The 144,179-nt window shown below is 34.7% G+C and overlaps 2 protein-coding genes across 4 annotated transcripts in view; one reads left to right on the top strand and one right to left on the bottom strand.

Annotated features, from left to right (window-relative positions):
• Positions 1 to 23,134, top strand: part of LOC149782764 (transmembrane protein with metallophosphoesterase domain-like) — a 24,595-nt gene extending 1,461 nt beyond the window's left edge. For 2 of the 3 annotated variants that reach the window (XM_089934255.1, XM_089934257.1), the window contains 4 exons: positions 235 to 345; positions 11,507 to 11,666; positions 16,642 to 16,781; positions 20,969 to 23,134. In XM_089934255.1, coding sequence (XP_089790381.1) covers positions 235 to 345; positions 11,507 to 11,666; positions 16,642 to 16,781; positions 20,969 to 21,162 — 605 coding nt within the window. In that variant the 3' untranslated portion in view covers positions 21,163 to 23,134. Of the gene's footprint in view, positions 1 to 234; positions 346 to 2,695; positions 2,915 to 11,506; positions 11,667 to 16,641; positions 16,782 to 20,968 lie in introns of those variants that run through there. The other variant, XM_089934258.1, reaches the window with a different exon arrangement.
• A 1,963-nt stretch (positions 23,135 to 25,097) lies between these two features.
• On the bottom strand, positions 25,098 to 137,658 carry LOC149782763 (exocyst complex component 2-like). The gene is made up of 30 exons (XM_089934254.1): positions 137,448 to 137,658; positions 133,807 to 133,952; positions 129,420 to 129,590; positions 119,260 to 119,395; positions 117,864 to 117,904; positions 116,194 to 116,263; positions 112,665 to 112,789; positions 108,751 to 108,822; positions 106,651 to 106,796; positions 105,381 to 105,462; positions 99,429 to 99,528; positions 96,830 to 96,939; positions 91,259 to 91,348; positions 86,876 to 86,959; positions 85,441 to 85,467; positions 76,996 to 77,120; positions 73,906 to 73,956; positions 63,266 to 63,435; positions 60,842 to 60,963; positions 58,857 to 58,930; positions 58,253 to 58,336; positions 53,109 to 53,233; positions 49,256 to 49,325; positions 48,638 to 48,754; positions 42,433 to 42,568; positions 40,641 to 40,702; positions 38,074 to 38,196; positions 37,290 to 37,351; positions 34,684 to 34,740; positions 25,098 to 30,988 (listed from the first exon to the last, which is right to left on the bottom strand). The coding sequence occupies exons 2-30, from the start codon at positions 133,913 to 133,915 to the stop codon at positions 30,889 to 30,891; spliced, it is 2,841 nt and encodes a 946-aa protein (XP_089790380.1). The 5' UTR covers positions 133,916 to 133,952; positions 137,448 to 137,658; the 3' UTR covers positions 25,098 to 30,888.
• Between the last annotated feature and the right edge of the window lie 6,521 nt (positions 137,659 to 144,179).

The raw sequence follows: 144,179 nt of genomic DNA, 5'->3' as shown, positions 1-144,179 counted from the left end.
ATAGGGTCAGAAGGAGATATTGCTATATGTAGAATGACTGAAAGTGATTAATGACTGGGTTCAGTACCATGTGTGAAAAAACTATGTTGTTTAGTATAAGCCTTAGGGTGTTGGCTTGCTGGGTAAAACTCCAGTGTTTTTTTAAGTTAAGTTTCTAAGTAAACCAATGCCATTAAAAAAAATATATATCTGTGGATTTCAGTGATTAATACTGATGCAGTTTATCACTTTCAGATATTGTAGCTATCTCGGGAGACCTTGTAGATGGGCAAGTTGATCAATTAGATGAAGCTGTAGAGCCAATACGATGGATATCTGCCAAGTATGGGGTGTATTTTGTTACAGGTAAAGTCTGTACCTGTATGTTTTTGAATTACAATCATAATTGAGCTAAATTAATCTGATTACTTATTTGTATAATTTATTTTTTTATTTTATTCATTGTAATCTTAAAGTTTCAAAATTATTATGACTTTTATGCTAAGTTTTCATCCCAAAACTGCATTCAGTTGTAAATTTACAATCAGTTTACAAAATTAAAGATGTACATGTACACAATAGCACATATATTTACAAGTTAAATATTTTAAATATGATGCTGAATAAGTACCACACTCAGTCTCTAAATAGAATACAAATTCTTGCATTAACATACATAATATGTGAAAATGTTGATTTTTAAAATACCATAAATTAGCAAATGTAACACGTGTCCAAGTATAACATGCACTCATGTATTACCTGCAGTTTTTCTATTCTGTTTAAGCAACAACAAAAATTAGATTACCTGCAGACATATATAACCCACTGGTTTTTGTGAAGAATAATAAATGACCAAAATCTGTGTTGGCTTCTTTTCATTATGTGCATAGTATAAAATATAAAGGTATGGTGAATAATTCTATCTGTTTATTGTGAACTGCAGCAGAACAGTTTCAACCAAACATGGTCAATTTATAATTAATTTCCTCACATTATGCCATCTCAAACACTCCATGATGGTGCCACATGCTCATTTTTGTTAAATGCACGACCAAAGGTGCATCTGTCCATTAATGGTGATTCAAAATAAATAAAATATTCACCTACCAGTAAATAATCTCCAGACGGCATGAACTACATACCTTTCAGTTTTGCAATAAACAGTAATCACACTGGCTAGTATTCACAATATATTTCTGGAAATGTGAAATTCTTCCAAAGTTGCTCGTCTATGTTAGCCCTGAATCTGATTATGACAACTGCAAATCGGTTCATTCTATGGCAGTTTAAGATTTCAGTAAACACAGCAACATTGCAGTTCTTCATAAATTAGAAAGTTATTAAAACTAAAGTTGCTGATTTTATTATGTGATCTTTTTTGGTTATTATATCATTTTTAAGCTTTGAAACATTTAGCTGAAATGTAAAACTACTGGTATATAAACAGCATTAGATTTGTACTGTATCAAACTTGGTGCATTGTTGAAATAGGAAATGAGTCTTTTAAAATATTACTACAACATGGCAATATGAGTAAAAATCAAATTTATAACACGTGAACATATATATATACCCTGCAGAGGTGTGTGTGGTAGGGAAAAACTTTGATAACCTGTTTATTATATGTGCTAATTTATGGTAATTGCCATAGTACAAAACTTTTATTGATTGTCAATTGTATGAACACAGTTGGATCATGAGATTTTTTTTTCTAAATACCTATGATAGTATATTCTGTACCTTGATTTTTGCTAGAATTTTACTTGTCAAATTTTGCCCTGAAAAATACCAGTAGGTTTGAATATTTATTGTACCATAAAAATCTGCTCTCCTGAATTTTCCACTCCAGATCTGGCTCCTTCTTAACTTTAGTCATTACCTAGTATTTTCTAGTATTCCTCTTTTTAATGATGAAGAGCAATTTATTAAAGAACAAAATATATCCATGAACTCAGTATATGTAGCATATGCATTCATACTATAGCGTGTATCACTTATGTCATATAACACACAACACATTGCTAATTGACATGAATATAGAGAAATGAATTGTGTTTGGTTGCTCAAAGGTTTCAGTATGTTATCAGACTAAAAACTGGTTCAGCAAAATCATAAATGAGAGAGAGAGAGGGAAATGTCAACTGATTGTTGTTTCAAGGCATCTGCCATTCATGCATGACACAGTGTAAGGTGCAAAATAACCAAGATTGTATTTATATCCAGGTTAACTATGACATTATCTCAGAAATAAAAATAATTGTATGAAAATACATTTACAGTCAGTGCAAATGACAATCTTTTCATAAGCATGGGTTACAAAAAGTATTATTAATGCAAGTTTTTTCTGTATATACTATTTACCCTGCACACATCAATGCACATTTGCATCAGTATTGATTACATATGGCAAACAAATAGAAGCCCAGGTGGTGAATAAAAACAAATGTCAGGGATCATTAAACTCATTGTTTGAATCAAAGTCGGCTGACCTAGGGAAGCCAGCTTTGGTTCCACTTTACCAGTATTCATGTAAATTTTTAAATTAAATTGAAACAGTGGAATTGTTTTTAAAGCGACACATTCTAGTGCTTCATGCATGGACATTAGCATCTCCAAGAAGATTTGGAGAAGAAAATAAAATCATTTGATAAATTTGTGAAGGCTAAAAGAGGAGATGATTTTGCAGGCAATAAGATCATTAACATGGATGAAACTCCATTGTAGTTTGATCTCATTACTGGATGGACTGTCAACAAGAAGGGGGTTAAAAGTGTGAGAATTCAAATAACTGGTGCAGATTTTAAAAAATCTAACTTTAATGCTTGCAGTTTCCACAGCAGGAGATATGTTGCCCCAATGATATTTTTTGTGGCATGAGGGAGCTAAAAAATATTCATGCACCAGAGGATGGATTGTACATGTGCTGGAGAAGGTTGGTTTATAAGATGATTCTGCAGTGGATTAAAGAGTTTTATCACAAGTAGACAGTTAATTTAAAAAAAAAAGAAAAAAAGTTTGAGTGCATTGTCTGATGTAATTGTTGAATGATTTAAAAGGTGTCCTGCAACTTGCAACTAAAAAACCCAAATGTATCCCAAAACATACAGTGCACAACAAATTACTTTTAAAAATGTATGGTGTCCCAATATATTAAGTAAATATGGTATACAAAAATCTGAGCATTGTAATTTCCATTTGTAGTTTTGGTGATGGCTAGTCCAGACCAGATTGTTTTTGGGTCACATAGATTTGATATAATGAATAATACCATTTATATTCATGTAAAGCGTGGTTTTTCATGAAATAATGAGCCAACATTTTCTATCTCGTTTGGAATTTGTTCTTATTTGATTTTGTGCGTGACTCTTTCTTCTGTTTGGTAATACAGTAATACAGTTTTGAAAGTAAGGTTCCTACATTTAAATACTCAAAATAAGCACGCGAATTGCTTTCAAGAAAAGACACTTTAACAATACCAGTGGGGCAACTTCTAAGGATAATATGCAATCTGGCCATCATTTCACAAACACAAATCATATGTCACTAGACTTAAGACATATGAGTGGCCAGTTTTAGGTTAGACTCATGGTACTTAATTTGATGATGACATGAAGGACAAGGACTGATTATGTATCACCATGAAAGTCCTGATGTGAAAACCATCCCTTGATGTGCATTGAAATGAGAACAGTATAAATCTAGATCATTTCATTGCACGAGGTACCAGCAAATTGGAATTAAGGATGTTATTGCATGATGTACCAGCAACTTGGAATTATTGATGTTATTGCATGATGTACCACCAACTTGGAATTATTGATGTTATTGCATGAGGTACCACCAAATTGGAATTAATGATGTTATTGCATGATGTACTAGAAAATCAGGATTGCTGATGTTATTTCATGATGTACCAGCATATCTGAGTTCTTGATGTTATTGTATGATGTACAGTATTCAGAAGTATTGATGTTATTGCATGATGTACAAGCAAATCAGAATTATTGATGTTATTGCATGATGTATCAGCAAATTGGAATTGTTGATGCTATTACATGATGTACCAGCAAATCAGAATCATTGATGTATTGCATGATATACCAGAATATTGGAACCATTGATGTTAATGCATGATGTACCAACATATTGGAATCATTGATGTTATTGCATAATGTACCAGCATATTGGAATCATTAACGTTATTGCATGATATACATGCATATTGGAATCATTGATGTTATTGCATGATTTACCAGCATATTGGAATCATTGATGTTATTGCATGATTTACCAGTATATTGGAATCATTGATATTATTGCATGATGTATCATATTGGAATCATTGATGTTGTTGCATGATTTACCAGTATATTGGAATCATATGTACCAGCATGTTGGAATTACTGATGTTATTGCATGATGTACCAGCAAATCAGAATTGTTACTGTTGATCATTTAAATTTAAAGTAATGGCTGATCTGGGTCAATGCTTTTAACATTTGGGCACAAAGTTAGTTATGATAATTCATCATAGACCACTGTTGTCAGATTTGTGGCTTCATGCTCATTATCTTGAGACTGATAAAGGTATTTGGCATTTTACAATGAATAGGGTTTTCATTTTACATCATGAAGAAAAACATGGTCATATTTTTAGATTTTAGACATTTATTTGTCTAGTAACTTCCACTGGACCTAATAACAACTGTTAATCAAGCATTGCTTGAAGATCCCACTGAATCATTGACCAGTTACATGTAAAGCCAGGCATAAATGAATGTGTAATCCACAGCTACTTGTAGCCCTTTGACACTGTAAATTCTGGGTCAAAGTCTTCAGAAAATGGGGGTCTTTATTTGCAGACTGGGGGTCCAGGTGTGAAAAGAGGGAGTTAAAATATGATATAAAATCATTACACTAAAGGGATTAACCATTTATTTTTTTTAAGGTTTGATAAAGTGTAAAATAAAAAAATGAAGTGTAAACTGTATGATCCACAGGTTTTGTTAGTTCATACTTTACTGAGCTTAAATAAACATGCAGACAACAGAGTAAGTAGAATTCTGTTACAAAAAATTCCATTAAATATATTCATCATGATCAGTATCCATAATTTACATATAGCCAATCAGAAAATGGTCAGGGGTTTTCTGGCAACTTGGCAAAAATTGACCTCTACTTGGTCAGTTATCATGGATACAGACTCTGTTAGACAGTTATATTATTGATAGCAATATAACACCATATTATATCCATTATGTTATTGATAGCAATAAAACACCATATTATATCCATTATATTATTGATAGCAATATAACACCACATTATATCCATTATATTATTGATAGCAATATAACACCATTATATATCCATGATATTATTGATAGCAATATAACACCATATTATATCCATTATATTATTGATAGCAATATAACACCATTATATATCCATGATATTATTGATAGCAATATAACACCATATTATATCCATTATGTTATTGATAGCAATAAAACACCATATTATATCCATTATATTATTGATAGCAATATAACACCATATTATATCCATTATATTATAAATAGCAATATAACACCATTATATATCCATGATATTATTGATAGCAATATAACACCATATTATATCCATTATATTATTGATAGAAATATAACACCATATTATATTCATTATGTTATTGATAGCAATATAACATCATATTATATCCATTATATTATTGTTAGTAATATAACACCATATTATATCCATTATATTATTGATAGCAATATAACACATTATATCCATGATATTATTGATATCAATATAACACCATATTATATCCATTATATTATTGATAGCAATTTAACACCATATTATGTCCATTATATTGATAGCAATATAACACCATATTATATCCATTATATTATTGATAGCAATATAACACCGTATTATATCCATGATATTATTGATATCAATATAATACCATATTATATCCATTATGTTATTGATAGCAATATAACACCATATTATATCCATTATATTATTGATAGCAATATAACACATTATATCCATTATATTTTTTGAAAAAAATTCATTATCTGGAGATGAAATAAAATAAAATATCTCAGGTCAAATGAAATCACAGCCCCACCTTCCCTCCATAAATGAAATGGCTGGTACCTTATAACAGATGAATTTGCTATGTACTGTAACTTACTCGGATGAATAAGTTAACTCTATAGCTGGCACCCTGTGAAAGACATTGTGACATTATAGAGCTGTTTGATTAAAAAAGGAAGTGTTGACACTAAAGCCTATAATTTACCGGCAACATTGATGATTTAATAGGTAGGGAATACCAAGACAAGATATTTACCGGCAACACTGATGATTTAATAGGCAGGGAATACCAAGACAAGATATTTACCGGCAACACTGATGATTTAATAGGCAGAGAATACCAAGACAAGATATTTGTCACAGAGGGCCAGTAGATATAAAACACACTTTCTCAACAAACAAACAAAGTATTTAGTAGACTTGAGAAATTTTAAAGTCCAAAATTGGTTCATAAATTGGAATTTGGACAATATCCTTCACAGTATAGCCAATTTGGCCAAAGGATCATAAATGTATTTATAATACAGTATTCATAATTAGTTTGTGACAAGTACAATTTTTTTGTAAATATAATAATAATTATTTGAATTATTTTGTCAATAAATTGAACATGTGGTGTTAATAACATTCAGTTTTTAACAAGATTACTTTGGAATTTCCATACATTCCTTGCTGATGGAATTTAGAGAAGTACCAGTACAATGAAAAAGTACTGTAGTTCATACCACCAGAACAAAATACAGTGGTAAATTGGCACACCGGTAATACCGCACACCTCTAAAATTGAATATCATCATTCACAGCATTTTTTTACACTGTGCACAGGAGCTCAAACTCAGTACATATAGAATAGAAATAGATAGGTCATTACAAATTCTGTAAGTCAGCACATAATATATATAGACGTGTCATTAAGGCTTTTGTAAGTGTTTGTGTGTGTGTGATTTGGATTTTTTACATAGCTTTAACACTTTTTCAGTCATATCACTATGATGTATGCAGTGTGACAGTTTATAGTGCAGTCTAGCACTGGGGCATCATGCCGCAGACATGTAGCATGATGTCCCACCCAGTCACATTATCCTGACACCAGGCAGACCAGTCCTAACACTAACCTCTTAATGCTGAGCGCCTTGCGAGGCAGCTGTTAGTACCGTTTTTGGAAGTATTTGGTATGACTCAGCCGGCGATTGATCTTACTACCTTCCACATCTAAAATGGATGCTCTAACCACTAGGCCACCAGAACGGTTCTTTTGTATGTCAATAATTGCAGGATACATATAGATTGGTCATTGACCCTGGTGGCCTAGTGGTTAGAGCATCCACCTTGGATGCGGAAAGCCGTTGGTTCTATCCTTGGCTGAGTCATACCAAAGACATATAAAAATGGTACTAACAGCTGCCTCACTTGGTGCTCAGCATTTTAATTTAAGAGGTTAGTGTTAGGACAGGTCGGCATGGTGTCAGGATAATGTGACTGGTTGGGACATCATGCTACATGTCTGCAGCATGATGCCCCAGTGCTAGACATCACTATAAACTGCCATAATGCAGACATCGTAGTGATATGACTGAAAAAATTGTTAAAGCTATGTTAAAAATCCAAATCACACACAGACACAGATTGGTCATTAAGGCCTCTGAACGTCAGAAATTACAGGATACCTATAGATAGGTCATTAAGGCTCCTGTAAGTCAGTAATTACCAGATAAATGTAATTTGTTTATTAAGGCTTCTCTAAGTCTGTAATTACAGGATAAATGTTGATTGGTTGTTAAGGCTTCTGTAAGTCAGTAATTACAGGATAAAGGTAGATTGGTTATTAAGGCTTCAAGTCAATAATTACAGGATAAATATAGATAGTTCATTTAAGCATCTGTTAAGTCTGTAGTTACTTAATATGTAGATATGTCATTAAGGCTTCTGTAACTCCATAATTACAGAATACCCTTAGATGGGTCATTTAAGCATGATCAAGTCAGTAATTATTGAATACATTTAGATGGGTCATTTAAGCATGGTCAAGTCAGTAATTATTGAATACATTTAGATGGGTCATTTAAGCATGATCAAGTCAGTAATTATTGAATACATTTAGATGGGTCATATAAGCATGATCAAGTCAGTAATTATTGAATGCATTTAGATTGGTCATTTAAGCATGATCAAGTCAATAATTATTGAATACATTTAGATGGGTCATATAAGCATGATCAAGTCAGTAATTATTGAATACATTTAGATGGGTCATTTAAGCATGATCAAGTCAGTAATTATTGAATACATTTAGATGGGTCATATAAGCATGATCAAGTCAGTAATTATTGAATACATTTAGATGGGTCATTTAAGCATGATCAAGTCAGTAATTATTGAATACATTTAGATGGGTCATATAAGCATGATCAAGTCAGTAATTATTGAATGCATTTAGATCGGTCATTTAAACATGATCAAGTCAATAATTATTGAATACATTTAGATGGGTCATTTAAGCATGATCAAGTCAGTAATTATTGAATACATTTAGATGGGTCATTTAAGCATGATCAAGTCAGTAATTATTGAATACATTTAGATGGGTCATATAAGCATGATCAAGTCAGTAATTATTGAATACATTTAGATGGGTCATTTAAGCATGGTCAAGTCAGTAATTATTGAATACATTTAGATGGGTCATATAAGCATGATCAAGTCAGTAATTATTGAATGCATTTAGATCGGTCATTTAAGCATGATCAAGTCAATAATTATTGAATACATTTAGATGGGTCATTTAAGCATGGTCAAGTCAGTAATTATTGAATACATTTAGATGGGTCATTTAAGCATGATCAAGTCAGTAATTATTGAATACATTTAGATGGGTCATATAAGCATGATCAAGTCAGTAATTATTGAATGCATTTAGATTGGTCATTTAAGCATGATCAAGTCAATAATTATTGAATACATTTAGATGGGTCATATAAGCATGATCAAGTCAGTAATTATTGAATGCATTTAGATCAGTCATTTAAGCATGATCAAGTCAATAATTATTGAATACATTTAGATGGGTCATTTAAGCATGATCAAGTCAGTAATTATTGAATACATTTAGATGGGTCATTTAAGCATAATCAAGTCAATAATTATTGAATACATTTAGATGGGTCATTTAAGCATGGTCAAGTCAGTAATTATTGAATGCATTTAGATCGGTCATTTATGCATGATCAAGTCAGTAATTATTGAATACATTTAGATGGGTCATTTAAGCATGATTTAGTCAGCAATTATTGAATACATTTAGATCAGTCATTTAAGCTTCTGTAAGATAGTAAGTCAGTTATTATCTAATACATATTGATTTGTCGTTAAGGCTTCTGTAAAGATATTTAACACTAAAGTATATGATCTTGATGCTAACTTACCGTTTTTAGACTGGTTAACAATACAATATAAATGCTTAAATATTTAGTAGTTAAGGAGGCCAGACTTGTACTTATCTATGAACTAGTCTCCTCCTAATTATTCAATTGCAGTATCTAATAAAGTGAAAGATTTTCTTGTGGACATGAAATACATACATAAGCTGCACTTATTACATTGTAGAATTTTCACAAAAATTGGGTTCCAAGGACAGTTTTCTAAAATGCAAAGTTTTAAAAATTAGGTAGGGAAAACTACTAATGTATACAAGTTTGCTTTGCAATGACCATGACAAAAACAAGTAGTAGAGTATGATAAGAGAATGATCCACATGTAGCTTGCAGTGACCTTGACAAACAGACTAGGATATGATTCAGTAATAACAACATCATCATGAACAGATTTGATAATGGTTTGGTTAAAACATATCAGTAAAAAAGTTAATTCAAGTTTATGGCTTCTCAGTTGGATAAGACATTTTCTCCCAGAAAGGCGCAGAAAACTATTGTAGAACAGTACATACAAGCCTACTTAGATTACTGTAATACAGTGTAGGGTAATTCAAATAATAATACTACCCTACTTAGATTACTGTAATACAGTATAGGGTAATTCAAATGATAATACAACCCTACTTAGATTACTGTAATACAGTATAGGGTAATTCAAATGATAATACAACCCTACTTAGATTACTGTAATACAGTATAGGGTAATTCAAATGATAATACAACCCTATTTAGATTACTGTAATATAGTATAGGGTAATTCAAATGATAATACAACCCTACTTAGATTACTGTAATAAAGTATAGGGTAATTCAAATGATAATACAACCCTACTTAGATTACTGTAATACAGTATAGGGTAATTCAAATGATAATACAACCCTACTTACATTACTGTAATATAGTATAGGGTAATTCAAATGATGATACAATCCTACTTAGATTACTGTAATACAGTATAGGGTAATTCAAATGATAAAACATTGCAAAGCTTGCACATCTTCAAAACAGCATTCAGGCTAATGTCAATCCAAACAGAAAGCAAGGAAAATTAAGCTGGTAAGGTAAAAATATTACCTGTTAAAAACTGAATCTGGTTGTGTAAAGCCTAATTAATTTACAGGATATTCAATAATAGTGCTCTTGAATATTTACAATCACTACTGCAATTTAGGCTACCTGGTAATACTCCCCACCTGCAATCCCAAACCAAATAAGGAATTATTCAAAAAAAGGTTTCCAATAATCCGGAAATTTGCTCTGGAATAGTATTCCAGTTGAGATTAGAAATGCCCAGTCTGTTTCCTTCTTCCAAATCCAATATATCCAGTGGCTTCAGATATGCTGTTAAAATCAGAATGAAAACAACTGTATTTGTATTAATAAATGCCTCTGGGCATCATTAAATATACTACTCATCTATTTTGTCACTAATTTCATATTGCATGTATATTGACTGTGTGTTCAATATGTATGGTCAAGTATCCATCTGGTGAAAGGAAAGAAAGTAGATATAATGTGTCTATACATGTAAATGCTACTATGTATAGGTATGCATGTGTGTGTATGTATGCATGTGTGTATATATATGCACGTGTGTGTATACATGTGCATTTGTATATAAATATGTTCCTTTCTATGAGGGCCTCAAGATAGATTAGGTCTTCAGCTAATTGTGTTACCCTCTTTAAATAAAGTCATTATTATTATTATTATGAGAGAGATTCACAAGTAGCCTGCAATGACTTTGACAAACAAATAGCAAGGTGTGATAAGAGAATGACTCACTTGTAGCTTGCAATGACCTTGACAAACAAATAGCAGGGTGTCATAAGAGAATGACTCTGCTGTAGCTTGCAATGACCTTGAGAAACAAATAGATGTCATAAGAGAATGATTCACATGTATCTTGCAATAACCTTGATAAACAAATAGTAGGAGTATGAAATGAAATAAATTAATGTAAATGACATTTTTTCAGGGAATCATGAATACTACTCAATGGATATAGAAAACTGGATACCGAAGCTTAAGACTTTGGGAGTGGAAGTACTGCACAACTCCAACACCAATATACCAAAGAATTCCAAAGAGCAGATATGTTTAGCTGGTGTGGATGACCCAACAGCAGATAATTTCAGGTACTTTTAGTCTTGCATGGTTGGCGTTAAAACTTTTTAATCAAGTCAGATTGTGACAATGATTAACTTATTACCTTTTGGCAAATGAGATAGTCTTTGATTAGGAAAACTACCAAATATAAATTAACCAATTAACATTGTTCACCTGAATAAATTAACTATAGTGCCTGTAAAAACAATTTTTAATTCCTGCATGACTTGCATCATTTGTTATTATGAAAAGTTACAGAAAAGAAAAAATCCTATTGTTTTAGAGGTCTTTTGAATTGAAATCTCAGTTCTGTCATTAGATTTAATTGAGCAATTTACTTGAGCTAAGGCAGTCACTTCCTGCTTGTATTTGAATTAACTGTAGCATTTTTACCATTTGCATTTTGTCTGGAAATTATTACATTACTAAATCACTAACATCCATTGATGAAAAATAGGTTAGAAATCTTCATTGTGTCTTTCTTTGTTTGTTTACCAAACCCATGTTAATGGAAATGCAAAACACAAATTCTGATTCAGTAATAACAACATCATCATGAACAGACTTGATAAAGGTTTGGTTAAAACATTATTTTGAACAGTTGGTTCTACATGCAGATCATGAGTTTTTTTTGTGAAGTTATTTTCTGACTATTTCATCTTTTTTTTTTTACAACACTCATTAAATATGCAGTTATTGATCTTTTATGTATATTTGATTTAATTTATATTTGATTTGATTTATTTGTTTGTTAGTTTTAATTTTTTAAATTTTTTTTATATTCCATTACATGCTATTGTAATGTAATTTTATTTACTGGATTTGACATTTTATCAGAAATTCAGTTCGATCTCTTTTTCGTTAACACCTAAAATTAGAACTTTGTATCTTAATGCTGATCTTGTTCCTGACCTTGATTCAGAATTAGTAAGAGTTGAAGTAAACAACTTTTTAAATTTTTTTTAATTCATTCTTAGTGTAGGATTTATAGAGTGAAATCGAGGTTGTACTGGGAGTATGTGACTTTAGACATGTAAATAGCCTATATTTCAAAATTCTGGTTTTACCGGAATTGCGCAGTAGTCAGATTTAATAGTGATGTTTTGAGAAACAATTTCAGTTGGGCTTTTAAACACTTAGATATCAAGGTGTTGCTTTTGTTGTGACCAGTTTGAGTTGAAATTTTATTTTATGGAATTATTATTTTCCCTGGGAATATTTATGTGCTCATACAGAATTCTTGGACAAAGACATTCACTGAAATTTTATTCAGAATTCAAAAGTGGAATATTATTTTCTGTGGTTTAAGAAAGAACTGTTGACACATCAGTACTACACTGACTATAGCATACATCATTGCCTCCCATTTTGGATTTTCGTCGGGACTCCAACTTAGATTTATTAGAACATTTTATCACTAGGACTTCTAATTTTTAATTCTTGGATTATTCTTTGATTATTTTTGGATTTGTTGCCTTGTTTTTGTAGGTAAATTAATTATTCATTAAATTTTTACAAAGCTTATTGTCCTCACTTTTTTCTTGTTACTATTTATGAGAGCCTAAACACGCAACATATCTTTGTATTTAAACAACACTCAGTGAATATTTAAGTATTCATCTGTGTAATATGAAGCAAGTTGAAGTATCTGGTAGAACTTTTTATTATATGCTCATTTTTTTCCCCGTTAACTTTACATTGTCAGAATCGTTCCGTATTCCCCGATACTGAACGCGCGCGACAATACACATATAGCATTCACATGAATAAAGGAACTACTTTCTGTTGTAAACAAACAATGACGCAGATGCACGTTTGATTTGGAAACAAATCATATACACTCGCATAAGAGGCTCTTTACGTTGTGGTTGTTTAAATTTGTTTCTGAATGAACTAAAACATGTTTCGTGGACTGCAATAAAACCAAGCTGTTTTGGCACATTCCGCATTGATACAATCTTACAGATTTAGGCTAGCTACATTATATAAACGACCAAAGATTAGGTCCTTACAAATAACATAAAAGTGACAAGGCATATACTGTCTTCTTTATCTGGTGATAAGAATGGCAAAATAAAATATACTTACAGTTTTACATCCTGAATTTCCTCAAAATGTTTTTCTTAATTCTGCAAACTTAATTACATGAGCCATGTCATAGGTTTTCAATCTGGATTACACATTTCGAAATTGTGCTGTAATTTCGATGATAAGTGTAATTGCATCCTCCTTACTGCACTCAAAATGAAATAAGCATTAAATTCCATAGCGTCTTTTTGATAATTGCAATTGAAATACTTAATATTTTTCCCACGTTATGATTTCAAACATTCAATGACAGAAACAGAAACACATTTGCAGATGTAAACACACTTCTCCCTTGCCACTTCAGTCCGATGCATTTCATGTATAATTTGCACAGATGAATCCAGTCCAAAATCACAAACTTTATGAAACAAAATACCAAAATATATTCATTCCAGATCAAATAGAAAAGTTGTTGCAGTGCGCATTCATTCATAATATGACTGCAAATTTCAATTTTAACTAGACACACCATTTTCTTTCGAAAGTTATGTTGAGCGTGCAACTAAGTTCAAATTTATCTGGGCAGAGTTATGTGCGCATTAATAATGATGTCATTGTGTAATGACAAATCTGGGCTTGTGTATTTAGTTTGGAATACGCATTCATTCATTTACATTGTTTTTTGTAGTGTATTTTGTTTATATAATTAAACCTTAGGCAGAATAAAAAAATGAGCATATAATAAAAAGGTTACTGCATTTGTATGGGAAAATATGAACTTGTTTTGTCGGAAGGATATACTGCACTCACAAGTTCGTGCAGTATTCCATCCAAAAACTCGTTTATATTTTCCCATACAAATGCAGTAACCTATAAATACTGTATACAGTGTGGTATAATAAATACTCTCTAACTTTTGTTATGATGTGGATACTGTGTCAGTACTGTATACAGTACTATATACAGTATAGTACAGTACATACAGTATAACACATACTATCCAAACTTTGTCACATTTCATGATGTGGATACTGTGTCAGTACTACATACAGTAATATAAATTATTTATTACTATATACAGTGTAGTACAAAACATGTCCAAACCTTGTCACACATCACAATGTGGATTGTAATACAATGCAATGTGGATATCAGTAAGGTACACATAACATATTTACGTCTGATGTTTTCAGTTTTTATTAGTGATATAATATAGAAACTGAAGATAAATGTATAGAATATATATATATATATATATATATATATATATATATATATATATATATATATATATATATATATATATATATATATATATATTGTACACACACACTCGGATTTAAATACATCCAAACATCAGGTAAATTATTTTTATTAAATTATAAATGTAATATTTTAAATAGCATTTGAGTTCTGCCATTAATGCGTGCAGTTTAAGATGGAAATTTGTCTAATGTATCACATCTGTATTACATCACTTTGTTTGTGCTCATGCCTGTACTTGAATTCTGTCTGATCCATTCATAGGTCACAAATTTCATTTTTGTTTAATACATCTTGAAGGACTTCTTGGATTAATACCATTGCTATGACATGTAATATTAATAGTACCTGGGTCAGGTTTGATTTCCACCTACATGTATTTCAGTCAAAATTTAAACGAGTCATAACTCCTTATTGACTTAGACATTTAGCTTGGCTTGAGGAGTTTATTTCTGTTTAATACATTTTGAAGGACTTTATGTAATGAAACTGTTATGTATATTTGATTTATGATTGATTTAATTTAATTGTCTGTTTGTAAGTTTTACATTTTTTTATTTTTAATTTCATTACATGTCAATGTAATGTAATTGTGTTTACTAGGAATTTGATATTTTCCAGAAAATTCAGTTTGACCTGAATCTTTTCATAAATACCTAATAATAGAAACAGTTTTTATTTTTGACATAATTTCCAACCTTGATTCAGAAATCAGACAAGTAATCAACTTTCTATTTTTATTCTCGAGTAAAATGATTGGTTTTTATCAAGGTCATATGTGATGTTAGATTGTAAACAGCCCTATTTCACAATTCCTGGTTTTCTGAAATTATGAGGTAGTTAGATTTATTAGTGATGTTTAGAGAGATATTTCTCGCTTTGGGCTGATGTCAAGGTGTTCGTTTGTTTGTGACCAGTTTGGAGTTATATTTTAATTTTTAGTCTGATTATTTGGATTCTATAAGATTAATTCTTTTTTCTGGAAATATTTGAGTGCTCATACAGAATTCTTGGACAAAGACATTTAATTAAATTTTATTCGGAAATTCAAATGCCAGAATATTATTGTTTGTGAATCATCAAAGAACTGTAGACACTTCAACACCATATATGTCGTCACCTCCATTTTGGATTTTTCATCAGGACTTGAACACGGATTTCATTAGAACATTTCATTACTAGGACTTCTAAAATTTAATTTGTGGATTATTTTTGGATTTGGTTCTTAAAACCATAAGTTCTTTTTCAATTTTTACAGTGTTTTCCAACGAAATAAATTATTTGATAAATTTTTCAAAGCTTGTTGTTTTCACTCTTTTTTTTGTTACTGTTTATTAGAGCCTAAACATGTAACATAAGAGAAACTAAAGTTTTGGAATGGGCCTAACCATCAAGAAACCATGTCAAAATATAACATTTTATAGCTCAAAATTGAATTGAGTTATAGACCTTGTTTAGTTTTGGAGTTAGCCCTTGCACCATGAAGGTAAGATTTTTTTGAATGATTCATTGTTGGCAGGGGCATCTGCATCAACTGGACACATCTTTTGTTAGGATCATACTTTCCCTTTTCATTATGAATAATGACAAAAACTAAATTAATTGATGTACGATAACGTGTATACATATAGCTATTTGTATTTAAACATCTGTTGTACCTTTCCATATACATGTATTGAATGGAACATGGGTACAGTGTAAATTCAATTTTAGGTATGAAAACCATGGGATGCAGTTGAGCAAGGCCCTTGAATCATGTGATAAGAATCAACCAATCATTCTCCTAGCTCATCAACCTAAGGTTGGGAAAATAGCTTTGGAGTCACAACATCGGGTGGATCTTGTACTTGCTGGTAGGAAATGTTACATTTAACTACTGAATATAACTTGTGCTTTGTAGTTATTTTATATACATGCAGGTTCTGTTAACAGCCATAATTTCCGACTACATGGTGTTTGTGGATCCCTATAATAATTGCATTGGTTTTTCCATCCGTCCATGTACCAGCAATTTAATTTCTGCAAGATAACATTGCAGTTACCAGAGATCTTTGAATTTCAGCTAAATATGGCATGCTTGCTTCATACTGATGATGTCCAAGATGAGTTTGATTTTCATCTATCTACTTCCATGAGATAAATTTTCAGTATTAAATATTAATTAGTAGAGTGATGGCCCCTGACTGCTCATTGTATCAAACTGTCATAAGGGAAATAATAACAGGCACCAGTAGATTCCAGCTTTGCACTGATGATCTTATGCTTGACATTCACTGCCACGATTGTATTATTAATTTGTAGCTCACATGGCCACAAAGCCAAGTGAGAAATTGGTGTGGCCATTCATCTGTGTGTGTTGTTTATGAACAACTGCTATTTGCACATGTTTCTCAAACTATGCGATCCCTATTTCAACCAAACTTTGCTGGGCATCCAGGAAGTAAGGAGTTTCAGGTTTGTACAAATTATGCAGATCTGCAGCCAAATAGTGCCACTGTTACTAAAAATAGAAAAACCTTTAAAATGTCTTCTTCCTCTAAGCTGCTGAATGGAATTTGACCAAATTTGATAGAACGTATCCTTGCTTGAGAATCTTTCAGTTTTTTTCACCAATGATTCAGATCTGCCATCCAAAATAGATGCCACCAATAAAAATGGACAAGAAAGTACAAATAGAAATTTTTTAAAATGATTTCTTCTCTTAAAACTCAAAGCAGAAATTTACCAAAGTTTGGTCTAAAACATCTTGACATGAAAACGTTTCAAGATTTTAAAATGATACTGATCCATCATCAAATATGGCTGTCATTGCAAAAAAATAAAAAACATCCAGTTTTAGCCACCATGGTGGTAAGATCTTCAGAATATTGATCAGACCTTCAATATGGTCACCACTGTAGCCACCTCGTAGACATGGACTTTCTACCTATGACTTCTTACAATATCTAGCTGGTTCTAAAAGTAATTGAGAATGGTGCTGATCACATGTTCAATATGGCCACCAATGTTGCCATCTTGTAGACATGGCCTTTGTACCGAAGAGTTCTTACAAATATCTAGCTGGTCCTACCGGTAACTGAGAATGGTACTGATCAGACTGCCATTTTGATGGCCATGATGGTCATCCTGAAAATCTTGTTATAGCTACTTCTTCTGAATTGACAGTCATAGTGGCTTTTACTCCAAGACATCATTTGATATGCAGCTGGTCCTAAATGAAAATAGTACTGATCAGACCTTCAGTATGGCCACCATGGTAGCCATCTTGAAAATTTTCTTGTTGCTATTTCTGCATAACAGTTGGTCATACAGACATGGGGTTTTCACTTAAGAATTCTTTTGGTATCTAATTTGTACGAAATGAAAATGGTGCTGATCAGATCTCCAACACAACAGCCATCATAACTGTCTTGAAAATCATGTTAGGGGCCATGCATTTAGTATGTATGCAACAATCTGACAAAGCTTGACCCCTCCCTGTACAGATGCATACTTTTTTACACACCCCACCTGTGTACATACACTTGATGCAACCCCCACCCCCACCCCAAATTCTATAGAACAGCCTATATTTAATCCATGCAGAAATGATCAAGGATTAGTAATATTAACATGTTTAATAAAACAGATAGTCCACTGATGTTGAATATCTGGCTACATCAAAGAAATAAGCTACTAACTTTAAAAAGTTTGTCTAGTCTCCTCAAAAATTCAAATGCCTACTGAACCCAGTCAAACAGGTTACATATTAGACAAATTATTATAAAGGTTTCATCCCCACCCCCATTTCATATGCTTACGTACATTATCAGTAGACCCCCCACCCCCATGCAAGGATATGCAAGTATATACCCCCTCCATGCTTACATACTAAATGGATGGCCCTTTATAGATTTTCTTTTACGGATATTCATAGAGGCAAAGGGTTTTCACAAAAAGACTTCTTGGTCCTAAATAAAAGTGGTGCTATAAGACTTCCAACATGATGTCCATCCAGAAAATTACGTTATCACTACATTTAGGGATTGTTGTATTGACTTTAGTTTTCACTAAACACTTCTCCTTGTCAACATGATTATTCCAAATCCAACCGCTCCAGTGGCCTAGTGGTTAGAGTGTCTGCCTCTGATGCTGGAGGTCGCAGGTTCTAACACCGGCCAAATAATACCAAAGACTGATAAAAATGGTTCTAACAGCTGCCTCACTAGGTGCTCAGCATTAAGAGGTTAGTGTTAGGTCTGGTTGGCCTGGTGTCAGTATATTCTGACTGGGTAGGAGATGATGCTACATGTCTGCAACACTGCAGACATTGTAGCGATATGACAAAAAAAATTGTTAAAGCTATGTAAAAAAATCTAAATCACATATACATAAGCCAAATCCACCTAAAGTAGACCATATGTGTGTGTGTATTAGTATGCATACAATTTTCAAGCAGTTTTTAGTTATAAAATTTTGGTCAACAGTGGACTTGAAGATTTTAATCAAAGACACATCTGGTTGTGCAGATCTTTTGGAGTACTGTAGTTTTAATCAGTTTTAGAAAATAAAGTGTAATAGAGATTTATGTGCCTTTTTAATGATTACTAAAGCTGATATTTTCTAATGCTATCCTTGCTGCAGTATGGACATTATACGATACAAATAATAAACCACTTCTATTAACTATTAATACATAGCTTCTCACTTTTATAAGCCTGCCATAAGGCAAAGCATATCGTGCTATGATGATGTCTTTCCATCTGTCTATGTGTTCATTCATTTTCTGTTTTGTTTCCTCTCAACTGGATTTCTTTCTTGTACAGTTACCAGACTTTGTAAATAGCTTGCATTTGGTGCAACATTATTATTTTGAAATGAAAGTTTTGGCACCAAAAACTATTGGGGGAAATAACAGATTTGAACATGAACTATTTATATTTATAGATCCCCATCTCAACAGAGAAGGGTATATAGTATTCCTTGTGTCCATCCTTCCATCCATCCATCATGCAATCTCATTAGTGCAAGTAATGTCCCAGTTTGTTCACTGCCAAGAAACTACATAAACATCATGGTCATCACCTTCATATGTGCATGTTTACAAATCAATTTGCTCCCAACTTTTTAATTATTAAATTATTATGCACTTTGTTTTGTAGCTTAGTGCAGTGTGTGGGGTGGTTTCTTTAACAGTAGTCCTGTGGTAGTTTATGGATTGCCTTGAAACTTTGTAATTATGGTCATCACATGAAGATGTGCCTTTTGACATCACTGTGCTTCTGCAATGTTTAGGAGTTAGTACCCATTCTGTATAGCAGACATAGGTAGTGCATGACATAATTTTTTCAACATAATTAGACTTAAAGATTTGATTGGATCATCAAGGCAGTGTATGACACAATTTTGTGCACATTGCTGGTCTTAAAGATTTGAATGGAACACAGTGAAATGTTATGACCATCACTTGAAGATGTACATTTTGACAAATAACAGCATTTGCAACTTTTGTTGGAGATATGCATTTGTTTCGATTATAGACTCACCTCCATGGGATTGGGGAGAGGCAGGGATTACATTCTTGTGAGCAAGTTGTTCACCACTTTCTAGTTTTTAAATATATTTTTTATTTTAGTGTTATTCACATAATTTAAATCATTTAACTTTTAATATAATGAAGATTATTTTTGTTAAATGTTTATGCAATTTGATTCACTTATATTTCAGTTTAACTTCATTCACCCTATATTATTAAGGTGGACAGTTAACTTTAGAAAGTTTAAAGTTATATAATAAAATAATAACTGACTTTAGATTATGGTTGATAGAAGAATAAAATTAATATTCACTGGGGCCCTAGGACACGGTGAATATAACTTTCCTGGGTTGATAAATTCTTTGTATCAGTTTCATCAGAAGTCAATAACTGTTTGTTAACAGTTTTCATACGGTAACTACATCTAGCAATCGGTAAATTTATAATCAATTCCTAAAAGATGTATTTTGTTTGATGGTGTGTCTAGCATACATTCATGAGTTGTTGTATGTTTGTCAATTCTAGGTCACACCCATGGAGGACAGATGTTTCCTGTAACCATCGGAGCTTACTTATTTAACCCATACTATGCTGGATTATATCGCCATGGAGACCATAGCCATATTTACGTTTCTACTGGGGCAGCATACTGGGGTTTTCCAATACGATTCGGAACCACAAGTGAAATCACCCAGATTACTTTGGTTGCTGAAAACTAGTGGAATCTGCAACATGAATATTAATTTGTTAATAGAAAATTCCATACTTAATGAGAACAGAAATATCCATAATTAATGGGAACAGAAAAATCCATTCTTCTATTCCTATTTACATAGTGTTCAAGTAACATGTCGAGAATGTTTAATTTCAGTAAGACAAAATAATACTTGAAAACTTCTGGAAGTCCTTGAAAACTCTTTTTAAAAAACCTCAGGAGCTGCAAAAACATGTTTCAAGATAAAGGACATAGAGTTTTGTTAAGAAAACATTTAAATTTGTTTCTAAGGTTTTGTGAAAAGTTCATTCCAAAGAATATCAACAAAGTAACAAAGTGATATTTTGTTTTTGGCAGTGGTGTTCAAAATAGTTCATCTTGAGGGCCCCATGTGGCATTAGTTTATTATAACCGAGTTCCCACATAAAGTGTATTATTATTATCATTAATTATTTATAATTCCCCAGTCCAATCTCTTAAGGTCAAATATGGAGAAGTCTTTAAAATTTAAATTGTTCCTGCTTTTTGTAGATCATTCTGAGTGTTTAGATTAAACTACATTTCTCCTGTAAAATGTATTCCAACAGAATTCCCCAAATTTTTCACTGCTCCGATGGCCTAATGGTTACAGCATCCACCTCAGATGCGGGGAGTTTGCGGGTTTGAGCCCCAGCCAAATCACACCAAAGACTTATGAAAATGTTCAAACAGCTGCCTCACTAGGTGTTAAGCATTAAGAGTTTTGTGATAGATTGGTCAACCTGGTGTCAGGATAATGTGACTGGGTGGGACATGATGCTACATGTCTGCAGCATGATGCCCCATTGCTAGACATCACTAAAAACTGCCACTGCTGACATCATAGTGAAATGATTGAAAAATTGTTAAAACTACGTTGAAAATACGAATCTCACACACACACACACACACACTCCCCAAATTTCTGCTAAAATTAGGGGTCAAATTATCCCAAATTACCTACTGGATAACCTCATTGGACTAAGGCACCCTTTACTATTGTGCAAGTCGATTTAAATTGAGTTGCAAATGTATAAGTGTATAGATAGCACGGTTATTTCAAGTAAAAATAGCAGATTTTTGTTACAACCATGTTTTCCTCCAATTAGTTTTTGACTGAAGAAAGATGCAAACAAATGGAGATTCACCAATTATACTTTGTCAAAGCAGGAAGTATTTTAATTTGTTTTGGCAAGCATATTATTAGTAATTATCACATTCTTCTAAACAATGAAACGGAGTTGAGACACCTTATGTAGACAGTTTTTGGGGGAAAATGGGACAGCAAGAAAGAAAGAATATTGAAATTGACGACATCCCTTTTAATAGGGCACAGAAATTTAAACTTCAGACATCTTCTTTAAACCTATGCTGCACATATGCATTGCAGTGCAGTTTACTTTCATCATTATTTTCCATCATTGTCATCATGTGGTGTTTTTTTTTTTCTTCATCTGTTGATGACCATATTGACTGGGTGCAGAATTAGTAATTTCAGTTCCTTAAACTTCTACAGGATGACTGTTCATTTCATAACTTACTGATAATTCCGTTCACTATAATCTCTATGCTGGTGGTTTCTTTGCTTCAGTTATGCATTATTTCTGCATATATATTGGGAGGCATGTAATATATGTGCTAACTTTAGTGAGGGTCAAACTTTTCAATGCAGTTATTCATAAATGATGAAGTAGAAGTGAAAAAAAGAGATGAATATGGGGTTTTCAGGTATGGAAGATAATTTTAAACAGATTCCTCCTTATTTGACCTTTAAACATGTTAAGACCATAAATGAACAAGTACTTGATGCAGATGATATTAAAAAAAACAATGTCAAAGGATTTGGCATACTTTTTCCAAGTAAATACTCCATTAAAAAGATGTTAGAAATGTTAATATTGTAATGAACTATTTTAATATTTTACTGCCTATTTATAAAATGTTTATCAATGAAGAAAGCTTTGATTATATCAATTCCAAAGAGTCGGGTCTCCAGGTATGATTACAACATTCCAAGAACTTGTGTTAACTATGCAAAAATATATTGTGCTAATTTTTTATTGAGATTTTTAACAAAAATAACTTAAGATGTATAGATGTTTTCACTGAGACTGTGCAATAGGTAATTTATTTACCAGAAATGTATTATATATGCAGTTAAGTTTATTATCCCAGCATTTTACCATGGTTGTATTGTGATACCATTCTTCTGTGTATCTTTCCCTTGGTCTGTCCATCCATCTGTCCACAACTGTATCTCCTCATAAACCACAAGGTAAAAATGACCACACTTATACAAAGACTGCCTAATGTGGAAATCATATTGTTCAGGGGTATAATTTTTGGCATCTTTCTTTTTGATTAAAGAGATGATGGGGGGGGGGCAGAGGTCATATATACAAAATTTGTAATGTCCCTTCTTTTCTTTTTCGCCTAACTTTGAATTCCATTCATAGCTGGAGGAGACATTTCATAAATCTGGGTCAGTACCTGGGTAGTATTTGTAATTAAAGGGGGGGGGATTTGTTATGAATTTATGAGTGTGATCAACATAAGTTCTGTCCAAGAAAACTTAAAATTCCTTTTTATAAATATTATTTTCCACTGTTGTACGTTAAGTTTTAAAAAAAATTAAGGAGGTAGATTTGGTGGTGTCATGGTGGTTGGAGGTGATCTTCGGTTGAAGAAACCAAGTCAGGTAAAAAACAACTGTTCCTGTGTAACAGTGGATCAGCAATCATAAATGTCTTTATACAGAGACTCCTGGTATTGGATCCTTGTTTGATGAGGTGCAGAAAGTGTGCTTATCCATTCTCTAGTTTTTCTACTTATATACTAATCAGCCAAGTGCACACTGTGTTGAGCGACATTTGCATTCTAAATGTACCACTGAATCTCCTCTTGTACATAAAATTCAGTAAGTAAATATTCATGTCATAAAAGTGAAGTTTACTTTAACCTGCATGAATAAACAGTATTTTACTGGACAGGGCTGTAAAACAGAGGACTGGCCGTTTCCACTGCCAACCTGTATAAGTTGTACTTGGAAACAGCTGTTCAGGTTTCAAACATAATATCTGCATGTAGCCAGTTGCTCAACTTGTGGCCGACTGAGATCAAGAGACAGTTGGCTTATGTGAGAAGCCTATGATGAAAATGAAATACAAAGATGCTGTATATGTCTATTCTTTGCGATCCATAGACCAGTTTTAAATACTGAATATTGAAAGACCCCTGACTTAAATTGCAAAGGATGTAACTTGGATCTCTTATCAAAGATGGACTTTTTCTTCAGTGACATCTTCAAAATGCAGGCAAAATATCAAAATATACCTGTCACAATGGCACATTTCTGCTATGATTTCACAACTATTCCCACCATCCAGCAAATGAACTGCTTGAGTACTCTACCCTAATGGTATAAACTGCCTCACTTTCAAAACTAACACATTGACACCTTTGAGTTACAATGACTGTGACTGGAGTTATCAGCCCAAGTGAGATATTCTTTTATTTAAACAATGCCTTTCTCATGAAGCAAAAACTAAGTTTGCATAGACTGAGTGGTCACCACAGAGACACTCCTGTGATTGTTTAGGAAATACCTTCCTGCTTACAGTATAAGTCAGGTGACTTTTACATACCGGGCCTTTATATAGGAAATTGCTAGAGTGAAATTAGAATGACCAATAGGTTTGACTATAATCAGTTACCAGAATTGTGTAAGGTAACTAGGTATTAATCATGACCTGTTTGCTCTAAGTTAATAAAAACTGAGGAAAGTTTTGAAGCAAGCTTTGTACTATCATGACCATATCGAATTTGTTAAATATTTCTTATAAGGAAAATGAGTGTATTTTCTGGAATGAAAATATTAATTTTTTTTTAAAAATTTGGTAAATAAAATTTCACACTGTATAATATTGTTGATGTTATATTTAATGTATGATAATATGTATGATATGATACAGTATATTAGGTATTAAACAACAATCTATTTACAGTGCACAAAGAAAATTCTTTCTCAAATACAGGCCCTAAGCAAGTGGCTTTAAAAAAAAATCACCTTGCCTAAAAAAAACAGTTTTTGTTATTACTTTTTCAAAATAGTGAAACTCGTATACTTTAAATAAAATTTTAAAAACACCCAAAAAGTGGACTGATTTTTCATGTGTGTATTTGCCACTCTTAACCGTATACTTAAGAAGACCTTGTGTGAACTAGTATAGTAAAATTTGATGATTTAATTAAAAGAAATTTGTTCTTCATGTTGTGATGCAACCAGCACTCAGAAGTTTTGTTTTCTGAACAAAAAGCTTCTAAATGTTTTTGATAAAAGTGTAGAAACAGAAATGATGTCATAAATGCAGTACACTTCATTTTTATATACGTAAATCAGCAAAACCGCCCAAAGTTCATAATTTACTGTGAGCAGAAGCTTTTATATTATAGAACTATGAACATATATTAACCTAAATACTAGATGACTCATTAATCTTTAGTTATTAACATCATACATATATCACACTTAGGAAATTATTGAAGCTCATTTCTACATAGACTTTGTTCAAATCCCCATTCAAGTTCATTTTCAGCATGTCTGAAGAACTTGTTTATGCTTTCCATCTCTAGAATACACTAAACTCTCTTCTGGCTTTAAACAATAATTAAACAAGATCATCTACCCATACAAACATCATAGCTACAGCTGTATCCCTGATAAGATTATATACCCATACAAGTATCATAGATACAGCTGTAACCATGACAAGGTTATGTACCCATACAAGTATCATAGCTGCAGTGTAACCAGGACAAGATTATGTACCCATACAAGAATCATAGCTGCAGTGTAACCATGACAGGATTATGTACCCATACAAGCATCATAGCTGCAGTGTAACCATGACAAGATTATGTACCCATACAAGTATCAGATACAACTGTAATCATTACAAGATTATGTACCCATAAAAGAATCATAGCTACAGCTGTAAGCATGACAAGATGATGTACCCACAGAAGTATCACTACAGTTGTAACTACAGCTATGCTAATTTACCAATGTGTTTATCCATACCCAGTGTTGTTGCAGAATTAAAGATGTATCACTGGAGTTTTATTGTAATTGAATTTGACAGCACATGATTAAATACTTGGCCAGGACCCGTGATTTTTCTCTATTGTATGGCATGGTGCCTACTGTAACCGATTTGCATTTAATTCTGGAACAGCTCTGACATATTAAGACCTTATCATTTTGTCACCTTCAATCAATTGCAGATCAATCTGCACTTCCTCCATGGCTACAGAAGATAACTCTTCCAAGATCAATTTTTAATTTTCTTCATTTCTGTTCCATTCAAAAGAATTCAGCTCTCAGTCATGAAATTGTCTGAGCAAAAATTTAAGACTCTAAACCCCATAATTAAGAACAACAATTGTGTTGAAATGGGGCATGTATATAGAAAGCAAATATTTTCAGTAAATTATGTTTCTCCAATAAAACTACCCAATCACATTATATTAGGAATATTAGCCTGCTACCTCGTGAATCCAGGCCCTACTAAAAGAAGAAACATTTTATTTCTATCTCATATAGTCAACAGGCAATAACTCTTAGCCATCACTTCCCCTTGCCACCACCTGGTGTCATTAGTATTTAGCTGAGCCAATGACTAACAAAGATGCTTGATTAGTGGGGTGGTTGTGAGGGTTTCTAAACAATGTGATTGGATAATTATTTGGGATAATCATAATTAACTGATAAATTTGCTTTTTCCTTTCAATATTTCCCCAATCACATTATATTAGGAGACTAGGTAATAGGAGGAGGGAATGTTTAACATTTGACCTCTACCTCTGGTACCCTTCTTGGAAATGATGACTGGATTCCCCATGTGAACAATATCCAGTTCTCCTAATTGCACAAGCAACACAGCCAAGGGTGACTTTAAGTGTGACCCTTACATGTGGTTAAGAAGATAGATACTGAAACCTTCCCTACAAAATTTCACTGGTGAATCCAGTGAAGATGATCAGAAGTGTTAATTGTTTTAATTGGGTCTGGTGGCTGTCTGTGCTGCCGCCATCAGAACACCAGATTCAAGGATTGCCCTCGCGAAGCTAAATCTCTCAGTTAAAAACTCAAGAAGGTTGACTCTGCATGCCAGCCAACAGCTTCTATTATATCTTAGATCGAAACATTATGTTTGAATGTGAGGCTCAAATCTCATGAGCGGTAATCTTCATGAGGTGACCCTGATCTTTTGAGACCCGAGAGTACGTCATGCATATAATCCATTTCAGCCTAGAAGCAAGGGCTTGAGGGGTGACATTTTGATTCCTGGCTTTCAACAGAAGGAATAGGCATTTGTAATGAGGACCTTTTTTCCTGAGAGTTGATCTATCCGGAAGTGAAAGGCATTGATGACAGCCTTAATTTCTAGAATGCTGATGTGTAGAGGCTGCTTCCCTGGTTTCCATGTGCTGCTGATAGTAGTGAAGTCTGTCAACAGGTGGGTACCCCAACTACATACACTGACATTGGTACATGTAATTATTTCTGCTTGGAGCTTCTCCAGCAGGATTCCTGTGGTCATCCAACTTGGGTTGTGCGACTGATGCAGGAATAACTATTTGATAGAGGGTCTTGAAAAGGGCACCACTATGATACCAACATCATTTGTAAGGGGCACATAAAAAGACAACCGAGTGGATCATGTCTGCTGCCACACTGAATAATCCAAGAGTTGCAAGAACTCTCTTACTGAAATCCATGTTCTGTTAGAAATGGACTTAACGAGTTCAACAATTCTGATTATGCGAACATAAGGAAGCCAGAATGGTTTTAGGTTGGATAAATCCTCCATACAATGGATACAATTCTAGGACGGACAGAGGTCAGACTTTTCCCATTTCACTAGAAAGCCTAGATGATCTAAAATAGAGGGAAGCTCATTCCTGCCCTTTCTGGAGGATGTTGTCATGGTACAATACCAGCGTAGTAGATGATGTCAATGGCATACTTGTCCCTTCAGACGGAGAGATGGATTGATTTCTCTGTATATTATGTTGGCACAATAAACTAGTTGAGGCAACTCAACTTGCTGTACACTTTCCAAACAAGAAACAGCCTTGAATAAAAGCCAGGAGATTGTGGTCTTTACACAATCTGTACCACCTGATGCCTGTTTTTTATGAGTGACCATATCTCCTGTAACTTGTAGAAAGGCATCCTTCTCACATTCTGATGGTTCATCCAGAAATTGCAGGAGTCAGCAACCCAAAAGGATGAGTAGATCAATAATTACGGTTAAGAGGTTCGAAGACAGAGAAATTTGGTTTCTCATCACCTCTGTAAAACTGCCTCCTAGGTTGGTTAGACTGATGGGTTGGATTCGATATTGGTACAGATCTGACTGAAATGATCCCTTGTCTGGAGACCACTTAACATCCATTCACACTGGCAGGGGCTGAGTGGATCCATATGCCTGTGGGTTGAGCGGTTGGAGGGGCAGTTCCTGAGCTGCCTGTCTCCAAACTTCTTTTGATTCTTCCTCCAAAAAGCAACAGCAACCCAAAAGGGTTGATCCATAATGCAAGGGTATGATGAGGCTTGAGCATCATGGACTGTAGACATGCTAAAATGATCAAAGCCATCAAGGCATTGGCCATGGTATGATGAGCTACCCAGTTAATGTCCCATGAAATCCTGGCTGTCGCCTCATAAAACATAGCCACTGTCAGATTTCCCTGTGATTGAGAAGACTGCTAATGAGGCCAAATCTAACTTTAAGGATGTCATGATGATGTTCTGGACATGGCATGGAACACAATTTTGTCTACATTATAGTAAAGTTGAATGGACATGTAAAACAGCTGCTAAATTCTTGACTAGAGCTGGGAGATCAGTACTGAAGGCATCCGAGTGAGTTTTACATGAGCTTGAGGAGAATGTCACTCGAATGTGGCTTTCTAAGAAGGATGCCCTAGAATTTCCCAGGTCACCAATTCTACCTGAAAGTCGGTCAATGAGTAGCAGTAGGTGGTAAGCATTCTGAAGTGGCCAACACCAAATAAAACTTTCCTCAACTGCAGCTTTAAAGCTGAATTCAGTCCGTTCCATGGTGGATATGAAAGAGCTTCATTATACCCACTGTGTGTCAAGTCCCATTCTGGGTCTGCTTGCAGCTCTCTACAAGTCATGCTGGGTGCCATCAATGACCCCCGCCAGCCATCTTTGAAGACGTCTCTAGCTCTCTCTTGTGGATAAGCAGTGAACATTCTTTAGTTCAGCATTGCCAAAACTGCCAGCTGGTTTGCCTGGTGTATGGTCAGCCTGGATGCTGGCAGTATAGAAGATAGTCTGGCTGTCACCGGTATCAGCTGCTCTGAAGGCCTAGCTGGACGGACAGATTTCTCACTGAAATCTCAGCTAACGATAAGTCGCTGACGGTCTGGCTGGATGGACAGATCTGTCACTGACATTCCTGTACATTCTAGTTGGCTAAACCATTTCAAAGAAAAGACCCCGATGCTGAGATGGCTGAACAGACGGTAACAGTGCAGTATTATGAATCGGATTATGAATTGGATCCAATGAATCCGGTACATACCCCATACATCCCGACTTACAGAACAAAGCATAAATTAGTATTTCATCATGTTACCAATTTGCTGATATATATATATATATATATTCCCTGTTACTAACAGAGTAATCGAAAATAGTGTCGCATTGATGCTTTGAACTTATTCACTTTGTGCATTTAGTTGACCTTCTACTGAAACCACACAATAAGGGAAAACAACACATAAATTAACAATGCAGCATGTTAATAATTTGCTAAAACCAACTCTGATACTAATGGAGCAAGCAAAAATAGTCAAGGTCAAGCAAACTCATAAATGACTCCATGAGGTCAATGGTGATGTGGTGTAACATGGTCTTAAATAGACAACGTCCATAAAGGTGACAAAGCCTCTCAAATTTGGCAGAAATTGTAAAATTAATGCATACAACCTGCAGCAGAATGATTGTCCCACATAATGAATCCAAAATGAAAGATGGATATTCCAATCTGAACACTAAAATGGCTTGGATTCTTGGACGTGAAATGTATGATGTTATCCATACAGCAGCAAAGCTAAAAACTAGCAACACCACGCAGTGGCAAGGGGAAGTAAAAGAACAAGAGCTAATGCCCTTTGTCTAAATGAGATAAACAGAAAGGATCTTTTTAATCTTTTAACAGGGATGGATTCACGAGGTAGCAGGCTAATATTCCTAACATAATGTGATTTTGAACATATCTGATGGAGAAACACAATTAGAAAGTCCCTAAAGTTGTATGATACTAACCATTTGTGAAAAGTGAAACTATAGAAGATCAAAATTTGTAATGACATTCATGGGGTCAGCTTTTTATGTTCCAGAAGTGATTGGTTGATAAGAGGGAAGCTATGTTAATTCTTAAATTCACATCTGATCATGGTAAAAATCAAAATGCATCATACAAACATCATATACGACAATATTTTTCATGAAAAGATTAATACATGAGTATTTAGTTGAATTCCTTGAATTTAAACTTCACACAATGAACAATACTATGCTTTCAATCATGCAAACACAATTACTTTTTTTGTTCTGTATTATCTTTAAGCTGTACAAACATGTTTACAATATTAGTGTACATGAAGAGCACAATCAGATTTTTGATTCTGATATTTCCACTGTATCACTATGGAAACACATCAACTGGAACTTGAACTGCATTTTGAATTTATTCAGTTGATCTTCCAAGGTCCTGAAAAAGCACAAAAAAACAAAACAATAAATGTTCAAGAATAAATTTAACAGAGCTTGGAAAATTGGGGAGCAAAAATTATGATGCCCCCACCATTACCTAACCTGTTCCCTAAATAATTCTATGAATATGTGAACATATTGTATTTTCAACTCCCTACAAGAGAAGAATCATTCAAATGTTAACATATACACATAAGTACCAGTACCTTTACGTATGCAATATATTTTGACTTGTACCTGCCAAAATATTAATTCCCAAATATCCAGCTATGACAAACATAGTCTCTTTCGAAAGTAATTGTTTTAGGTTGGATTTTAATGGGATTTTCAGCACTTCTCTAGCTATAACATGCAGAAGCAATGGAGGTTAAGTGCCTTTCTAATAGTTACAGAGACTGTCCTGCTTGGGTATCAAATTCATAACCCTTTACCATAGTTACAGAGACTGGCCAGCCTTGGTATCAAATTCAAAATACTTGGATAAGAAGTCCCTTTACCACAGGCACAAAGACTGGCCTGCTTGGGTATCAGATTCATAACCCTTGGATTAGTAGTCCTTTACCATAGTCAGAGAGACTGGCCTGTATGGGAAATTCATAACCACTGAATTAGCAGTCCTTTACGTTAGTCACATAGACTGGCCTGGTTGGGTATCAAATTCATAACCAATGGATTAGCAGTCCTTTACCACAGTAACAGAGACTGGCCTCCTTGGGAATCACATTTAATAAACCTTGGATTAGTAGTCCTTTACCATAGTCACAGAGACTGGCCTCCTTTGGTATCAAATTCATAACCCTTGAGTTAGGAGTCCTATACTTAACCATCTGAGTTATTGCAGTTCGTTTCTTGGAATGCAGGGCCTTGGCTGGCTGAGTCATCTAAGGCACTCACCTTCACAGATCACTGAGATCTCGCCCCAGTCTGTGAGGGTTTGAGTCTTAGATCGGCGAACATGGATATGCTTGCCTGTAGCCTCCCATGGAATTGTGGTTGCTCCTGGCTTTTTCCCCTGTTTCTTCCTTCACCAAATGTACTGGAGACCATGTATAACCTATCATATACTAAAAGATGGCATTAAACCCACAGAGCAAACCAATCCATTGAAAGAATATTTTGACTGGAAAAAGGTCTGAAATAGATTAATCCCTTTATCAAGGTATTAACCAGGAATTAAAAGGATGTATTCTTCCGTAGAACCCACAGTAACTGCTTTAAATAAAATATACAATTAGAAAAGAAGTGAAATTTGCAGGGGAAGTAACTGTATTATGGTTCAGAATTAAGTCTGAATTGCAGATCCAGAAAAAAAAAAGTAACAGAAAATATCTGGAAACAGAATTGGGGCCATTTTTCTTTGAAAATTGAACAAAATGAATAATAAAATACAAACACCAGACATTTTTGGTTATTAATAAAGTGCTAAAGCAATATTGTTAAAAATAAACAAGTTCAAAATAAAAATAAAAAATACACAATGACATGAACAAAGTTATAGCTTGTTAATCATCACACCAATTATCATCATGCAACGCTCAGAATAGCTTCATTGTGGCATATCAGTCATTGCATTTATCGTCACATTTTTCTCTACACTCTGCAAAATAAAGAGGCTCATAGACCTAAATAATAAAATAAATAAGTCTTATTTATTTACATGTCACTTTCCTAAGCCATGTATAATAATACTCTTTTCAATCACAAAATCCTCCAAACAGGTACGAGACCCTACCACCACTCCCCCCAAATGTACTGACAGTGGGCACATATGACCGACTGGAATAGATGTATCAGTACAAGAAGCTTTAGTTAACCGTATCTATTGATGATATAAGATGAACTTGCCTAACCCAAGGTAAATTTGAGAAAATTCTGTTCGCTGAGTGAAAAATCTAGATAATACACACAGATGGGTAAAATATATGGATAAACCACACTGATGGGTAAGAAATGCGGATAATACATAAAAATGGGTTAAGAAATATGGATAATACACATGGAGGGGTAAAATGTGTGAATACAGAATGGTATGATAAGTGGATAATGTACACAGATGTGTAAGATATATGGATAACATACACAAATGTGTAAGATATATTGATAATATAGAGATGTGTAAGATATATGGATAATACATACAGATTTGAAAGATTTATGGATAATACATACAGATGGGTAAGAAATATGAAAAATACAGTCACCAAGACGGGTAAGATATATGAATAATACAAACAGATGGGTAAGAAATATGAACAATGCATCCAGATGGGTAAGATATATGAATAGTACAAACAGATGGGTAAGAAAAACGAACAATGCGTCCAGATGGGTAAGATATATGGATATGCATACAGATGAATAATATATATGGATATACAAACAGATGATAAGATATATAGATAATATATGGATAATATATACAGATGGGTAAGAAATATGAATATCATACATATGGGTAAGATATATGGATAATACATAGATGAGTAAGATATATGGATAATACATACATATGGATAAGATATATGGATAATACACATAGATAAGTAAGATATATGGATAATACACATAGATGAGTAAGATATATGGATAATACATACATATGGATAAGATATATGGATAATACATACATATGGATAAGATATATGGATAATACACATAGATGAGTAAGATATATGGATAATACACACAGCTGGGTAAGATATATGAATAATACATACATATGGATAAGATATATGGATAATTTCACACAGATGAGTAAGATATATGGATAATGCACACAGTTGGGTAAGAAATAATTGCAATGCCCATAGTTGTATTGATAAGAAATATGGGTAAGGCTAACAGTTATGTGGTAAGAAATGATCATAGATTGATAATGAACCAAGGAATACTCATAGTTAGATGGCCAAGAACCTTGGGTAAAACCCAGAATTAGGTAAGAAATGCTAATAGTTAGATGGGAAATGAACCATAGGCAAAACTCAGAGTTAGATAGCTAAGAAATAAAGGTAATACCCATAGTTAGATGGGTAAAAATACTAGGGAATTCCAGAGTTAGATGGGTAAGAAATAAGGGTAAGATCTAAAGTTACCAAAGGGCCATGGATAGGTAAGAAATAAGGGTAAGATCACCATTAGATGGGTAAGAAATATGGGTAAGACCCAGAGTTACATAAAGGGCAAGACCCAAAGTTAGATGGGTAAGAAATAAGGGTAGGACCCCCAGTTATCTAAAAAGGGCATGAACCACAGTCAGATGGTAAGAAATAAGGGTCAGACCCAAAGTTACCTAAAAAGGGCAAGATCCACAGTTAGATGGTAAAAAACAAGGGTCAGATGCACAGTTAGATGGGTAAGAAATAAGGGTAAGACCCAAAGTTACCTAAAGGGCAAGACCAAAAGTTAAGTGGTAGATGGGTAAGAAATATGGGTAAGACCTACAGCTATCTAAAAAAAGGCAAGACCCACAGTTTGATGGTAAGAAGTAAGGTTCATACCCACAGTTACCTGTAAAAGGGTAAGACCCAGTTATCTAAAAAACGGTCAAGGATGGTTAAAAAAAGGGTCAAGACCCACAGTTAGGTGGGTAATACATTATGGGTAACAAATACCAGGCATACACTATTGGTAAGACTTGGATAATGGAATCCTATAACTGCTAATGATATCTACAGTAAAGGAAATGTACATTACTTTTTGTTTTCTTGTGTTAAGTCAGGCAGGCAATCCAGGGCTTCTTTAAAACTTTTCCTGAAAAAGTAAATGTCATAGAGGATAAAGGAAATAAATGAGTGATGGGACATTTTTCCAATTTGATGGCATGGGATGATGTATAAATTGTAACATTACAGAAAGATGCGTTCCATCTGTCATAAAATAAAAGAATGATGCAGATTTTTACAAGTTTTGTTATCCTTGGGGAATTATTTGTGAACACAAGAAAAGTTACTGATCAGGATCCTTAATTACTATTTCTGGAAGGTGGACGCTTAATACATTGTCCAAACCTTCCAAAAATAGGTTCAAACCAACAAATTACTATAATACAAGTAATATAATTACACTATTATTGTTATATTATAGTAACATTAATACTATAATACAACATAATGACTATAAAATAAAATTGCTAAATTATTATTAAATTATATTAACAGAATTACCATAATACAAGTAATATAGTAACTATAATACAAAAAAAATATTAAAATGCAAGTAAAAAAATGTCATCCCTTAATCACAGGTATAAACATCTACGGAAATATCATCTCATAGACAACTGTTCTACATAATCCATTGTAGAATTGATGAGACAAGTGTTTGCACTGTTTGGGCAGAAGGCAGTTGGACTTGAACTGAACGAGTTGCTCAATTTAAATAACAATTATAATATGGATGACTACAAATTTAAACTTATCAGGACTAAGTGTGCTGAACATTTCAGATTATGACACACTATAATTTATATAAAAAACCTATCTGAGGAAAAAAGTCCTGAGATAATGGAATAACTTCATTGTTACTAGACTTCAACCAAATTTAGTTTGTTGGTTAACAGCTCACCAACACAAATAGGTTATTTAGTACCCAGACTACGGGAATAAAATACCTTGTCCAAGGACACATCATAAGCTGAACCATTGGTTGAATCTGAACTGGCACCCTTTCAGTCTTGAGTCTGCAACATAACCACGGAGCTGCCATTGTTCCTGTTTGGCAAGTAGCTTGTTCTGTGCCAATATTTAGCAGAGCTATACATGATTATCAGACTATCCCACTTTCATTTACACAGCGTAATGACCTTAATTATTACTGCATTTCAACCAAATTTGGTATCCAGCTTGATACTGTGGGTCTTTGATAAGTCTGATTATCTGCATTCTGTTATATCAGTAAGTGGAGTTATAGCTCCAATAATTTTTAATTTCTGTACAAAAATTTGGTTGATAATTTAACATTAATTGAGCCTTGGCTCATTTTGATTACCAGCAATCTACATCATAATTGCACAATAAATCTCTCAGTTATTAATGGATTTAAACCAAATTCAGCAGTCTCATACTGATGACATTTTGGCCAAGTCTGGCTTTTGGCATTTATCAGAGTTACTGCCCCTAATTGTCAGATCCACCCACTTCAATTTCTGCTCACCGACTCCCTTAGTTATTACTGGTTTCAAACAAATTTAACTAACATCCTGATACTGATGAAGTCTAAGTTCAGTCTCATTGTGAGTGATCTACTTCATCATTTCTGCAAAATAACCAAATTATTATTGGTTCTAAACCAAATTGAAGCATCTGTTGAGTTTGGAAAACTGCATTCTACATTACCATTTAGTGGAGTTAATGCACATTTACTTGTTTCTAAACAATTATTCCTTTATTTATTATGTTAACCATGTTTGCTATGCAGCTAGATACATATGAGACCTCTGTCAGTGTTTTAAGCCCACATTTAGACAAATTACAAACTCTAATTGTCAAACCAAACAACTTTCATTACTGCACAAGTTAGCTCAATTATTGCATTGAAACAAATTTAGCAAGCAGCTAGTAAGTGAATAATGGATTATTCTAGAACAAAAATAAAAGCAGAGTCATTTTGGAAAATTTTGATGCAAAAATGTTTAAAGTTAATTGTTTCCTGAATTCTGTTTTTTTCAAAAACTTAAAATTTTTAAAATACATTAAGACCTACCTTGAAAAAAATCTTCATATTGCTATAATTGTTAATTCGAAACTTCAACAAAAATAGATTTTCATTGTGCATTGTTTAAACTAGCAAATATTTGAATTATCTGTGCTTATATCACATAAATTTAGTGTCATAAATGCAAATGTCACAAAAATCACTGATCACAGAACTTTGTAGTGTACTACACCTTTACAAGCAACTTTTTAATGAAATGGAATATCATTCCATAATATTTATGCACTATGAACACATCCCCTCAGACCTCCTATATCCATGGAAAAGCAACACATATGAGGTTTGCAAAAAAAAAAAAAACCTTAAGCAAATTAAAGTGATGTTGTAGAAACCACCCTGTCTCCTGAAGGTCATACTGATGGCAGTACAGAGAGAGACCACAATCATTGTATTTGTCACCTAAATAATAGCCCATATGTTAAAACTAACAGCAAAACATATTTGCCATATCATGTTTCCCTACTTGAACAGACCCCAGATGTTATTTTACCAATATCATCTAACCATGCAAGTCACAGGTTTGTTAAGTTTAGAGCATATCCCCTCCCCCAAAAATTTAACTGAAAAGAAGATTAAGTCATCCATACCTAGTTGCAGCCGATCTGTACAAAGTGACTGCATCCTGAAGTGCTAGTAATTCCAGTCTAGCCTGAAATTATACAGTACTGGCATTTATAATGTATCATCCATGATTACTCATAGGTAAGAATATCACTGAATGCTGATTCCTGAGACTGAGACATTTAAATGTTCAGCATCAAAATCAGTAGGGAGCTACTTCTGTCCAAGTGTAGCCTACCAATGAAGTTTGATACAAATTAGGCAACAGAAACTTGACTTATTAAGCAAAAGGGAAACTCCAGGGACCATGACCTTGGATATCCCAGTACCAGAATCAACAGACTTCTATGTTCATGGGTAAGCCATATATAAGGTTTGAGAAAAAAAAGATCACAAGGAAACTGAAGTTATGCAACTGAAACACCTGAGAGAGAGAGAGATGACCAGACAGAGACATCACTATATGTAGAAATAACAAGACTCTTTTCCCAATACACACAATTAAGTGCCATCAAGAATGTCTTATTTTGTTGTTGCAAAGGCACAACATTTTTACCACAAAAATAAATAAATCCACACTAATTGGTTAAACCATTCTAAAAACCAACTGACCTATCATTAAATACATTACAAATCTTGAATCATGACTATATTATTTATCCTGTTCAGTAAAATGCATTTAATGCAGTTAGTTTTCTTTTTAATCTAATTAACAGTAAACTAAACTTTATATATAGCTGTGATATGAAGAAATGGAAAAATTGAATGGAGGTGGCCAATTGTTTTTACAAATATTTTCTACTACGTAACCTGTAAAGCTCCATTCTCTCCAAACTTTGTCACACACTGTATGAGTCTTGACATCTCTTCTGCCACAGCATCAACTATTTTTGTCATCACCCTTGACACAAACAATGGGGATATGGAGAACACCTGTATACAAAATAAAATAAATTGTCGTTGTGCAAATAACACAGCCAATAAAAGACCATAAAATGAATTGATCAATTTTGCAAAAGGTGCTTCCAGGAGGCTTACCACAGGCACTCTTATTTTCTTATGCAAGGCACTAATCCATGATGGTTGTTCTACTTGACTGATGCAAGTGGATACCAGAATCAGCTGGGAAGTTAACCTTTGACGGACTGGTATTGAAATGAGCAGGCATATTTAACTCTAATTAACTCACATCAACGTGACCTAAATAATCTATGGCCTTATAAAATAACACAAGACAAAAAAGACTTTCACTCATTAATCATTCAGCATATCATTTCAAAATGGCATCTGTATAAATAAAAAAGGACATTTTCAGAGGGAGCAGTGATAGTGATGAAATTATGGAAAAATTACAAGTTGAGTAGTGATTTTAGTATCAAAATGGATTTAAAAAAAGCAAAGAACTGCCATTACACTAGGTTTAGGTTTATCACTGCAAGTGTCTCACAGAATCATAATAAGTGTCTCACAGAATCATAATACATAATACTACAATTTTAAAGTGACTGATACATATGAATTGCAATGTTGAAACCACTCTTAAAAAAAATTCCTATATCTCCACATACTTTAAAATAAAAACAAAGATTGTACTTAAAGTAAAATTCAATAACAAAAATTAATAATGAATACCATAAAACTGGTCTTAAGAGACCATGCCTTCTGCCAACAAAAAAGGTCTCTCGTAACAGGTGGTATGGTCTTGGTAATAACATTGATCTATGCTTCAAATTATGCTTTTCCCAAGGTAAGTCGTCTCCTAAGTATTGTTTTACTTTAAAGCAATATCATATTATAAAAAACAAATGTTCTGAACAATCCGTTGCCATCCATGCACTTATGTATTCCCCTTGCAGTTGCCTTATAAAAACTTAGACACAAAAATTTAGTTTTGATACTGGTGAAACCAGAAAAGTGATACCTGTTATTAACCATACCTACTGCATGAAACAATAATATAGTATAAACAGTATATACACATTGTTTCTTATTAGTGCAGAACCAACAAAAATATAACCAATTGAGATATATTCATGAAACAAAACAGTCAGTTACAGTGTATATATATATATATATATATATATATATATATATATATATATATATATATATATATATATATATATCTATATATATATATATATATATATATATATATATATATATATATATATATATATATATATATATATATATATATATATATATATATATATATATTCGCTTACAAATAGAGTCCAACAGCAAAAAACATAGACCCTGATCTGCCATCACATAATGTACCAGCAGATTAGGATTTATATTGTTTTTTCTACTGATTGCTCCAAACAAACTGCATAGACCCACAGCTGCTGGCACATTTTGCATTAGCAAATACAGATCTGTGCAGCTTACAATAGGACCTCACTTATAAGCAAACATATACAGCAATATTTGCAATTAACATCTATATGGAGAATCTCCAGTTAGTTGGTTTCTATTTTACATTTGTAACATTTCAGTCATTTTCAAGAATTACACAGATACAAAAAAATGAAATCCTCCTTTTGCTGAACAAGCCTTAATTTTAAGTGTACACAACACAAAGTAGTCAATGGGTAGTCTATCATCTTCATCCATTGTTTCAAATGTACTGAAAAAAAAATTAACTAATAAATCAGATACAAATATCATCTATAAGCTGCTGCCAATATTCAACATGTCCCAGCCCTACTTTTCATTACAAGATGTTCATTATAACCATAATCACAATTCAGTCTATGTGGACATATGTTGGGGTAGGGGCAAAGAAGGTTTTTGTTATATTCAGGAATTTATCATTGTAAGGTTTATTGCTGTACCATATCACTATACCATAAAGTTTTCAAAGCCAAGTTACTAAGTATTACTAGAAACCAGTAAATCACAAAACATCTACATTTATTACTGCCTACCCAACACCCATTCAGGCTGTAACCCCAAAACCATTACATATATTATGTGTCTCCATTCCATGATTCATCATTTAATGTCTGGCAAAATTAATATTTAAAAATGTTACTGAAGCTGCAAATTTTGTATATGTGGCCTCTGACCCCTTCCAGGGACCACTGTTAGAAAGTTACAAAAGCCACATGTATAAAACGTTTGGTGAATTTCCATCTAGCAATTTCGGGCAAGACAAAGTTACAGGTAGACAGACAGAGGGTATTACAATACTTCCCATCAAAGCAAGGGTGTAAATATGCAATGGTGCATTCTCATACTTGGTGCTTTACTGATTCTGACTTCCTTCACTTCAGAGACCAGAGATAATGATTAGCATAATTTGTATGAATTTACTACAGTCTACAGAAACAGAGTACAATTTGATGTAAATGAGAGAAATAAGCCTTTACCTCTGCATGTATCTCAATCATTCCCATGAGGACTTCCTTTAGATAATTGCGTACTCCATTCACTGAAATTTGACATGCCCAGGAAGATTACAAATTTACCAGACTAAGCATTTAAATATTGATTTTAAAATATACTCACCGCCTATCTATAAGAATCTAATTATAAAAACACATGGTATGTTTATTATTTCTACAAAATTGTTTCATTTTATTAATCTGTATTTAAACTATCCAAAACTATTCAATTTAATGTCATACCTTTAGTAAAGCACATTGCCAATATGGTCAAAATGCTGTTGCTGCTTCTTAACATATGAAATGGTGGCTGGTTGCTATGATATCCTAAGTAAAATACAGTACATATGAAATGGTGTCTTGTCGTTGCTATGATATCCTAAGTAAAATACAGTACATATGAAATGGTGGCTGGTTGCTATGATATCCTAAGTAAAATACAGTACATATGAAATGGTGGCTGGTTGCTATGATATCCTAAGTAAAATACAGTACATATGAAAATGGCTGGTTATTGTTGTGACATTCTAAAACACGGTATATAAGAAATGGTGGCTACTAATATCTAATCCCAGTTACATATTTTCAAAGTGTCTGTCCAAACAGAAATCAATATATTTCAGTAAAATATCCCATGGACTGTCATGTTAATATTTGCAAGACTTAGTGCTAAATGTATGCTAATGATGAATAAAGTTGACAGTGCAACAGGATGTACTAATCAGACATGTGAATGTCGGGTATAAATTGAATAATAAACAATGCCGTGGTTTACAAACTTGAAATGGTTTTTCTTTAAATTAAACTGTTACTAATAAATGGTTTTATTAATAAACCAAGCTGATGTTAATGTTGTGTTATGTACACCTTTGTCTTATATACACTGCTGTCTTATATACAATGTTGTTATGTACACTGTTGTGTTATGTACACTGTAAGCAATTCTCATCAACTTCTGCTTTTCCAGCAATACCACATTTGATGTGAAATTCATCCACACTTTGAAAGAATTAACAGAAAATTTATAATAAGCAGTTGTCTTAAGCAGCCGTCAAGCAGAGATGAGGAAATACATAATTTATTCGAAATGGGTACTTCTGATGTCACCAACAGCCAAACGTGAATTCATTTATACACTGACTGATTTAGTAAATCTTCAGTCAGTAAACTGAACTAAACCATTTATATGTGTAAAAGTTGTAACCTTTTGAAAATGTAATCTGGTTTTCTGCACATGGATGCAAAGCACAATCCTCCTAATGGGTTTCCCGGGACAGATCTACAGACATGACCAAATCAAGCTGTCTCTGTTGTAAGCAGTAATGGCATAACAAATGTTTCAATTCACATTAATCCAATTTTTATGGTGTTTTTTTTTTGCTTGCACTGTCGGTAAAGTAACAGCTACTTAGCAGCATCCAATTTCCTGAGCTGGCAGACAAAATAATTCTGATTTTGTTGCAAAACAAAGCATAAAAATTCAGCTATGCCTGGTTTTCTACCTTCTGACAGGACAATGCATACGTATGCATATGGTGGAACCTGGTTATACCAAATTCAAATTTAGGTAACTTAATATAGTGAAGAAATTAGAGTGAAATAATGATTAATGTCTGAGTAAGTACCAAATATATTTTAACATGGGGGAGGGAAGGATAAATGCCAACTTTAACAACAAATTTCACTTGGTCCTACCCAATTTATTTTTTATAAAATGGTACCACTGTTGTTATACTAAGAACATTCATATATTCATTCTCATGTATCTTTTGATTACCTCTGTTGTAGCTGGCCCAATCGAATCTGCCTCGATACATATTTGGTTCCATGGCCCCTATAATGGGGTTTGACTTTTCCTCAACATATGCATCAAACAGCTTCTTGTCCAGCTTCTCATATGTCTCTTGGGCAGACTGAAAGTATGGAAATATTTTTACTGTTCTAGGCCGAGTGAAAACATGGAATATGTATAAGAATTATTGCCCCTATATCTCCTAGGCACAATGAAAGAATTTATCAATAATTTTCAATGGGACTTGATAAACTGGCCCTTTCATATCCCTCTGTCCAATCATACAATTTTTTCTTTCCAGTCTCCTTTCAACAGATTTCAACCTGGCAATAAACATGTATGTCCAAACTAATCACCCACTCAGGGGACAGGTGATAAGAAACCAATTCCAAACTGTTGCCAAGAACCTTGGAAATAAGAATGGTCGAAATTTAGTGATGCTGTATGTATGTATATGCTTTCATCTGTGTGATGCTGTGTGTGTGTATAGGCTTTGATCTGTGGAAAAAAGAATGGTCAAAATTTAGTGGTGCTGTATGTGTGTATAGGCTTTCATCTGTGTGATGCTGTGTGTGTATATAGGCTTTCATCTGTGTGAATATGTATGTGTGTATAGGCTTTCATCTGTGGAAAAAAGAATGGTCAAAATTTAGTGGTGCTGTATGTGTGTATAGGCTTTCATCTGTATGATGCTGTGTGTGTATAGACTATCACCTGGGTGATAATGTGTGTATATGCTTTAATCTGTGTTATGCTGTATGTGTGTATATGCTTTCATCTGTGTGATGCTGTGTGTGTATATAGGCTTTCATCTGTGTGAATATGTATGTGTGTATATGCTTTTATTTGTGTGGTGTTGTATGTGCATATAGGCTTTCATCTGTGTGATGCTGTATGCATGTATAGGTTTTCATCTGTGTGATAATGTGTGTGTGTAAAGGCTTTCATCTGTGGAAAAAAAATGGTCAAAATTTACTGATGCTGTATGTGTGTATAGGCTTTCATATGTGTGATGCTGTATGCATGTATAGGCATTCATCTGTGTGATGCTGTATGCGTGTAAAGGCTTTCATCTGTGTGATGCTGTATGCATGAATAGGCTTTCATCTGTGTGGTGCTGTATGCATGTATAGGCTTTCATCTGTGTGATGATGTATGCGTGTAAAGGCTTTCATCTGTGTGATGCTGTATGCATGTATAGGCTTTCATATGTGTGGTGTTGTATGTGTGTATAGGCTTTCATCTGTGTGATGCTGTATGTGTGTATAGGCTTTCATCTGTGTGGTGCTGTATGCATGTATAGGCTTTCATCTGTGTGATGCTGTATGCGTGTAAAGGCTTTCATCTGTGTGATGCTGTATGCATGTATAGGCTTTCTTCTGTGTGATGCTGTATGTGTGTATAGGCTTTCATCTGTGTGATACTGTATGCATGTATAGGCTTTCATCTGTGTGATGCTGTATGTGTGTATGTGCTTTTATCTGTGTGGACACTGATGGTGGTAGAATAACTCTCCATTGCTTTGTACAGGTGAATTAAAAATGTTTGGTATGCATTTGAGATGTACTCAAATATTTATGGTTTTATTTGGTCAAGCCTGCTTTAAAAGTGTTTTACTTTATGGCTTTCATTATAAATTTGGTGGCAAGTAGATAAAGTGTTTTGTCAAAGAACACATTACTAATAATTAATCAGTATTTTGCAAGCCAGTCTAATAAATGTTACTGTCACCAAGTTATTATCAACTGTATCATCAAATTATTATCAACTATGAGTGCTACTACTACTCTCTTTTCTACTGTTTAAATTTTAGAAATTGATCATTACAATCCATAATGAGTATTACTTTGTTATTTTCTTTAAAACTTGTTCTATTAAAATTCAAACATCCTGTATCTTAAAATTAATTTTGTATGTTTATAATTTTTCTACAAGGGGCAGAAATCTGCATCTCTCTACACCTGTGATTCTTAGCAATTCTTATCAAAGGTTATTTCCCCTGTACCATACAATGTGTATACATCGTTACAATAAATGAGTAGAATTTAATCTCCTGACAGTGCATAGGTGCAATAAACAATAATCCACCATACCAAAATCTGATCAAAGTCAGATCAGAAATAGGATCCCTAGAATCTTCAAAGGCTCAGTGAATCAAATTCTAGACCACTTAATTAATATGCATGTATGTCACTCATACATGAACTCATCTGAGATCTTAATGAAATAAACTTGCATACCAAATCGTAACTCTTTAACTACTAGTGCTATTTTAGTGAATCAACACTCTGCCTAGTTGTTGGGGTCACAACTGTGGCTGGTTTGAGCGGTGGGGCTGACTACCAAAGCACAATGCTGCTGCAGCCAAATGATAATATTTAGTTGCTGATTTGGGGATACAGTCAATTGTTTTTAGTTATTTTCCTTATAATACAGTGTTTTATATACTAAAAAAATGTATATAATAAATAACTACCTTCTGTCTGTGTGTTTGATTTATCGCACTGACTTCCACAATACTGATGAAAAATCTCCATGAACTGAACACAAAACACACTATTTGCAACACTATAATTTATCTATCATTATTTTATACAAAGTTATGTCATATTTGTACACAAAATTATTTAAAAATGCTTCATTGGTTGTTGTGTTCTACTAGTTTTGAATTTGCTGTTGGTGATATTTGTAAAAGCAGATTTATTTTACACAAAGACAAACATCACACTGCTTGGACACTATGGACACCTCATGCTGTCTCTTTTTTTTCAAACTCAGTCATGCTTCTATTTCATATTTGGCTCCATAACTGTTAGATTCAGCCACAATTCTTTCATTTAATGCCAGGAGAAAGTATTAAAATAAGAAATCTATCAATTTATTTCATATCATCCAAAACAAAAGTAGGTCCAGTGCTTTCAATGAACTCACTGACTTGCAGAATACATATATCTCTTATCCACACTACACTCACTGTCTTCACCATCTGATTCTGTCTCAGTTTTGACAGACTGGATGAAGAAAATTCAATGTCACTGCTAACACTTCCTGTATCAATATCATTAACTCATCTTCTAAAAAACCTGAAAATTATGATTCTGAATTGTTAACAAAAAGCAATGTTTCCATTGTCAACAAGCACCTTTAGTTAACAATGAAATTATACCAATAATGTGAGAAACTTCGTGTTTCGAATGAAAAGAGTGATAAATAGATAGAAATATGGATGGAGTATACTTCATTTGTGTAGTACAATTCTTCGAATGTGCTCCCAATGTGAAAAAGCACAAACTGAAACCAGATATGCAAAATAGTGTGCTTGCTATCATGAGTGAAAGTTGTAACTCAAGGACAGGATTCACTCCAAGCCCTATATGCAAGGGGAGATCATTTTTGTCTGATTCCCATATATGCTGGCAGACTTTAAGCTTTTCTATGGCTAAAATATAGCATGGACGGGATGGATTTGTAGTGGTTGTACTCATAATATATAAAATAACTGAAGAAATAATTAAATTAAAATAAAGACATGGATTTATATAGTTTTAATTTGTTGACCAAAAATAACATTCCCTTGGTGATAAGAATAATAAATGATCTGTCATTGTCAGAACACTTGTAAGAGTTTGAAAAATATACACTACTGATCAAAGTTGTTGCATTTTCAAAACACATATTCTTGGTGATTTACGTATTAAATGTATTTAATGTTCAGCCACTGACTTATACTGATGAATGAATGACTATACATGCCATAGCTTATTTAATATATTAATATCAAGTATTTCTGTATTGTTGTTTACTAGAATCTGGCCCCAATTTCACTAAATATTTAACATTTTCTTCCTTATATTAAGATGTTCTCATCTTTATCTTGTTACTTAAACAGCAAAATCTTCATTTGTAATTCAACATAAATCATGAATTAAATTGGACCAATAATATCATAAACTCACCATAAAATTGTCTTATTTTACGTCCATGAAAATTGTAGGAATTCAGCATTTTTTAGATTCAAGATTAAAACTATTCTCCGGTATAGAAAGTTGGAAATTAAGAGTTATCTTTATCTTGTTAAATACCATCATCTCTCAATTAAAACAAATTGTTAACACAAGTATTGTTAAAAGGATGCATTAAGTTTCAGATCATATTTACAAAGAAAAATGAACTGGGCTGGTTTTGTGGCAGTACTACAATAGCATCAACAGAGAATGTGGTCCTAATTGTTTAGCTCTTTTCCCCTTCTGGATCAGAAACTCCATCTGTGAATTGAAATACTTAAAAAGTTTTTTTTTTAAATTTACTTATTATGTTATTGACCCAAAAGTCCTTGTAACTGGCTTGATATGCCTACAGAACTTCGATGTTTCACTTCTTGTGGTTTACAGTGATTAACCAACTGTGAGGGATATAGACAACATGTCACTTATATCAGGCTCTAAACCATTATTATAAATCTCTTCCCATGACTCATTTAGCAATTTATCAAACCTAAACTGCTTACATTGATACCACATCACTACAAAGAAACACATACTGAGACCCCTCCTTGTTAGCATTGTTTTTGCACACAACATGCACCTTCCTCAAGCAAAGATTCATCATTTAAAAGATTTATAAATAAATCAAAAGCACCGCAATCACAAATATAATCTGCAAGCTAATAGTTGTACTTGGTTTGGTATAAAAATATGATGCCAGACCACAGTAATACTTTGTTGGGGTTACAGGGTTTTTGGCTGGGTTGCCTGGTAAAGAGCAAAACAATTCTTTAATTCAGGCCTAAAATATGTATTAAGACAGACATGTAAACAGTTATGATCTATATAAATATCATTGACTGACATCAGGTTTAATTTCTAATTCTTTATTAGCAAAGCACAAAGTCGTTTTCTTGCCAAAACCTAATATATTTATAGTGTGTGTAATCAAACTAGAAATTTGCCAATTAACATGTTTAATCACAAAATACTGATTAATGTAGGCATGGTTATATTACTATGGAGTATCTAATACCTTATATAAAAAATTCAACGGTCGAAAGGATTTGATAAAAACATACCACTGAACTGTCAAACCTGTCAACAGTGGCTACTCATTGGAAAAAACAAAACTGTCCATTGAACTCAGGTGACTGCTGCTCACAGGTCCACCTTTTAAAATTGATTTTTGAACAATTACCATGCACCGAATACTGTTGTCATTATTATTATTATTATTACATTATCAAGATTGTTTCATGTGCACCATACAACACAATAATAATTATGGGTCTATGTTATTCCCTCCCAAATTTATGTTCCACTCAAGATTACTATTTCCTGTCCACTTTAATCCAACATACAAATGAAATCGCATTAAAATGGTGATCTTAGTTTGTTCTCACTACAAAAACAACGTCTGGATTAGTCAGTTGCTCAAATCGTAAAGATCAAAAGACAGTTGACGTATGTAAGAAACCTGTAATGAACAGAAAATCAAAAGAAGCTATTTGTGGCTATTTTGTAATGACTCATGAACCTAAACTTCACCTGACTTCACAGACATGTTTTCAATACTGAATGACTCCTGACCCTAATGAAAATGGAATGTAACTTATATCTCTCCTCAGAGATGAACATCTTTTCTTCAGTGATTGCTTTAATTCACAGGCAGATTGATGAAGTTATCTATCTACTCCTGTGACACTGGCAAAAAAAGTAACCTCCATTTCTGCTGCAATAACACAACTACTTTTATCACTATCCAGCAAACAAATGTCTTTGACTCTTTACCTTATTATAAAAATCTTTTTTGCTTTCAAAATTTGAATACTGACACCATTTGTTTGTGCTGACAACATGACTGGAGTTATAAGTACAAGTGTTTGCACATTGATTAAAATGATCCATTATCCAAAGAACGCCTTCCTCATGAAACAAAAAAAAAAAACATTCAGTTTGCATAGACCAAACAGTTAATTTAGATATGCTTAAGTGACTGCTTAAGGCAGGGAAAAATCACTGTTTTGTTAATAAAAGGACTGCCCACTGACTGTTGAAAGCAGGTGACCATTACATACAGGACATGTATATAGGAAATTTGCTGATAAGGAAAAAGAACTGGCATTGTAAACATGTGGTAATTGAGTGAAGTTGACCATTAAGGGCAGGTTGGATTGTATGTCTTATTAACATTTCCAGCATACCTTGAGCACTTTGTTCATCTCCACGTAGCCATGTTTGTTAAGGTTCTCCACCAAGCGTGGAATCAGGTGTTCCTTGGTATGGTTACAATTACTCAACATGATGATTAACTTCTTGTCCTGTAATAATAATAATAATAATAATATTAAATAAATATACATATGTATATATATATAAAACACTAACTCTAGGTACTTTCAGAACAAATAAGTGCATACCTGAGAGAGAGAGAGAGAGAGAGAGAGAGAGAGAGGCCACAGAAACAGAGAGAGAAGAAAGAAGGACCATTATTAAAAGACACATTTATTGTCCTTCTGATAATTTTCAAGACAAAGACTTGTAGTGTTTCTGCAATAAACGTAAAACTCAACAGAGCACCAGGGGCTACAATGAAAGTTGTGCTACACACGTGTTGTAAGAGTTAGAAAAAGTTAAAATAATTCCTCAAGCTTAAAAGAACTGAAAAATACCAAGAAGTTTAAAGTTTACTGAAATCTATCATTTTTGCATATTATAAACTAAAGCAATGATTAGTTTTTCCTCCTCAATCAATCCATGTAAGCTATGTCAAAAGCTGTTACAAGTAAAGCAACAAGTTTTATAGCTGTCTTGATTCTAACCTTGGAAGGTAAATGGTCCTCACTTGATTCCATTACTAACTCAGAAGAACCAGAAGTAAGATCTGCTGATCTGAAATAATTTTAAACACAACAAAAAGATGATAATCACCAAGAGAAAAAAAACTGTCAAGCCTAAACTAGCTCTTGTGTATTTAATTTTGACATGGTGAACATGATAACTTATTGATAATTTGTTAGGGCATGAGGGATAGTCTTATGCAAATGAAAATGCCTTTACACTTATTGAAAATAGTTTTCTTACTAATTACTACAACAAAGTAACTAATAAGACATTTTACAAATAAAGTAGTAATATAATCCTTCGTTCAATGGGTTGATGATAGCAGAATGTGTAAACATAAAAAAATGACAATTTTCAGGATAAAAACTGTCAGTTTATCAAGGGTATTGTCAGAGAAATATTTCTGGAATTACTTTGAGTCCTTTAATAAACCTATTTGAAATACATGTAGATTCTGATACATTCCACAGCTCTTTGAAACACATGTAGATTTTGATACATTCCACAGCTCTTTGAAATACATACAGAGCACGGCTCTTTGAAATGTATGCTATTTTTTAAACTTAATCCTCTGAGATACATGCAGATTTTCCTATAATCTATGCCTATTTGAAATACATGCAAATTGTCATATATTCTATGTCTATTTGAAATACATGAAGATTTTCATATATTCTATGCCTATTTGAAATACATGCAGATTTTCATATATTCTAATGTCTATTTGAAATACATGCAGATTTACATATATTCTATGTCTATTTGGAATACATGCAGATTTTCATATATTCTGTGTCTATTTGAAATACATGCAGATTTTCACATATTCTATGTATATTTGAAATACATGCAAATTTTCATATAATCTATGCCTGTTTGAAATACATGCAGATTTTCATATATTCTATGTCTGTTTGGAATACATGTAGATTTTCAAATATTCTATTTCTATTTGGAATACATGCAGATTCTCATATACCGTATTTGCCGGGTTATAAGACGATACTTTCTGATCAGAAAATCTTAGCTTCTTCTTATGCTCTGAATCCACTTAACTATGAATTATGTCACACAGATAGCTTTATAGTAATTTTCGTATAGAAAATAATTCTCCAATAGAATGAAAAATAATGTGCAAAAAAAATATTTCCTTTCTGGGAAGAGATCGTTTATGAAAAATAATGGATTCAACATTGAGTATTTAAAACAATTACATGATCGTCAGTATTAAAAATTGTCACTGATCAGATGTAATTGCACTAAAGCAGCGTGCACCAGTAATGTATGTTGTTTGTAATATACGTTGTTTAAATTTGATAACATATATGTGCGTTAGAATTTACAAGTTAGAAGATGTGATATGATGTGTTTTTGGATTTTTAACGTAGCTTTAACAATTTTTCAGTATTATCGCTATGCAATGTGGTAGTTTATAGTGATGTCTAGCACTGGGGCATCATGCTGCAGACAGTCACATTATCCTGACAACAGGCTGACCAGTCCAAACAGTAACCTCTTAATGCTGAGCGCCAAGCAAAGCAGCTGTTAGTACTATTTTTTTGTAAGTCTTTAGTATGACTCAACCGGGGATCGAACCCACGACCTCCCACATCTGAGGCAGACACTCTAACCACTAGGCCACTGTTGTGGTTTAGTCAGAAGATGAATAACCAAGACAAAGACATATTCCATCACAATTTTCTTCTTGCACCTAATGATCAAAAACAAATATGCCCCATTGAGAAAAAGAGAGACAGACAGATAGAGATGTCTTCACAATTGTAAATCTGTATTTTCACTTACCTGATGACTGATCTTACTTGTGTACAAGTGCAGTATCATATTCCATTATCAATTAATACCAATAGGTAAGCAATTCCTTCCAGTTTTTGTTGCCACTTCCATTATTAAAAGAATCACATGGCTTTGTAGTGGTATTTACATAATAATTAACTATGCTACAGCTGTAGTCAGATTTTCCAAGCTAACACCTGTTTGAGGTCAAGATTCTCAGACCAGATCAGATTAGTGAGGCTATCAATAGGGAAATGAGGCTACCCATGGGTATTATAAATATAGTACTATATAATGAATGGAAATGCTGGTTACTTACATGAATTTCTCAACCAGTGACATCTTTTGACCTTGGCACAGAACCCACATCAATTTAAAGTACATCTAGCATGAGCAAAGATCAAAAACAATTGCCACTTAAGTACAGGAAGGGTACATGTACTTTAAACAAAATCTTATTTGTTGGGAATGGAGAAGTCATGATACTTGCAAAGAAAATTAGACAGCATGCAAAATGGTCATTCTTGGGATTTAATCGGATGGAGACTATATGGACATAACTATTGTGAATGTTTAAGCCCTTAATGAGTATGGTATGTATTTTCATTGTTTCCATTTACTGTTTCATTTGTTAATGTTTTCTCTCTCTGACAAAAGCTTCAGCAAGACAGGGGCAACAAGGTAAAAAAAAAAAAAACAACAACAAAACCCCATGAAGGACTAAACTCTCTCTCTCACATATATATCGGACCATATTTTATTTTGATCATGGGGTGCAAGAAGAAAAATGCAATGGAATACACATGCATCCTTCTCTCAGTATTTCTCTCCCCCACCCCCAAATGGAAAGAGCATTTTAGCATTAATGATGCAATTTCCCTATTGCTGGTAATCTGAAATAGCATACAGTAATACTTTTAATATTTATAAAACTGGAAGTTATTATAATTTAATTCCATACAGCATCACAAGTTTTATTCTGTCCATAACTCAATAAATTTTTGGGTCAGTGTCATTATATGTAGCTAAAAGTACATAATACATTTAAAATACTTTGTGTGAAACAAAATAGGTACTTTTATTACATTTAATGATCCTGACTGGAAAGGTTTACTGAGTTACAGAGAGGTAACAATTTGTGATGCTGTGTGGAACGAAGTGATAAAACACAAACCGAGGTATTGATCTAGCCTCATCTTATACTCAGCATCAATTTATAAATGGATGAATGATGGAAAATTTGCTAAATCTGTGGATTTGACTTATGTTTTGAATCAACTTATAGGCCGGCAATTACAGTATTCTATGTCTATTTGAAATACATGCAGATTTTCCTATATTCTATGCCTATTTGAAATACATGCAGATTTTCATATATTCTATGTCTTTGAAATACATGCTAATTTTTATATATTCTGTTTTTGAAATACATGCAGATTTCATATATTCTATATCTATTTGAAATACATGCAAATTTTCATATATTCAATGTGTACTTGAAATACATGTAGATTTTCATATATTCTATATCTATTTGAAATACATGCAGATTTTCATATATTCTACGTCTATTTGAAATACATGAAAATTTTCTATGCCTCTTTGAAATACATGCAGAATTTCATATTCGATGCCTCTCTGATATACATGCTGATCTTTATATATTATATGATATATTATATGAAACTCTGAAATACATGTAAATCTTAATACATTATATGCATCTTTATTGATGAGAGGTGTGTTAACAGAAACACCAGCATGATATTAAAATTTGTTTAATGTTTAAAACCAAACATCAAAACAAATTTTGTAAACTATATCAATTCACATTTCAAAAACAAATCTGCAAAAATTAAATTTCAACAATTAGAGTAAATCCACAGATTCAACCAACAGAAAGTCTCAAATTTGTTGGCAATCAGTAAGTGTGGTCAGAATATCACTTGCCAAACCAAATTTCATTTATGTTAACTGAAGGCATTCAACACAAACAGGTTTTTATGCATTGTTTATACTGGAGCAAGAAAATCATACCTTGTACTGGTGGCATTTAGCTTATCAACTGAGAAAGCCAGCTGTTCTAAACATGGTGCAAAACCTTGAAGCAGCTCTGTGCACAATTTGGTAGCTTCAATCTGCACTGGACGTTGGCTGAAAATCTGAAAAAGAAAACCCAAAGTGAAGTAATTTTTTACTGTTCTATAAATTCCCTGAAATGTTTTGCTTAAAATTTAGCCAATCAAGTAATGTTTAATCTTGAACACCCATGCTGTTGCTATATAACAACCTTGGGCCACATTCATAACATTCATAACAAATCTATACTTCCAAAAGAACATTTTATGCTTTAAACATAGTGACTATAAATTCTATCACTTAATTTGATATATATTTTTTTAGTTGTATTACCTCATGGACAGATCATTCCAATTCTGTAGGTTCATGTGCACTGGATTCACATTTTTAGATAAGGTCAAATTTAAACTTGGCTTTATGTGACAGAATTCATATTGTTAGATGTGGTCCAATGGCAATAACAAGACAGTGCTTTGTGGGCTTCGTGAATGGGGGGTTAATCTGATTCATGGATACCTGTAGCATGGATTTTAAGTCACTCTAGGAAAATGATGTGCTATAAAACTTGATACCCTGATTTGCAGTCGATATGTTTCTGGTGGAAATTTTCATACAGAATAGATAAAAACTTTTCAATTTTCAGAAAGCCGAGTTTTCATTGGTTCTCTATCGTTTCATTACCACCCAGGTGACATCAACAATCAAGTTATATATGCTGAATTTCTTTTATTAAAATAAAATATATTCTAACTATACAAATTACTTATACTTATAAATGAAATCAAAGTGAGTGCCTGTCCAAAATAATTTATGATATTTAAATGGCATGTGAATTTCTATAAAAGGATCAGTGGTTAGCATGCTCTACTCTTGACTTATATGGTGGGGTTTGAATCCTATTAGTGGACCAGCCTGTCACTCAATATCCTATTTGAGTTGTTGTGCCATTAGGCACCAAACCAAACCAAACAATCTGTAAAGACTTTACCAACCATATGTGTAAGGAAATGATTTTGCGCTTCCTCTTCAATTATTAGGGATTTCTGAATCAATCGAAGACTTGAGCTAACACAACAACTACACAAGACTGTGTTAGGTGACTCACGGAAAATTAAAACAATCCATCAGAACTGGTGTGTCAAAAGGAAATCTTACTAAAGGGAGTCATATTTTATGTAAAGGAACAGTGCTGTGTCAAGTTGCTGCAAGCAAATTATGACCCCACAACTGGCATTTCCAAATCCCACAACAGTAGACATTAGATACACAATCCCATATGGAAAAAAGTGTGTGATAAACAAAATGGTACCATTTCAGCATAATAAAAATCTTAAAAGGATAAAATAGCCATTGATTTTTTAAATATGTTTATAAAGATCATATAAAAATGAGCATATAACAGTTGATTAGCTTTGAAAATTATTTGATATTTATAAAGACCATACATGAGTTGATTCACATTGAAATTATTTGGCATTAACTCTGAAGCTTGGGTAAAACAAAGAAATATGATTTTAATTCTAAAATTAAACCATTGTAACAGTAACTAAAGACTGTGAAGTCTTGGATACAGTACTGTTATAAAAACATGCTATAAAAGTGATGCGCCAATCAAAATGTTATTATGAACTAATGGATTTGCAACAAAATTACTCAATTAAATATAATACAGCCTTTCCCACATCCCCTTTTACCCAAAGAAGAAGTCTATCACATACTCTTCTGAAAATATCACAAGTATAAGGACTGGTCAACAAGCAAATCATCTGAGGATGACCGTAAGATGTACCACGTTTCACAGCATGTCTGTTGAAATTATGAGAACAATACCATTCACAGAATTCTGTCATTATATTACATCCAGTTGTAAGTTAAAAAGGGCAAAAACGCTAACATAAATTGAGAGAGCAACTTAATTTGTTTCATGCTTTTCATCATGTGATGACCATAACATGTACAAAGTTTACTTGGCAATCCACTGAAACCTAAGACCAGCAGCATTCAAAACATCCTGTCTTAGACTACATCCTGTCCATTGGGCAATAACTCTAAAAGAAAATCACAGGATGACTGATACATTGATATACAAACCTTCAGACGATGACCATGATATATACCAAGCTTCGCAGCAATCCATTACAATATTGACAACTAGATGCATTCACAAGATTTTGTCATACAATGCATTTATCTGCATGAAAATGCACATCTTCAGATGACATGCATAACACTGACCAAGTTTTATGGCAATCATATTATAAAATGTGAGCCTAGTTGAGTTCACAAGATTTTTTCATGCAGCACTTTCAGTTGCCAGTCATTAACGGGCAATACCTCTTACAAAATGTGCAAAAGAAAAGTGATTCATCAAGATGTGAATCTATAGGTGAAGACCATAACATTTACCAAGTTTCATGGAAATCCAAAACTAGTCCAGCTGCATACACAAACTGTGTGCTGAATGGAAGGATGGATATGGTGATGTGTATATATACCCCATCTCTGTCGAAGCTAGGGTGTAATGTCGGTTGCATGAGGTTGATTGAGAAATCCTGCATTGGTTGTTGTTGTTGTGGGGTTTAATGCCATTTTTCAGCACATGATAGGCTATACATGGCGGCCAGTATTAATGGTGGAGGAAGAACCCGGGAAAACCCCGGAAAGAACCACCGACCCACGAGAAGCTACTGGCAAGCTTTCTCACATACCCACATTGGCCGTATCCAAGACTCGAACCCAAGCAGACAGAGGTGAGATGGCAGTGATCAGTAACGGAGAGCGCTTTAGGCCACTCGGCCACTCGAGGCCCCTACTGCATTGGTATTCCACACAAGAAAAATGGTCATACATGTGAGGGATAAAGAGAAAAATACAGTGTCCTAATTCTGACTTCAGAAAACTCATTTACAAGAGACCAGGATAACATCACAGAAACACGTTTTTCTGCACTTTTGTGGTCCAAGGTTTTAGAATGCTTGCTGGTGATAAATCAACATTTACAGCACACCTTGAGATGACAAAACCATTGAATTATGATGACTTTGTTATAACATCATTTGTCACCTCATTGATTTATAGCACCTTTTGGGTAGATTAAATTAAAGATATTACTGTGACTGCTAAAGTTAAAGAGAAATAACAATGTTTTGTTGTTCTTGTTGTGGGTTTAACACCATGAAGAACATCTGGTTGCACAGCAGTTACTCCTGATTTCTCTCTCAAGACATTTCCATATTATAATGATGCAAGACATTTGCAACATTCTTACAAAAATACCAGCAGTGACATCCAGTGCCGGAATGAGAATGACTGGAATCCAGAAGGACCACAGTTGACTACTGTACAAGATCACCAACAACCTTGTAGACATTCCTGCTGAACACGCAGAACTAGAGCACACCACAACAGGAAATATCAGTACATGTGTACCTCTACAAACAGCTATAAGTCCTGTTTCTTCCCCTGTACCATTGGCACTTGGAACTCCTTACCATACACCATTGTAGAAGCTCCTAGCTTGGTATCCTTCAAGCAGGGGCTATCTCAACTCACCTTATAGGCTGTAAGCCAGCTACAAGTAGGACCGAATGATTCTCAAAGCTATGCCTGTTGAAGTACACTTCTCTGCTGCCACAGTAGCTGGACCGGTCTGAGATGAAGGGACAAAAACAAACTGTGGCAAAACATTCTTGATTTCTTCCTTTACTAATTACTATTTCTCTCTATCCAAATTACTCTTTTCATTCTTTTTTCTCACATTCACCACCGTCGTTGAGTAAGAGTCAAGGATGACTGCAACAACATAACATATAGATATAGATATATATTTTTCAGCATACAATAGGCTATACACAGCAGCCATTATAACTGGTGGAGGAAGAATCCAGGAAAACTGTGCTAAGAACCATGGACCCACGGGAAGTTATGGCAAGCATTCTCACATACATTGTCCAAGCCAGACAACTGAACCATGTGGGCAGAGGTGAGATAACAGTGATCGGTAAAGATAAGCACTAGACAATTTGGCCATCTGGTACCCCATTAATGGTTTGAGAAATTTAATTACACCAAAAGCAATACTGTGATGGAAGGTATATAGTCAATGAAAAGTGCAAGAAACTTTGGGAAATTAGAAGATTTACAACTTGCCTTCAATTACTTTGTTGATGTGGATTTACAGGATTTTAAATAAATGTGACCTTAATAATACAGTAAATGAATTCAACAAGCAACTTGCTCATTTCTCAAGATAATGTGAGAAAAGGCATCTATAATCTGCAATATATCCTCATCCATGTATCGTTTTGGAGATGTTTGTTGATACAGTAACTTTCCCGTACTTGACTGTATGATAGCCCATATTTCATAAATTAATCTGAACCAAGTCTAGCACAAAAGAAAGCACAACAGTACTATACATTGTTGTCTTTTTATTCTGGATTGTATGGACCTTTAATTACAAAAACTATTTAGGGGTTTTCTTTTCAAAAGTGAAACACTCCAACAGCAAATAATCATCTTTACTTTCTGATTCTAGCATGTACAGTCAAGTGACCAAGCACTCAGGTTCACTGGTTTCCTCCCCGATTCTAGCACGTACAGACAAGTGTTGTTGTTGTTGTGGGGTTTAACGCCATTTTTCAGCACATGATAGGCTATGCATGGCGGCCAGTATTAATGGTGGAGGAAGAACCCAGGAAAACCCCGGGAAGAACCACTGACCCATGAGAAGCTACTGGCAAGCTTTCTCACATACCCACATTAGCTGAATCCTAGACTCGAACCCACACAGACAGAGGTGAGATGGCAGTGATCCGTAACAGAGAGTGCTTTAGACCACTCGGCCACTTACAGACAAGTGACCAAACACTCAAGTTCACTAGTTTCTTACCTGATTATAGCAAGTACAGACATGTGACCAAAAACTCTGGTTAACCAATTTCCTCCATGATTCTAGCAATTACAGACAAGTTACCATCCACTAAGATTTACTATAAGCAACAACTCATGAAATTTACAATCCATTGTTGTAAGATCTTGTTGAAAAATCAATGCAAAAAATTTAAAACAATTCATGTTTCTAATTTCAAAATATGTCTTACCTCTGTCTCCCCTGTCTTGTTCTGGACGACAACTTCATGGAGATGTTGTACAGTTTCATTCACTATGTTTCCAAACAAGGCTGGCTGATAATAAGGATAAAAGAACATGTTTCTTCATATTTTGTTTAGAAATAAATCCCATACAGTGGTAATAAACTTAACCTATCTGGCACATGGCCCCAAATTCACCTATGCAAGTCTTAATGTCATGGCTTAAGAGACCTGATTGGTCAATTTAGTAGGTAGCACTTACATTTTAACCAATTAGATTTATGGAATTTAGACATAATTTAAGTCCAGGACTAAGCTCAGCTGAAATCCAGAAATTAAAAGACATCCACACTAACCATTGAACCACCATGGTTTTCTATTCAATGTAGTTTAAGTAACCACTAAATATGAAATCAAAAACATGCAGTGAGGTCAAAAGCAAAATAAACTGGAAAATGTTCTGTTTTGGAAACTGTTCCTACTGTCAAAGCCAATTTTAAAAAAGGGTAAATACTTATCCGACTTCAGAATTTCGTATTACAATAATTATCAAAAATATAAACAATCAAAAAAGCATAGGTATGAATAATTGTTTATTTTTAGTTTTCTTTACCAGTTGTGTTCTTCCCCCAAATTCATCATCCAGTTCCACCATCCATGTCTCCTTGATGTGCAGAGATCTTACATCTGAAACCAGGAGAAACAATGCATATAAATGACGTTGACTTCCTTGATGCACAGTGATGTTACATCTGAAAACAAGGGAACACACTGCATATAAATACATGATTTTGACTCTAAAGAGGAGATAACAGAAAAACAAGTGTTTTATTTGGTATACATGAAAAATAAACAGAAAATGCATAATTATTTATTATGCTTCATAAAAGTACATTCAGCCGCACTTTCATTCCAAATGAGGAAATAAATGAAATCTTGGTCAAGAAAGGGTTGCTATGTACCAAGAAATTGATGGTTGTTGCAGTCCGGTGCTTTGGAGATTATTGTTAAAAATGGTGGTTGCCCAAATTTGGAATCTGAAGTATATAATTTCCTCCAAAATTAGATGTTGCCCCAAGAGAAGTTTATGGTGGTGCAAAGAAAATGGACGAGCTACTCTTTAAGAAAACTGCACTGCAAAATATAAAACTATGATTTGGTATTACAATCAACAACATCCTTGTCTTGAATGAAATAGGAAGATCTGTTCTCCTGTAACAAGTTATGTTCCAATCGGGCTTCAATCTCATGAGACATGACATGCCATGGGTAAACAACTCACTGTATGTCCCCTTAACATGGGTAATAAATGTATAATGGTTACTGATAGTGAAGCCCTTCTCAAGAAATTTGAATTAAAATTTATTGTCAAATCCGATGATTTTTAATTTTTCTTAAATTTAAAAACAAAAACCTGAATGCTCCCAAAAACTTATGCTTCCTAAAGATGATGACCAAACTGTAGGTTTACCCTCATTCTTGATCCCACATCTGATGCTTCCTAAGGATGGTGACCAAATTATAGTATGACCCTAATTCTTGATCCCACATCTTGGCTCTCTAGCTTCCAATCATCAGTTGACTTTTTTTAAAAGTAGTTGAAGTCATCTATTAAGAATGATTGCCATAACAGAACTGTTAGTTCAAAAAAGTTGGAAGGAAAAGGAAATGTGTGAATCAAGGTCATGAATGCTTTCCACCATTATTAACAATTGAAGAAACCTTGTTTTAAATTGCAGTGGCAAACTTCCAAGTCAAAGCAAGACCAAACCCAGTCAAATTTTGGCAAAGATAAGAATCAAACTAAGCTTATGTTTCATAATATTAGGGGAATTTGGTTTCAATTTGGTACCTAATAAGTGCAAAAGTGTGATGCAAGTCAATCTCATAAGGGTCATATGTCACCTAACTTTTGGCAAGAAAAGGTAAATTTCGAACTAGAAATAGCTAATATTTTATTTTAAGCTGACAAAATGACATTCACATTCATGAAGTTCTTAAGAAAAGTACTGAGCAGAATGGAAAGTAGTGATGTACCAACATACAGACCAGCAAAGGAGGGACATTGACATTATAAGCCACTTTTCTGATGAGACAAAATCATACCAAGAAACACACAAAATTTTAAATTTAAAACTTACCAATCTGAAACAATAAATTTTAACAATGTATACATTTTTCAAATATATAAAGAAAATTAAATTTGTTACGGGATGATTTGTTTAAAAGTACATGAAGGTGCACAATGCAATAACAGTCAATGTGTTGGCAGTTATCTACTCAAATAACTAAATTCAAGGGGTCTAAAGCACTTGCCTTTACCTATCACTGCCATATCACCTATATCCACAGTGGTTCAAATCTCAGGCTAGGCCCATGTGACAAAGCTTGCCAGAAGCTTCCCATGGGTTGGTGGTTCTTAGTGGCATATGCCAGGTTTTTCCTCCACCAGTTAAATTGTCAGCCATGTATAGCCTATTGTGTGCTTAGAAACAGCATTAAACCAAAACAACAAAAACAACAATTTAAGTCAGAATCATTTTATGACACTCATATATCATCATTACTATTATGTGACAAATGTTGAGCTTGTCTCACCTGCAATGGCCTGTTTCAGCAGGGTGAACATACAGTTTGTCCTCATATCCAGGGCCAACTCCTGGACACAGGCCTGACAGTCACTAGGAAGGTCAAGGCGACACAGCGAGCTGGCGCATGACCTGAAAAACCCAAACAAATAATTTTGTTAAACACAAATACAATTCCATCAATTAAGTGATACAAATCCATTAATAAATTCATACATTTTCTCACTTATGCATATACATTTGCAAAAACCTATCCTCATAGTCTTTACTTATTTTCCTGTTTAGTCTGGTTTGTCTTTTTCGACTTAATGCAAGCAAATTCTTCAACTTGTGCAAACAATGTAGTAGGTCAAACTAACCATATTCTACTTATTTAAACTATTTTCGTTCAAACAGATTTATCTTGATAGCCTGGTTGAAACCATTACTTTAAAACTGATACCATTATGATGTCATACCAATCATTTAGATTAACAAATACAATACTAACAAGTCTTGTCGGTAAAAATGTAACTCTCTTTAAATCAAAATATATAATGACAAAACTGAGCAAAATACAGAAAATATATAGTGACTGAGGCACTAGGATTATTTGCTCAGCAGAATGATTGTTGAAATGGATTTCTTGACCAAGTCTCCTAAACAATAGCAATGGACTCAGTCACTAAACCTAGTCTGTCTTTAAGACACATAATAGCTAACAAATTATGCTTGTTACTAAGGATGTAATCATATACATGCATGAATAACTATTGCAAACTATCTATTGCCATGACTGTAGTCACATACATGCATGTCTAGGTGTTGCAAACTAGATCTATTACCATGACTATTCACTTACATGCATGTCTAGGTGTTGCAAACTAGATCTATTGCCATGACTATTCACTTACATGCATGTCTAGGTGTTGCAAACTAGATCTATTGCCATGACTATTCACTTACATGCATGTCTAGGTGTTGCAAACTAGATCTATTGATATGACTATTCACTTACAAGCATGTCTAGCTGTTGCAAATTAGAGCTATTGCCATGACTGTAGTCACATACATGCATGTCTAGGTGTTGCAAACTAGAGCTATTGCCATGTCTGTAGTCACATACATGCATGAATAGGTGTTGCAAACTAGATCTACTGCCATGACTGTAGCCATATGTGCAACTAGGAGTTGCAAACTAGATCAATTGCCATGACTGTTGTTGCTGTTGTTGTTGTTGTAGGGTTTAACGCCATTTTTCAGCACACGATAGGCTATACATGGCGGCCAGTATTAATGGTGGAGGAAGAACCCGGGAATACCCCAGAAAGAACCACCGACCCACGAGAAGCTACTGGCATGCTTTCTCACATACCCGCATTGGCTGAATCCGAGACTTGAACCCACGCAGACAGAGGTGAGATGGCAGTGATCCATAACGGAAAGCGCTTTAGACCACTCGGCCACTCGGGGCCCCGCCATGACTGTAGCTGCCATATGTGCATGTCCAGGTGTTGCAAACTAGATCTATTGCCATAAATGTTACCACATATGTGAATGTCTAGATATTGACATCTCACTTAGTTGTATATATACACCTACCACATTCAATTTGTCCAATTTGAGTGGTTTTTGTTTATCTGTGTTAACAAGTTTTTGTCAAAATACAAATTCAGAAAGTTGAAAATGTGTAATAAACTGAAAAATGTATCTAATGATATGTCACAGGTGATCTATACATCAATAAAAATAAATCTATCAAATTTCATTTGTCTTAACTTGTGTGGTTTTGCTTCATTATTCTAACAATGGTTTTGTCAAAAATGTCCTTCAGTTCTAAAATATTCATCAAATTGCTGCAGTGACCTGAAATTCTAATCTGTCACCTACATATGGAAACCAAATGTACTAGTGAAAGATAATGTGTTTATGATGAGTGAATTTTGTGCAATCTTGCTAGCAAGCTTCTCAGGATGGACAGATGGACAGGAAGGACATATATACTGAAAGAAGGAGACAGGACAAAATCCAGATGATTCCACTTCTTGCAAGCTCCACCATTTTTCCTTTATGAACTATGTCATCTTACAATGACATGACATGGTCAAAAAACACCATCTTAAGCTATTTCATTCCAAGCAATGGCAAAAGTTTTGCAAATAACAATCCATCACATAAAATGTTTTTACTTTATAATTATATTTTAATTTAGAGATATGGACTTTGTAGTCTGAAATAAAGAATTCTTATCTTCTTATCTTATCTTAAAAGCTACAGTCCATCTCACAAGGAAACAGTTTATAAACATGGCACTGTAAGGCAAAAGATCAATACGATATGAAGAGAAACCAGGCACTGCAAGGAACCTAGTCAGCAAATATTTTCTCCCAAATCACATGATACAAATTCCCTTATTAAATCAGATTTACAACTGAAATGATAGCAGGGACCATACCTAACATATCGAACACAATGTGGAAGCCAAGCTCCAGGAACATCCCGCTTGTTTTCTGGCCACTGTCCATATATCAGTCTTTCTTTTTCACTCAAGTTTTCAAGGCTATTTGGAAGGAATGCAGCTCGCAGGAGGTTGGAGAACAATCTAAGAATTTCACAGACAATTTGCTGAAAAGAGTTAGGTATTCCATAAAACAATGCATAGCCAATAAAGAGTTGCCAAAGTTTTACAATATGAAAATCATGGAAAGCAAGCACTTCTTCCCATATGAATAATATTGTAAAACATTTATGCACATAACTGGCTTAAAATGAATAAATGTGTACATGCTTATGGCCATCATGGATGTAGGAACTAATTAAATCATATATTTCCACATCACAGCTCAAGAGGATTGTTCAGTGGGATTTTTCTGTTAAATCTTTCTTACAGTACTTTCATTTTTGAAATCTAATTTGGCATCAATAGGAAAAATAGAAGCTGTGATTTGGTTATACTACACAATGCACAGTATTGCAAATGAGGCTGAATTACTGATAATAATATCTTTAAAACACAGTATCTACCTTTAAACAACATGTTTGTTACAATAACCTATCCAAAATAAATTTTCTTTTAAGAAACACTATTCCAAGTTTGCAATCCAATGAAGATCTTAAAAAAGCATCCCAAGCACACGCCCAGTTCCATTATTTATCATGTACATATATGAATTTCCTCTTAGATGCAGAGACTATGCAGTAATATTAGACATTTACCTCATCTCTTCTCAGTACTATTAGACATCCACCCCATCTCTTTTCAGTACTATTAGACATCTACCTCATCTCTTTTTAATACTATTAGACATCTACCTTATCTCTTCTTAGTACTATTAGACATCTACCCTATTTCTTCTTGATACTATTAGACATCTACCTCATCTCTTCTCAGTACTATTAGATATCTACCTCATCTCTTTTCAGTACTATTAGACATCTACCTCATCTCTTTTCAGTACTATTAGACATCTACCCCATCTCTTTTCAGCACTATTAGACATTTACCTCATCTCTTTTCAGTACTATTAGACATCTACCTCATCTCTTCTTGATACTATTAGACATCTACCCTATTTCTTCTTGATACTATTAGACATCTACCTCATCTCTTCTCAGTACTATTAGAAATCTACCTCATCTCTTTTCAGTACTATTAAACATCTACCTCATCTCTTATCAGTACTATTAGACATCTACCCCATCTCTTTTCAGTACTATTAGACATCTACCTCATCTCTTTTCAGTACTGTTAGACATCTACCTCATCTCTTTTCAGTACTATTACACATTACCCCATCTCTTTTCAGTACTATATAACATCTACCCCATCTCTTTTCAGTACTATTAGACATCTACCCCATCTCTTTTTGGTACTATTAGACATCTATCCCATCTCTTTTCGGTACTATTAGACAACTACCTTGTTCTCTTTTTGGTACTATCAAACCGATGCTAATTAAAGATGATATTCTTTTTAGAAAAGCTGTCCCAACATTAAAGGTCTTAAATAATTTCACACCAGAGTATCTTAAAAGTTTTTAGGTTTATAAGAAACAAGTGCTACACAGCTGAGACAAAACTAACTTATATGATTCAGACAGGGTATTTTAAGAACTCATTGCATACGCTGGTACAATTTTATAGAATAGTTTGCAGCATGATATTAAACAAGCATTGAATGATCAGCTTTTAAAAGAAATTAGACAGTGTGACCCCGCTATAACATGGTAGTTGGGAGCCAATGAACCACACCGTGTTATAGACTGAACCATGTTATAAGCAACCAGATCAGTTAGCTGAAGAAAATGATGTATGTACCCCATACAATCTGCAAGTTGGTGGTTATGTAATAAATGTGGGCAAACAAATATGTGCTTCATTGGCACAGTTACCATCTTAAATCGATGTGTATTAAATGAGAAATACACCTGTAGTGAAAACAAAGAAGGCATATATAATATTTTACTTTATTCCAAGAACCATGTATTGGTACATATATGTGTATCCTGTTTATATATACATGTCTAATGTATAGCATGAATAGAGTATCAACACTGTGTACTCAACTGCGAATCTCATCATATACATTGAATCCAAAATACAAGTAATTCCATCACAAATATGCACACATAGAGATTTAAAATATTCAATGATTTTGTCACAGGCCATGTAGGTCTGAATTCAGTGGGAAAAAATAGCACAATCATATAATGAATGATGAAGCACATTTACTTTTCAGTAGGTCCCAAGTCGGTCAAAGTTAGTTTCCGTTTTAAGCCGACGATGATAGCGTTTGTAAGCATCAACATTTTTCCTGCAAAAAGGAAACGTTCACAGCACAGTAAATATGTTCCAGTCACGTTGGAAAATGAAACAATCCATCAGATTCAATTGCTTTGATTTAAGTTTGGTACTTACTTCCTTTGAAGAAAGGTTCTTTGTTTTTATTGAAGATTTGTATTCGGCTTTCTTTGATGAAGGGTGCATGCATTATTGAAGTCACTGCTAAAGGACAGGTTTGGAGAACCAAATAAATGCCCATTTCTTATGGTGGCAGCAACATCAAATAATTGTACTACATGATTGAGACTGATCTTTTTCTCTATTTGCTTAGTACGTTTTCATAAAAAACCAGTGCTTCAAAGATAATGTTTTCTTCGAAATTTCAGCAAACTATTTTATCTGGGTACATTTTTCAAAATGGAATTGGCCATCCTTGGTCAATTGTAGTTACTGTACCTTCCTGCCAACTAAATAGACCTACAAGTAAGATCTGTTTTCTTTTCTCAATGTTGGTGGTACCAGATTGATGCTGCCTTCCACGCATGCATCAGAACTTTAAAAAAAGATCAACGGATGATAGAGACACAAGTGTTCTGGTTTGATAACATGGATTACTACAGAAAATGTGTGTTCTGAAGGATGTAATTCCGAGTGAAAAGAAAAGGAATTTTACTTACCATCCATATACAAATGTCAGTCTCTGTAAACATACTAATGACTAACAAGCGGCCGAAAATGTGACAAAAGATAGATGATGAGATAAAGCCTCATCCAGTTGATCCCTGCTACCAGAAATATCAACAACAACAATAAACCGATATCTCACAACATACAGTACTCATGCTAGATGTCAGCATAGGTAGATTATGATATAACAATGTACTGTTAAGATGGTTTGTCAATATGGACAAAGAATTTGTTTATGGAACAATATATAAATTTCAGTGCATTTTATATCACGTTTGTGGCTTCCTTTCATGGGGCCTCTGAATTTCTCCACTCCAAACCAATAGTTGTTGTTGTTGTTGTTGTAGGGTTTAACACCATTTTTCAGCATACGATAGGCTATACATTGCGGTCAGCTTTAATGGTGGAGGAAGAACCCAGGAAAACCCCGGAAAGAACCACTGACCCACGAGAAGCAACTGGCAAGCTTTCTCACATACCCACATTGGCCAAATCCAAGACTCGAACCTACACAGACAAAGGTGAGATGGCAGTGATCTGTAACGGAGAGCGCTTTAGACCACTCAGCCACTCGGGGCCCCTGAAGCAATGGTTGTAAGTACAAGTTTAAACAGCTGACAATGTCACAATAAAAATAAAGTTGCCTGATGGTATATTTTGCCGCCAATAAGGAAAAGAAAATCATGATTTGTGACATTGGTGAAAAGCTTTGCACGACAACTGAATAAACTTTTTACATGTTATTTTTGTACATTTAAGAAGATAAAACTATTTTTTGTGTGCGAGAAAAACACATATAAAATTTCAGGAGCCATGCCAAGATCATCTTGTGTTATTCATATGTGATCTCTTCCTCAAATTGCTAATAAACTTTGTTTTTTCGTACTTTTAAGAAAGAATTTTTAATTTCGTGTATGAGAAAAATACATGTATATGAAATTTCGGGAGCCACGCCACAATCGTGTTATATTTAAATTCATGTTATAATGGAACGTGCTATAGCGGGGTCACACTGTACCTCTACATAATATTTTAATGAGCAGTCCTGATTTTATGACCACATAAACCATAGTCTATGTGTGTGATTGGGATTTTTAATGTAGCTTTAACAATTTTTCAGTCATATCGCTATGATGTCTGCCATGTGGCAGTTTATAGTGATGTCTAGCACTGGGGCATCATGCCGCAGACATGTAGCATGATGTCCCACCCAGTCACATTATCCTGAGGCTAGGCCGACCAGTCCTAACACTAACCTCTTAATGCTGAGTGCCAAGCGAGGCAGCTGTTAGTACCATTTTTGTAAGTCTTTGGTATGACTCGGCCGGGGATCAAACCCATGACCTCTCACATCCGAGGCGGACGCTCTAATCACTAGGCCACCGGAGCTAAACCACAGTCACTGGTATCTGTGATATATCAAAGTGATAATATGTTGACCATGTATAATTTGTATTAACTTTTATATGTTTTCTTTTATGCAGAAGATATTAACTTTGTAGATTTTTTAAACTAAATATTTGTATATGTTTTAATTGCAGGGCCATAATGTAAACTATCAGCTTATTAAGTTACCTTGGAATAATAAAGGATATTATTAATTATTATTATTATTATTAATCAGTAGGAAACTATTTTTTCTAGTAAAATATGTTTCTTCATTAATACTCAATCATAAAAAGAGCTAAAAGTATCTGCCTACATAGGTGGCGCTCAGGCAGAGTGATCTCCCCTTGATATATGGATTGTCAGCAAAACCCATGAATATCTCAGTTACTACTGGAGGATAAGGCACATTCTCTATGTGGATATAACTGTGAGGAGGCTTTGTGGGTGGACGTGTATTATGATTGGCTAAGTATTTGCAAAGAAACATATAATTACTACAAATTGTTTTTCCTTTAAATGCGCTATCTAATCATAATACCTTAGGAGAATAGGTACAAGGTGGAGGGCGGTACATCCCCTTACCTCTCAGATGCAACCTCTGGTCTCATAAGGTATGTGAGAGAGCTTCTAGGTAACCCAATTGGAGAAGACTCCATCTATTGAGGAGTGGCTTTGGAAAGCAGAAGTTGTGAAGTCACGTCTTATGAAGCTGTCAAATGATCTGGAAAGGTGACCTGTTGTGCCATGGCTATAAGACCTACCTGATCAAGGTGAGCCCTTTGGGATGAAACATCTCTGAGGTAAAAACTGGAGAATGTGGTCTCAGATCTCCATTCCACAGCATAAATAACAGTTTTGGTCAAAGATGATGCTTGCGGCAACTGCTCTAACCTTGTGAAATGTGTAACAAATTCATCCGAGTTGGAGTTATTTCTTGATATGCATAGCAAATAACCCAATTAATCCAGGATGAAAGGGTCTGTGCTTTTATATGGTCCTGTCCCTGTTTGGCAGGTAATAATAGGCATGATCTCCCTCGTTGCAACAGATGTCTTTTTAATATACAAGTTGGCACTGAGTGGAAGTGCCCTGAGTAGACAATGATTTCAGTACAAAGGTCTGGTTGGTCATGAAAGGAAGCCTGTTCTTGATGATGAAAGAGGGAACTGTCATAAGTGAAGCTGACCAGTCTTGCTGGAATTGCATGAAATTCGGGTTACCTGATCACTGATTTTGCTAATCTGATAAGGAAGATGGTCTTGTATGAAAGGTGAGCCAATGATGCCCCTGAAAGCAGTTCAAATTGTGTTTTGTTCAACCAGGTTAATATCCATGATAGGATCCACTTTGGGCACAGGGCAAATAAGTCTGGTTGTGTATGATCAAAGATGGGACAGGAGGTAAGATAAGTCTGTTTTTCTGACATCTTCTAGGATGACAAGGTGTCAGCAATCATGTAGTGGTAACCTTTGATCGAGACTGGTGCAAGCTTTTTCTCATTGAAGAACCAGAGGAGGAAGTTAGCTATTTTAGGTATAGATGCCTGTGGTGGTAGAATGTTCTTGTGTACACCACAGTGTAAAAATGTTCCATTTGCCTTTATATGTTTTCAGAGTGGCTGACCTTCTCACTCGAGTGATTCTCTCCATGACTGGTTGTCAGAACTGTTTATTTCTGAGGCCCTGTTTAATATGATCCAGATATGCAGGTTCAGTAGCTCTTGACCGGGGTGAAGCAACTGCCATCATGGTTGTTTGAGTAGACAGGGAAAATATGCTATTTTCCAGGGAATTTTCATTGAAAGAAAGTTGCTTATCTATAACTACTTCCATCTGAGTGGTACAATGAGGATGAGGCAACACTAAACTTCACTTGCCTTTTGTATCACCTTTGGAATGAGAATTGTTGAAAGATAGGCATATGCGTCCAGGCCATTCAAATCCTATGGACAGCGCAGTGGAGGAGGTGTTTTGAAAGTGATGCAAAGTCCCTGGGAAACCACTTGTTGGGTTCAATGATTATCGTGGCAAATATTGTCCCATTCAGTAGCAAAGATATTGAAGCCCTCTACCAACTGTGATCTGTGGGAAGGGTGGTATTGAGACGATGTAATTTTTTGAGAGATGGAGGCAGTTGTTTAGAGAAACTTTGGCATAAGTGATCGCTACTTCTGTCTTTTGTCTACTTTTGGTTGGAAAGAACTGTGGTGTTCAACATGAGAAACTATGATAGGACAACTTGTCAGAGGTTTATTTGAGTCACATCCCTTGGTTCCTTTTGCTGGTTTCCTGAAATGTCCTTGTGTTGGTGTTGTGGTTGAGGGGTGGTAAAATGTATCTTCTTAGTGGCTTTTTTGCATATTTCATTGATCTGGCTGATAAAAAGTAGATAAGACGATAATGGTTGTGATCATAGCTTGGCTATATGATGATCCTTAAGGAAGGTGGAGGAGGAGAGTAGTACATCAGCAGCAGTGAGGGCGAATATACCTCTTTTTAGAAGAGTCTTCTTTCAAAATAAAACTTCATGCAAATTTTTATTAAAAATACAAGGTCAATAACGCCAAACCAAAGCCTCTAACTAAAACCGAGAGTCTCTCTAATTGGGTTGGCTCATTTTGTTATTTCATCTTTGTCGTTCATGTTATCAAATTTGTATGCGTGTTCGTTAACCTATCAGACACTCATTGTTGGTTGCACCCTCCCTGCTGTTGTAGTGTGTGTGTAATTAAATCATTATTATGTCAATAATGGAATCTCGCACAGCTAATTTAGCTTGAGAGCGACCAGAGTCAGTTAAGAAATATATTCCTGTTCATGATGCTGTCAAGCAGCAACTGCAAGCATGTCAGGAGTCTCAGGTTGGATTTGCAGAAGGTACAGAACAGGTATTTAAACCAATTGTTGAACAAAGAAAGAAAATTATTATAGCAACTGAGGTGGTTCAAAAAGCTCTTGAAACAATGCCTGTTGATACTGCTGGCCGTCTTCAAGCAGTTCAACCACTACCCCAGCAACCTCCTCATCTACAATCTCTGCAAGGAGTCAAAACAAAAATTATGGATAAATTTACGCCAGAAGGTATTGCCGATATCCTTAACTCAGATAAATTAATTAATATTGCAGAGTTTGGACATCATGATAGAGATAAATATGTAAAACCCAAATATGTTAAAACTTTAAAAGCTGCCGATTGGGTCAAGGATATATATTGCGTCATTACTGATACTCCGCAGATCAGATCTAAGGAAGATATGAATAATTTTACTATTTTTAACCTGATAGTAGATGTTTATACTGAACAAACAAAACAGGAAAGGATGCAAAGAGAAGAAGAAATGAAGCAGCAACCTGAAAAATCAAAGGCAGAAAGGAAACAAAGAGAAATACAAATGAAGTCGAAACTGAAACAAATAGAAGATTTGGAATTTGAAAAAATTAAATGATGGAAGAAATTACATTCTTCACCAAGTAAGAAGGAAGCAGAAGAAACAGCTGGAGGTAGTCTTGTTACTTGAGGAAGTGGTCTTATTGTTCCATGTCCCAGCAACGTCCTTGCAGATGTTGAAAGACTAGAAATTCTGATGGGCAGAAAAGGAGCTGGTAATAATTCCCCAGAAAGTATTAATGAAGCAGCCATTCGACAATGATTATTTACAGGTGGTATCATGGATGTTGATGTTTATCAGTCTCTTATTGATGAAATCAATGACTATCAGAGTAGTGATTGAGGGTATGTAATTAGACACAATGATTAAAATAAGATGATCATACGTAATTCTCAACTTAGATCATAACTAGACAGGGTGATAAATTAATGATTACCAACATACAAAGCATTTTACGGTGATGGGCTCTGTGATGTTGTCCAGGGTCTATTTAAAAGAATAGCCCCAAAAGCTATACCGATTGCAAAGCAACTGGAAATGAAATATATTGACGTTTGTGATAAAGGTATTGGTGCTGTTGGTGATGTTGCTAGTAAAGCATTTTCAGCAATCAAGGATAGACTAGCACGATTTAATATGACGAAAACCGCAGCCAGTAAAATTACCCAGTACTGAAGTCATGCCTTCAAATGTTAGTAAAATAATAAATCAAGCTGCAAATAAAAAACTAGCACAGTTGGCTGGTGTAACCATGTCAAAGAAAGAAAATAATATAGCTGCTAATCTAATAGCAGAAAGTGGTCTTTGTGTTAGACAATAACAATTATAATAAAATGTTCAAGCGTATGTCAGACAGCACTTGACATGGATGTGCCAGTTCTCAAAGATAAATCTGCACAATTATCAGTATTATTCTTATGATGCACAAGAACCAGATTGGTGTGGGAGAATCGAACAACAAGTTCAGGATACAAGTATATATTTCTTACCCACTGAAGCATTTATCAAAATAGAAGGTGAAATTATAAAAACTGATAATACTGAATATGGAGCTAATGATAGTGTTGGTTTTGTTAATAATGGTATTATGGTATTGTTTTGACAGTGCCACATATATCATTGATGGAAGAAATACTGAATCAATTCAGAATGACGTTGACATTGCCACAATGATAACAGGTCTAACAAGATATTGAGATGATTATCTGACTTTCCTGATCACAGACAGCATGAAATAAGATGACCAAGAACAATGACGGCACTGCTGATGCTGATGTGGAAAACATGATTATTAGCGTTAATCCAAATTTTAATTTAGGATTCTCAGCATGTTGATCAATGTTAAAAGGTAATCGTAAAAGATTTTCATGCACAATTCCATTATCTCATACTTTTGGATTTTGTAGAGATGTTTGAAAAGTTATTTCTGGAGCTAAGCATACTGTTGCACTTGTAAGAAAAGCTACATACAATGATGCAATAAGGTGTCGAGCTGAAGAGGGTAAAGTAATATTGACAAAACTTTCATTGTGGATGCTAGTGATGACTCCATCAATCGACGTAGAAAAACGATTGTTATCTTTCATGAGTCAAGGCAGTAAATCAAACTGTGGACCATTACTGACTGTCACTGAATGAAAAGATTTTTTGATCTATACGAATAAAGTATGGTCTTGTCATCCACAAAGCTGCAATGTCCCAGTCAAGTGTTACGGCTTCCAATGAAAAGCTGGTGTATGGCAATAGTAGAACTGATGGTGAAAATTTGATGAAAGGCATTTTGTAAGAAGAAGACACACTTGATGCCGAGGTAAACCATTAAAAATGTCTGTGATTCTGCAAGACCGTGGAATTAATTGTAAGCTGAATTCTTCCTTTTTTGTGATAGGATCAACAGATGTTGGAGTTTTGGTCCAGGTAGCTGATAAGGTAGGATGAGAGCAGAACTTCAAGGGTAAAGGCAGAAAACTTCTTGAATGGAGGCTCTGAAGGGCAAGTCTTCCTGTGACATAGTGAAATCAAGAAGTAAAGAAGGAACCTGAGAGAGCAATCATCATCATCTCTGTCTGCATGAGATCAGGCTAACTTCTCTTGAGTTGCCTGAGATGAATCATACAAAGAGTGTGGAGGTTTACCAATGACAAAACTCATAGAGCGCCCTTAAGTAGAAACATTGGTCACTGATTAAAGAGTCCCTTCTATTGACCAAGGGTTAAGAAAATTGAGAGGTGACATCTGTCAGAGGCTGTACTAAGCTTGGCATCGTAAATGGAGAGAGCAGAGAGGCCATATGTGGGTTAGACTGGCCTCCATAAATGCCTGTATACATCAGGTTTGATAGACTTGATGAGGTATTGATTTCCAGAAACTTACCATGTTGAGGTCTTTGTCCCTGAAGATTCCTTGTAGTGGGCCTAGGCCAGTTGAAATGGAAATAGGCCATGTTTGTAGGGATGATGTCAAAATGTTGAGACAGGTAAATGGATGTTTGATCCACATGACTGGTCTGTGTATCGATGGAGTGAAAGGATACTTTGTTTTGTTTGCTGGCACACTGTTTATCCTTTAGAGCTGTAGAGTGGAACCCTGAGTGGTTAAGGTGTGGTAATGTAAAGATAGACAATATCACAATATTCCAATGTGGGGATAATCAAGGATAACCTGCACTGTAAATGAAATTTTATTAAAGATATGAACTCATGATATCTACTCTAGCATAAAAGATATGAATTCATGATATCCAGGATAGCACAAGGATATGAACTAATGCTTATCTGTCTGGCATAAATGGAGCAGAACCACACAAATTCTAATGACTCAAATCTTTTTCAGATAAAAATTTACCTCACCTTAAATTGAGCATGCTTGTTTTGGTCTGGCTTGTAGCTTTTGTCTCCTCCCTGAATAATAATAATAATAATAATAATAATAATAATAATAATAATAAAATTTATAAACTATAAAAATACTGAAAATAATTTATCCACTAGTCATAAGTGGGGTGAAACTCAATACCAATGATAATTCTGTAATGTCAAAATTGTTGGAAAATATTACTGGAAAATACAATCCAGATTTTACTAACATAAACTTTGTATCAGATTGGATATATATCAGTCCACTACTTTAAAACTTATCAAGCAGAAATAGAATATTTATCTCTAAGTAAGAAGTCAAGTTCTCTGATCAAGGTAAGCTTAAAGTCAAGGTCTTTGGTCAAGGTAAGCCTAAGGTCAAGGACTTTGGTCAAGGTAAGCTTAAGGTCAAGGACTTTGGTTAAGGTAAGCTTAAGTCTTGCTGTGACCAATATTCTCCTTTCCATGGTGGCAAATGTATCTCAAATCATGAACTGATAGCCCTTGATGAAAGGAAGTTAATTTCTTCTCCTCAATTAGTCACAGGAAGAAAAAAGCTATTTGTAGTACTGAAGCTCTTAGGGGAGATGTGTTTCTCCTAGCACCACTGGGAGAAAAGTGCAATTTCCTCCATTTTGTTCCAGTAAGTGTGCACCACTTGCTCTGTGAACTGTTTCTTTCCAAGAGATTGCTGGATATGATGCAGTCATGAAGTTCAACATCCTGAGATACTGCCAGGATTTATCTAAGGTCAAATCTTTCCCACCCTTAACCAACACTTAAATATCCATCTCTCTTTCTGCCTGCTCCACTCTGTTAAGACTATAGTGAAATCAAAATCCTTATAAGATGCCAACTCTCGCTGTATAAGCATTAATTTATTGACTGTTTCTAAGCTTAATCTGTTCTTTATCTGCACATGGATAGTTTTCTGTGCTTAGAACCCTCTATCACAGTCTGTCATCTGAGAGGCATATGCATAGATAGTTTTGCCACCATCATCAACTTGTGAAATGTTCCTTATGGTCATTTTGTATAATTTTACACAGTATTCTGCATACCTGATATTTTTAAATAGAAGCATACATGAAATTCTAATTCAGTAAGCCAAGGTTACCATTTTTAAGGCCATCTACCTCATATACCATTATATAGTTAAAATCTGCCACTTTTGAAAATGACAAGGTTTTAAAAAATTTAATTAAAATAACCAAAACACAGTATTTGTATATGTTCTGTCAACACATTAGAAAAACCAGCCAGAATCAATCTACTGAGGAATGGACTATTCCATTAGTTCAATGACCGGTGCAATGATATATGGCAGATCAAATATTCAAGAATAATTGACATGTGTACACACCAAGCCCTAATTGGTTACCTTACTGCTGGAATATGGGGAGTTTAAGGCCAAATATTGGATGTTTTCTGAGGTGTTATAATTAATAAAGGAATAAAAGGCAGTCATGATGTCTTTTGAGCCTTTGATGAAAATTGGCTGACCACTGCCGGAAGAGTGAAAAGACGGAGAGACCGCATTTTTATAAATTATTTCAGCACACTAGAGAAACTATTTTTTTTTTTCAAGTTTGATTCTTATTGTACTGTTTAAGATGTTTAAAGTGGAATATGTAAAGGCAGTACTTGCATTTTCTGCTCAACTCATTGCAAAATGCCAAAATGTGTGCTTTCTCTCAATCCTGAAAATCCATTGGCTATGAAATAAGTTCAACAGTGCATGGATATCAGAGTTTTAAGCATGCGCAGACAAGTAGCAAAGGGTCTGAATATGCATTGTATGTCTACACATCATTTGTATTTAATAGACTTATATTCAGGTTTCAATCCATAGATAAAATATACCATTTAACAGTATATTACAAGATAATTAATTTTAAAGATAAGATAAATTATTCAAAAAAGCATAAATGCATCATGTTTTTTTCATTGTTTGTTTAAAGTCTAAATCAATCTTTATTTTAATTTTAATTTACAGTGGTGTAACATGCCAACATATTTTTGGATCTGAGCCATGAAGATAAAGAAGTCCTTGTGGATGAGACGCTGGACTACATCTTAAGTCCATGTCAGGAACTTCCTCCATGGAATGAAGACAACTTGGATCAAGTTTGTTATATCTCTCTACAAGATAATTAAACTGGAACCCCTTGAATACTTTCTGCAAAAACTGCAGCAGATCTCAATCATACAGATGTTTGTATTCAAACAATAAATCTACCTTAGCATATCATGACTGAGATCACTAGCAAAATGGACAACCAAGACTTAATTTGACAAATGTTATTTTTAATTTTCATCTTTAAACATAAACTAAACAAAACAAATACAGCATGCACTGGGTACTACAAAGTGCAAGCACCATAAATAATTTGCATGACCTTTCCCGCATTGGTTTTGAGAAGCTGCATGACTAACAATCTTTGTTATGAGAAACCCGCATTCCTGGTAGAATCTATGTCTCTGGTTAGGAGAGTGGACTGAAGCTGTGAAAGAATATCAAGATGACAAATATTGCCAAGTTCTAAATAGCAATCTTTCTACTTGCAAAGGTCTTGACGTCAGAAAATTTGTGATGGAGGTGATAATACTGATGGCATCTACATCTTTCTTCATGCATTTCTTGGCTTTCTCATATCAAAGCCAGATTCAACACTTACATTCCACACACCTAATCCTGACTAATCTTGTTGATACCTGAATTAGAGAATGAAAGACAAGGGTAATGGCAAGACAGCTGCTACTACAGATGGAATCTGTCTAGCATAGTGCTGGACTTGACTTAACAGCCAAGTGGATGCCATGAATTACAATAAATACCAAATAAAAATGAAGAAATGGTCATCTTACTGGGAATGAATGATTATTAACTTGATGTAACAAAAATAGGTTGAGTACTAGGTTGACCTGTAAGCACGTGTTTAAAAGAAGCCAAAAGAAATGGTGAATATGTTTTTTAGCTTTGGAGGGCTTGATTTGTGAGGTAGTGGGTGTATTTCTAATGTATTATAATGGGGTAATAGATCTAATAAAGAATATTTGATATGCAACTGTAGTATGTATTACCTCCTTATGTAAAGAACCAGAGAAGTAGGCCTGACCCAGCTTCCAGAAATCAGGGAAATGTCGGCCCATTATGTCAGTTAGTTCCTCAACAAACACCACCTTCTGTGGCATCTTGAACTTCTGACCTGTTGTACACAGAAGATTATAGACACTTTGTATTAGCCACTGTTGAACCAATATGTTGTTTTCTAAAAGGTCTTCAGAATGGTAATTTCAGGCCTAAAATTTCTGATACACATATTAGATAAACATACCATAAATACCAGTTATTTTTATGCAGCTGTTGTATACATGTGATTCTAATAGTGGTAGGACAGACATACAGATTTAAAGTCCATCTACTGCATACACCATTATATAGTTTAAATCTATTGGTTTTGGAATTATTTTTTTTAAATTCAAAAGAGAGAAGAAAAAACCCTGTATTTTTAAGCATTTTAAAAACCTGTAACAGAAACCTGACATAATCAGTTTATTGTGGTTCAGAACTGTCCCACAAGTGCAACAAACAGTGGAATGATGCAGTCAGATTAAGAATTCTTAAACAAGTGCTAACATGTGTAAACAACAAAGCTGTAAATTGATCATCCAAACAATGTTAATTTTAAAGCCAAAGGTGAGATATTGTCAGAAGTGTTATAAGTAATCAATCAATCAAAGGTGGTCCATAATAGCTTTTAGAGTCTTTGATTAAAAACTGGACGAATGACTGAGGTGAGGTAAATAGGAGGGACTGACCAAAAAATGATCTTGGCAGAAACTCTTAAATATTTTTTAAGGGCATCTCTTATCTTTCTTTGGTCAATTCATGTCAAAATGACAAAACATGCAAGCTCTTCCAATCCTTAAAAACCATCAGCTAAGAAATATTGCAACAAGTTCAGCAATCCCAAAATATCAACGTTTATCTGCTTGCATATGTGCAGCAAAAATCCCAAGTTTGTATTGTGTGTTTCATGTTTAGTGAATTTTATGAAAGTGTATAAAGAAAGCAAATGTTTAAGTAAATTTCATTTCTCTGAGAATACTTACCCAATCACATTATGTTAGGAATATTAGCCTACCTTGCGAATCCAACCCTACTAAATGAAGAAAATCATCTTTTCTATCTTATATAGACAAAGGGCAATAATGCTTGGTCATTACCTCCACTTATAACTGCCAGGTGTCGTTAGCTTTTTTAGCAAAGCAATATACTAATGAGGATGCTCAAATGGCAGGGTGGTTGGGAGGTTTTCTAAGTAATGTGATTGGGTAAGTATTCTCAGAGAAACAAAGATTTACTTAAAAATTTGCTTTCTCTTTCAATTAAGTTCCCCAATCACATTACATTTGCAGAATTGATAATTGGAGGAGGAAACACAAAGCATCTGACCGTTACCTTGAGTAACCTTCCAAGGAATTATCACTGGATTCCCCATGCAAACAATAACATGTTCTCCTAATTACTTAAGCAACAAAACTTACAGTAAATTGATCTGTAAATCCTACGTAAGGTTAAGAAGATAATTATTGAACTCTTCTTGCCTACATAATATCACTGGCAAATCCTACGAAGCTGATAGGTTGTGTTAAGATTTTAATTAGATCTGGTGGTCATCTGGGCTGCCGCCATAGGACTTAACCAGACTCAAGGTTTGCCTCTACAAACTTAAGCTAGATCTTTGAGATAAAAACTTGAGAAGGTTGACTGCATGGCAGCCAACAGCTTCTATGATAACTTGGATCAAACTTATCCAGATTCAGAGATTGTACTGATATGCTAGTGTACAAAGTCAAAACACATCAAAACTCTGATCCAAGCCTTAATGGATCAGAAAAGCTGCAAATATGCAGAGAAGCCAGAAACTCAGGGTCAAGATTCAGAGACTATATTATGGCAAAAATGCATTTGTTTTGTTTTCAATCCCTTAAAATACATACAATTTATGTCGATAAAAAATCTACAAGTTCAGAAGCCAATCTACGAATCAAAATTTTGATAGTTGATAGTTACTGATTTGATGTCCTGGTTTTGTCACAGTTATGCTATTGATTCTTGCATAACTTGTTATCATTCTTATTAATGATCAAATATGGAGTTTACAGGCCATTCTTATTTTTTTTTAATTTCCATGCCTCAAACATATAAACAGGCACAGTCCATGCACTGTAACTACCAGTAAAGGCTATTATGTAGTAACATCAGGCACTATTGTGTTATTTTTTGGGTTTAATGCCATTTATGCCAAACAAGATAGGATATACATGGTGACCAGCATAACTGGTGGAGGAAGAACCAGGGAAAACCCTATTAAGAACAACCGACCCAAGGTTTTCTTGCAAATTCACATTGGCCATGCCTGAGACTCGAACCCATGTGGACATATGAGATGGCAGTGATCAGCAAAGAAAATTGCCTTAGAATGCTTGGCATCCCGGAGCCCCAATCAGGCACAGTGCATGCTCTGTAACTACCAGTACTAGTAAAGACTATTCTGTGATATGAACTGATATGCACTGTAACTACCAGTACTAGTAAAGACTATTCTGTGATATGAACTGATATGCACTGTAACTACCAGTACTAGTAAAGACTATTCTGTGATATGAACTGATATGCACTGTAACTACAAGTACTAGTAATGACTATTCTGTGATATGAACTGTTATGCACTGTAACTACCCGTACTAGTAAAGACTATTCTGTGATATGAACTGTTATGCACTGTAACTACCGGTACTAGTAATGACTATTCTGTGATATGAACTGTTATGCACTGTAACTGCTAGTACTAGTGAAGCCTATTCTGTGATATGAACTGTTATGTACTGTAACTGCCAGTACTAGGAAAGCCTATTCTGTGATATGAACTGTTATGTACTGTAACTACCGGTACTAGTAAAGCCTATTCTGTCACATGAACTGTTATGTACTGTAACTGCCAGTACTAGTAATGACTATTCTGTGATATGAACTGTTATGTACTGTAACTACCAGTACTAGTAAAGACTATTCTGTGACATGAACTGTTATGTACTGTAACTGCCAGTACTAGTGAAGACTATTCTGTGATATGAACTGTTAAGCACTGTAACTACCGGTACTAGTGAAGCCTATTCTGTGATATGAACTGTTATGTACTGTAACTGCCAGTACTAGTAAAGACTATTCTGTGATATGAACTGTTATGTACTATAACTACCGGTACCAGTGAAGCCTATTCAGTGATATGAACTGTTATGTACTGTAACTGCCAGTACTAGTAAAGACTATTCTGTGACATGAACTGTTATGTACTGTAACTGCCAGTACTAATAAAGACTATTCTGTGACATAAACTGTTATGTACTGTAACTGCCAGTACTAATAAAGACAATTCTGTGATATGAACTGTTATGCACTGTAACTACTAGTCATGGATTAAGATCATGTGTGATCTTACTACAACAATAGTTCAAAAAAAAAGAAGTGACTTCTGATTTTAACAAGCTGGCTTTCTTGTCTCACATGATCTCAAGTTTTTGTTTGGTTGTGATATATGTGTTGCGCATGATTACAATTATATGACATAATGATGATTTTAATATCTTGACAAAACCAATATGAACATTGAAAGAGTAAAAAGCAAACTTTTTAGTAAATTGATTTTCTCCTGGAATACTTACCCAATCATATTAATGTTAGGAATATAAGATCTAAATACATTCTACATCCAGCTATGCCAAAGACAAAAATGTGTTCTTTTGCCTATAATATAGAAACAAATGGCAGTAACTCTTGCCCATTACCTCCCATCAATGTCTAGAGGTGGCACTAGTTTAAACCTCGCATTGTAGGGAGGTTGCGTGAGCATTAAAGTAACATGATTGGGTAAGTACTCTAGGAGAAACTCAATCTTCAGAAACTTTGCTTCCTCCTTCAAATATGTTCTCCGATTGCATTGATGTAAGGAGAATAAATAATAGGTAGAGGGAATGTTGGGCATCCAGCCAATACCCCAAGTAACATCCGAGAGGAGAATATTGATTTGTTATGAAGACAAGTCAGTGTATGTCTTACGTATTACACACGTCAGCCATGATGAGAGGGATTTAGGGGTTATGTCCTCTTTCCAAAGTTCAACTGGAAGAAAGAGGAGTCTTCAAGTCTCACAAACTGGCTCAGTACATTTCAGATAATGTTTCAGCACACATACCTGATCCTGTTGGAAAGTCTCTTTTTCATTGCCCACTGATGGCAACCTGTTCTTGAAAACAGGCTGCATTATAAGGATTGCTGAGCCATTGGATCGAAACTGAAGGTAGGTGAGATCAACTGAGATGGCTTTGCATGCCAAAGCTAATGCTAATAGGAAACAGGTTTTTGATGAAAGGAGCCTCAAGGAGGTCCTGGCTATAGGCTCAAACTTGTTTGAATTCAACCAAGTCAGAAACCCAGAAAAGATTCTACTTGGGAAACAAAATGAGTGATTTAGACCTATATAAGTCAAAATAGGACAACAAAACAGAGTGGTCTTTTTTATGACCAAGATCTTCCCTGCTATGATGATGGAATATGTCATAGAATGGTAGCCCTTAACAGTAACCAAAGCCAATTTTTTTCTCTTCAAAAAAACCAAAGAAAAAAGTCAGCTACTTGAGGGGCAGAGGCACTCAAAGATATGTTTCTGATTTTGCACCAGTCCCTGAAAAGGCACTAAGTTGGAAGGCCTTCTAGCTCCAGTAATTCTTTCTATGACTGAAGCATAAGACTCTCCTGACAAAAGCCAAGCTTGAAGGAGAAGACATTCCAAGCAAGGATCAAACACATAGGTCTGAATATGTCTGAGAAGAATTGGCCTGGTCAGGAGCTTCCTAGGTAAATCTATTGCTAGATCAAGCAAATCATTGATTAAGGATTTGTCCAGTGAAGAGAGGCAATCATAAACATCTTGCACTTCTAGCCCCTCAATATCTGCATGATCGTTGGAACTAATCATTGTGGTGTAGGCAAAGGCCCACAGACCCTCCCAACTGAGAGAAAGAATACTGACAGACCAAGCCTTGGGATCTGGTATGGGTGAATGAAGGTGGGTAGTTTGTGATTCCACCTGGCTGCAAAACGATCTATCACTGAACACTTTCATAACTGGCAGATCTAATGAAAGACCAGCAGATGAAGGGACCAATCTGTCCTCTTCTTGACAGAGAATAGAACAAGGCATTGAGTCTGCCAGGAATATGTCTGATCTGCTGCATGACCAACAGCAAAATTCTGAGACCAAAATGCTGAGTTCTGGTGATTTAGTGACATTTTAGTGATTTGGTACCAAACTGTTTGAAATTGTCTGACATGATGAGCATGACCTTGTTTTGAAGACAGTTGCTGCAAAATTGTAAAGCGTTGATGATAGCTTTCATCCCCAACAAACTGATGTGGAGATTTATGTCTTCCCAAATCCACTGGTCACCAATGGTGTAACAGTCTGCTAATAGATGGGCTTCCCAAGCCCAGAGCTTGCATCTGTAGATACTGTCAGATCTGGTGGTGGATGTTTGAGTTGTATTCCTGCTGTGAGCCAGCCGATGTTGCACCACTGGTCCAGGAATGATACAATGGGTGCCACTGAGAAAGAAAGAGTACATGAACAGGTCACCATAGTGGATAAGATCCACTGTTGCATTGAAAAATCTGAGGAGTTGCAGAAACTCAATGGCTGTTATCCGTTTCTCGATGGAAATGTATTCTGCAAGATCAATAATTCAGACCACCTGAGGGTGGGGAAGACTTACCATGTTCAGGTGGGTAAGAAATTTCATACCCAGATGGATGAAGGTCCAACTTTCTTAACTAATCAGAAACCTAGATGATGAAAAATGGAAATACAGTGGTTCTTTTATTCAACATGAACTTACCAAATGTTTCTAGAGTATGTTATCCAAATATGCCACAATGGAGGTTGATGCTGTTGTAAGGAAAAGAAAGATGATGGAGTTGAGCAGTTTCATAAAGGCACAAGGACAAATATTTAAACTGGAAGGGCAAGTGCAAAACTGATAACATCACCCTTTGTATGCAAACCATTGGAATTTCCTTGAGGTCTGATGGATGGGAATGTGGAAATATGCATCTGTCATAATGAAAGTGATTGCAAATTTGTATGGACAGATGGAGAGGCAGACTGATCTGGCTGTCTCCATCTTGACTTTTGGTGGAAGGATAAAATGAGTTAAATGAATGAGAACGATGACTGGTCTGCCATTGGTCTTCCTGTCCAGAAAAAGATTGGAGTCTCCTCCAAGACTGTGGAATTCAAACACTCCAACGCACACTTGTGAATCAGCTTTATGATCACTTGTTGTAAAAGTGAATCATTTCCAAGTCTGATGGAACTTCCCTCAGGAATGGAGAAGACAAAGATGACAAAAGGGGAGTGAGCTGGCAAAACATGATCTCAAGTCCCTCTGATATAATTTCGAAAGCAATAGGCTTTGAAGTGGCATTCACAACTCCTTTGTGCATCTGATAGAAAATAGGTGAAGTCATATTGACTGTGGTGCAGGACTTGTCTAACACGGAGATTTGTTGAAAAGGCACCAAAGTCAGTTCTATACCAGCTCTCTTTCTTTTTTTTGAATATAAAGGATGCTGGTATTCAACTCTCAATTAAAAGGCTTTGGTATTCAACTCTCAATTAAAAGGCTTTGGATCACTGATCTTGGGAGAAAGTCTCTCAGGAAATTCTTTCATTTTTTCTGACTGTCGAAGAAGATAAAAGGATAGGCTAACTTCCCCATTGCCAATATCGACTGAGGCCTTGACTCTGTATGCTAGTGTAGAAGCAGGTGGTGGTGGACATTCTGAGTTTGACAACACCCAAAACATTTCCTCTATAGCTGCTTTAAAGCTATACTCAGCCCTCTTAATGATGGGATCTGAGCATGAGCTATCAGCAGGTTTATATCCACACTCAGTGTGTGGGTCACCCAGGTCATGATCAAGATCTACGTTCATATAATGCATACCAGGAGATATTGATGAAGTAAAGCCATCCTGTCTAAGTCTGTCATGGTACTGTTCCAAAGGAGAGGCCATGAGTAAATAGCCATACCAGTTGGATGTTGATGTCGGACTGTTATGGACAACTTTTCAAAACCAAAAGATATCAGTACTGGAGTAAGTTGTACAGCTGGTAATGTAGACAGTGGCATTACTGGCATACTGGAAATGATAGATGAGTTGACGAATCTGTCTATACGATCCCTGGCAAGTCTGATTTTCCACAGATCTACTTGATGAAACATGGTTCAGTATACCAACGAAGCCATACAGTCCCTGAGCATTATTGATCACAGGCCGGATGGCTGGACTGAGAGGTTGGTAAAAAGGTACAGCATCAAACTGAGGCGTGGCAAGACAGTAGGCTTATTCCGTTCATTGATAAACCCCATATGCCTGGATTTACAGGCTCTAAATCCATGCTCAGACAAGCTGGGGGTGCCTTACGCAAACTGGACTGCCTAGAATTGGGTTGAAATCCCCCCCCCCCAAATGTTGACATTTCCAGGGAGGACAAAAGAAGATGGAAGGACAGGAAAAGTTGGCCAGAATTAATCAACTCTGTTGTCTCCTTTTGTAATAAATGTACACATAGTCATCATTGTTATGTTCTGAAATGTTATAGGAGTAAAGAAAGTAATAATAATACTAAATAATAATACTAATAGTGAACAATGCTAACAATGTGAGACACCCACTAGTCTTGGGGATGCTCAATACTTCAGTACCCTCAAACTTTGATTTTCTCATCATTCATACAGCTCGACTTGGAAAGTAGAAGCGCTTAGATTCCTAATGTTAATGTGATTGGGAAATGTATTTGAAGGAAAAAAAACTAATTCTGATAAGCACATATAAAATATGAAATTTTATATATTATGATTATTGTTATTTTTCCTGCCAAGTATATAAAAGCATGAAGAGGATTCATCATAGCTTGGAAAAATAAGCAATATCTCTGTTGGAAAAGTATTGGACTTGTAATCCAAGACCAAAGGTTTGATACATTCCCAGGCCAGCCCTCAGTCAAATGATTTAGTGAAAGGCACTTAGCTCAAATTTTCATGACAAGATATAGCCAATAATGTGTTAAAAGTGCCCTTAAAACAACAAAATTGAAGTTCCATCCATCCATCCACCCACCCACCCACCCAGTTATTAGTAATTGTCTCAATAATAATGCAAAATAAATTTGATGTAAATATGCTGAACACCTTTATTAAAGGCACCTTTATTCAAGGGAGGCAAATCCAACTGAAGCTTATAAATTCTATACAGTCTTTATTTGTATAGCTGACACAGACAATTTAAACAACATGAAATTGTATTTCAATTTTTACTGTTACTTACTTTAACTCAATTGAAAATGTCACAAACTTGCTTAAAAATTATATTTACTGGTAATTAAGATAAAACTGACTTACTCATTTGGTCAGAAGACTTTGAAGTTACTGAAAAAGAAAAATATCATTTGTCAGTGATAGTTCATACTATGCTTCGAGTGAGAAGTTTAAAACTTTTATGACAAGTTGTAAAAAGTGTACACAGTTTATGGCAAAGTAGTAAAAAGTGTACACAGTTTATGACAAGTAGTAAAAAGTGTACACAGTTTATGACAAGTAGTAAAAAGTGTACACAGTTTATGGCAGGACACTATGAATTTACACAGTTTATGATAAGACATTATGAATGTACACATTTTATGACAAAGTGATGACAAGTGGCCAGTATTGTAAACAGTTTATAGCAATTAATGTACATAATATATGGCATGAGATCAAGAATGTACACAGTTTAATACAAACTGTCATGGGTGTACACATTTAATGACAATTAAAAAATGTACAGTTTAATACAAATAACCAGAGGAGTACAGTGGAGACACATGTTGACAGTACATGACAACAGGTTAAGAATATACAGTTATAGTCAAGAAAGTATAAAGATGCTGCAACTGGCCATTTTACCAGTGAAATACAACTAAAATGCACACTTGAGTTGTGTCTGTACAGTTTTTATTTAAATGAAATAGGAGAAAAAATTCAAAGATAAATACTCTGCAACTGTTATATTTACTGCAGTTACTGTAATATATTTTTATGACAAATTTAATGGTTTATTTTGAAATTTATATATTTTCTATTTCATTAAAGCACACTTTTAATAAGAAATGATAATAAACTGCCATTTAATACCATCAAAATAGGAAACTCCAACTTTGGTAAATGCATTCTAAATGAACAAAAATGAAAGGAAATGATGAATGGAATTGATTAATGCAAAATCAGAATGCATTTCTGAGACAATATATGAAATGTGACAAAATAATAGCTTACATGCAAATATGAATGGAATGCAAATTAAATGTAGAATGAATGCAAATGAAATTAAATAACATGCATTTTTCAACAAAAGAATATTTTGAACTGCATCATACAAAAATAGCACACCAAGCCCAACTGCAAGTAGGATGAACTGTAATCATTTTCTGTAAATCTTAATGTGAAATTGCATTACTAATGGTAGATCAAAAAATCAAGGCAGCAAATACTCATCACAAGGGACTGTGATTTAGGCCACCAGATTTTTTTTATGCAGGTATATTTTAAGATTTTACAAATGTAACATCAAGAAATATTCCTTAAACTGAATACCATATATTCTTGCCTGTAAATAAAGTCCAACTGCACACTACACAGACCCAGATCTCCCAACATATAATGAGCTGGCAGATCTATATCTATGATGCAGTTTGTTAGGAGCATTATGTTATGGCAGATGAGGTTCTATGTTGCTTGCAGTTAGATCTGACTCATAAGTTAACATAAATGGTACGTTATCTTATAAAACACTACCCACCTTTGCCAAGTTCCCCAGAAAGAGAGAGGCCCGACGACACAGCCTTGTGACGTGGAGGAGGGACAGGAGCTTCCTCTTGAAGTTCTAAAAATTAATTATATTCCATACATCAGAATGTTTCCTACTTCCAAAGAAAGGCTTCAGACTTAATCCGAATCCCTTTAAATCTAATATCAATCTCTAGTTTCAGCATGTGCTAGAGAAAAAAATCCAAAATCTGAATCATGAAGAGTACTATTTTGTATATATTCAACCAAAACTAAAGCGTTTGGAAAAGACAAATAATCATAAAAAGCGAATTTTTTATTAAGTTATGTTTCTCAATAGACAATATAGCACACACACAATGCATGGTACTGGCAAAGTACAATTTGTACACGTAAGGCACAACTCATGCACGTCTTCCTTTGCCTTGAAGTTATTCATTTTTATTACACTTCATCTACAGTTTTCACTGAAACAACAAAATAAAACAAAACACAAAAATGTAATGATTCATACTGATAATAAGTCACTAAAACAACACCCATTACTAACAGAATGAGCAAACAATAAGCAGAATTTTCAAAACTGTGAATAACATATCTCAATGATAGAATCTTGTACCATATGGTCTAAAAAAATGTCCAAGAAAGTGCAAAAATTAAAAAACTATATTTGCAAAATTCAAAAATAATATTTACTAAATGTTTAGGAATGAATATTAATCCAAATAAATCAAACATCCTCAATGGATAGTTTGAATTTAACACAAATTTGGCCTTGGATTCAAGGAGTCTCATACAGTCTTGTTGCATGGAAGTAAAGCTTAAAAAATAGTGACACCTGGTGGTGGCAAAGGGAGATTACCCTTTGCCATTACAGGCAAGAGTTACTTCACTCTACCCATATGAGATAGAAAAGATGAATTTTCATCTTTCTAGTAGGGTTGGATTCGGAAGGTAGTAGGCTTATAATCCCAAATATTAAAGAGATCAGGGAACATATCTGAAGAAACACATATTCATACTCCTCTGCTTTGTACAGCATGCACCCAAAACATGCACCGCTATTTCAAAGACCCAGGGGGTGTCCTATGCCAATTTTTGGGGGCATATCTGAATTTTCTATTTTCTTGAAAAGTGTATAATTATATGGTTAAATAGTTGGGATCTTTATAGTCTCCAAGTTATGACCATAGCAATAAGTCACTGCAAGAAAGAGATGAATAAAGGGTCTACGTCAGTTGCATGTATCAATCTGTCTCTTCATGCTTAATAAGTGTATATGTGGTTATTGGACAGCGATCTTAATAGTTTCTGCAGTATGACAAGTTTAGATGACAGGGTAGGAATAGACCCATGGGCATAATCCATGGGTTGCAGTTTGAGTTGACACCTGGTTCACTGATCACAAATGACAATTCTCAGACACGTGATATAAACAACACAGAATTGTTTTATATAGTTTATTTAAAATCACTCGTAAACCTTAAGCAGCACCTTCATGGGCAAAATATAAATTTCTGATGCATTGTTACAACCCAAAATGACAGTACTCTCAATGACCCTTATTTCATGTCTCGAGTAATAATGACATAAGCGGAATTCAAGGACATTAAAGCTATACATACTTTACATATACTTAAGTGCCATCTACAGTAAGTATAAGCGGACAACATGTGTGTCAGAACAAATTCCAGCACTGCTTTATCACATGATCCCTGTGCTTCTTTGAAATCATGTGGATAATAAAATGAGGAATGGTGAGCAAATTGCTAACACAGACATACCCCAGCCTCTCCCACATACCAAACCTACGTCTGTGATGAAGATGAGTCTAAAATGCTGTCTACATGGACTAAAACTGCGAGATTGGTAGCTAAATGGGGAATAGCTTGTAAATAAATCATGAAAACCCATGACTGGTTAATATGTATATCAGGGGTCTCAAACACACGGCCCACCATGCCGTATTTTGTGGCCCCCAAAATGACTGGCATCACAAGGTGTCATGAGAAATAACATAGGTGGTGTAGCCCTTGGGCCATCAAAAATATCCTCAAGTGGCACTCAGGGTGGTTTGAGTTTGAGACCCCTGATGTATATGTTCATAAGATGACAAAACATGTACCATGTATCACTGAAATGCATTAGTAAGCTTACAAGATTAACATAATTCAAAAGCTTAATAAAAATGTTCAAAAGGTGCAATAACTCTTATTAATCATGTAAGTTAACATGCACATTTTCTGATAAAGATCATAATATATTTATGTTCCAAGTCTCACAGAAATCTGCAAGTCTAGACTATAGTAAAAGTCACACAGGTCATGTATGGACATTTACTCATTTTAAATTAAAATATAAATTGTTTTCTTAAAATTTAACTCTAACTTTCTTTAACCAAAGTCTATTCAAATCATGATTACTGAATGCATTGGGCCTTAACTGTCATTAAGAAACTTCTAGATGAAAATTATCAATCTTCATGGTCTTTTACAATGGTGGCTATGTATTACACTTGAGTAAAGAAAGGAGCAACTTGAGTGGAATCATCACAATATAGTATGAATTTGTTTATCAATATGTGTAGCATTCTTTGTGACACCACAGCATGCAACATTCAATCCAGATTGTACTGGGTTACACCTTTTGGTTCATTTCATCCAAAAATGTCCTTGCTCTTTCATACTGCTTTTGCTGTATGCACTTCTCGGGGCAGCTAATGACCTTCCAAAGGATGTATAAGAATCCAAATGAAGTGAATATGTGCCACTTAAAGGTATGTAGAATCAAATTCTAAAAAATGACAGCCATTACTGAAATAGTTGGTGTTGATTTCCTACATGACCCACTTGAGTTTAACTTTAGTTGTCATCACAAAATTTTGTGATATTCTATATCCATATCTGAAGACAAAATCAGCAATAGCTGGTAACAATTGCCTGTCTACAGTGATTTGTAACTATACTCATATTCAACTGATGATGATCTACAGTAATTTGCTGCTATACACATATTCAACTAATGCCAGTTCACAACATGGATGTTAAAATGATGCTGGTATACAGTGATTTATCACTATACACATGTTAAACTGATTCTGGTACACAGTGATTTGTCACTATATGCATGTTAAACTGATGCTGGTACACAGTGATTTGTCACTATACACATGTTCAGCTGATGCAGGTACACAGTGATTTGTCACTATATGCATGTTAAACTGATTCTGGTACACTGATTTGTCACTATACGCATGTTAAACTGATTCTGGTACACAGTGATTTGTCACTATATACATGTTCAGCTGATGCTGGTACACAGTGATTTGTCACTATACACATGTTAAACTGATACTGCACCACAGTGATTTGTCATTATACGCATGTTAAACTGATGCCAGTCCACAATGATTTGTCACTATATGCATGTTAAACTGATGCTGGTACAAACTGATGCTGGTACACAGTGATTTGTCACTATATACATGTTCAGCTGATGCTAGTACACACTGATTTGTCACTATACGCATGTTAAACTGATGCTGCTTTACAATGATTTGTCACTATAAGCATGTTAAACTGATGCTGGTACACAGATTTGTCACTATACACATGTTCAGCTGATGCTGGTACACACTGATTTGTCACTATACACATGTTAAACTGATGCTGGTATAGAGTGATTTGTCATTATATACATGTTCAGCTGATGCTGGTACAGTTATTTGTCACTATACACACATTCCGCTGATTATCATTCTACGTACCAAGTTTTATAGCAATCCTTCAAAAACTACAAGACTAATTATACTCACTAGACACTTGGTATGTCAGCCAGAATTCAATATTATCTTTTACAATTTAATGTTGACTCTTTGGACAATTTAGAGGCTGAATGTTCCCTTTACTTTGAAAATGTTTTTATTTGTTGGAAGACATTCCCAGATGATGCCATAATGTAAAAACCAAAAGCTAGATCAGACAGACATTTTACATGAACAGCATGGGTACATTAAATCATATGAGTTGTCCCTTGTAAAGTAAGTTAAACAACTCCACCGTGTCTAATATGAAAACCCAGATCTGGATAAACCAGGATAAGCTAATATGTAGATTTGGCAGCAATGATTGTACTTTCATCCTGTTAGTTGTTGTTCCATAAATCTGTCCTTTACGGGTCATGTCAGTAAGCCTAAAGGTAGAATTACATGGGTTGGTAGATCTGTAATTAATGCATCTGCTGTGAACAGTGGCCCTATTTATAATAAGGCAGTGTAACTTATGTCTGATTTTGCTATGCTAGTATCTGTTAAAAAACAAAAATGTAATACCATGAAATACTGAATGATTCTTTAAAATTAAAAAACAATTACATCAAATGATAAAACATTACCTACCTCTGCGTGATTCTGCCTGAAGAGAGAGACCTAATGACCCGCCCGAAGCCTTGTGGCGGGGAGGAGCAATGGGAACTTCCTCTTGAAATTCTAAAAAATGAATCATATTTGGTATATATTGAAAGTTATATCCTGCTTCCTGAGATAGCATATTTATCTGAATCTCTATAGCTCTAATTTAAATCCCTAAATTAAGCATTGCAAGAGAAAATAGCAATTAAAAAAAAACACTTAAAAGTAGCTTCAACTTTTTATATTTTCAATCAAAACCAGAGTTGGAAAAAAAGACATACCCACACTTCCCCATACAACCCACCCAAAATTCATGTGCCCCTGGGACTAATTCCAAAGGGATATAAACACATTCAGCTGCATATCTGAATTAAAAATTGTCATGTTATTGGGTGGGAATCCCTATTCTGCTGATAATCATAGTATGTACCAAGTTTTACAGCAACCCATTAAGAATTGTCATGTTACTGTATGGTTATTGGGTGGGAATCCCTATTCTGCTGATAATCATAGAATGTATCAGGTTTCATAGCAACCCATTAAAAATTGTCATGTTACTGTATGGTTATTGGGTGGAAATCTCTATTCTGTTGATAATCATAGTATGTACCAGGTTTCATAGCAACCAATTAAGAACTGCATGACTACTAATCGTTACCCGATTATGTCATAAAATATCTTGGCTGTAATTCAAGAAAGGCAACAACTCAGAAATTAACTCAATATGATCATCACCAGATCACAAAAAATAATATGTACTGCTTTTTTCTGTAAAAAAAATATGCAAGATGGCTTGCAATAACAGGATTGTGCCAAACATTGCATCAAGCTGTAAGTCAGAATATTTACATAAGAAAAAACTGTACAGATAGCTCTTATGTGTTTTATGTATTCGAAAAAGGTATCAAATTGTTCCAGCTTGAATTTATTCAATATCTTTGTCTCATGATGCAATAAGATATTGTTTGAATTCTTTCACAATATGGCATTCTTTGATGACGTACCAGATCAAAGAGTTGTATTTTCTTGAAGTTTATTTTTATCTCTGCCAAACTAAAATTCCAAGTCCCTACCCAAACAGATAGGTTTGAATTCCAGTCTAATACACATGCTTAAGTTGTCAGGGATCATGCTGGGCTTTGCCAATGTCACAGATTGCGATTTCTTTCCCTTACTGGTGACAAAATATTCTATCTGGTGATCTTTTTTCAACATTTTTGGCTGTTAAAAACTGTATATACAGTCTTGGGTTTTGAGTGGAGAAACTAAACAGTACCATGACTGGAAGCTGTAAATTTGGATATAAAATTGCACTGGAATCTATTGCTACATACACAAATCCCTTGTTCACATTGACAAACCACCCTAACACAGCATTGTTATATCATAATCTGCTTATGCTGATGTCTGTCCTTAGTACTGCTGTATGCCGTATTATAACAAAATAGTCATGCCACCTGACTAGCTACAATCCACCACCTCTGAATGATTGGCTACAATCGACCAGACAACGGCAATATTTTTATCTTTTTGACAAATGTACCAGAAAAAATAGTTTTGCTGAAACTTTAAAAAAGAAAATTGATTACCTTTAATGCACCAATTGTTCTGTATACAGTGGAACCCCGCTATAACGCGATGATCGGGGTCCATAAAATCGGATCGCGTTAAAAGCGGGGTCGCGTTAATGCGGGGTTTCACAATATTTAACTTTTTTCCGAGAACATATACGTGTATACATGTACAATGATCAAAAGTCGGCTTATCATCAGATGAATATTAACTGGAATGCATTAATTAAGATATATTCAAAATAATCGATGGCTAATATATTTATAGGTTATTACTGTGCATTAAAAACATTTACTAATTTTTATTTGTTTGAACGATAATACAGATTGACAGATTGACCGATAATACCAGACTATCGCTATATCATGAAAAGTGTATCAACACCGTATGCTACCGTGCCGTCGTGGCATGCAGTTCATCCATAATGGATGTAATTTAATTGAAAATCGTACAGATTTAAAATATTCAATAATTTTGTAATAGTCTGAATTCGTCGTGTAAAATATAGGATGAACAAAATATTGAAACCATTTACTTGCCGTCTGATATCGTACGGTCATTGCATGCAGCTATTCCCGGGTCTACATACGGTGTCTGCACAAATTTCATACCGCTAAAATTTTATCATATGCGACAACTGCAAGAATAATTAACAATCAACGCATGATTTCAGCGTGCAAATAACTTTTATTTCAGATTTTGTGAACATCAAAAGAAACATGTGAAAACTGCTAAATTAATCGTTGCGCAAAGTGCAAAGTCAGTGTGGTTCCAAATTTAAATTTCGTCATTTCTTGAAAAATATATCCAATGACGTTTGCTTCTTTGCCGCGAACTTACTCGCCTTAAATTTGGAATCATCTCCATTGATACGGCGATCAAATTTCTCTGCTTGGGCTTTCAGAATTGGGCCAAAAATTGGAACACCTTCTGAGCGAGCTTGTACAAACCATTGGTACAAAGCTGAATCTAGGACATTGTCATTAGCTAACTTAACCCTTTTACGCTGTAAACCAGTTTCCTCTTCAAGAATGTTGGGTAGACTACGGAGCTTTCCTTCATCTGTTTTCCACCCTCGCAAAGTGGACTCGCTGATTCCTAGATCTCTGGCAAGCTGAGTTTGTTGTTTGCCCTTCTTTAGTTGATCTAGGGCATACAGTTTCTCTTTAGCAGAAAACGACGTGCGTTTTTGAACTTGCTTTTCCATAACAGTAAAATATTTTTTTATATAAGCAAACAACGTACACAGATAAAGCTCGATAACTAAGTAATGAAGGCCTGCAATGGTTACGAATCACTTTTTATATAAAACAAAATTAAGCTGAACGGATGTACAATTTCATACCCTTTTAATTTACAGATAATAAAGTGGATATTATTTACTTTCAACTGTTTGTTGTTTGATCACACCGCCAAGCATAGCATGCATGTTGGCGGCTTTCGTCCTTTGATGTTTATTAAATTGTGCGACTCTTATATCAACCACAGCTTTGTCTGCTGCTTGGCTGTGATTGCAGTTAAATAAGAAGCCCATGTCGGCTATTGTTTGAGCAACGACTGTATACAGATTTCATGGAAGACAATCACAAAGACGATTTACTGGCTTTACTCATGGATCCGTAATAAGTATCACTTCCGATAATGTTTACTTCGGCTTAACAATTCAAAAACCTAATGAAACCAGTTTTCTCTTCTAGAGTAGAATACGGAGCTTCACCACAACCTGTTCAAATTGATAAATTTCAGAAGCCAAGCGTTGTACACACTATTTCTCGTACGTTATATATATCGTATTATTTTAGAATTCATACACGATCACTTCTCCAAAATCACTTAAAGAACCTGGATAAATTGTTAAGTTCCGATCGTTTATTATTAAAAGTCATACGCGAATTCTTCCACCAAATTATAATAAACGTTTTACACACTATTTCTCGTACGTTAAACAAATATTTTCACGGTCCGATAAAAATACACGTAAATGAATTTCAAATTTCAGGAACCATGCCACGATCATATTATTTTAAAAGTCACAACTAATCTTATGCCCAAAATGAAGTTAATTTCTTGTTTTGTTTTTTTTACTTTTCTCCAAATTTTTTTTCTCCATGTGTGAATGAATATACGAAATTTCGAGAGCCATGCTATGACCGCGTTATATCCGAATTCGCGTTATGGCGGGGCGCGTTATAGCGGGGTTCCACTGTATATACTAAGAAAAGGAGAATTTGTTTTACATTTCAATCAATGTTCTACAATTATTTGATGTTGCCACAGCAATAATAAACAGGCATTTGTTTGGTCCTTCAAAAAAGGCCTTTAGCAGCGCCTTCAATAACACATGCACCTTCATCAAAGCAATCTTAAGACCTCTGATCACAAGACATCATCATCAAACTTAAATGAAAGCATTACCTCATTTTTAATAGTGACTGCAACATATTTATTATGCCATGAAAGTTTCCTGTTTGTAACAAAACATTTAATGCCTGTGATCACTACCAGTGGCATTGTAAAACCTCCAAATTAAAGTTTCAATATTTTGAAACAACAGATATCAGGCTGTCAAGTTAAATGAAGTTGGGACATCTCGCAAAAATGTTTGCTAAACATTTTCATTTGTTCACGTTTTCATTTCCCTATGAATAGCCTCATCCCCTCGGTAGCCTCGGCATCATGGTAGTTGTCTCTGGCTGACCAAAATCTAGCCCAATTTAAGTACATGTACACGTAGCATATAAACAACTCTACAGCCATGTGCTACTAGGATAATGAATATCAGAGTGAACTGTTTCATGAAACATGTTTCTGGACAATGGGATATAGATCAAAATAGGAATACCATTATTTTATATATACATTAATTGTTTTCTAATGGGATTTGACTGACACATGAAATTTCTATCATATGATCTAATACTCAAATTCATAGATTTTTCATATACATGTACATTATTTACACATTGTGGAGTGTACTACACAAATGTAAGTTGTCAATATACAAGTATATTTCAGACTACTTGTCTTCATTTAATCAAAACTTCCATTAGTTTTTTTTCTCTCTATGCAAATCCTATAGTAAAGGTCACATGGGTCATGTATGCGCATTTATTCATTTATATTAAATACAAATTGTTCTTTCAAACTTTAAAAGTAGTTTTCTTTAACCAAAATCTATTCAATACTGATTATTGAATGTCCTGCACCTTAGCTTTCATCACGAAACATCCAGACAAAAATTATCTACTGTTACTGACTTTTACAATGGTGGCCATGTACTTTACTTGGGTCAAAATAAGAGTGCATAGAGTGGAATCGTCACAATCGAGGGTAGTACAAATCTGTTTATCAACATGTTTAACTTTCATTGTGACATCAAAGTGCACAACATTCAATCCGGATTGCACTGGATCACACCTTTATAGGTTCATTTTCTCCAAAAACGTCTACATACTTTAACACTGACTCTGCTGTATGCACCTCTAGGGGCATCTAAATAATGACCTTCCAAAGGAATATGGATGTATATTGAATCCAAATGAAGTAAATACTTGCCACATAAAGATATGTAGAATCAAATTCTAAAAAAGGACACCCATTACAGAAAAAATCTGTGTTGAATGCCTACATGACCCATGTGACTTGTACTATAGTCACAGACGACAGGCTACTTCTTAAAAATTTCACTCAACTGATTAATTTCAATTTATTTTCAGCCCCCCCCCATTACTTATCTAAACATACACTTATGTTGACCTTGGTCCTGTGGAAGTTGAGAAAAAAAGATAGAACTATTTTATGAAAATGGTGGTATTTATTGAAAATTGGCAACAAAATATTGAGGTTGCCAATTTTTTTGGCATCAGCTGTTTGAAACCCAGCGCCAACTCTGGGTTGTACTTTAAAAGAACTGTGCATGCAGTTTTAAAGTACTTCTTAACAGTAATGTGATTCTAAAATTTTCACAAAGAACTTTAAATTTCCAACCTTGAGTATTTGATTCTTTACAGTCCATGAACAACTTGGTGAGCCATTTTTCCTGACTCATAAGACAACCCCAGCCTGGGTCATTATCACTATCCAAGCTTGTCAGGTACCTAGCAAATAAAAAAATAAAAATACAGGTTTAATCTGGCTTGAAATCATCCTAAAGATAAAGATGGTTTTGTAATATCATAATTTCATAATTTAATGCAACATACTTTATGCTGTGGGATATAAATGTTAAAACACACATTATACTGGTTCTCCTAAGGCAACACAAGAAAACATCTCTTTCTAACCAAGAAAGACCACCATTAATAACTTCAAATCCTTGAATATAAGGTTGTTAATCCTTAACTTGAATAAATTTTGTTTTGTATGACACAAGACATACAGACCCTGAAACTTTTATATGATACAAGACATACAGACCATGAAACTTTTATATGATACAAGACATACAGACCATGAAACTTTAAATGATACAATACAGACCCTGAAACTTTTATGTGACACAAGACATACAGATTCTGAAGCTTTTATATGACACAATATATAACCCTGAAGCTTTTATATGACACAATATATATAGACCATGTAGCTTTTATATGACACAATATGTACAGACCCTGAAACTTTTATATGACACAATATGTACAGACTCTGAAACCTTTATATGACACAAGATATAGAGTCCCTGAAACTTTTATATGACACAACATGTACAGACCCTGAAACTTTTATATGACAGAAAATATACAGTCCCTGAAACTTTTACATGACACAATATACAGTCCCTGAAACTTTTATATGACAGAAAATATACAGTCCCTGAAATTTTTACATGACACAAGATACATAGTCCCTGAAACTTTTATATGACACAATATATACCTGAAACTTTTATATGACACAATATACAGTTCCTGAATCTTTTATATGACACAATATACAGTCCCTGAAACTTTTATATGACACAATATACAGTTCCTGAATCTTTTATATGACACAATATATACAGTCCCTGAATCTTTTATATGACACAATATATACAGACCCTGAATCTTTCATATGACACAATATATACATACCCTGAATCTTTTATATGACACAATATATACATACCCTGAATCTTTTTATATGACACAATATATACAGACCCTGAATCTTTTATATGACACAAGATATACAGTCCCTGAAACTTTTATATGACACAAAATATACAGACCCTGAATCTTTTATATGACACAATATATACAAAACCTGAATCTTTTATATGACACAATATATACAGTCCCTGAAAGTTTATTGACACAAGACACCTAAATTCTGCATTGTTAATCATGTAGCTGACAGTAGATTTCTATGTATTTAATGCACTCATTGTCAAGTACACAAAGAGTACTGGATTCTGCATTATTAATCACCCAGCAGACAGTATATAGAAATCTAAAGTAAATCATTGTCAAGTCCACCCAAAGCAGTGGATTCCGCATTGTTAATCACACAGCAAACATGAGATTTCTATGTATTTAATGCAATCATTGTAAAGTACAAACAGAGCAACGGATTCTGCATTGTTAATCACCCAGCAGACAAGAGATTTCTTTGTATTTAATGCAATCATTGTAAAGTAAAAACAGAGCAGTGCATTCTGCATTGTTAATCACCCAGCAGGATATAATTTGCACTTACATAAATTTTCACATAAAAACAGATGTCGTTATGGCACATTGATTTCTAGGTCAATATAAATATTTTCCAGCATCCACAAGTTGAAATAAACTAGTTGAAACATAATAAATTTAAAGGTTTAATTCCTGTAGAAACAGTCATGTAAAGTTTTGTAAACAATGGTTTTTCTGTTTTAGTTGTTTGTTTTGTGTATGTTTTGTATTTGCCTTTGAAAAAACTCATTAAGAGTCAAAAGCGCTCAGGCTTGTTAGACACTAGTTTTGCACTGTTTGTTGTCAGTTTATTGCATTTATCTTCCCTGACACATGTGATCCCTTGCTGGATCCAGTGTACTTGAAAGGACTATTATTCAGATATTAATTGTATTCTATTATATATATATATATATATATATATATATATATATATATATATATATATATATATATATGTTGTTGTTGTTGTTGTTGTAGGGTTTAATGCCATTTTTCAGCACATGATAGGCTATGTATGGTGGCCAGTATTAATGGTGGAGGAAGAACCCGGAAAAACCACGGGAAGAACCACCGACCCACGAGAAGCTACTGCAAGCTTTCTCACATACCCACACTGGTCGAATCCTATACTCGAACCCACGCAAACAGAGGTGAGATGGCAGTGATCCGTATATATATATATATATATATATATATATATGGATGTATGCTGACACCAACACTGATGCCAGGGGTAGTGCAATTAACTGCTCCCCTCTACTTTGTAGATTCAAGCCAAAAACATCCAAAGGTACAAACATAAAGTTCATTGTTAACTACAACAGCTATATTGGGCTATACTGAGGTGTAGGTAATACTATCTATTTATAGAGGAATCATTGTACATACATGTGCAATATAATTAAAAACAAGTAAATTAGTGTCTTCCTTACTTTATAAGTTTCTTCTGTTCTTCCAGTGAATTGGGCTGTCTTAGTTTTTCTTGCAACATGTCCTTGAACTTCACGACCTGACTCTCCACCTCCTTATAAACTGCAAGAAATAATGCAAACCAATATTTCCCTTGTGTGGGATAGAACAGTTCATAATTTTACCACAATGTCATGCAGGGCATTCAACCAATTAGATGTGACTCATTATCTAGAACAGCAGAACTGAGGTCATTTGCTGTGTTTAGCCCCTTAAGTTCTTTGACTGCTTATCTAGATCTGCAGATGGGTGTGATCTGCTCTGTATTTATCGCTACTAGTTCTTTGATCTGCAGACAGATGTGATCTGCTCTGCATTTATCACTTAAAGTTCTCTGATGTACAGATGGGTGTGATCTGCTCTGCATTTATCGTTAGAAGTTCTTTGATCTGCAAACTGGTGTGATCTGCTCTGCATTTATCGCTAAAGTTCTTTGATCTGCAGACAGGTGTGATCTGCTCTGCATTTATTGCTAAAAGTTCTTTGATCTGCAGATGGGTGTGATCTGCTCTGCATTTATTGCTAAAGTTCTTTGATCAGCAGATGGGTGTGATCTGCTCTGCATTTATTGCTAAAGTTCTTTCATATGCAGATGGGTGTGATCTGCTCTGCATTTATCGCTAAAAGTTCTTTGATCTGCAGATGGGTGTGATCTGCTCTGCATTTGTCAACTACAGGTTCTTTGATTGCTAATCTATATCTGCAGTCTAAGGTGTTTTGTAGCTATTCCTGTAGGTTATTTGACTGCTTATATATATCTACAGCCTGAAGTGCTCTGTGTCTATCCCTGTAGGTTGTTTGACTGCTTATGTATATCTACAGCCTGAAGTGCTCTGTGTCTATCCCTGTAGGTTGTTTGACTGCTTATGTATATCTACAGCCTGAAGTGCTCTGTGTCTATCCCTGTAGATTGTTTGACTGCTTATATATATTGACAGCCTGAAGTGCTATGTGTCTATCCCTGTAGGTTGTTTGACTGCTTATATATATCGACAGCCTGAAGTGCTCTGTGTCTATCCCTGTAGGTTGTTTGACTGCTTATATATATCGACAGCCTGAAGTGCTCTGTGTCTATCCCTGTAGGTTGTTTGACTGCTTATGTATATCGACAGCCTGAAGTGCTCTGTGTCTATCCCTGTAGATTGTTTGACTGCTTATATATATCTACAGCCTGAAGTGCTCTGTTGTCTATCCCTGTAGGTTGTTTGACTGCTTATATATATCTACAGCCTGAAGTGCTCTGTGTCTATCCCTGTAGATTGTTTGACTGCTTATATATATTGACAGCCTGAAGTGCTCTGTGTCTATCCCTGTAGGTTGTTTGACTGCTTATATATATTTACAGCCTGAAGTGCTCTGTGTCTATCCCTGTAGGTTGTTTGACTGCTTATATATATCGACAGCCTTAAGTGCTCTGTGTCTATCCCTGTAGGTTGTTTGACTGCTTATATATATCGACAGCCTGAAGTGCTCTGTGTCTATCCCTGCAGGTTGTTTGACTGCTTATATATATCGACAGCCTGAAGTGCTCTGTGTCTGTCCCTGTAGGTTGTTTGACTGCTTATGTAATATATCTACAGCCTGAAGTGCTCTGTGTCTATCCCTGTAGGTTGTTTGACTGCTTATATATATCGACAGCCTGAAGTGCTCTGTGTCTATCCCTGTAGGTTGTTTGACTGCTTATATATATCTACAGCCTGAAGTGCTCTGTGTCTATCCCTGTAGATTGTTTGACTGCTTATATATATCTACAGCCTGAAGTGCTCTGTGTCTATCCCTGTAGGTTTGTTTGACTGCTTATATATATCTACAGCCTTACGTGCTCTGTGTCTATCCCTGTAGGTTGTTTGACTGCTTATATATATCTACAGCCTTACGTGCTCTGTGTCTGTCCCTGTAGGTTGTTTGACTGCTTATATATATCTACAGCCTGAAGTGCTCTGTGTCTATCCCTGTAGACTGCTTGACTGCTTATATATATCTACAGCCTGAAGTGCTCTGTGTCTATCCCTGCAGATTGTTTGACTGCTTATATATATCTACAGCCTGAAGTGCTCTGTGTCTATCCCTGTAGGTTTGTTTGACTGCTTATATATATCTACAGCCTGAAGTGCTCTGTGTCTATCCCTGTAGGTTGTTTGACTGCTTATATATATCTACAGCCTGAAGTGCTCTGTGTCTGTCCCTGTAGGTTGTTTGACTGCTTATATATATCTACAGCCTGAAGTGCTCTGTGTCTATCCCTGTAGACTGCTTGACTGCTTATATATATCTACAGCCTGAAGTGCTCTGTGTCTATCCCTGCAGATTGTTTGACTGCTTATATATATCTACAGCCTGAAGTGCTCTGTGTCTATCCCTGTAGGTTATTTGACTGCTTATATATATCGACAGCCTGAAGTGCTCTGTGTCTATCCCTGTAGGTTGTTTGACTGCCTATATATATCTACAGCCTGACGTGCTCTGTGACTATCCCTGTAGGTTGTTTGACTGCCTATATATATCTACAGCCTGATGTGCTCTGTGTCTATCCCTGTAGGTTGTTTGACTGCTTATATATATTTACAGACTGAGGTGTTTTGTATATATATCTACAGACTGAGGTGTTTTGTATATATATCTACAGACTGAGGTGTTTTGTATATATATCTACAGACTGAGGTGTTTTGTTTTTGATGGAAACATGATAGGACCTGTAACCAGATTGTCTTCTACCTGAAACCAGGCTCTAGATTGTACTTTGGGTCATGGATTAGAAGTGAGAAATTTTAAAGAAAAAAAAAGAAAGAAACCAATGCTTGTTCTGACACTGCTGGTGTACTGTCCTGGAAAATGACCAATAATCTGCATGACACATAATTATTTGAGGACAGAAAAGTTACATCATTCAACTTCTTTTAAAACAATTCTGATTTGATGGGGCTGTTCCATTTAAACTTATATGGTACCCAGGGAAGGCAATTTTTTAAAAGTATATGCCAGGGTACTCAGATTACTCAGAGTGTTCATATGAAAATAATACAAAATTAAAAATTGCATATAAAGGTGAGTACTCCATATTAAAACTGTCTTCCATGAGCCTGAAGTATGTTTAATGGAACAACCCTGGGTAGAAAAGTTTGAAAACTATAGCTTTCAAAAATTAATTATTATTATTAAAGGATGTTTCAAAAACAAAAGAATATAATCAACTCATATTTAAATACAGTGAATATAAATGTCTTGCAGTGATAAAATAAACAGTAGGTAGTATACACCTGTAAAACACAGCTGGAAAAGGAAATGTTTGTCACAGTTATGTTTCTCTAAAAAGTACTACATACTTTAACCTGACCATAATTAACATTAGTAATTAACTTCCACATGCTCACAAATCAAGCCCTCCTGCAAAGATGAACAAAGTTGTCCTTCCTGTCTGTACAATATAGATGCTAAAAATAGTCTATATGAGAAGTAACTCTTCCAAAATGCTATTATAATTATCTCCTCTTGTCAGTGCTAGGGTGTTATCTGTATATCAGCTGTTCTTCAGATTCAGCTTGAACAATACATTATTGAAAATATTTGCACTTTTTGGGAGGTATGGTGGGTTTAAATGCAATGTGACTGGGTAAAGAATATTCTGAGGGATACATTGATTATAAATAAAAATTGCTTATCTCTGTTGAATACACTGTAATTACAATAACTGGATCAATGACATCTTAAGAAGTCTTCTGGTGAAAACCCAGTCTTAATATAACTTTCTACCTAGGAAGAAGAGCAATCAGATTTTCAAGATGGCTGCTGTTGCAACCATGTTTAGAATGTGAATGGTGCAATTCTTTTCTTAAGCCCAATGAGACTCCTTGAGTTTTCAGGTGAAAACCCCAAGCTGATAAGACTATCAATTCAGGAAGAGTAGTGATAACAATATTTACATGATGGCCACTGTGGTGGTCATACTGCATGATTCAGGCTGATTTACCAAGGTAATGAATGCCAGCTAAAGATTTTTTGATGTGATATGCACAAGTTTAATGTATCAACTGTGTAAATTTGTCACTTAATTACTTTAACTAGGAAAATATACTTGTTTATTTCTCCATTTAAATCTGAGTATTGATTCAGAATGGTGTTTCAAGGTAACCAATGCTAACAAAAGCTTGACATATGAGCAACTGTTATGACTCTAGGTCTTAAACTAAGTAACAGAAAGATAGTGAAACAAAAGCTTTTAGTAAAATCAACAAATCCTTTATTTCCCTAGAATATAAAGTGAAAATTCAAAACACTTATAGTATTGTAAATATATCCCAAATAATCCTAAACAATCTATCACAAGTCCAAAAGTATAGAATGTTCTGAATGAATTCCATCAATGAATCTGCATATGTACCGATAGTCTTAAAGGCTCTGATATACAAATATTTTGATGTATCATAATGATATCCAGAATGTCTCTGAATGAATTCAGAATAATACCAAAGTAGTGTTTTATTCCAAAAGTCAAAGAATACTTTGTAATTCCAATAAATAATCTAAATAACTAATTCCTCTCAAATTATATGAACACAACTAAAACCTCTGATCATAGATTCCCAAAAAATGATATGAAACAGGAATGAAGACTTTATTTGCGAAACCTATATCTAGTAATTTCACTTGACTAAAGACATAACAGAATTTCCTAGGGAAAACCCCAGGCCTTAAACTTAGAGTTTATTAGAAATCCCCAAAAACATGACAAATTTCAGGTAGTCCAAAACTCTACACTCAATTACAGACAAAGGTCAATCGTGCAATATAAATTAAATATACTTAACACAATGCATTCATTATCTAGATAATTTTGCAATTTATTTACTTTTCAAAACAGCCTTGCTTCTTTATTTCTAATCTTAAATCACATCAATCAGTATTCTTTGTGAAAATTGAGTACTCATCGCTTCACTGACGTGGTGTGGTGTTTTAAAGGTAATCTACCTGAAGCAAAGATAATACAACAAAATAATACTATGTTGATCAGTGTTCCCAACTTTTAGGGCCACAACCCTAAGAAATATTTTTCTGAGCCTCATGATCCTGTTTCCACATTTTGATAAATTTTGCCACACTCTACAAAAATCCTGGCAAACCTCCAGAACATTGTCACAACCCTGATGTGGGTCATAACACAAGGGTTGGGAACCGCTGTTATTGATGAATGACTACGAAAGATCCAAAAAAATCTTACAGATTTCCAGAGGTATGCTAGTATTATGCCACCTATACTGAGTGAAAGCTTAAACTGACATCTGGTTTACAATGGGCCACTTAGAGGTGACAAGGAGAGGTAAGTATAATGGTATGTTGGAAGAGTTACTTCCCATAGATACTATTTTAATTGTCTATAATATATACATATGGAAAAAACAAATTTTTTCATCTTTCTGACGGGGCTGGATTTAGGTGGTGACAGAAGCTAATTCTTAACATTAATTTTATTGGGTAACGTATTTGACAGAAATGTCATAATTAAAAACGACAAGATTCACAATACTCCTAAATTGAATTTGTATGAAGATTCAATTCTGTGTTGGATTAATTATGCAAAATAGAAAACCTAATCTTTCATTACATCATTCTAACAAAAGCATAAACTGTCAAATATTAAAAATTAAAAAGTTAAATTGAAATACATATTGACAATAGTCTGTGTATTCAATCTGACACCAAACCAATCTAAAACAATTAGGAGCATGACATGATTACTGCTGCCAAGTTAGGTAGATTGATTTAAGGCTAGATTTTACAGTAATTATCCCTTCCAATTAATAAAGTAGGAAATAAAAATCTTGTAACCAGGCATTTTAAGTATAGACTAAATTGAATAGTTTTCAATATCTTCGACAATTCAGATATCAAATTTAAGAACAATATCCCTTTGTTCTTACCTCTTTGAAATACTTGTATTGGTGAATCTTCAAACAGAGACTTTGCTCGAATGTATTCATTGATGACTAAATTGTAATCTTCCTGCAAAAACAAAAAATGAGCAACATGTTACAGAAACAGCAAAGTTTAATAACATACTACAAAAATAGAAAAGTTTAATAACATGTTACAGATACAGAAAAGTTTAATAGCATGTTGCAGGATAGAAAGGTTTAATAACATATTACAGAATAGAAAAGTTTTATAACATGTTACCTGTATAGACAAGTTTAATAGCATGTCACATAACAGAAAAGTTTTTTTAAAAAGTTCAATTTTTCAATTGTTTTCTTTTAGTTTTCAGATTAGGGATTATTTAGAGGGAATAAAACAAAGATTTTAAACTGACTAATAAAGATGGTGCTTCTTCAATCAAATCTGATGTACCATACCTGAAGGACATTATGAATAGGAAAGAATGATCAACAATGTAAGAAAAGTTTTAGCTTAGCATGTCATGTCTGGCCTGCATTAGAACACCAATTTCACCCAACCACCCTTCAAAGCTGTTTTCGATACTCTAGAATATTTCTCATTTCACAAGTTGTTTATGAAGTCTGTAGTCTGCTAATCTAGCATAAGCAGAATCATAACCATGTCAAGGCAGAACACTGACTTCAGCAAAATATTCTTTTCAATAACCAGTCAATTTCCTTACTGGGCATGTTCAGGAGAAATCTCTTAACCTAATAAGAACAAGAAGCTGGCCATGATCTGCATGTTGAGCCTACCCTCAAAGCTTTTGATGGAGGTAGTAGTAGTTGTAGGGTTTAATGGCATGTCAGCACAATACTGGCTATATGATGCCAATTAACAATATAACTACAAAAATGTAAATATACATAACTGCAACAAAGCGTATAAAGATAAATCCTTCCAAAAATTATAAACATTGAAATACTAAATGATAAAAGTTAAAAGGTATATAAAATAAAAGATAAAAGATAAACCATATAAAATCCTTAAGCTTCTGTTAAATGGTGTACACATGATGACGTAGCCAGATATCAAGTTACACATTTCTGTTGCCAACTGTACTATGGAAACTGATCACATTACAGAAAATAAAAAACTTTAACAATGGGGTTAATATAGGGTGTAAACTGAAGTACACATGGGTGGACATGCACACAGATATTTAAGTGATTGCTTTATTGATTTTCCACCAAGATGGACTCCACAAGTAAAAAACATTTTCTTTTTGCAAGCAAACAACTTTATGATACATACCTTCTGAATATTTCTTTCAATATTTAATGGCAGATAGAAAAGAAACTTGAAGCGCTGTAGAACACCAAGAGCATTCCTTGTAGCATCAGCTTTATCCTTCCTTCCCAGAACTTCTTGAAATAAACCATCAGCACATGATTTGGCCTCTAAAAGTAAAAGTACAACAATGCATCTTTATACTTGTAAATAAAGCAAAATATAAATTATGTAGTGTCTCTCAAACTTAAATTTCAGCTTTCTAAATTTCAGTTATAATTTTGTCATAGTATCTATGGATCCTTAAAATATCAAAGTAAATTGCAACTTTTACAAATCTAAAACTTTCAAGGTATCAAGACTGTTTTCAAACTCAGATCAATATCGGAAATAATGTCCTAAATTTGTTTGACCATTTATGCACATTTTATTTAAATACAAATACATCTCAATCCAGTTTATTAAAACTTTAAGTTCATACTTTAGGTCAAAAATGATTACTGAAACAAATAAAAAACTACAAATGTATTCATACTGCTGACATTAACCTCCTAAACAGTCACTTTAACAAATATGTGATGGTGAGACAGATAGACAGATGGACAGACAAGCATAACACTATAAGTTTCAACCACTCTCTTAGTGGGCCAAAATAATGCAGTCTTGCACAGCTCTATGGAACAGCAACAGTGAAAGGAGCAATATATATATATACAGATCTGATTTTTATCAATTATCTGGTAGCCCAATGAAAGACCGTGTCTGAAATACTGACCTAGAACTTTAAATACAGTAATGTTAAATATTTTAACATTTGTTGTAATGACTGAATGACATGAGAAAAAAATGTATCATTGCAATTCAAGGCAATCAATATGTGTCTTTTCATAACTGGTTCAAGGGTCAATCAAACTTCAAAATATTTTGCCCCAATATGAAACTTTCAGAGACAAGTCTTGCATGTTATATTTGATTTTTCATATATCCCACTGCCAAGAACACAGACCCAAATATGCTATCACATAATGTACTACTACAGACCCAGATATGCTATCACATAATGTACTACTACAGACCCAAATATGCTATCACATAATGTACTATTACAGACCCAGATATGCTATCACATAATGTACTACTACAGACCCAGATATGTTATCACATAATGTACTACTACAGACCCAGATATGCTATCATATAATGTACTACTACAGATATGCTATCACATAATGGGTTATTACAAACCCAGATATGCTATCACATAATGTACTACTACAGACCCAGATATGCTATCACATAATGTACTATTACAGACCCAGATATGCTATCACATAATGTACTATTACAGACCCAGATATGCTATCACATAATGTACTACTACAGACCCAGATATGCTATCACATAATGTACTACTACAGACCCAGATATGCTATCACATAATGTACTATTACAGACCCAGATATGCTATCACATAATGTACTATTACAGACCCAGATGTGCTATCACATAATGTACTACTACAGACCCAGATACGCTATCACATAATGAACTACTACAGACCCAGATATGCTATCACATAATGTACTACTACAGACCCAGATATGCTATCACATAATGTACTACTACAGATATGCTATGACATAATGGATTATTACAAACCCAGATATGCTATGACATAATGTACTACTATTACAGACCCAGATATGCTATCACATAATGTACTATTACAGACCCAGATATGCTATCTCATAATGTACTATTACAGACCAGGGAATATGTTTTTCATTTGTTTTCATGACTTCAAGCCAAGATAATGCATAATGTACTCATAAATGTAGGTCTATGCACCAGTCTGCCATCAAAAGTATATTACAAACTGATAAACTTTATGTTGGTGTGCATAAAAAATCATATAATTCCCCATACATGAATTTAATTCTGAAAAAGCTCTTTGTTTTGTAAATTGTACTATACCTGGAAATAAGAATTTATACCTTTTCATATTATTATAAATATACATTGCTTTGCTAAATGACTTGATCTTTTAATCACAGCCCTGTGAAAGGTGTCAAATATATGCTGTTTGATACTTTTTAATGATTGTCCTTTCTTGTTACTACTTACGCATCAAGGACACTGCATAGGAATTTATGCATTCTCTCTGAATATCATCCTTAGCAAACTTTTCATACATTTCTGAAATGAAAGGGTGGAGTTTATCTATAAGTACACACAATCTTTGAGAACATGCCTGCTTTGACTGAAATGAAAAGAAATGTTTGTTTATAAAATATACAAAATATCTGAAAGCATGCTTTCACTGACTTGTTCTCTTACACCACAATATAAGAAATTTTTTAGTTTTCCCATTAAGAATTCATCAAAGATGCAATAAAGGTAGTTATTCAATGTGAATACAGATACATCCCATGCCTGAATAATGGATTATTGATAAGTTCTCGACTGATGATAGTGTCATGTATATTAATTGTGAGCTTAACTTTTGTCCATAATTGTAAGTTGTACTTTTGATAAAATAAACAATGTTTGCATGGGTAAAATTTGTCCACCATAATTGTAAGATGTGAATAGAATTTTTAGAGAGCATATTATTTTGGAACATTCCAGGCCCTGTTTTGTTTACATTACAAGAAGACTGAAATTTCCATTGAATTGATTCACATCTAGGTCAACTGATTTATATATATATATATATATATATATATATATATATATATATATATATATATATGTATATATGTATATATATATGTATGTATGTATATATATGTATGTATTTAAGAAATAATTCATTTCTGTTTAGTTCACTCTGTCAGGTATAATTCAACAGGACGTTTTACAAACATTCATTGGAATTACTTAAGTGTTCACTTACTTTTTACATTCACTGGAATTACTTAAGTGTTCATTTACTTTTTATAAACATTCATTCGAATTACTTGAGTGTTCACTACTTTTTACAAACTTTCACTGGAATTAGCTAAGTGTTCATTTTCTTTTTACAAACATTCATTGGAAATACTTAGGTGTTCATTTACTTTTTACATTCATTAGAATTACTTAAGTGTTCATTTACTTTTTATAAACATTCATTCGAATTACTTGAGTGTTCACTACTTTTACAAACTTTCATTGGAATTAGTTAAGTGTTCATTTTCTTTTTACAAACATTCATTGGAAATACTTAAGGGTTCATTTACTTTTTACATTCATTAGAATTACTTAAGTGTTCATTTACTTTTTATAAACATTCATTCGAATTACTTGAGTGTTCACTACTTTTTACAAACTTTCATTGGAATCAGTTAAGTGTTCATTTACTTTTTACAAACATTCATTGGAATTACTTAAGTGTTCATTTACTTTGGGATTTATACATGCTAATTTGGATTATTATCATTCAAAGATATTCTGGATTGAATCACTGTGTTACATCAGGACATTCAAGACCACTGAAAATCATTTGGAACATTCTATATTTTTGAACTTGTGATAAAACATTTAGGATTATTTGGGATTTAATTCACAATAATGTCTCTTGAATTTTCACTTTGTATTGTAGACATATAAATTTGTTTCTTGATTTTACTAAAAACTGTTGGTTTCACTTTCTTTTGTTACATAAATTTAAGATCTGATTTGTAACAATTTTCATATAAATTATATTATTTCCACCAAAGTGATTGGCAAAAGTTAGATAATTATTAATCATTATTTTTTTTGTCTTGATCTGTATGTCTTTGTATGTTTGTCAGGTGTTGTTGTCATGGTCTCTTTGTCTTTTTCTTGTTGTCATGGTCTCATTTACTTGGTTTTATTTTTATCATGGCTTGTTCATGTTGGTCTTGTTGTCACAGTGTCTGTCTTGCTTTTGTTGTCATAGTCTGTTTCTCTTAGTCTTGTAGTCTTGTTATTTCTTGTTACTCTTAGTCTTTTTGTCATGATCGGTTTATCTTAATGTTGTTGTTGTGGTCTATTTGTCTTAGTCTTGTCATCATGATGTGCTTATCTTGGTCTTTTTGTCACTGTCTATTCGTCTAAGTCTCTTTGTGAGAAGGATATATGAAAGGCTTTTAGTAAGATGATCAATGTCACTGTCATGCTTTTTTGGTCGCATAATAAGGATGTCAATTTCTGTAAATACTGCATCACTTTTACGTTTCCAGTACAATAATTTGAAGTACAGAAAAAGTGTTTAATAATTTTAAGATATTCTATTTAAAGTGAGACTGTGAAAACAAATCAATTTAGTGCTCAGCATCAAAACAAGAAATTCTAGTCTAGGGGTTATGTTATCAGTCTTCAACCCAGCATTCCCTCACATAAAACAAATTAAATAATCCTTCAACTTGGACTTCCTTGTTTCAGTACCTACTCAGAGATACATACATTTATTGTTTCCAACATCGATTTACAGTTAAGAATCTATGTTGACTCATTTAAAACTCAAACAAATATTTCAATCACTGACCTGGTAACAAGCTTAAGTACATAACACCGATATTAAAATGATCTAAAATACGAGTTAACACAAAATTCATGTTTAGTACAGACTTAAATTATTTTCAATATATAATCATGTATGATAACAATAAAAATGATTATAATTAGCAGCAAACAATGTATATACCTGATTTCATCAATTATGTGTACCCAACTGCTGCCAATATCAACCAATATCCCCCATCTCATATTGTGTCAACCTCACAGAATGAACAATATGCATTCAACTATTGATGCTGAATAAAATGGCACAGGCCCAAATATGTTGGTTTGTTGTATGTACATAAAATGGCACAGGCCCTAATATGTTGGTTTGCTACATGTACATAAAATGACATAGGCCCTAATATCTTGGTGTGCTACATGTACACAAAATGACATAGGCCAAAATATCTTGGAGTGTTAAATGCACATAAAATGATATAAGCCCTAATATGTTGGTGTGTTACATGTGCATAAAATGGCATAGGCCCTAATATCTTGGAGTGTTAAATGCACATAAAATGAAATAGGCCCTAATATGTTGCTGCGTTACATGTACATAAAATGGCATAGGCCCTAATATGTTTGTGTGTTACATGTACATAAAATGGCATAGGCCCTAATATGTTGCTGTGTTACACGCACATAAAATGACATAGGCCCTAATATCTTGGAGTTTAAATGCACATAAAATGAAATAGGCCCTAATATGTTGCTGTGTTACATGTACATAATATGGCATAGGCCCTAATATGTTGCTGTGTTACATGTACATAAAATGGCATAGGCCCTAATATGTTGCTGTGTTACATGTACATAAAATGGCATAGGCCCTAATATGTTGCTGTGTTACATGCACACAAAATGACATAGGCCCCAATATCTTGGAGTGTTAAATGCACATAAAATGAAATAGGCCCTAATATGTTGCTGTGTTACATGTACATAATATGGCATAGGCCCTAATATGTTGCTGTGTTACATGAACATAAAATGGCATAGACCATAATATGCTGCTGTGTTACAAGTACATAAAATGGCATAGGCCCTAATATGTTTTTGTGTTACATGTGCATAAAATGGCATAGGTCCTAATATGTTGCTGTGTTACATGCACATAAAATGACATAGGTCCTAATATCTTGGAGTGTTAAATGCACATAAAATGAAATAGGCCCTAATATGTTGCTGTGTTACATGAACATAAAATGGCATAGGCCCTAATATGTTGCTGTGTTACATGTACATAAAATGGCACAGGCCCTAATATGTTGGTGTGTTACATGTGCATAAAATGGCATTGGCCCTAATATGTTGGTGTGCTACACGTACATAAAATGGCATAGGCCCTAATATGTGGGTATTATTTGGACATAAAATGGCAATGGGCCTAATATATGTTGGTGTGTTACTTGGACATAAAACAGCATAGGCCCTAATATACTGGTGTGTTATATGTGTAGATCCAGGTCTCTGCTCTACACACTGAGGTCCACTTTGCCGATGAGAAAATATGCTACAATTCATTTCACCTGTTAAGCTGTCCAGACAGTCCAAAATGCCTGACAGATTGGCCTTTGCAAATGTAATAGGTCCTTCTGATTGATGGGAAGACCTTCTCTTCATGTAGTTCAGTCCCATTTTCAGATCATCAAAGCTTTGAAAACAATAATAACAAACAAATTCAATACATTTTGTTCACCTGCCTACCACGGTGAGGTCACTATGTATAAAATAATGAAAGCTGTATGTCTCTTGCGTAAAAGCTGTAGAGTTACAAGGTGGTCTGGGAAAGTAATCAAGTTTCATGCTGCTATATCAATTGCCATTAGAGTCAATGGGGAAGAAAACTTATCAGTGATTTGGCCTTGAAAATAAATCTTTGCGACAAATGAGATTCCATCAAACATAGAAACACAAATGTATTATGGTTCATCCCTGAACCTCAAACAGCTTTCAAGATATAAAACAGAAACAAAAGCAACCATGAAATATGAAAAGCCTGTCACCTTGATATGATCCTACATATGAAATCCAACACATGTAGTGACAATCCACAAGTGTATCACATTTCATTAAACATCTAAGAAGTCATGGAGTGGAAGGAAAAACGATCCACAAATTTATAATATTCGTCTGTTACCTTAACCTCAGAGATAGGACCCCCAATATGGTAAATGACAAATATAACAAGTATCATTCCTTAATTTTGCAAGGTTCCTAATGTCAAAGAATGGAAAGGAAAGCATGAAGGAAATTGAAAACAATAACAAATGACCATAACCTTGACGACAGGAAACCCAATGAGGCATACAATAACCTTGAAGACAGGAACCTCAATGAGGCATATGATAGCCTTGAAGACAGGAACCCCAATTAGGTGTAAGATAACACTTTAGACAGGAACCCCAATGAGGTGTATGATACCCTTGAAGACAGGAACCCTAATGAGGTGTATGATAACCCTGAAGACAGGAACCGCAATGAGGTGTATGATAATCTTGAAGACAGGAACCCCAATGAAGTGTACAATAACGCTGAAGACAGGAACCTTAGTGAGGTGTATGATAATCTTGAAGACAGGAACTGCAATGAGGCATATGATAACCTTGAGGTGTATGATAACCTTGAAGACAGGAAACCTAATGTGGCACATGATCCACATGCTAATGACAATGTATCACAACACCAAGTTTCAGTTTCATTTCTTAATCAAAAACAGCTTTTAAATTAAACTGAAGAATGCAGGATGAAAAGCTATTAAGGATGACATATATAAGTATAGAAAATTTCAACCCTTAATTTCAGACAGTTGTAAACTTGTAGACTTGAAAGAAAAGTGATGAAAACAAACATTAGATGACACTGACCTTGATTATATGATCCCCAAAGTGGTGGGTGACACAAATTCCAAAACTAATGTACAAGTATATCCGGCATCATCCCTTAACCTCAAACAAATCTAATGTTATAATGTGAAATGTAAAGTGTGATGGAAAACATAAAATAATTAGCCACTGATCTTGAAAACAGGATTCCCAATATCTATTGTGACACATCCATTAGACGGCTATAGAATGGAATGAAAAGCTAAAAGGAAAACTCAAAATAATGAGTTGCCACTCTGAAGTAGAAGACAGTATAGCAGTGTGGTTTCATCCTGTATTTTTAAATGTTTTGAAAGTTACAGAGCAGAAATGAATGTATGAAGAAAAATGTAAAATACTGAGCCATGATTTTGACCATGAAGATAGGTTTCCCCAAAATGGCACATGACTCACCATCTAATGATGACTTAGAAATATATGAAGTTTCATTCTTTAGTCTCAAATTACTTGGAAAGTGATACAGCAGAAGAGAAAGTGTCACAGAGAACTTAAAATATTCAGCAAGTATCTTGTTCTTGAAGATAGAACTACGAATGAGGTATGCAAGACACTTCTGATCATGATACATAAGTATACCGAATTTTTAATCTTAATGGCTTTTAGGTGAAAGAATGGAATGTCAGTGTGATGGATGGATAACGGGAGAAAAAAGGATGGATGGATGAACAGAGAGAAATGCTGATAGCATGATCCCATACTCTGCTACAACCAGGAATAAAAAGTAATGTACTAGTTTAGAATTAAAATTTACAGAATTCATACTTATTGAACTGGACTTTCCAAAGAATACAGTAATTCTTTTTGAAACTGTACTTTTAAAATATATGGTTTCAATTTATACTTTTTATGAAAGATGGCACAGAATAGTGTCAAATTAATTTCAGACATAAGATAGTGAAAAAATACATTTTAAATATAAAAAATATATAAACAATAAATTTGTACATAGAATAAACATACCATGCCATTACCCTCTTATTTACAACCTGAAGTGAATGTGTACGAGAAACTAACAGATGGAAAACTTAACCAGACTTGCTATGATGTGAACATAGCTTTCTACTCACCATAATGCACATACACACAAAGTTGCATGTCTCTGTGACCAACATTACATGAGAAATTCGCTTGCAAAACATAACTAAAGTCACTGATGCATGAAATGTAACTAACATTTTTGCAAGGTAGTGTTGTACTCATCAAGACGTACCTACATACCAAGTTTCATGGCTGTGGCAAATAATACCTAAGAAACTGGCATAAATACAAAACATAATTGAAGTCACTGACGATGTTCCTGTTGATGTTGTTGTTACAGGGTTTAACACCATTTCTCTGTGCAAGAGAGGCTACATATGGTAGCTAGTATAACTGGTGGAGGAATAACCCAGATAAACCACATTAAGCACCACTGACATACAGGAATGAAGCCAATGAAATGAAACATGTATATTACAGTGACCACATTTTGTGAGGCCTATGCATCTACCAATAAAGTTGCATACCTCAGAAATATTGACCTAAATGTAAATTTTAACCAAAGTCACTGAAGCATATAATATACATCACAGTTACCTACCTTTCGTTAAGACAATGTTGTACTAAATATACTTCTACATACTATGCAGGACTATGTGACCAAAAGAAACTAACCAAATGGCAAAACTTAACTAAAATCAATAAAACACATAGTATGGGTCATAATAGCCAAAAATTGGAAGGGTGATGTTGTACTCACCAAGATGCAACCAATACTAAGTTGTATGTCTCTGCAGAAAGCACTGCCTTAGAAACTGACCTAAACAAAAAACATTGACCTATTTTTGGTATGGCGATGTTGTACTCACTGAGAGATTTATATACAAAGCTGCAAACAGTGCCTAAAACACTCACTGAACCAAGGTCACTGGAGTGAGAAAGTTATATCTCAGTGACCAATATTTGGTTGATATGCATGATAATCACCAAAATACATCTACATAGAATGCTGGAGTTACTACATCCAAGAAACTAACCTAAATGCCAAATATAACCCTGGCATAACAGGCAAGGGTGCCAATGTATTCTATGGTAGAGAACTAAGCAAAGAAGCATATTTAGGTTGCGGCTGTTAAACTAGATGTATATTACATATGAAAACTGTTAAAGTCTATTACTGTTACTGAGATATTACCTTGCTTGCTGATGATTTTCCAGCAAGTACCAGGCTGGTGAAAAGTTTTCTAATGCAAGGTTTCCAGAGGCTGTTTTAAATGAAAGAGTAAAAAAGAAAATTTAAAATACCAAAGAGACAACATGTTTTAAGTGAAAGAGTATTTGACAATATCATAGTATAATAAGATCATTTGTCATTACAAATGCATACATTACAATGGAAAATACTGCTTCTCATAGTAAAATTATGGGGATTCTGATCTTTACAATAGCATTCTCAGCTTAAACTCTGACAGCATTCTTCCTGGTGACATACATGAATATACTGATTTTAGAACAGAACAGTTCAAAGCATCAATTCTTATAATGTAATCATTTTACTTCTAGAAAAATAGAATTTTACTTAAGGAAAATATTCACTGGATTATACTGAATATGATGCATACATTTTTATTTCTGAGTTCTTTCACCACACTAGTTTCCAATAATACAAGGGAGATAACTGCTACATATTTTTGTCATCATCTTAACAACAGAAGTATTACCATGGCAACAGGAGATCCCTGGGCCTGATATCACTCACATGGCTTACATAAATTTACAGTTGCCAATTTCATCATGCATGAATATATATTATTATAAGAACAGATTCTATGAAAACTTCGTTCCAAAGTTTATATCACACTGATTTGACCTATATCAGATAAAATATTCTTTCTAAAGGTAAAAGCATAATTAATATGAATAGTATCTAGTATCCAAAATCTTGATGCCGTCAACCCATATACCAAGTCTGATAGAAATTGGATGAGAAATATAGTTTCTAAGTCTTGAGGGATAACATACGCAAGTATCTCATTAATACACACCCACCTCACTTATTATAGAACCGGCCTATGAAAATGATAATAAAAGCTAGTTTCCCAAGGTGAAGCAACATCCATTTGAAACTTGGTCTCCATTGTGGTAATCAGATACAAGATTACCTCTTTAATGTATTCAATCCAACTCATCCAATATCTTGATAATATGAGACTATTTTAACATGTTTGATCAAAATCTAATTGAAAATATAATTGCAAGAGTTCTGACAACCTCAGCCAATCAGATGCAAGGTCACATCATTAATATGCATGAGTTTCACTTGTGTGTGTGTGAAAATCTGATGTAAGATCAACATCTAAATATGCCAAAGTTTCACTTATAACAAAATCATCCAATCCTCAGGCAATATTAGCCAATTTACCAAGCCTGATTAAAATAAAGTCAGAGAAACAGTCCTTTAAATGGTATGAAGCTCAGCTGCAAAATCACCTCATTAATATGCATAATAAAACACATTATATATCTTGATATACATTATTTACTAAGTCTGATAAAAACATGATCAGGAGTAAAGTCACTAATGTGGTGATAAGCGCAGTCAATCAGATGCAAAATCACATTAATATGCACGAATTGTACTCATAACAAAATAATTCTGATGATATACACCTATCTATCATTTCTGATCAAAACTGGATCAGAAATGTTGTCATCAGAGTTAGTAACAAGTTATGTTCATACAGATTAGCACACTCTATACAGACATAGAGGCCTTGCAAAATCCATACAAGAAATTTGGAAGGTTTCTACCTTATAACAAATTTCAATGAATCCTTTACTGTTTATAACCCATGATTAACTCACCATCTGGAAAATGTTCAAGCATCTCTTCCTCAGATTTTGCCCTACAAAAAAGCAGAAAAGATCCAAACAATGCTATTATCTTTGGTCAAATGTAGGTTCAAGCTATATACATACAGTGAAACTCCTCAGAATCAAAACCTCAGTATATTGAAAGCCCCTCAACACTGAATTTTCGTTTTTGTCCCAAATATTTCCTTTTATGATATCATCATTTTCCCCAGATTATACCAAAAACCCTCAACTCAAACTACCAAAAGAAATTTTGATCCCAAATTTCAGTTAAACGCTTACCTTCTCACCTAAAGCTGAAACTCAATAAACTTACAAATCTGTTTTAGCTGCTAATTCCTGACACAAAAACAGATTAAATACAACTAGCAAGTACTACAGTGAACTGATATGTGATACAAGGACCTGGAAATGTTCCAAAGGTACGTGAGGTTAAAACAATACTTACCACATGTACGATACAAAAGGGCCAGCTTTTAAGGCTAATTACATGTATTAATAAAAAAATGCTTGTAGGTAAGCCATTTAAGAAAGACTATCTGCTGATTATCTAATTGTGATTGATGCTATTCATTTGCATACATGATTAAGAGAACACTGTTTGCTTGTTATTAACCAGGCATGTGACTTTTCTTTTGATGCCTTGCTGATGCAGAATGACAAAGTTAGATTCATTAAACTGAGAGTTGTTGTTGTTGTTGTAGGGTTTAACGCCATTTGTCAGCACAAGATAGGCTATACATGGCGGCCAGTATTAATGGTGGAGGAAGAACCCTGGAAAACCCCGGAAAGAACCACTGACCCACAAGAAGCTACTGGCAAGCTTTCTCACATACCAACATAGGCCGAACCTGCAACTTGAACCCATGCAGACAGAGGTGAGATGGCAGTGATCCGTAACGGTGAGCGCTTTAGACCACTTGGCCACTCGGGGCCCCATGTCTTTTTGTTATGTTAAACTGAGAGATATCATTACATATATGCATTAAAGTTATGTCTGATTCTGAAATTCCTACCAGCTAACACAACATCATGTTTGCAGCCTTATGACCAAAACATGTGCATTCAAAAACAGAATTTATTTTTCTTCACATACATACATACATACATACATACATACGTACATACATACATACATACATGCAACTTAAAATTGTGATTATTTCATATTTGCATTTAGCATATCACTTAGCTACAACTAAGAAATGTCACTTCCTAATCTTTCACAATTATAAGTTTGCTGCAGTTCTGGGCTTTAAGCTTTTGTGTTTGTCATTAAATTATTTCATGTTAGGAAAATATAACAATTTCACTGCTATAAATAAGCCAATTCATGAAAAAGAGCCAATTTTGTCAGATTTAAAATGACATAACTTGCATTAATCACCTGTTTCCTTCGTTAGATATTCCAAGAGGGTCTTCATCCTCTTTAGATATCATGGGAGAGGAGGGTCTGCCTCTGCCAAGGTTGGCAAGCACTGTCTGGGTCTCATCTATCCAAACTGCAGAGTCTTGTAATGGTCCTATTACATAAGCATAACCAGAGTATGTTACATCAGTGTTGTAAAGGTCCTATGACATAAGCATAAACAGAGTATGTTACATCAGTGTTCATGGGAAACATGCTGGATGATATAACATGTCAAAGGATGCATGCATTATCAGGTATACTGTATAATATAACATGCAACAGTATGCTTGCAGTATTAAATATACTATATAACATGCCACAGGTTGCTTACAATATCAGGTTCTGTATTATATAACATGCCACAGGCCGCTTGCAGTGTTAGGCTTACTATATAACATTCCAAAGGTTGCATGGAGTATCAGGCATGCTGTATAACACGCCACAGGCTTCTTGCAGTCATGCATACTGTATTTTATAACATGCTACAGGCTGCTTGCAGTATCAGACATACTGTATAAAAGAACATGCTGCAAGCTGCCTGCACTATCAGGCATAATGTATTATACAATATGAAACTAATTGCTACTTATGATATAAGATAAAATTTTTCTGGTGGCATTAGCTTCCACACTGAACTACATAGACTTTGCTAGATAAATAATATCGCAATGTGATAATGATTATTTTTATTTTTTGCAATGTTACATTCTTAGACGTTTTAACCCAGTGTGTCTTGCCATAATATTTCCTCCTAGGAAACCCAAATTTACTTTGCCATACCTGTAATTCATTACGTCTCCATTATAATGTACATCAGGTATCCAAATCCATTTAGTATTTAAACCATATAATTATTCATTGTATCCATGTTTTTACTAATCATGTTTGATTGCAAATGTTTGAGTTATTAAGTTATGAATTAAGATGTTACAAGAACATATATTTGACACTGCACATAAAAATTATAAAACAAATCCAATACTAAGTATTTCCATTAACTTTAAACTAGAGTTAGTAGGGCTGAGTGCAATACAAAGGGCCCCAATCCCTACCATTTGTTTCAGAGGTAAAAAAAACCACAACAACAAAAGAACTTTTATTAGAAAAGCAAAGTTTAAAAGAAAAATGGTATTCAGGGCCACAACTTTCTTTAATGATGACATGGAATAATGGAAATCCAACTCATTCAAGGACTCATTAATATTAAGGTGCTGGTTGAAATTTAATATCCCTTAGGAAACTTATGCTCAATTTGAAGCCACATGCCATATCTGGCTAAAATCCAACAAATCTGTTAAGTTATCTTGCAGAAATCTGAAGACTGAAACTATATTTATAAACAAGTCTGAGACAATATTCATACCATACTGCACTAGAATATATTGAATGGTTCTTGAGATATGCCTGCTGAAGCAACATCTCATGTGAAGGTTTGGTGATGCTGCCAAATGTTATAATTATATCCAAAACAGAATTGGTCTTGAGGCAATGAACACATCAAACTGCATCAGAATATGTTGAATATTTCCTGACCTACTGCTTACAGTGACCTCTGATGGAAAAAGTCAAGTAACACAATCAATATTGGACCTGGAAGAAGTAACCTTTAAAAGGCACAGCTACATCTAATAGCAATTTATTTCCCAAATGTCATCCAATTATGGATAAGGGTTGAAGATACGAAATTGCCAAGGGCCGCAACCCTCAAGATAAAGTTGCTGAGACAAAATGCGTGCATGGCACATCCAGGACCATAAGACAATGAAAACACCAAACTGCAGAATATACTGACTGGTCCCTGGTTATCAAAATAGTATTCAGTTATGTGCAAGGGTTACAGAGAAATATGATCATATGGACTAATGCACAGATGGATGGAAGCTAAAGTTGATTATTAAACGATTTCTGCATCGCCATGTAAGATACTAATTTTTCATGTCAAATAATGAGACATGTTTTCATTGACAGTGCATTCTTCTTCTTTACCAATCTGAAAAATACTGTAAAATCAGAAATATTCTTTAACCTTTCTGTGGTTGATGAATGTCCATGAAATTAAATTCACCAAAAACATTAATACTATTGCACTGGATAACAGCGTGGGTCATCTTGTAGGTCATCACATGCGTTAAACACTTGGTTTCCAATGTCTCCTTGACAAAAATTGTTGCCAAGAAAATGACGTAGGAATAAAGTAAACTGCCTGAAACAGGTTTAACAGTGTATGTCTTTTGATACTGAATGTACAGAACTCAATTTTATTTTATCTTGTGTCAGATGGAGTGAATTTCATTTTTATGAAATATGAAAAACTATTTTTTCAAGAGTCAGAGTTGAAACCTGGGAATAGATATTGTGTATTTCATCCCTTTTGTAATAACTTAAATGAAACACAATCTTGTGCACTCAGCTTAAAACCACAGCATTATTGGGATAAGTTTGAGTGAGTTCTTGAATGAAAATGCAAGCTTCTTTTTGACTTGACCAACAAGTATAATAATTGCATAAGATTCAGAAATTACTTTACATATGTAACAGTGGATAAAATTATAAGCAGAAGTATAATAAAAAAATTTTCAATAAAATAAAATCACTAAATGGGAATAATTTCAACAAGAAACTATTCCATTTACCAGCAATTTGGTGTGAGAAGTGGTATGTTACTCCTTCAAAAGAAAATGCTAATATTTGAATAAATCCATATCAATGGCAGATAAAAACAGGGGAGATATGGGTTATGCCCTTTGTAAAATTTGTCCAAGTATGGGTTTTGGGCTCCCACCTGAACTCTGTCCCCTGCCTTCCTTTGGAGATATAGGTGGCTCCTCAGACAGTCACTCTCACAGTCACCTTCAATCCACTGCATACCCCCATAACTAAACGTTATATACCACTATATACATATCCTGCTGATGTCTTCCTCATTCCAATTCTATCTGACACTATATATATATATATATATCTCTCCAACTGATGCTTCCACTAACCCAAGTTTTACCTGCCACTTCAAAGATATCCAGCTGATGCCTCGCCTATACCAAGTCATACTACCACTACATACCAGTTGATATCTCCACCATCCCAACCTTATCTGCCACTTCATACATATCCAGCTCATGCCTCGCCCCACCTCAAACTTATCTGCCACTACATACCAGTTGATATCTCCACCATCCCAACCTTGTCTGCCACTTCATACATATCCAGCTGATGCCTCCTCCACTTCAAGAGTTGGATAGCCTCCCCACCTCAAACTTATCTGCCACTACATACCAGTTGATATCTCCACCATCCCAACCTTATCTGCCACTTAATACATATCCAGCTGATGCCTCCTCCACTTCAAGAGTTGGATAGCCTCCCCGCCTCAAACTTATCTGCCACTACATCCCAGTTGATATCTCCACCATCCCAACCTTATCTGCCACTTCATACATATCCAGCTTATGCCACCTTCACTTCAAGAGTTGGACAGCCTCCCCACCTCAAACTTATCTGCGACAATATACTAGCTGGTATCTCCACCATCCCAGCTTTATCTGTCACTTCATACATATCCAGCTGATGCCTCCTCCACTTCAAGTCTTATATGCCACTACACATATCCAGCTGATTTCTTCCTCCCACCTCAAACTTATCTGCCACTACATCCCAGCTGATATCTCCTCCATCCCAACCTTATCTGCCACTTCATATATATCCAGCTGATGCCTTACCCACCTCAACCATATCTGACACTACATGTATATCCAACCGATGCATCCCCATCTCAACCGTATCTGACACTACATACCGTATTTACCATATATGTTGGTACACTGTATTTGTTGGTGCACCATAAATTAATTTTTCAAGTAATATTTTTTTGCACTGTATGTTCTGGGACACATCATTTTATGAGTCATAAGTTGTAGGGCACCTTTTAGATCATTAGAAAATTACATGTTGGAAAATGCACTCCAGCTGAAATTTTATTTTAAAAAGATGTAAAACCATGTACTTACGATAAAATTCTTTAATCCACTGCAGCAGCATCTCATCAACACAACCCTTCTCCTGCACACATACAATCCATTCTTTCAGTGCATGAGTATTTGTTTAGCTCTCTCATCCCATAAAAAAATATCATTACAGGCAATACATCTCCTGAAGTGGAAACTGCAAGGACTAATTTAAAGTCATATTTTTTTAATCTGCACCTTCTGTGCTAATTCTCACACTTTCAACCCCCATCTAATCATCAGCCCATCCAGGAATGAGATCAAAGTACACTAAAATTTCATCCATGTTAATGAACATATTGTACAAGAAATCATCTTCTCTTTTGGAATTCACGAATTTATCAAATGATTTTATTTTCTCCAAATCTTCTGTACGATGCTGGGTCATCTATGTTTGTGCACGAAGCAATATATTGTGTCACTTTAAAATTGTTCCATTGTTTCAATATATTTTCAAAATTCCCATGAAAGAACCAAAGTTAGCTTCCATATCTCAGCCGACTTTGTACATTAAAAAAAAATCATCACACTTAAAAGAATTCAAAGTTTGCATCCATGGTCAGATTGCTCTGTAATAAAACACTTTGTATTGATATCCTTTTATATATAAAAAAAAAAACAGCTTAAAAGTATTCAAAGTTGGCTTAACCCTTTTCCTCATGCAAGCGACCCTGGACGCCTCTACTCCATTCGCATGGAAGCGCCTTTTGACGCCTTTACTCCAGTCACATGGAAGTGCCTTTTGATGCCTGCTGTAAACATCAGCCATTTTAAACCGGTTTTTGTAGTGCCACCTTCAGGGAAAACCCCATATTAGATACTACTTTCATTTCTGCGAATGAAAATTATGTCAAATCACGTGGTCACTGTTTACATTCTGGTCGATATCTGCTATTTAAAGTAACTGGGTCGTAATCTCCACTCTCCAAAATGAAGGTCGCAGATTTCATTCATTACTTACAAAGTTTTCACAATTAGAATCATAACTATGAAAGATTCAATAACTTAGGTAAAGGCTCTGATATTGATGTAGGCAGCAATTAGTTTTTATAAATTATCAAATTCAGATGACTTAGTGATGTAGACGCAGACAAAAAACTTTCAAGCATGAGAAATGGCAGCTACAGCTGGTCATGCGGCCTCACTGACATGACGGTGAACGAGTTCTCTCAAGATTTTAAAGCACATAAAAAATTCTTCCGTGAAAAATAATTACACAGCTACAACAATCGGACTTTACTCTTAAATTTCTCCACACATAATACACGTGTACCAAAAATGTAAAATGGTGCAAATTACTGTTAAACGTAATATACACTACACTGCTTAACAGTTAACAGGCAGGCCTTTGCGTATGGAGTCAAACAGGTAACAGGTGTTCTATTTATAGTGCGCTGCACTTTGTAACTATGCTCTATGAGGTAAAGGGTTAAGACGTTGGCTTGCTTTGTGATAAAAATAACCTTTGTCTTTATTTTGTTTCTTAAGTTTTGGTACATATCACAGAGGTGAAAAAAACTTTCACCATAAGTTCTGGGACAGAATTTTTTAAAATTATTTTATGTATATATACGGTAAATAAAGTACATATCCAGCTGATTCTTTTGCTTATATCTGTATCCAAAATGTATCTAAAATGGGATATAAATTTAACCCTGTCATATATCTCTTAGCTAAAGGTAAATGGAATAGTCCCTTATGCAACTTTGAAAGAAACAAATAAATCAAAGAAAATCAATAATCAAAGACAAATTCTTGACACTGATGATATTAAGATTAAACAGGAAACAAAAATTACATTTCAGTCTTAGCAAATGACACAGTACTATAAAATTCATCTTTGCCTCGATGCAAAATGTTTCAGAGCATCAATGAGGAAAGAAAATTTGTATGAAGAAATTTACAAGAATATAAAATAAATTAATTTTGTTGGTACTTCAATTTGTGAATTGGAGACTTCAAAAATAAGTTGTATCTTTTGTGGTGTTTTGAAGCAACCACAAAATCTATTTTAAGAAAATGAATATCCCACATATAATAGTAAATTCCCAGTAATCTCTGACTAGTTAATTATTACTCTTATATAATAAAAAATCTATCTCTGCACCTATCATTACTTGTAAATTTTGTCAAGCACACAGTTAAAAATAGAATGAATGCTTGGAAATATTTCTCTCTTTGATTACATACAATAAGACTTCAAAAGTTCAAAAGTACTGTGTCAAACATTTCTGTCCCTGCTTTCAGTTCTTTTGAGTTTTGAAAGTTGCTGACCTATGGAAACATTACATAAGGCACAATTAATGTCAACTATTTGAGGGACCGACGGTTTGGTTATCAGAACTTTGCTGTACTTATCTTTACATTTTACAAAGGTTGACAAGAGACCAAGGAACAAACTACAAAATAGGATTGCCTCCCTTTATTCACAGTTATATTGAAAATAACAGCAGAAAAACAAACAACAGTGCTATGCCTTTTCTTTTCCAGCCTTGGTAAAATTTCTTACATTGTTTATATCAGCAGAAGAATTCCTCTGTCAGACTTTGTCACTGTAGTCATAACTAATTTAAATATCAAGAAAAAACTACTATGATGACAGTGTAACTATTCTGTATTTGTTGGCACTATTTTGTAAAGGCAAAAAAATAAAATTAAGTTTATGAAGATAATTGTAAAGTATGATGAAATTTATCATGACGTTCAGATTTTCCTTGTAAAATGATTATATACACTATTCCATAATTTTATCATTTTATGTGAGGTAATGATTACTTTCTGCATACTGGTAACTCTTCAGTAGTGAGATAAAGTTGTAAGCCTGGATGGGTACAGGCTGACATTAATAAATCACAATAAGACCAATGAATGTATAAAGGAACAAGAAGTCAGTGCTTAAGAAAAAGCTGTTAAGGCAAATTGGGTATTGTTACTATACAGCAATCAAACCTGTATCGATTTCTGTGTTAACTGAGTGCATGTAAAGTATAATATCATCAATATCAACATCAAACATTCAACAAATAGACAAGTTGAAAAGAATAAACAATCTGAAATGTATTAAACAAGTATAATGTATACCTATAAAATATTTTGGTACATCTCCTGAAGATAAAAATAAATTCATGAAAATACAAAAGAAACTAAGGGCTGTTCCATTTAAATATCCATGGTACCCAGCGAAGGCAGTTTTAAAAAAAAATGTTTGCCTGGTACTCTGATTTCATAGAGTTCATATTAAAATGATAAAAAAATTATAAATGGCATCTATGGGTGAGTACCCCACTTTAAAGTGCCTTCCCTGAGTTCCATATATGTTTTAATGGAACAGCCCTAAATGTCATTTCAAAGCAAAAAATTATTTACATAGTATGTTTTTAAATGAAAAAGTTGCAAAATATTTTTTCCACATTACAAGTGAAATATTTTCATATTTCTATTAAACATGCATAAATTTTCCTTTCATTATATAGTTTTGAAATCAAAAGCTATCCATCTTCATGGATTGTTGCATTCTTTGCCAATAATATCAAAGGCGGCATTACTATAACAATCAAAATAAGTTCAGAAATGTTACAGAAATTTATTAAGTTATCTCTTACATATAATGCTTCCAACTGATTTTTTTTATAATGACATCTTTAAATTATCTCCACAAACAATGAATGTTTGGTATGTCCATGTTACTTCTGGTCTCAGAAATGAATGTCAAAACTGAACACAAAATCTGCCCAAATCTAACAGAGTTCTTTCTTTCAGTTTTCCTTTCATTCATTTTTCTTTCTTTGTTTCTCAGCATGTTGGCCATTCTACTTTCACATATATACAAACATATATATCAATCTCATCTACCTACCTATAATTTTTTTTTGCTTTTCAAGTAATTCACACTAGTATTTCAAGTAACTCAATGTCATGGAATTTTATAAATCCCTTTATTTATTATATCCATATAGTCAGGTTCGTTTTCTGTGTACAATGATATCTGAGGGTGATTTATGCATATTGTACAAATATTTTGAAACAGTGAGTTCAGTTCATAGTATCCCGTATGTAAAAAGTGATTTCAAGGGGAAAAACCAATATTCATCAAGCACACAGATAATGTAGGACTACATTGTCTGTGTATAAATGCCTCACCATATGATGAAATCTTTAAATTATGGAATGTCTTGCCAGTAAGCAGTCTACTTAAGGACTTGCAAATATTTGGCTGTAGAGGTATGCAAATTATTTATTAATTTCTTAGGTATATTATAGGTTGTAACTATTGTATTACCACGTTTATTTTTGTATATTTTCTATGTAACTCTGGCTTGCATAGTATAATGCAAATATTTTCTATTCTTGCATGTGACTTAATGGGAGATCTATATTAGCAAAAAGTTGCATTTTATTAAGAAACATTTAGTACCATAGGATTCTTATCAGACACAGGTAGGTTCACTTCCGAACCTGTTTCTTGCTTTGTAATGTTGTGCTGATAATGTAATTTGTATAACTTACCATATATAACGTCATTTCGTGTAATCGTATATACCCGTGTCATTCACGGTACATGGCAATAGATTTTTTTTCAGCTAATCAGAGTCAACAGGGTACCAGCTGTATAGCTGACAAAGAAGTTGACCATAGCAACTGTAAAGCTGATTGAACAGTGTGTTGTTGGTTGAGAAGCAGGTGATGGGGCATTGCTGACCGATTGGTGGGTGATGAATGCTTGACTGACCAGGGAATTGTATGGTGGTCGGTGACTACCTGTAATGCTGACTGCTTAACTGACCACTGTGACTTGTAGCCAAGTATTTTAGTGACATACTGTTTTGTGTAACTCCATACCTGCAATCTTTCAGCTGTGGGTTAATTTTGGGGTTTGTTATACCTAGTGATTTGTGACTGCAAAAATATTTTGTATGATATCTGTTTCATTGTTTTCATCATTTTACTACCTGAGTAAAGTACCACATTTTTACTATTTAAGTAAAACACATCATTCTTTTTGTCATGTGAAATTACTGTGAATCATTTTTACTATTTGAGTAAAACACATCATTCTTTTCATCATGTCAAATTAGAGTGAATCATTAACCTTCGTCCTTGTACTGTGTAAAGTCATTTACTTGTATTCACATTTATGTTATATTATTAGGTTCATGCAGATTGTGTCAATTAGTCCAATACTTGGATCTCATACACACACTTATTAATCATAATTCTTTTTTCCATTCAAGTCATTCATCAATAAACATATAATTTGTATCACCATCAAAACTGTTCTGTTATAAATCCGAAATCCAACCCGGTTCTCTTGTTATACTCATACTAGTATGCCAAGTAACTCACACTAGCATGCCAAGTAACTCAATTAGTACACCAAATATTTTGTGGCTGCTTAAGTCAGTTGAATGCAAAATTTCTCCAAGACAAAAATACTGGCATCACATTATGTGGGATGACTGCACTTGACTGTTTTCAAGCAGTGTGAGTCAATAAAAGTTACATAATAAATCTGATATTATTATGTGAGTCACATTTCCTATGTAAAACACTTATCCAGATTTTATGCGCAACCAAGTAACATGGAACTGACCTAAGTTTTAATGATAGATTTTCTAACATGTGAAAGGATGCTAAATACATGAAAAACCAATATATGGCTTCAGTTTTAAGCCAAGGTTAATGGCTTGCATACATAGTTCAAGATATCATTTTACCCATTCTAAAGGCATTTAGACAATCAAGTAACTGGCTATATCACAATCAGGAAACAGGAGCTAAATGCCTTACCATGAACACACTGAGACAACTGACCATGACCGACTTGGGTGGGTGTCAAAGCCATTAACTTAGATTATGATTAAAATTTTCTACCGATTGTGCTACCATGCCTCCCTCCAACTGATGGATATGTGGGTAAGATTTTAAATGACTTCTAACAAACTGTTCCAATATTGCATGCTTTAAATATAATAGCCTGATGAAAGTAAGTCAGCTTTATGAGTCCTGACAGTATATTCCTATGTTAAATTAAACTCACTCCTGTCAACTGTGAATTTATCACAGGTTGATAACATCAATGTTAACAGAGCCCCTTTAAAATCATAATACAACAGCTCTTGATTATTAACTACATACCTATCTGAACAAAAAAACCTCGGAAGCCAACAGTACAGCTGCCCACTCCACCAGATCTTGTTGTAACTATGATATCCCCCTTGCCTTTGCCAGGTCCTGTACGAGCAATTATTTTCTTGCTTGACTTCCATTCTGCTGTCATAAGTGTGTCCACACCACATATCTTTAAGCCTGAAAATAAAAGAATGTAGATAAACAGATCTCTTGATCTGATTTTATTTTCTTTGCCAAATAGTATCAGTCTTTCTAGCATTAATATACCATATTCTTAAAGATTTAAAATCAAACCCTGAAAGCTATTAATTTTCTGTTCAGTCAAAAGCAATTAAAGGTTTATAAAGACCAATGACTTTTATGGTCACACATGAAACTTTTGTATGCAAATATATTGCCAATTTCTAATTTATTATATAATAATTTGACAGGCATCATTTTTCAATGGTTATATCAGTTGAACATAAATCCATTCTCATCTTTGTATGACAAAATTTACTCTAGTGAAACATATCAGGTATCAATAATCTTCATGATGAAACTGTTTTTTTTTTATATGGTTTTACAGTGTCACATTTCTTAATTTTTCACAATTAACCAGTCATCAAAAAATTTAAAAAATTTGCAGTACAGTACCTTCCTTTGTGCTAGTAAAGAAAATCTGCCTAGATCAAAACTGATCTAGGAATACATGATCATCCAATCCACTAAATGATGATCTCACAGTTGCAACTTCATTAAATCGACCATATCTGATGTAAAACCCACAAATGACTTAATAAGCATTCTTGCTAAAACTTTCATGAAAATAACCATTATAAAGGCATATCTCAATCCTAATATACCTAAATCTACCTAAAACAATGTAACTCACTTGGAGAATAATTCCATGCATTATGGCAACTCCTCACAACCAAAGAAATCTTCCATCTGTTTTATTTATTGAGCATGACCATGATGGGAGAGATAATACACCCCCAAAATAAAAAGCCAAGTTACTGTCAGTGGAAATAGCTCTTCTAGGAGGGTGTGTGTGTGATTTGGATTTTTAATGCAGCTTTTAAAAAAATCAGTTATATTGCTATGATGTCTGTAGTGTGGCAGTTTATAGTGATGTAGCATTATGTCCCACCCAGTTACATTATCGAGACACCAGGTCAATCAGCCCAAGGAGGCAGCTGTTAGTACCATTTTTATGTCTTTGGTATGACTCAGCCAGGGTTCGAACCCATGACCTCCTGCATCTTAGGTGGATGCTCTAACCACCTAGGACACCAAAATGGTTAAAACTCCTTTAGATTGTGTGGGTGTGTATGTGTGTATATATGTGTGTGTATAAATATATATTTAGATTGTGTATGTGTGTGTGTATGTATGTATATATATATATATATATATATATATATATATATATATATATATATATATATATATATGCATCATTCTTTCTTTCTTTGCCAAATGTCTATCATGTCTGAAAAATAATTCTGATTTTTCTAATTTTCATTACAGTAGTCCCTCTTTTGAACGGCCCCCCTGACCAGCGGCCACCCGCTCCTTACGGCCAGAATGGCACTGACGAGTTTGTGTTCAAAAGTACCCCTCGCGAAAGGCCACCCTGCTAATGCGACCAGCGGCCAGCATATTAGTGCAATAATATAAAATTTACCCCTCACAAGCAGCCGCATTTTATTTGAATATGTATCCAGAACCAGTATTTTATTCATAACGTGTGTTAAGTAATCCGATTTCTGTTTCCCCGATGTCAGGTTTTCGTTACTGAAAGAAGTGTTGAGTAAAGTACATTTAACACTAAGGTTAATATTACATCATTTACGCCTCATGAGAAGCCAAATTTATGCCATAAAAAACGAGAAAGACTCAACTTTTAACCCATACAAAAGGGTACGTACATGTAATCCAATTAGCCTTACTGTTGTGTTATCATAAGATGTCCGGTTTAGTCACTGATAATTGTTAAAATTACAATTATGGAACAGGAGTAACAGCTGAGAAGTGGCAGTATCGATGTACAATACCCAAGACAGCAGGAAAATGGATTGGTAGCCTTTATGACTTCCCTTAGTAAGATGTTGAGCTTGTTCACTTTGATAATCAGTGGCTATTACTACTGACAATAATTGTCAAAATTACGAACCCTAACGGCTGTGAGGTCAAATCTGCGTAATGTTAATGGTACATATCGAAGCTGTTTTGGCTTCTCTCACTTAGTGTAAAGAAATGTATAAAAACACTAGGGTACCAGACTGCGACTAATGAATCAAGTGACAAGATCACTTCCTTTAAAAACACACGGCAATTTGTTTAGATGCATACAAAATTGTTTTATCAGTAGAGTAGTTGGCAACATGAATAACTTACTGCAAAAAGATCAACATGTCATTGAGGAAAATAAAAATTCTCAGTTTAGAGGAGAACGTGAAAGTAATTCAACTGACGGTGGGGGGGGGGTCGTCGAGGATCCTTGCAGAAAACTAAACTCAGATAAACAATATCGTGAAAGATAATGAAACAATTCTGCAGAAGTGGGAAGGTGAAATGGATGGAGAAAGGAAGATTGTTTGAGCCAGGAGATGTTTGTATCCTGATTTGAATGACAAGAAAAAGCAACAATTTTGTCAGTTGAATTGGGATATGACGACTTTACCGCAAGTAACGGATGGTTGCACAGATTTCAAGTGTGACACAATATCAAGTGTTCTGTCCTTAGTGGAGAATCAGCTGATGTTAATAATGAAGTTGTCGAAGATTGGAACAAAAGACTAAATGATATATGCAGGGGATATGACAGCAAGGATATTTTTAATGTGATGAGACTGGTTTGTTTTTTAGACCGTTACCAACAAAGTGACAGATGATGTGAACTATAACATAATTATCCCTTTACCTCATAGAGCATAGTGACAAAGTGCAGCACGCTATAAATAGAACACCTGTTACCTAGCCGACCGCATACGCATAGGCCTGCCTGTGAATTGTTAAGCAATGTAGTGGTGTTACGTTTAACAGCAGTTTTAACCATTTTACGTTTTAGGTACACATCTATTATATGTGGAAAAATTTAAGAGTAAAGTCCGATTGTTATAGCTGTGTAATTATTTTTCACGGAAGAATATTTTATGTGCTTTAAAATCGAGAGAGAACTCGTTCACCGTCATGTCAGTGAGGCCGCATGACCGACCGTAGCTGCCATTTCCCATACTTAAAATTCATATGTTTTTTGTCTGCATCTACATCACTAAGTCATCTGAATTTGAATTTGATAATCAATAAAAACTATCTGCTGCTTACATAAATATCAGAGCCTTTACCTAAGTTATTGAATCTTTCGTACTTGTGATTCTAATCGTGAAAACTTCGTAAGTACTGAATGAAATCCTGCCTGTGAACTGTTAAGCAATGTAGTGTATGTTACGTTTAACAGCAATTTTAACCATTTTACATTTTTGGTACACATATGTTATATGTGGAAAAATTTAAGAGTAAAGTCCGATTGTTATAGCTGTGTAATTATTTTTCACAGAAGAATTTTTTTATGCGCTTCAAAATCGAGAGAGAACTCGTTCACCGTCATGTCAGTGAGGCTGCGTGACCAACCATAGCTGCCATTTCTGATACTCATAATTTACAAGGTTTTCGTGTGCGTCTACATCACTAAGTCATCTGAATTTGATAATTTATAAAAACTAATTGCTGCCTACATCAATATCAGAGACTTCACCTAATTTATTGAATATTTCATGGTTGTTATTCTAATCGTGAAAACTTTGTACGTACTGAATGAAATCCGCGGCTGCCATTTTGGAAAATGGAGATTACAACCCAGTTACTTTAAATAGTAGATATTGACCAGTGCATGAACAGCGACCACGTGATCTGACGTAATTGTCATTCGCAGAAATGAATGTAGTATCTAAATGGGGGGTTTCCCCGAAGGTGGTGCTACGAAAACTAGCTCAAAATGGCTGATGTTTACAGCAGACGTCAAAAGGCGCTTTCATGCGAATCTTGTAGAGGCTTCAAAAGGCGCTTCCATGCGAATGGAGTAGAGGCGTCCAAATACGCTTGTATGAGGTAAAGGATTATAAAGACAGTTTTAAAACTATATCAATGGTTATTCATAATATTCTTTTGAAAATGATGACAGTTTGTTTTACATTTATTTCACATCATGCATGTGATTTTTTAATTAAAATATTAAATATATAAAATTAAGTGTACTTGTGACTTTCTTCATATGTATTTACTATTCGCATTTGTCATCCCCCTCTAGAAAGGCCACCCGCATTATAAGGCCACTTCCCTGCTGCATTAGGGGTGGCCTTATAAGAGGGGGACTACTGTATATTTCATTGTAAGGACATACTCTTACCTATCAGATCTTTAGGATCATTTCCAAGGTTTTCACCTCTAATTATAATTCGTGTCCCAGGAGGTCCATCCCTAGGGGAGACTCCTGTAACCACTGGTGGTGGACCCATTGATATCACATTAGACTAAGGATAACTCTTCCCTGATCTGGAATAAAATTTGTAATATTACACTGCAAAATCTAGTGTATACATTATTATCAAAACTTCAAATTAATTTTTTTTCCCTGTAAAGTCACACATGAAATAGACCAGAATTTGAAATTTGATGCAGATAATTATTTATATCTATGCACTCAGAGCTCTCTGTAAGATTCCTAAACAGTCCTGGGTTACATTTCTCAAAACCTGACATTCACATATACAGAAAACAGTTAGCCAAAACCTGAGCATCCAGAACCACAAACAGGAGTTCTTTGAAATGCACTCTGACCACTAAGAAGCTCAATACACCCTAAATTTAAAAATGCACCAAAAAAAATCACATTTCCAATTGGTGACTTGACATCTTGGTCCATAACATATTCAGCACAATGTGGAGTCAATCTATCCATGGCAAGATTGATCTATTACTGTCTGCCCATACTTTCAAAACAAAGTATGAGTCTTACCTATGATCTTGTATGTCTATGTAACATAGTTGATACTGAACAATAAATATTATTATAAACATGTTATTTACTGAGTAGTTAGTTAATTATTCAAGATTATGTCAACTTTATGGATCTGACTGATAATAAGTAAGCAAGCAAACAATACTGTAAACAACTGTAGAATGCATGTCATTTGTTGAAGGATTAGATGAAAGATCATTATAAAATCAGAAGTGAGAAAAACATTGACCTTCATTTGTAACTGGGCATTTTGAGTAGAAACATATAAAAAATTTTTTAATTAAAAACAAACATGAAAAGAGCCAACTTTTCCTAAACCCAGGATTGCTCTACCTTCTCTACCTACATTCTTAAATAGTTTACCTTCCCTGCTATGATTTTGTTGCCTGGAAACATTTTCTTTCAATCCAAGCTTAATGATCATAGTCAAAAGTTCACTCTTCATCAATTCAGTATGAATAATGTGCATTTTCCTCACTGTCCTACACTGCACTATACAGAACGAGGACAGAGAAGTAGAAAGAAACATTAAAACTTGTAATTATTTGCCGATCTGGCAGTTCTCCATAATCTTGCTTAAATGATCCATAGTTAATATTTGTCCTGCTTCATCCATACAATGTTTGGAGAATCTAGAGTGGTAAACAGGTCTGCTAGTTCAAAACTAGATTTATGATCAATATAAGAAAAACTTTACGTATGATAATTTGCTTTTTTATCTCATTTTAGCCATAAGCTAGCATTTGCCATGTGCTATTGATGTTACTCTACAATGACACACACATAAACAAGAACACATACATGCACAATCAAAAATAACCAAGATCCAAAAGGTTCAAGACAACTTGAAAAAGAATTTAGCTTTAAATATCATCTTTTTACAATACTGAAACTTCTCATTCTGCTCAAATTAATGCATACATCATGCACTGCTATTACCATTTAATGATCTTTTGAATTTGGTATTGTTTTCAGTAAAGACAACAGTGGTTGGAGATGTTTAATCTCTTCCAGAGTTGTACCAACGACTTCAATTTGTTTGCATTAATTAAAAGCAAGATTAACTTTTTTGTTCCTTCAGAAGAATAGTAAAGAATAGCCTACTTGCCACTAATTGATATTTCTTTCTTCCCAAATTACTTTTTTATTCTGATTTCTACTCAGTTGATAACTTCTTCTATTAAAGAATTAAAGAAATGCAATATGTGCATCCAAATGTAATTGATAAATTGTTCCCATCCAAAAAATGTGCTATGAACTTGCGCTTAATCATCAATGTCAGCCTACAACAAAGTGGTCAATTAACAAAACTGGTGATTAATCTGTTATTACCTGGTTCTTAAATCCTTAGTTGACATATGGTTTTGACAGTCACAGTTAACAAGGCCAAGGTGTAATTTACAAATTTGCCATATTGCATTGTTATTGTTGTCACCTGCATCATGGTTGCCATTCTTCCTGCAGGCATGTAGTCATAATAACTAGCAAGTGAAAAACCTTTCCAGTAGCATACGGAGGGTTGGCAGTTCTACCCAGGTACCTCTCTATGCCAGAAAAAAGATGCTAAAATATTGTTGATGATGGACAATCAAACCACAAACCACCCATCACTAACACAAGTTAATTAAAGACAAAAAGACATATCTGACAGATTAGATCTAACTACATGCAATATGATTATACAAGTTTCACTGCACTGATATTGTGTCATGTGCTATTAATCACATGATTTACATATAGCGTAAGTTTTTGCTTTGTGGGTAACATCACAGTAGTTTGTGAAATCTGGGTTTTCGTGCAGCCCCAAGTGACGCGACACAGGAGCCATTAGTACTAATATTAGTACCCTTATTCCTACCTCAACCATAACAAATCAAGTTGAGGCTATGACATCGTAGCTAAGGAGTCATCTGCTTCTATCTATCTATAAATACGTTGACACAGTCACACTTGACTATTAAGCAACGGGTGGTACGTGGTCAAAGATAAAGTAAAGATGGAAGTGATAGGACAGTCAGAAGAGTAATGATAGGAAAGGCAGAAATAAGTCAAAGTGTGTCAGTGTATGTTTTCGTCCCTTCATACTCAGACCAATCCGACTACCGTAGCGGCAATGAGATATGGAACCTCAACCGGCATAGCCCTGAGAATCACTAGGTCTTACTTGTAGCTGACTAGTTCATTAGAATGTCATTTTGGAAAGCTCCTGCTTGTGAGATACCAACTCAGGAGCTTCTGCAATTATTGATGGTAATTTGTTCCAAGTCCCTATTGTACATGGGAAGAAGCTGAACTTGAAACAATTTGTCGATGCTGACTTTAATTGGAACTTTTTCCTGTGGCTTGCCCTAGTTTGGCTATATGCCAGGGTCAGGTATTTGTCTGCTGGTATGTCCACTAGGTTGTTCGCAATCTTGTGCATCATGGTTAGCTGGGCCTTGGTTCGCCTGGATTTGAGTGATTCCCACTGGAGATGGTTGAGCACTGCACTGACACTGCTAGTGTTACGATATTTATTTGTGGTAAACCTAGCCGCTCTCCTCTGAACCATCTCTATCTTATTTGTTAGATCTTTACTATGTGGGTTCTACACAGTCGAGGAATACTCAAGACCTGGTCGAACCAGAGTGAAATATGCCTCACTTTTTACTTCTTTATTGTTGATTTGGAGGTTGTGGCGCAGGAAACCAAGGTTACTGTTCCCTTTTTTTACTATCTTGTCTATGTGCCTTTTCCAAGTGAGGTCTCTAGACAATTCCACCCCAAGAGTACGAGGGAATATATCGCTGTCATCTTATATCACGCTTCGCTAAACTAACTAATGATTGAAAAGAAATTAAAGGTACAACACTGAAAGTTGTATATTTCTGAAAAGGTGAATGTAGATGCTCAATTAGTCCTACATGTAAGACATAGCACATTTTGATTTTGTTAAGGTGTTAAACATAAATATCAGCGTCGGGTCTTACAGGTAGGACTAGATGCTCAATGTGTCAAAACCAAGGACTCAATAATCGAGTCGATGATACCTTTAAGGCTTTATGTGGGTGGAGCACCTAACGCTGAAATTCACTGCAGTACGACACTTCAGGTATGATGTTATGCCTGTATATTATTTTTTAAAATCTTGCTCCTTTCGCCTCAGCTTCACTACGTTTGATTTTACATTTTTTGCTGCATGTCACAATAAATGTTTGAAGTAGGTAAATACTGAGGCAAACAGGAAATGTAAGAAATTCAATTGGAATATATCAGAGATGCTTGAATCAAGCGCCACAGTCACATAAATAAGCTTCTAAAGAACTCCGAATCAGTAAGGTTTGCACTAAAATAAGGCTACGAAATACTTAAAATGCACACGGTAACTACTGTAAGTTAAGCAATAAGCACTGTGGCATATCACTTGGACATTTATTTCTGAACCGTGTGAATTTTGTGAATAAGTGTGCTTGTTTATCCTGTATTTATCCTGTCCATACCGAGCGTTTATCCTATATGTCGATCTTAATTTATATGGGATATATATATATATATATATATATATATATATATATATATATATATATATATATATATATATATATATATATATATATATATATATACAATAAACTGACAAAGAACAGTGCAAAACTAGTATCTAGCTTGCCTGAGTTCTTTCGACCCTTTAATGAGTCTTTTTCAAAGGCAAATACAAAATATACACAAGACAAACAAATAAAACAAGAAACAAACAAACAAAAAATAAGAAAGAAAAAAAAGGTTATGTTTGCGAAACTTTGCTTGATAGCCTATGACTACTATAACAATGAAATATCCTGAATATAATCTGCGCTTACATAAATTTACATAAAATAATAGCTGTCGTTATGGCTCATCAATTTCTAGATCAGTACAAATATATTCCAGTATCAGCAACAAGCTGAAATAAACTAGTTGACACATAATATAGTTCAAAGGTTAAATTCCTGTAGAAACAGCCATGTAAAGTTTCGCAAACATAACTGTTTTTCTGTTTTATTTCTTTGTCTTGTCTATGTTTTGCATTTGCCTTTGGAAAAGACTCACTGAAGGGTCACAAGCACTCAGGCTAGCTAGATACTAGATTCGCACTGTTCGTTGTCAGTTTATTGCATTTATCTTAATCAATCCCTGACACACGTGATCTCTTGCTGGATCTAGTGCACTTGAAAGGATTGTTATTCGCTATATGAATTGTATGAATTGTATTCTTTACATAAATATATATATATATATATATATATATATATATATATATATATATATATATATATATATATATATATATATATATATATATATATATATATATAACGGAAGTTTAAAATAAACAAACCGGATATGAGTAGTGAAGGGGGGCACTTTACGTACAATGGAAATTAGCATTACAGACCCCCTTGGGGCACTTTACGTACAATGGAAATTTAACATGGCGAAAAATCGTGGGGCACTTTACGTACAAGGGGAATTAACATGGCGATAAATCGTGGGTCACTCTACGTACAAGGGGAATTAACATGGTGATAAATCGTGGGTCACTTTACGTACAAGGGGAATTTAACATGGGAATAGAGTTTGGGCTTGTTTAGGGACAAGGGGAATGGAACATGGGATTTTTTTTCTTTTTTTTAAAAAAAAATTTTTAAAAAAGGGGTAGGCAATTCAAAGACTATCTCTTTTCGAGAAATATGGCTGGCCCTGAAAAGGGCCTTTGGTTTATGTTAATATGCCCTTAACATAGAGGGCATTTGCGACATCTTCTTTTCCTCAAACTTCGTCTTACAGCAGGGCCATACATCAGAGTCCTCTTGAGGCAACCTTGTCTCTCTATATAGACTCTTCTTATCCACAGGCTGCTGTTGGTCCTGTGGACAACGGTCCACTTGGATCGGACATACATGAGCATGTCCGTCCTGAACATCATTGTTGACACAAGGGTTGAAGATTCAACGTCTGTCCACATGTTGAGGCTCCGAGAATAGGTGAATCAATGCAGTGAACGGCGCTTATTTATAGGGACAGGAAGGATTGAAACGGATTGAGTTCATTCACCAATCCGAACACGCGTTACAGAATTCAGTCAGCCCGCATCCAATCGTAAGAGTGCAGTCTGTGACGTCACGTAGTCTATATAGATTCGCTAGCGCTTGTGTGCAGTCAATCTATGCGACAGTGATTCAACATGACGGAAACTCAGAAAACGATCCATTGGGGTGCACCAGCAGGAGAGACTGCCCAAGGGAACTCGGACTTACTTTCAGAAGAGGTGAATTGGGATTTTGTGGATTTTCTCTCCTCGCAAGAATTTGTTCCGGAACCTTCGTTACCTTCTTCATTACCGCAAGTGGAGAATTTTAGACAGAGACAGAAAGAAGAATTGGAGAAATTTATACAACGACAAAAGGAAGCGGAACAGGATTTTCTCCTACAGCAACAGCAACAAGAAGAAGAGGTAAGAAAAAAACAACAGCGACAACAGCAAGAAGAAGTAGCAGCAAAGAAACAAGAGGGTGAAAATCAAACGGTCACGGTACTGTTGGACATTTTAGCGGAGTTAAGAAGTCTGAAACAAATGTATCAGACTTCTTTATCACGACCGAAGAGAATACGACCTTCCCGAGCCAAACACGTCAACCCTGTGACTAAACCTACCGTACCACCCTTAGTGATTTCAACCCAATCATTATCATCATCATCAACATTACGCAGTCCAGAAGTAGGCCTTGGCCGTGGCAAAGGCTTAAGGCAGTTAAAATTGATTGCTTAAACTCACCCCTTCACCATGAAGAAAAAAGGCCCTTTTCAGGGCCACCCACATTTCTCGAAAAGAAATACAATTTCAATTTGCCAATAACTCAAAAAATAAACCCCACCCATTTTACCCTTATAGTACGTGTCTGTGTATGAGTGCGTGAGTGTACGTCCTTATTTTAAAATCAAAACTCAAAGACACTTACCTTATATCATTCATTTATTCTTTTCTCCATTTTTTACAATCCAATTCACAATTCACAACACAACACTTTAATAAAAAGTTCATTGACTTCTTCTGTCTCCTTGTTTAGTCTCTCGGTTTTTTGAATTTTTTCACCGTCACACTCTTTTCCTCTTCTTCCTCCTCACTTTCTTCCCTTCTTCTTTTCTTCTCCTGTTTCTTTTTCTTCACCTGTCTGCTTTCTTCCTCAGAATAATCCCTCTCTTCTTTCAAAGAATCCCTTTCTTCTTCTGAAGAATCCCTCTTTTCTTCTGACTCCTCTTGTTTCTTTTTTGGGCAATCTGGAGACCAATGTCCTTTTTCTTTACAATAATAACAGGTATCTTGACTTTTGTCTTTTTTATCCCCTGTTTTTTTTCTTTTTTGACGGTATGGACACTCTGAAGACCAATGCCCTTTCTTCTGACAGATATAGCAAGTATCTTGACTTTTATCTCGAAAGGAAGGAGAGTAGTCCGTCGGCTGGTCTGAAGAGAATTTTCTAATGACCCCTCGCAAAGCTCTGATGAAGTGTTCGATCTGTCTAGTCTCTTCCATCGTTGTGCTCGGTTTGAGAGTGAAATGAATAGTGAAAGGACAAGACACACACCCTTTTATATACGCTGGTCTGCTATGACTATAAAGTAGTTTATGGTGTTTGAACTTGAGTCATTTGACTTTTTGCTTTCAAGATGAAACGATCTAATTCATTCGAGAAGAAAGAAGAAGAAGAAAGTAAGAGGCAGAAACGTGATCTATCGCCTCGTACCAGGGCTGAAATCTTGGCACAAATTCATGCCAGTGATTTTGAAGAGGACATGAGTGAACCAGAATCCGAACCCTCTAAACCAAGTTCACCACCCTTAGTCAACCCTGAAAAGTACTATTCCATTCGAGAGACGGAAAAGCGCTCCTCTAGAAAATTTAGAACCACGGCTTACAAATACACAGTGAAGTTTAAAGATTTCAAGGCTGAAGTGCCGTTAGAGAAAGCAGAAGTGTTCATCACCGAGGTGTGGGATTCTTTGCTCACTGCACTCAAGCAGCAATGTCAACCCAAAGAAGACGATCGCTTGAGACTTTCCATACAACACGACGGTTTGAAATCCCCTGTTTGGATCGAGTTTAGCACCCCTGCAGAATTGAACGCTTCCAAAGTCATGGACAAGATTCAACACGTGCAACAATCTAATGACCAGTTTGACATCACCGATGGAAAAGCCACATTGGACATGACCCACGTCTCTCCTCCTCAAGGAACTGGACGCAAAAAGATGTTACTGGTGGACGACCTTCGCAACACCAAAAAGAGTCTCGTCCGAATTAACAACTCTCATGACCAGATGTGTTTAGCCCGTGCCATCGTGGTGGGACGAACCTATGCCGACAAGAACGACACGGTAGAATGGAAAAGAACCTGGAACACTATTCAACGTTCCCATCGAGCCAAACAACGAAACGAAGCAGAACTCCTGTTGCAACAAGCTGGCCTGTCCAAAGACACACCCTGTGGCATTCCTGAGATGCAAAAATTGCAAGATGCCCTAGCTCCACGCTACACCTTGAAAGTGCACCCTCAAGAAGTGCGCGGACCTCTGTTGTTTCGAGGCCAAGACTTTAAGGACGGAAAATACATTCATGTCTATTATCACGATGAACATTTCGATACCATTACCAGTATCACCGGATTCCTGAAATACAGTTATTACTGTGAGAAATGTGACCATGGTTATAACAATCGAGAGCAACACAAGCATTGTGGATCGAAATGCACAGGATGTTTGGCCTCTTCACCCTGTCTGAGCGAAGAACCAGTGCCTTGTTCAACTTGTCTGCGCACGTTTGTCAGCCCTACCTGTTACCAACAACATCTGAAAACGCAAGGTTCACAGAAGAAATGCGCTTGTCAACTGCTGAGATTGTGCTCTACGTGTGAACAAGTCATACGTACCAATAATACCAAGGCACACGTATGTTCAGGAAAGAAAAAATGTCACATTTGTCACCACATCGTGGACTTGGAACACCAATGTTACGTGCAAAAATACCAACCCCCACCAGAGAAAGAGGACGGTCACAAGAAGAAAGGCAATTTCATCTTTTTCGATTTCGAATGCATGCAAGAAACCGGCATTCACATTCCTAATTTCTGTGTGGCTCATCGAGCGTGCGAGAAGTGCATTCAAGAACCTATCTTCAGTCATTGCCATCACTGCAGCAAGATACCCGGAGGGCGTGAAAAAATCTTTCGGGGACCAAACACGTTAGCTGATTTTGCCCAATGGGTCTTAGACCCCGTCGACAAGACGTGGAGCCAAGAGGACATCGAACGTTACGGAGATTGTCATCGTCATGCCACGGTGATGGCTCACAATTTCTTCGGATACGATGGACAGTTTCTTTTGAGGTACTATACGGAACAAGGCACCGAGCGTCCTAAAGTGACTTTGAACGGAGCCAAAATCATTTTCATGCAAGTGGGACAAGTACAGTTTAAAGATTCGATGAGCTATTTGGCCATGCCGTTGAGTCGAATGCCTAAAACGTTTGGAATGACAGAAATGGCTAAAGGGTACTTTCCACACTTTTTCAATACGGAAGCCAATCAACACGCCGTTCTACCCCATTTACCTGAGGCTCACTATTACGACCCCGACAACATGCGTACCGAACAACGAGAAGCTTTCTACGCTTGGTACCAGATTCACGCCTCGGACCCTTTCGACTTTCAGGAAGAAATGCTAAAGTATTGTCGTTCCGACGTGGACATTTTACGGCGTTGCTGTGGAAAATTTCGAGAACTGTTCATGGAACACGGAGGGGTCGATCCTTTGAAAGAAGCTTGCACCATTGCCAAAGCGTGTTCCTTAGTGTATCGACAACGATTCATGCCTGAAAACACCGTGGCTGTCATCAGTCCTCAAACGACCCACTTTGTCAAACGTCAATACTCGGTCAAAGCCCTACGTTGGTTACATTACTTGTGCGACAAGGAAGACAAGTGGATTCAGCATGCCCGCAACGGAGGGGGCGAAAAGACCATCGGAACGTATTCGGTCGATGGCTGGGACTTAGAAAACCCCAAGATCGTGTACGAGTTTAACGGTTGCTTATTTCACGGATGTCCCGTCTGTTACGCTGACCGTGGCACTAAAAATCAGTTTTTGCAACGAACCATGGAAGACTTGTACCAGGACACTTGTCAGCGACGCCTAAAGTTGGAACAGGAAGGATACCAAGTGGTGGAAATGTGGGAACACGAGTACGATCACCGTATGAAAACCGATCCCGAGTTTAAACGCCTCGTGGAAAGTTACCAGTTCATGGACCCGCTGAACCCGAGGGATAGTTTGTACGGAGGAAGGACCAATGCCACCTGTTTGCTGTAGCAAGCCGACGAAGAGAAAGGAGAAGAAATCAAATACTTGGACGTGTGTTCGCTGTATCCCTACGTGTGCAAATATTGTCGCTTTCCTGTAGGGCACCCGCAATTGTTAACGGAACACATCGACCTGAAAAACATTCGACAATACGAAGGCTTGATCAAGTGCAAAGTTTTGCCTCCCACGAACCTATACCATCCCGTCTTACCTCACCACTGCCAAGGCAAACTGATGTTTCCCTTGTGCCGTACTTGTGCCGAAACGTGCAACCAAGACCAAGCTTGTCAGCACAGCCAGGAAGAACGGGCCTTGACGGGAACCTGGGTCAGCGTAGAATTGTTCAAAGCTCTGGACATGGGATACCAACTGTTAGAAGTGTACGA

This window comes from Sinohyriopsis cumingii, chromosome 15, assembly GCF_028554795.1.
Source record: "Sinohyriopsis cumingii isolate HCF-2022 chromosome 15, ASM2855479v2, whole genome shotgun sequence".
NCBI lineage: Eukaryota > Metazoa > Mollusca > Bivalvia > Unionida > Unionidae > Sinohyriopsis > Sinohyriopsis cumingii.
Note: the sequence above shows the minus strand (reverse complement) of the source record. Positions and strands in the feature narration are given on the sequence as shown.

Excerpts from the sequence above, each read along its gene's own strand:
- LOC149782763 (XM_089934254.1), bottom strand. The coding sequence starts at position 133,915 with ATGGGTCCACCACCAGTGGTTACAGGAGTCTCCCCTAGGGATGGACCT. Across the intron at positions 116,264-117,863 it reads GCTTGAACATTTTCCAGATG|CCTCTGGAAACCTTGCATTA; the intron begins GTGAGTTAATCA and ends CATTTAAAACAG. Across the intron at positions 60,964-63,265 it reads CATTGTGTTCGATATGTTAG|GTCATGCGCCAGCTCGCTGT; the intron begins GTATGGTCCCTG and ends TGGGTTTTTCAG.